Source organism: Ovis canadensis, chromosome 11 (assembly GCF_042477335.2).
Source record: "Ovis canadensis isolate MfBH-ARS-UI-01 breed Bighorn chromosome 11, ARS-UI_OviCan_v2, whole genome shotgun sequence".
Classification (NCBI taxonomy): domain Eukaryota; kingdom Metazoa; phylum Chordata; class Mammalia; order Artiodactyla; family Bovidae; genus Ovis; species Ovis canadensis.
Window position 1 is genome coordinate 30,050,449 of NC_091255.1, and position 138,166 is coordinate 30,188,614.

General features: G+C 40.5%; 2 protein-coding genes and 1 pseudogene across 5 annotated transcripts; all 3 read left to right on the top strand.

Moving 5' to 3' along the window:
- Positions 1–428: 428 nt before the first annotated feature.
- CPD (carboxypeptidase D) lies at positions 429–72,774 on the top strand. The gene is made up of 21 exons (XM_069603015.1): positions 429–1,306; positions 7,027–7,274; positions 33,742–33,884; positions 34,795–34,964; positions 36,112–36,461; positions 37,386–37,577; positions 39,722–39,889; positions 44,426–44,535; positions 50,048–50,150; positions 50,637–50,779; positions 52,887–53,056; positions 53,234–53,557; positions 55,759–55,954; positions 58,609–58,744; positions 59,637–59,768; positions 62,707–62,802; positions 62,909–62,973; positions 64,199–64,330; positions 65,725–65,910; positions 67,132–67,231; positions 68,611–72,774. The coding sequence occupies exons 1-21, from the start codon at positions 561–563 to the stop codon at positions 68,835–68,837; spliced, it is 4,137 nt and encodes a 1,378-aa protein (XP_069459116.1). The 5' UTR covers positions 429–560; the 3' UTR covers positions 68,838–72,774.
- On the top strand, positions 11,467–14,675 carry LOC138414782 (amelogenin, X isoform pseudogene; annotated as a pseudogene).
- A 3,972-nt stretch (positions 72,775–76,746) lies between the features above and the next one.
- On the top strand, positions 76,747–116,072 carry GOSR1 (golgi SNAP receptor complex member 1). 4 transcript variants are annotated; one of them, XR_011259787.1, is made up of 10 exons: positions 76,747–78,522; positions 81,360–81,480; positions 87,024–87,111; positions 87,456–87,563; positions 90,877–90,968; positions 95,139–95,213; positions 102,523–102,552; positions 109,034–109,116; positions 112,085–113,008; positions 115,060–116,072. XR_011259787.1 is itself a non-coding variant. In XM_069603016.1 (9 exons), the coding sequence occupies exons 1-9, from the start codon at positions 78,492–78,494 to the stop codon at positions 112,207–112,209; spliced, it is 753 nt and encodes a 250-aa protein (XP_069459117.1). In that variant the 5' UTR covers positions 76,747–78,491; the 3' UTR covers positions 112,210–116,072. The 4 variants fall into 4 exon arrangements, 2 of the variants coding, with proteins under 2 accessions (XP_069459117.1, XP_069459118.1); XR_011259788.1 differs by having other exon boundaries at positions 78,414–78,522; positions 112,074–113,008; XM_069603016.1 differs by having other exon boundaries at positions 112,085–116,072.
- The last annotated feature ends 22,094 nt before the right edge of the window (positions 116,073–138,166 follow it).

The following is a 138,166-nucleotide window of genomic DNA, read 5'->3' on the forward strand; positions in this document are numbered from 1 at the left end:
ACGGGAAGGGTGCACGGTGGGAAGGGCTGCGACGTCTTCTGTCTCTTCTAAGGTAGATTCTTTCGAACCTTTGAGGGTTTTTTTCAAGTTCTTTGATTCTTTTCGAACCTTTTGATTCTTTCTATTCTCGGTTCTAAGCGTTAAAGCGCAGCTGGGGAAAGCTGCAACAAAGATGGGAAGGAAGCCGGTGATAGTAGTCAGAGGAAAAGGGGTGACAATGAAGGGATAACCCATAAAAAAGAGAACGAGTGAGTAGAGGAGAAGCGGAGCAAAAGCAGAAAAGGAAACGGGGTGGAGGGAGAGAGAGAGAGACAGGAACCCTGACAGAAGAGGAGAGTGACCAAACTACCCAGACAGAAGGAAGGCACGCCCAGAGGGGGGAATCTGCTGCTTTAAGGACGGCCCCGCCCACGGAGTGACGCGGCGGCAGGCCCGCCCACCATTGGCTGCGGCCGGAGGGCGGGATGGGGTTGCTAGGAGCGGAGGGGATCCGGCGGGCCCCGGCCTCCCGGAGCGCGGAGCCGGGGGAACGGAGCCGGGGTTAGCGGAGCTGCTGGAAGATGGCGAGTGGCTGGGACGCGCGGCCGCCCTGGCGGCCCGGGCGCCTCCCGCTGCTGCTGTGTCTACTGCTGCTGCTGCAGCTGCTGCGGAGCCCGGCCCGGGCCGCGCACATCAAGAAGGCGGAGGCGACCACGACGACGACGACCAGCGCGGGCGCCGAGGAGGACGAGGGCCAGTTTGACCGCTACTACCACGAAGAGGAGCTGGGCTCGGCGCTGAGGGAGGCGGCGGCCGCGGGGCCCCCGGGGCTGGCCCGCCTCTTCAGCATCGGCAGCTCGGTGGAGGGCCGGCCGCTGTGGGTGCTGCGCCTCACGGCCGGCCTGGGGCCACCGCCTCCTGACGGCGACCCGGGGCCCGACGCGGCGGGGCCGCTCCTGCCTGGCCGGCCGCAGGTGAAGCTGGTGGGCAACATGCACGGGGACGAGACCGTGTCGCGCCAGGTGCTCGTCTACCTGGCCCGCGAGCTGGCGGCCGGCTACCGCCGCGGGGATCCGCGCCTGGTCCGCCTGCTCAACACCACCGACGTGTACGTGCTGCCCAGCCTCAACCCCGACGGCTTTGAGCGCGCCCGCGAGGGTGACTGCGGCCTCGGCGACAGCGGCCCTCCCGGGGCCAGCGGCCGCGACAACAGCCGCGGCCGCGACCTCAACCGCAGCTTCCCCGACCAGTTCAGCACTGGCGAGCCCCCGTCCCTGGACGACGTGCCCGAGGTGCGCGCCCTGATCGAGTGGATCCGCAGAAACAAGTGAGTACCGCCCTCCCTCCACCCACCTCCCCATCCACGCATCCCTCCAGGGCACAGTCTGGGTCCCTCACTCCGCAGGCGTTCAAACAGTGCTCGCAGGCCTAAGGGACTGGAGTAGAGAGGGCGGAGGGCAACACCCCATAAGGGGAACTAGGGCCCAGGCCGCTTAGCCTCTGTCCTCAAGATAATTGTCGGAGAAGCGCTGCCTGGAGGATGTCATTTATTCAAATAATGCAGAGAGCTGCCGTTTGGCTGGAGGGGAGACTCCTTTATGGCTTTCTGGTCCCTGTTCTCACAGGACAGTAGAATAAGCGATGGAAGAGACCTTCAGGATGACCTCGGTCAGCTCGCTTATTTTATAGATAAACTGACAAAATTGCGGTTATGTCATGACTACAGGCACTGTGCTAAACCCCGTGGACTGCATGATCTCAGTTTATGTTGGACACAACCTGATGAGACAGGCAGCATTCTCATTCTTGTTTTGCGTGTGGGGGAAATCGAGAGTCAGATTGCAAATAATTTACATAGTATGAAAATCATTTACATATTACAGAAGTAGTTGGAACTGGACTCAGGCATTTAGTCAGTGTTCTGAGCCCTGGAGGGAGTGTGTAGCCTACAGATGACACCCGTGGGGTCTTTCTCTTGGTTATTTGATAAAAACTGATTCTCTTCCAGTCTTTGCTTCTGACTCAGCTGTGGAGCCTATAGACATGGCTGGCCAGAGAACTCCTCCAGATCTGGAACCTTCACCTGGGAGCAGCCTCATTTTAGACTCTGAAAGGTTTCTGATTCCATTTATGCACATTATTAGTGGACCAGAGTCCAATGGCTAATTGTCACACTTATACACAACACACACAAACACACCTTAGGTGTTAGTAAGTGCCACGTGGGATTTAAAATATTAAAAGAAGCATGAGGACCTCAAGAAATAGGTGTATGACATGAGACTATGCTAAATATAGAGGAGGTGTGTTTATGTACCCAGTTAAGCTTTATGGGAATTGCTCCTACTGACAAAACGTGTGGGCTGCTATAATAGGGGTCATCTCTGTGAAAGAGGGAGAACTTGAGTCTTAAGAGATGCGTAGGATTTTCGGCAAAAAGGAGGAGAGGAATAGAGGAAGAGGGAACTTACGGAATCATGTCCAAAGTGACCAGGCACCTCTTCCCTTTCTCAGCTATTGGCTTTGCCAACATATCCTCTTTTTTTGTGTCTTCCTAAGACTTGTAGAGGATTTCCTTGGTGGCTCAGCGGTAAAAATCTGCCTGCCAATGCAGGAGACATGGGTTCGATCCCTGGGTGGGGACGATCCCCTGGAGAAGGGAATGGCTACCCACTCCAGTATTCCTGCCTGGGAAATCCCATGGATGGAAGGAGCCTGGGCTATAGCCCATGGGGTTGCAGAAGAGTGGGACACAATTTAGTGACCGAAGAACAAGGACATAGGCTTGTGGAGCAATTAAGCTTTCTATCCTGATCTGAAGATTTCTAAGTGACAAATAAAAGCAATAATGAACTCAGGCGTTTTCCTGTAGGACTTAGAATCATCTCTTCTACAAGATTCAGTATGTAGCAGACCTTGAAAAAGTCATGGACATTAGGACAATTCTAGATTCGTTTTCTCTCCCCACCTTTCACTTTACTCCTTCTGAGAGGAGTAGGCATTAATCCCTGGAAGGCATTAACTTCACATACACTTTCTGGGAAGGTTTTTCTTTTAAAGATAATAATGTCAGGCTCTCTGAACAGTTGCATAAGAAGTGTGACTTTAAGCAATGCAAACAGTCTAAAATGCTCCATCATGACCTTTACAAGGATATAAATTCTGTGACTAGATATTTCTGTTCAGTATTAGTTCTGCTGTGACCAAAAATAAAAATAAGCTCTGTCTTGGTGCAAGTCACCTTGAGACTATACTGAAAGCTTTGAACTTTAAATTTAGAAGCAAAAATGTGCTCTCTGGACAACTCTTTCACATCACCAGTATTTAATGATTACAAGGTATGGTCCAGGCTGGGTAGTTCAATGGTAGGAGCTTGTGAAGATTTGAAAAGCTCATCTGTGACGGTTGGTATTACACAAAAAGTTGCTCTCTTTTGTGGCTATGGACTACCCTAGTCATATCCTCCCTCTTTTCAAATGTAACTCTAAATCAGAAGGAAAAGTAGGTGAGTATTTAGGGTAAAAGTATACCCGTCCATCCTCAGTCATAAGTAACTCAAAATGAGTATTATTTAATGGGTATTCAGTAACAAGGGATATGTGAATAAAGTAAAAAACAAGCACACGCATAATCTGAGATTGATTCTTAAATATAGAGTCAGCTTTATGGAGAGGAAATTCTAAAACCACAGACAGTATAGGGAAAGTACCTTTTTCAGTGTATTCTGTGAAGTAAACCATTTGCAAAATTTCTCGATATACTAGTCACCCAGCTGTATTAGAAATAGATTTTTTGGTCATTGTTGCTTTGGATATGTAAAATTTAAAAACTCATTTTCTCCTGCTTAGGAAAGTGAAGTTTATTTTCTTTGTTTCACTTTATACTTCACCCATTCAGTGATTTTGAACTGTTGACAGTTGACTCATATGCTTAGGAAAATATATAAGATTTTAACTCCATCATTAAAATATTTTATAGTTTACTTGGCCCTCATATTTTTGGCACACTTCTTTACTTAAATATAGCTGCTTAGACTTTAGTAGATTGTGCAAAAATGATTTTTTTGGGTATGTTTGTGAAAAGCATTGTATTATTGGGGTGAGTACAGTTCCCTGAAACCTTTAGAATTTAGTTTATCAGACATCAAGTTTTCTTAATTTTTTACAGGTATTTACAGATTTATCTGGGGACCATAACAGAATTAACTTAGAGATGGATTTTTTAATATCTATAGACTTGTTTATAATTTTTATGATATATTAAGCAGCTACTTTAAATCTTCTGCAAGAAATGATATATGGTATTGAAGTCAAGTGTGAGAAACACTTAAGAGAACTGATTTGAATGGAAACTAAAATACCCTTCAAATAAAATTGGATTGATATCAAAGTTGGTTTGACAAAGACTAAAAGCAATAATCTTATAGCCACTATAGTAGATATCACTTTCTCTTGAAATTGTCCTTACTAGAGTGGCACTGGTACTTTTAAAGCTATGTACGTAGAGTAAGGAAAATCTAATAATTCATCACTGGAGTAGATTGCAAATATTTCATTGTTCTAAAGGTATTCAGTTAGGCTACTATAATAGTATTTCTGAGAAGTGTTAGAAGAAATGACAAAGTGAGAAACAGCTTTTAGCAGAGAATCTTGGAATTTAAAGTCTTAATTGAAAATATATAGTTAAAATAGCATGCTTCACTTACTTAGAATATTCAGTTATCCACTTTTTTCCCACTAAAATACAAATGCCATGAGGGAATCTTTGTATTTGTTTCTTCTCTGATGTATTCCCTAGTGTCTAGAACATTTGGCTTATAGTTGACACTCAAGAAAATTTGTTGCTGAATGGATTGCCTGGGCTGGGCTGGCCTTCTTATAACTTTCCCCAAGTCATTGCTGAGGGGAAAAGTACTTAAATTATTTAAAGCATAGAAGCCAAAAAGTAAATAGTTAATACCTTGCTATGGAGGAGGGTTGGGTAAGGTGGAGTTAGAGTGTTAGAATATACACTTAGTTTTTGCTTCTGTATCATTCTTTCTGACATTGGAAGTTGGGGCTGGATTGATAGTCTGTAAGGCAGTGATTCCCTGAGCAGGATGCAAATATCTCCAAAGAAAGGAACATTTGTTGAGCAGATGCTTGAAAGCAGTCATTGTGCTGGAAGACATTGTACGTGTATTACCTTATTTAATTCTCGTAACCACCCTGGGAAGCAGGTAGCATTAATCCCCGTTGAGCAGATGCTTGAAAGCAGTCATTGTGCTGGAAGACATTGTACGTGTATTACCTTATTTAATTCTCGTAACCACCCTGGGAAGCAGGTAGCATTAATCCCCATTTTACAGGTGAGAGAAAAACTAGGGTTCAATGGATTTAGAGGCAGCAACTTTACCTGACCATGTTAGTAGTGAGGGAAACAAAATGCTCTTACCCATATTTGCCTGGTTTCGGAGCCTCTGCTATTGCCACGACACCAAATGGTCTTCTCCTCTGGTGTCTGGAATTGTGCTAACTGTAATTATATTAGTTATTAAACTCAACTTTTTTCATAGTCTGTTCTGGTATTTATTCACTGTCTTTATCAGCTCATTTCTGTCTTCTGAGGACAGATTCTGTGTTATAAGTAACTTTTATTGTTTGAGGTCCTCTGGGAGGTACTAATCATATTTAACTTTTCAAATTAAACATATCATAGACTTAATTCTCTTTCAAGCATATAAAATGTTATAGATCAACCCCCTTTAGAATTTCTGTAGGTCAGTTTCTTTCACTCACAAAAAGGCAGAAGCAAAAAATCCAATTTCAACTGCAAAAAGTGTTTAATCTCCAGCCATAGAAACAGGTTGAGCTGTTACATGAGTGGAAAATGTATAAATAGGGCTGCAGCATGTTTTTGCCTTTAGCTTTTACCATAAAAGGAGTTCTTCAGTATTTCTGTATCTATAAATGTGACTGGATTGTAAGTGGGTTCACTTAAAAGTAAAAAACATAACAAAAATTAAAATTTTCTTTTTATAGAAGCAGCCTTATCTTCATGTCAGTTTATTTTTTAATGGCCCAACCAGGAACCTTGGTCCTAAAAAGAGAGCTGCTTTTACAGTGATACAATGTTCTGTATTGTTTTTCTCTGAAAGCAAATCTCTGTGTCAGGTCTCTCCCCCAGCCCCACCACCAATCTTCTCAACTATGGTGTCTCTCTCGAAAATGCAAGTTTAGTGTATTGTGAAACTGGAATGAGGCAAAACACATCCTGTTTTAATTTATTTGTCTCCGAATCTCAAAAATTCTCTCTGGACAGTAATATAAAAAGCATGAAACTTATTAACCCAACTCGTGTATTCAACAAATATTTATTTATGTAAGCCACACTTTCTATGAGATTGACACATTATGAAGTACACAAATTAGATTGAACTCGATGAAATTGTCATTTTTGTAGGTCAAAACATGGTTGAATATTGGCAAGTTCATATTCAACCTAATCGAGGTCCCTGAATAAGACATCTCCTAAAACATTAATTTCTACTGTGTTATTAAGCTATGTGTTTTCAATGATTGGAAAATTCTTTAAAGTTATTTGAATTTCACTTCAGTTCAGTTCAGTCGCTCAGTCGTGTCCGACTCTTTGCGACCCCTTGAATTGCGGCACGCCAGGCCTCCCTGTCCATCACCAACTCTCCTGGAGTTCACTCAGACTCACGTCCATTGAGTCAGTGATGCCATCCAGCCATCTCATCCTCTGACGTCCCCTTCTCCTCCTGCCCCCAATCCCTCCCAGCATCAGAGTCTTTTCCAGTGAATCAATTCTTCGCATGAGGTGGCCATTTGAAGTTAAGGAATTGTAAAAACTGCTTGAAATTTGTTGAATGGATAATGCTTTCTTTCCATTTTCCTTCTATGTTGTTTGGTCAAATTATAACTGTTGGTAGAATTGTCTTCTAGATCTCAAGAGGAATATCTAAGTTCGTTGATAAAAGATGTAGAATTTTAAAATATATGTTTTCTGTGCCTTTTAAAAAGTGATATGTGATTTTTATTTTCCAAGGTTTGTGCTTTCCGGAAACCTGCATGGTGGCTCGGTGGTAGCAAGCTATCCCTTTGATGATTCTCCAGAACATAAGGCCACTGGAGTCTATAGCAAAACTTCAGATGATGAAGTATTTAGATATCTGGCAAAAGCCTATGCTTCAAACCATCCCATAATGAAAACTGGTGCCCCTCATTGTCCTGGAGATGAAGATGAAACTTTTAAAGATGGGATCACAAATGGTGCGCACTGGTATGATGTGGAAGGTATGTAAAGCCCTGAATTTGCTATATTTTCCTCCTTGTTCATTTAACTTTTCTGAGCATACTCTGGGTGGAAAAGAGCAAATAAACTTCAAGGAATTATGATTTTTTTTTTAATCTTGAAAATTTCAAACCCACAGTAAAATTGAAAGAAAACTCCATGAACACACTTGTATGTTTTGTCCAGTCACTAAGTCATGTCAGACTCTCTGTGACCCTGTGGACTGTAGCCCGCCAGGCTCCTCTGTCCCGCCAGGCTCCTCTGTCCCGCCAGGCTCCTCTGTCCTTGGGATTTCCCAGGCAAGAATACTGGAGTGGGTTACCATTTTCTTCTCCAGGGGCTCTTCCTGGACCAGGGATCGAACCCACACCTTGTACATTGGCAGGAAGATTCTTTACCACTGAGCCACCAGGAAAGCCCGAACACCTGTATATCCTTTATTTAAATTCACCAACAGTTATCTTACCACAAATATTGCTCCTCTCCCTACACACACACACACACACACTCACTCTCTCTCTCTCTCTCTCTCTGTCAGATGATTGTAGTTGAGAAATCCACAGTAACTCAGTGCTGTCACCCCACATCTGTTTGCATGTAACTCAGCTTCCCTGTATTACCCCCCCACATACCCCACACAGCTCCTTTTCTTCCTGATCCGATGCAGTCAAGGCTCCAGCATTTTGCATGCGCCTCTTGTGTTTTTCAGTTTCCCCCATCTAAAACAGTCATGCTAACAGTCTCTTTTCTTAATGATGGTGCATCTTTTGAAGTGTCCAGGCCAGCTGTCCCACAGAACAGCCCATATTCTAGATTTTGTCTATTTCTTCATGATAAGATTTTCAGGTCCAAATTTCCAGCAAGACCATTACACTGATCCCACGAAGAGGCACATAAAATCAGTCAGCTTGAATTGTTTACCATTTCTCTTTAAGTGGTATAAAAACAGCTATTGTTCTTTTTAAACTTTTGGTATCCTTTGAAGGACAACTGTTTGTTTTTATGCACAGGCTTAGACAATTTAATTAAGAGTAATCAGAAGAAACAGTCAATCCATGAAAATGTGATCAGTGTAAAACTTTTTTCTCTTCTTAGAATCTACCCATGGTGAATGCCTTAGGTCAAGAGTCCTTAACCTCCAAAATCTAATGCCTGATGATTTGAAATGGAGTTGATAGAATAATAATAATAGAAAAAAATGCACAATAAGCATAATGTGCTTGAATCATCCCACAACCATTCCCCCGACCCTCCATGGGAAAATTGTCTTCCACAAGACCGGTACCTGGTGTCAAAAAGGTTGGGGACTGCTGCCTTGGGTTTTCGCTTACCCTATTATTTTTATTGGCAGTCAGCCACATTATAAAGTATCTTATGACATTTCTCTTAATGTGCCTTCTTTAAAATATCTGAATAACTCTGAATTTTTATGTCAAGCCAAGAATACCCAAATTGAGTACTAAGTTTCAGGACTTGATACTTTCTATAGTTTTCTGATTCTCCTATAGTTTCTACCCATGTTTCTTATGTATAACTAGTGAGTTGAGCTATTTAGAAAGGGGTATGAAATATATAGAAGCCAAACTTTCTGCCTGTAACAATTAGAGGTGGTTTGAAAACCATTAATAAATTTTAAAGATAAGGGATATACTTTAATGTTTACTTTCATTTCAGTCTTTAGCAAATATTAATATATTTATTTTTAAGACTCTGCAGGTCTTGCTGAGTCTTAGTTCTTTGACCAGGGATTGAACCTACACCCTCCACAGTGAAAACTTGGAGTCTTAGCCACTGAATTGCTAGGGAATTCCCTTTAGCAAATATATGTAATAAAACCAGATTTCTTTTTTTAAAAAAATAGGGTGCAAAATCCTTTTTTTAAATATAAATTTATTTATTTTAATTGGAGGTTAATTACTTTACAATATTGTATTGGTTTTGCCATATATCAACATGAATCCGCCACAGGTATACACGTTCCCCATCCTGAAGCCCCCTCCCTCCTCCCTTCCTGTACCATCCCTCTGGGTCATCCCAGTGCACCAGCCCCAAGCATCCTGTATCATGCATTGAACCTGGACTGGCGATTCGTTTCACATATGATATTATACATGTTTCAATGCCATTCTCCCAAGTCATCCCACCCTCGCCCTCTCCCAGAGTCCAAAAGACTGTTCTATACATCTGTGTCTCTTTTGCTGTCTCGCATACAGGGTTATCGTTACCATCTTTCTAAATTCCATATATATGGGTTAGTATACTGTATTGGTGTTTTTCTTTCTGGCTTACTTCACTCTGTATAATCGGTTCCAGTTTCGTCCACCTCATCAGAACTGATTCAAATGTATTCTTTTTAATGGCTGAGTAATACTCCATTGTGTATATGTACCACAGCTTTCTTATTGATTCATCTGCTGATGGACATCTAGGTTGTTTCCATGTCCTGGCTATTATAACCAGATTTATTGAACTAGTGGTTTTGTGATGTTGTCAAATTACTTCATTATTTGAGATCCTATCTAAAATAATGGACTAAAACTAATTTTTCCTTTTTGGAGAATGTTGTTAAAGGTTAGAAAATAATTTCTAATTGACAGTTGCCTAAGGAAGATAAATACATGTGATACTATTTAAAAAGAAAGTGTGTTTCCTTCACAGTAAGTAAGATTATTTGGTTAAGCCAGGCAACAGGTTTTTCTGAGTCTTCCAGCATCTCAAGGAGCTCAGTTTTGCTGCTGCCGTTATTTTTTTACATAATTTATTTGGCTGCACTGAGTCTTAATTGCAGCACATGGGATCTAGTTTCCTGGCCAGGAATGGAACTCCAGCCCCTTGTATTGGGAGCTTGGGGTCTTAGCCACTGGACCACCAGGGAAGTCCCTATTCTTGTTTTTGTGAGCATCTACTTCTCTGCTGTTTTAGCTGGGTGGTCAGACATATTTTATGTTATTTCTACAATAACTAGCTTGTATCTCTTACTGCCTTAGCAATATTGAGCAGTTTCAGTAGTTTCTTGAGAGTGTGAGTGTGTGTGTGTGTTTTAACAGCTTTATCAAGGTGTAATGGACATATAATAAACTGGACAAATTTAAAGTGTATAGTTTGGTAAGTTTCAACATATATGTATACCCATGAAACATACATATTGTTTCAGGAGTTTCAACAGGGCAAATTTGTTGTTTATCTTATACTGGACTGTAGTGAGTAAGGTGTTGTGAAACCTTGTGACTAGGCATATATGCAAACCCAGATGTCCTGGAGTAACTTTACTGACACTTTATGTGACGTATTGAGAAATTCTAACTCAAAGAAGTAGAGACTTTTGCAACTGAAAATGAATGTATTGATCTAGTCCAGCTCTATTGCTTTACAGGAAATCAAGGCTTTAGTGGTGAAATAACGTGTGGGCATCATTTATTTACTGAGCAGATATTTACTGAGCCTTTGCCACATCCTATATACTGTATTAAAGACACGGTGTGAACAAAACAAACAGTTCCTGCTCCTGGGGGTGAGGAAGTACATTAGTAGTGGGGGTGTGAGGGAATTTGGCCCCCAGAACCTTCACCTTCCTTGCCAGGATTGATTCAGTATATCTAGCTACCTACGTGGGTGGCCCTGCTTCTCTCAAACCTCAGGCTCCATCCAGGGAATGACTATCCTAATAAGGCCTGTGAATCGTCTTGTCTTCTGCGAAAGCCTGTTATTGTGGCAGCCTGAGCTCAACCTATTCATGCAGCAGTCCTCTTTCTATTCTTTTTAAAAACCACAATGTGCTGATTTGTATGCCTTTTGTTTACCATTCTTTATTCTTTTCTTTCTTCATGGTTTTGAAGACCTTATAAAAAAAAATCCTCTGATGGTTTAGGGTGTTTATTCTAAAGGAAACTTAATGAAACTGAATTATAGTTTCAGTCAACTTTAAGAATTGCCCTCTTTCAACTGATAGGAATTTTTAAAAGGGCAAGTAATCACCTATATAAAGAAGAGAGGTATGAAATGTGACCAGATAATGTGTCTGTAACTAATTCAGGTTTTTGTGTGTGTGTATGTATGTGTGTGTGAATTTAAACTCCTTTGATCATTTGGGCAGCCATTCTCTGCATAAAGTGGAGGTCTGATGGAGCAGCACTAATGTGCTCTAAATATTGAGGTATGTTTGGCTTGAGGTAGATTGCTGACAAAGGAAGGAGCATGGGGGAAATAAAACCAAGCTGTTTTGAACAGCATACAAGGTTAGATTTGGTCCAAAAATGGACTGAAAAGCTTATTCTTTTTTTTTTTTGAAAAGCTTATTCTTGAATAGCATTTTCTGTGTCATTAAGCAGGGCATTATGTTATAATTCTTCTGTCATCAGAAAATTGGAATCTGTATAAAATAAAAAAGAATCAAATGGACAGTCTAGAAATATAATATCTGGTCTTAAGAAATAGACAAATCCATAATTACAGTAGGAGATTTTAAACATGCCTTTCTTAGTAATTTTTAGATCATCAAGGCAAAAATATCAGTAAGGACACAAATGGTTTAAATAACATAAACCAATCTGATCTAATGAACTCGTACAAAATACTGTCCTCATATTTAATTTCCCTGCAGTCTTTTTATAATCCCAAGTATACACGATAAGGACTTTATCATTGGTCCCACTTAAGGTAGATGTGTCTAGTTCTGTTAGTGCTTTGTGTTACTTTGTTCTAAAGTGTATATATTAAAAACAAATATACTAAAACATACTGAACTTAAAGCATTCTTATGTCTTTGCTTATTTCACATTTTAATAGGATCAAGTCTGAACTTTTCAGTCTGACACAGCCTTCTAGCCTTGTACGCGTTGCTAGCCTTCTCTCCTACCTCTCACCCACCACTGAATGACTTGTGCTGTGCTGTGCTCAGTCATGTCTGGCTCTTTGCAGCCCCATGGACTGGTAGCCCACCAGGTTCCTCTGTCCATGGATTTTCCCAGGCAAGTTGCCATTTCCTACACCAGGAGAGCTTTCTGACTTAGGGATCGAACCTGCCTCTCTTGCCTCTCCTGCATCGATAGGTGGATTCTTTACTACTGAGCCACCTGGAAAGCCCCGAACTATTTGTCTTTCTCCAGAAATGTGAACCTTCAGGTACTGGGCTGCTGTCTGTCTGGTATGCATTTCTCCAGTTCAGCTGTAACCTCCTCTGAAACCTTTGCTACAGCAACTGTCACTCTGTTGCCTTCCTAGAGCTTGTTGTTTAACATCAGTAAAATGTTTATCTACTTCTGTTGTTAGTTTTTTGTATCTTCTGCTAGAGTGTGAATTCTTTGATAAGGACTTGCTGTGCTTAGTCACTCAGTCGTGTCCGACTCTTTGCAACTCCATGGACTGTATACAGTCTGCCAGGCTCCTCTGTCCATGGAGATTCTCTGGGCAAGAATACTGGAGTGAGGTGCCATGCCCTCCAGGGAATCTTCCCAACCCAGGGATTGAACCCAGGTCTTCCACATTGCAGGTGGATTCTTTAGTGTCCGAGCCACCAGGGAAGCCCAGGAATACTGGACTAGGTAGCCTGTCCCTTCTCCAGGGGAACTTCCCGACCCAGGAATCAAACTGGGGTCTCCTGCATTGCAGGCAGATTTTTTTTACCACCTGAAATACCTGGGAAGCCCTTGATAAGGACAGTGTGGTGCTATTCATACAAAATGTATCACCAGGGAAAAGTCCTGCAGGAAGTGAGACTGGGGAGGTTTTTACAGTTATTTGGAATAAGATCTTTTTTTTTGGAGATAAGCGCTTTATCTAGAGGGATGCCATGGGAATGAAAAGGGAATATGAGATATATGAGACATTGTGTGAGAAGAGTTCCAGAATTAACAGTGAGACAGTAGGACAGAGTATCTAGGCAGAGAAAGGCGTAACTTTGAGACCTTGAGCCTGGATTAGTAAGAATGATCACGGAAATGAGGAAAAAAAACTACTTGAAAGAAGTGTGTGTGTGTGTTTTCTCTTTAGATGGGAGAAGAGTGAAATTGGAGGTGATACTGGATGTACCAGTTATAAGTACCTAATGTACACTTGGAAGATAGGCTCTGGGGCTTAGGAAAGAGGTCAAGATGATAAAGACATTTAGGAGTTATGAGACATGTGGAAAGCATATGTCCGTGAACTTGATTTTGAAAATTGAATTGATATTGTTTCCTGGCATCATTTAATTGCTTGGAGCCAGAAATTCAACTGGGAAAAAAATACATAGATATGAACAGATGGATGCTTTTTCATCTCCAAAGTGAATATACTTCTGGCATTTTGTATTGGGATGTTTTCCTTAAGGAATGCCAACAGTTTAGATATTCTCACCCTGTTCATATGTTAAGAATACTTTCGATAATCAAATGTGCATTAGTAGAGGACTTTTGGTCTTATCTGATTTTGTGCATTAAGGAGCTTTTGTACATTGGACCTCTTCCTTTTTTCCTCTCTCTTTTAACCTGAGTGGCACCTTGTTTAAAAGGAAAGCAAAGATGTAAAATGATACTCAAACAGGATATTTGCTTCTGTTTGAGTCACCAGTTTGCTTTAGCGAACTGAAATATAGCCTCATATGAAAAAATCTCACCTTTAGGAACAGCGTGCTTGTATATTTTGTAATGTAGAAATAGACTTTCATGAAGGTTGAGAACCAACTGCTAAATACCACTTTAGGATGTGGCCCCTAAATCTTTAGATACAATGTCTAAAACTTAGATGTGTTTTTATTTTTTTTAAACATAGATGGTAGAAAATGAGAAAGTACTTAAAAAAAAACCACTCTCTTTCTCTCCCCTTTTTGCTCTCCCTTCTTCCTATCCCTCTTGCCTTCCCCTCCCTCATTCTTTTTCTTTTCCTTTCCCTCTCCCTATAAAAGCTACCACCTCATCCTGGACACCCTGGTTGTATTACTTCAGCTCTGAAGTGCTACTCCTCTGAAGTGGTCAGAACATGATAAGACACCCGTAACCTTCCTATGGTTAATAACCCATGGGTGGTTGGCTGCACCACCAAATCATTCCTGTAATGTCCCAGTAGACTCCCCAGAATCTCACCCTGCAGCCTCATCACATCACTGTGGTGTCAGCTCAACAGCCCATGGTCCCCCAGCAACCAATGGTGCCAGTCCCTGGCCAACACTCCATGAATCCAACCCAACAGCACCAGCCAAACTTTCCGTTGCTCATGCAGCAGCCCTTCTGGCCCCAGTCCATCCAGCCACAGGCTCACTAGCCCCCTGCCCCCCCCAGCTACCCCACCCAGCCCTTGCTGCCAGAGCCACCTTGCCCCCAGTGTTCCCCATGCAGCCTCTGTCCTCCATGTTTCCTGGCCTGCCTCTGGAAGCTTGGCCAGAAACAGACAAGACCAAACAGGAAGAAGTGGATTAAAAGATCAGAAAATGAATTGCTTTCAGAATGACACAGGAACACAACAATTTGTTCCTGCCCTCACTTTACTTAGTAAATTCTGTAACTAAAAAGAAGTACCATTACCCAATAAATGTTTTTTAAGTTAAAAAAATCTTACTCAGCTATTAAAAAGAAAACATTTGAATCAGTTCTAATGAGGTGGATGAAACTGGAGCCGATTATACAGAGTGAAGTAAGCCAGAAAGAAAAACACCAATACAATATACTAAGGCATATATATGGAATTTAGAAAGATGGTAACGATAACCCTGTATGCGAGACAGCAAAAGAGACACAGATGTATAGAACAGTCTTTTGGACTCTGTGGGCGAAGGCGAGGGTGGGATGACTTGGGAGAATGGCATTGAAACATGTGTATTATCATCAGTTCTGTTCAGTCACTCAGTCGTGTACGACTCTTTGCGACCCCATGAATCACAGCATGCCAGGCCTCCCTGTCCATCACCAACTCCCGGAGTTCACTCAGACTCACATCCATCGACTCAGTGATGCCATCCAGCCATCTCATCCTCTGTTGTCCCCTTCTCCTCCTGCCCCCAATCCCTCCCAGCCAGTCCAGGTTCGATGCATGATACAGGGTGCTCGGGGCTGGTGCACTGAGATGACCCAGAGGGATGCTATGGGGAGGGAAGTGGGAGGGGGGTTCAGAATGGGGAACACACGTATACCCATGGCAAATTCATGTCAATATATGGCAAAACCACTACAATATTGTAAAGTAATTAGCCTCCAATTAAAATAAATACATTTATATTTTTAAAAAAATCTTAAAAAAGGAAAATGCGCTCAAAGAATTATGTGAGATAAAGTGTTGGCCAAGTTAGACAAACCTGAAAACAGATTCAAGACTGTGTACTTTAACTTTATAGAATCATATCATTAGCAAATATATATTCAGTGGGAGTGGTGAAGGAAATAGATTTTCATAAGATAAGTTGTTCAGAATACAAAGACCAAGTTCAGGTATGATTTGGTCAAAGCAAACTTGAATTTAAAGACCAGAAATATGGGAAATTTTTTTCAAGGGCTCTCTATTTTTTTCCATTCATTTGACCTAGATCTTTCACTTAAAATTTTGTATGACCATCATGCTCATTAGCTTTTAAAAATATCTCAAGGAGTGCAAAATTTTCATTTAATAACTCACTATCTGTAAATAAGTTGTTCACAAAAGTAAAAATTACGAGAACTCCTCATGATCCTGTGAAGTAGTTTTATTAAAGAAATAACAGTAAGCTCCAAATTTAAATATAGAATAGAAATTGCTTATATTTACACATTCTAAAATACTTTTCCTAATGAAAAAAGAATACATTGCATTTTTTTTCTGTAAAAGATTTATGAGGTTCTTGTACCATACAGTTTGATACTTTATAGCTGGCCTGCTGAAGACAAATTAAAAAAATACTTGCTCTGTTTAAGTCTCAACATTGTAACATTGGTTGTATTTTTTTACATTGACTTTCTGCATGAGGCATTAGAGGGAGTCATTTGAATGAATGATTGAATTTATTTAAATACCCTCCATCTCCTTAAAGCTAGAATTCTCTAGTGAAAACAGTAATAGGGATTGGTTCCATGATATGAAAACGATGAACTGAGCATCTTAAAGCATATGAAGGTTAGTGTGAGGCAAATGGATTGAAGGAATTGAATGAGTATGAAGAGAGCCTTTGATTTAGCCCCCCATACAGTTAGTATTGATCACAATTTGTTGTAGTGCTGGATAGACTCCTACTGGTTACACTTTTCTTCTTTAGTATTGGTAAAGGAATGAAAACATAGGGTAACCGTACATTGCATTCAATTTTTTCTAAGCATAGAAAACTGGGTTGGTAGGTAGGCTTAAAAGCAAAATGTAACCTTTTGTCTTTCTTTGCCAGTTCCCCTTGGGAGTAGAGGAAATAGTCCAAATCAGTGGTTTTCAAACTGGGCATATTTGGGGAGAAGGAAGAGAACAGTTAGTTTGGATAACTTTAAGGAAATAAAATTCCAGCTCTTCCATACCTATTCTTAATACTGGTCTGCCTGAGAAAGATGCTGGCAGTGGAGAGTCAATCTTACATCCTCTTCTCCCACTTGACTGAAGAAAGGCATACTTTTCTGTCCATCTGAATCACACTACAGATTGAAGTTTTACAAACTTCCAGTGCACCAGAAACAGAAGGGACAATTTGGTGATTAATGGTATCATAAAAGCATCACTCAAACATCTCATTAAAAGATATATTTTTAGTAATTATTACTTAGATTTATTTATCAAAATCTGTAATAAAACTATGCCATTATTGGTAAATTATATACCAGTAGTTATTGTGCTAATTCAATCTAGAATTCAAAAATGTAATAAGGCATTAAGGTAATAGAAATTAATTAATGGAAATTAATTGAAATTTAAACATGCAAACGTATGTATTATTATAGATTGAAGTATTATAGGGTGATCAATAAAGGACTTTCAAGCATAAAAGTATATCCCATTTGAGTAGCAATCTGTAGAGCAAATGGAATGGAATAAAAGTTCAAGAAGAAAAAGGGAAGCATAAAATTCCTCCTGTTGAAGAAGAGTGTTCATACAAATTTTTAAAGTTGATCCTGGGAATCAAACTCTATAGTATTCTATTTGGCTCCACCTAAAAAAATAATGCAAAATTTTTATTTAAAAAATAAAAATTAGGACTTCCCTGGTGATCTAATGGTTAAAACACTGAACTGCCAATTGAGCGGGCACAGGTTCTATCCCTGGTCAGGAAACTAAGATCTCATGTGCTGTGCAGCACAGCCAAAAGATTAAAAAAAAAAAAAAATGGCATTATGCAAGAAATCACATTGTTAGAAACTATTAAAATTAAAATCAAATCTTTTAGATACCAACTTTAAAATATGTGGTGTTGAATGATTTCTCAGTTATTTTCCTATGAATAAAAAGTTTGAAGGTCATTAGTTTAGCTAGCCCCTTAAAAGACTAGTGGGTATTAGAGACTTGCTTATTTATGATTGTTAATAAGTAGGATAAATAACAGATCCTTTATACTATTAGTAAAGTGCTTTATTGCTTTGAGGATGCCTGTGGTATGTGTTTCATTCCCAAAATAACATTTTTCTTCGGCTGGATAAAGATAATGTTCTGATATCAGCCATTTTGTCCTTTAGTCTGTGTTGAGTCATACAACATATCAGCTTAAAAAATAAACAAATGTATTAACTGAATCTGACAGTAGCTTCAACAGTCAGTAATGTCAGGCGTATCTGCAGATCAGTGTTCTCTGTGACAGTGAATTTTGTATATGTAGGTTTTCTGTTAAGGGAAAAAAAAAAGACAGTGAATCTGAACTAGCTACTTAGCTAAGGTTACTTACTATGCAGTTTTTGATATTTAGTATTGGAAAAATTATGTGAAGTTTAACACAGATGGCAAATAATGCCTATTTGTGGCATCTTGCAAAAATTCTTATTCATGTTAATATCTCCACTTGTTTTCAGCTTTTTAGATGAGTTTTTTTTAAAGTAATTTTTAAACTAAAGCTTGAAGTTGGTGAATAAAGACTTTTTGATGTTCTAAAGGTAAGAGAGCTTTGTCATTTTTGTTTTGCAAACTAAAAGTTTGCTTCTTTTCTGACGTTGACTCCTATGGGGTCCTAAAGAGATAGATTAAGGTATATATCATGGCTCACCAATTGCCTCCTGGGGATGGCTCATTATTATAGACTCAGAGGAAATGTGCTTAATTTTTATGAGGTTTCATTGAGAGGAGGTATTTTGTAGATAGTTTTCTGTTATTGATTTCTATGGAATTCCATCATGTCAAAGAACGTATTTTGCATAATTTCTTTTAAATTTATTAAGTTTGTCTTATGACTCGGGATATGGTCTGTTTAAATGTTCCACATGTACTTGATCCGTTTTCTGCTGTGGTTGGGTAGGATCTACTATAAGCGTCATTTAGAGCTGGTTAAGTGACGCTTTTTCAGTTCTGATGTATCCGTTGCTGATTTTCTGTCTTCTTGTTCTGTTGACTACTGAGAGAGGACTGTTGAAGTCGCAACTGTAACTGTAGACTGGCTCATCTCTTCCTTTAGTACTATCAGTTTCTGTTTCGTGTGTTTTGAAGTTCCGTTGTTAGATGTCACATTTAGGACTGTAATATTGTCTTGGTGAATTGACTCTTTTAACATTATGTACTATCCCTCCTAGGGTTTCCCTGGTGGCTCAATGGTAAGGAATCCTCCTGCCAGTGCAGGAGATACGGGTTCAATCCCTGATTTGGGAAGATCCCTTGGAGAAGGAAATGGCAACCCATTCTAGTCTTCTTGCCTAGAAATCCCTGTATATAGAGGAGCCTGGCGTGCTATAGTCCGTGGGGTCACAAAGAGTCAGACATGATTTAGTGACTGAACAATAATTATCCCTCCTTCTATCTGGTACTTTTCCTTGCTCAGAAGTCTACTTTAATCTTAATATAGCCATTCCATCTTTCTTTTGATTTATGTTTGCATTGTATATTTTTTCCATTGTGTTAACTTACCCATACCATTCTATTTAAAGTGAGCATATAGTTGGGACTTGTTTTTTTATTCAGTTTGACAGTTTTTTTTAGTTGGTGTATTTGCATCATTCACACTGAATGTAATTGTTGATATGTTTGGATCAAGCTTTACTTTTTAATTATTTTTCTTTTTGTCCCTCTGTTTCTTATTCCTGTGTTTCCTCTTTCCTGCCTTCCATTGTATTGTATGGATGTTTATTATATAATTTTAACTACAGTATTTTTTACTGTATTTCTTTGTAAAGTTTATTTTGGTGGTTGCTCTGGGAATTACAGTTTATATAATTTTTTACAGTTCTACCTACAAGTAATATTTTACCACCTCAAGAAGAACATATAAATCTTACCACCATATCCTTTATTTTCCCCCATTCTATGTTGCAGTTGTGGTTTATGTATTATATCTATAAACTCCCACCAGACAGTGTTATACATTTTGCTTTCAACTGATATACATAGTTTTGAAAACTTAAGAGGAAAACATAGTTTACTATATTTATCCAAATATTCGCCATTTCTCTTCTTTCATTCCTGAAGTTCCAAGGTTTTCTCTGCTATCTTTTCTCTTCTACCCAGAATACCTTCTTTAGCATTTCTTTTAAAACAGATCTGCCTGTGGGGGATTCTTTTAGCTTTCCACCACAGACAATATCTATTTCTGCCTTCGTAGTCCTAAAGGATATTTTCCTTGGATATAAAACTCTGGGTTCTGGATTGACTATTCTTTAAAAAAAAATTTGTGTGTGTGTATGTCATTGCCTTCTGGCCTTCATGGCTTCTGATGAGAAATTCACAGTCATTTAAATTGTCTTCCTATACAAATGTATCATTTTTCACAGAGGACTTTCAAGATTGTTCCCATTGTCTTTGGATTTCAGTAGTTTGACTATGATATATCTAGATGTGAATTTCTCCTGTTTGAGATTTGGAGAAGGAAATGGCAACCCACTCCAGTGTTCTTGCCTGGAGAATCCCAGGGACAGGGGAGCTTGGTGGGCTGCCGTCTATGGGGTCACACAGAGTCGGACACAACTGAAGCGACTTAGCAGCAGCAAGCTTCTTGAAATATAAGTTTTTGTCTTTTGCCAGATTTGGGAAGTTTTCAGCCATTGTTTCTTCAACTTTTTTTTTTCCAGCATGGCACTCTTTTTTCCTCCCCTTTTGAGACTCTAGTAACAAGAATATTAAACATTTTGATACTGTCCCTAAAACTCCGTTCTTTTACTTTTTTTTTTTCTGTTGTTCACTTTAGGTAATTTCTATTTATTTGTCTTCAAATTGACTCCCCTTTGTCATTTCTATTCTTTTGTTGAACTCATCTAGTAAATTTTAAAATTTGGTTATATTTTTTACTTCTGAAATCTATTTTTTTAACCTCTTCTGTTTGTTTCTTTTATTTCATTTCAAGACTGTTTAATCTTACCTCTTTAATATTTACCTGGCTATAATAATTACTTTAAGGTTAGTCTGATAATTCCCATACCTGGGTCATCTTGGAGTTGGTATGCATTATTTTTTCCTTGCAAGCTGTTGACATTTGACTCGTTCTTTAAATGTCAAATAATTTGGATTATATTTTGGACATTTTGAATCATATAAGATTGGAGCCTTGTTTAAACCCTATAAAAATGGTAACTTTTTGTTTATTCGTTCTGGTAGTGAATGACCCACTTAGGTTCAGTTGCAAGTTTTTACTTGCCTTCAGTAGGCTGTGATTCCAACGTCAATTCAGTTTTCAACACCTCTGTCCTGCCTGTTCAGACCTGTCCTGTGCGAATACCACCCAAGGAGCAGTGGTCTGCTGTGTAGATCAGTTCTCAGTGACTTTGGTATGCTGTTCAGGGTCAGACCCTCACATGTGCAATTCAGAGTTGAGCCCAGGAGTTCATAGAAAACTTTATAGGATCCCTTTTTTGATCTCTGTCCTATCTACAGTCACTTCCAAGGTCTCCCCAAATAGATCACAAATAAAGATACCTTAGAGTGTTAACTGTCATTAGTTGTCAGGGAAATACAGGTTGGAACCACCATGAGATAGCACTATCCACCTGCCAGGATGCTTAAAACTACAAAAGGCTGACCAGTTGCTTGAGCAACTTGTTAGCTAAGGGTGTGGAGCAACTGGAACATTCATACCTTGATGTGGGAATGTGAAACAGTACAACCACTTTGGAAAACAGCTTAACAGTTTCTTGTGAAGTTAAATTTTCGCTTATCACATGATCCAGCCACACCTCTCCTAGGTATTTACCCAAAAGACATGAAATAATTTGTCCATGTTAAGTCTTAGGCACAGTTTTATTCATAATCACCTAAAGCTGAAACCAAGTCAAATACCCACCACATAGTGATTGAATAAACAAATAGAGGGCTTCCCCGATTGCTCAGCTGTAAATAATCCGCCTGCAATGCAGGAGATGCAGGTTTGATCCCTGGGTCCAGGAGATCCCCTGGAGAAGGAAATGGGATCCCACTCCAGTACTCTTGCCTGAGAAAGTCGATGAACAGAGGAACCTGGTGGGGCTACAATCCATGGGGTCACAAAAGAGAGGACACGGCTTAGCCACTAAACGATAACTACATCCATACAATGGGGTCTACAGTAATGAAAAGGAGAATTTCTATGATAATGATAATAGAGACTTTAATTGGCAGATATTACAATGTATTATTTTGTAACTCTGCATTCAAATGGGTATATCTTTCCTTTTTCTCCTTTGCCTTTCACTTCTCTTCTTTTCATAGCCATTTGTAAGGCCTCCTCAGACAACCGTTTTGCTTTTTTGCATTTCTGGGGATGGTCTTGATCACTGCCTCCTATACACAGTTTCACAAACTGTCCATATTTCTTCAGGCACTCTGTCTATCAGATCTAATCCCTTGAATCTATTTGTCACTCCACTGTATAGTCTGGAGAAAAGGAGAAAAGGAAAGATATACCCATTTGAATGCAGAGTTCCAAAGAATAGTAAGGAGAAATAAGAAAGCCTTCCTCAGTGATCAATGCAAAGAAATAGAGGAAAACAATAGAATGGGAAAGACTAGAGGATCTCTTCAAGAAAATTAGATACCAAGGGAACTTTTCATGCAAAGATGGGCACAATAAAGGACAGAAATGGTATGGACCTAACAGAAGCCAAAGATATTAAGAAGAGGTGGCAAGAATACACAGAACTATACAAAAAAGATCTTCATGACCCAGATAATCATGATGGTGTGATCACTCACCTAGAGCCAGACATCCTGGAATGCAAAGTCAAGTGGGCCTTAGGAAGCATCACTATGAATAAATGGAATTCCAGTTGAGCTATTTCAAATCCTAAAATATGATGCTGTGAAAGTGGTGTACTCAGTATGCCAGGAAATTTGAAAATCTCAGCAGTGGCCACAGGACTGGAAAAGGTCAGTTTTCATTCCAATCCCTGAGAAAGACAATGCCAAAGAAAGCTCAAACAACTGCACAATTGCACTCATCTCACAAGCCAGCAAAATAATACTCAAAATTCTCCAAGCCAGGCTTCAACAGTATGTGAACTGTGAACTTCCAGATGTTCAAGCTGGTTTTAGAAAAGGCAGAGGGAGGGTGGGATGATTTGGGAGAATGACATTCTAACATGTATACTATCATGTGAATTGAATCGCCAGTCTATGTCTGACGCAGGATGCAGCATGCTTGGGGCTGGTGCATGGGGATGACCCAGAAAGATGTTATGGGGAGGGAGGTGGGAGGGGGGTTCATGTTTGGGAATGCATGTAAGAAATAAAGATTTTAAAATTTAAAAAATAAAAAACTAAAAAAAAAAAAAAGAAAGAAAAGGCAGAGGAACCAGAGATCAAATTGCCAACACCCACCGGATCACTGAAAAAGCAAAAGAGTTCCAGAAAAAACATCTATTTCTGCTTTGTTGACTATGCCAAAGCCTTTGATTGTGTGGATTGCAACAAACTGGAAAATTCTGAAAGAGATGGGAATGTCAGACCATGTGACCTGCCTCCTGAGAAATCTGTATGCAAGTCAAGACGCAAGAGTTAGAACTGGACATGGAACAACAGACTGGTTCCAAATGGGGAAAGGAGTACATCAAGGCTGTATATTGTCACCCTGCTTATTTAACTTATATGCAGAGTACATCATGAGAAACGCTGGACTGGATGAAGCACAAGCTGGAATCAAGATTGCCAGAAGAAATATCAATAACCTCAGATATGCAGATGACACCACCCTTATAGCAGAAAGTGAAGAAGGACTAAAGAGCCTCTTGATGAAAGTGAAAGAGGAGAGTGAAAAAGTTGGCTTAAAACTCAACATTCAGAAAAATAAGACCATGGCATCTGGTCCCATCACTTCATGGCAAATAGATGGGGAAACAGTGGAAACAGTCACAAACTTTATTTTGGGGGGGCTCCAAAATCACTGCAGATGGTGACTGCAGCCATGAAATTAAACGATGCTTGCTCCTTGGAAGAAAAGCTATGACCAACCTAGACAGCGTATTAAAAAGCAAAGACATTACTTTGCCAACAAAGGTCCATGTAGTCAGAGCTATGGTTTTTCCAGTAGTCATGTATGGATGTGAGAGTTGGACTATGAAGAAAGCTGAGTGCTGAAGAATTGATGCTTTTGAACTGTTATGTTAGAGAAGACTCTTGAGAGTCCCTTGGACAGCAAGGAGATACAACCAGTCTATACTAAAGGAAATCAGTCCTGAATATTCATTGGAAGAAATGATGCTAAAGCTGAAACTCCAGTACTTTGGCCACTTGACGCGAAAAACTGACTCACTGGAAAAGACCCTGATGCTGGGAAAGATCGAAGGTGGGAGAAGGGGACGACAGAGGATGAGATGGTTGGATGGCATCACCGACTCAATGGACATGAGTTTGAGCAAACTCCAGGAATTGGTGATGGACAGTGAGGCCTGGCATGCTGCAGTCCATGGGATCACAAGGAGTCAAACATGACTGAGTGACTGAACTGAACAATGTGTTGTAAAACAGTGCTTACTAAATCGGTGTAATTAAGATATCAAAATAAATTGACCAGCAGAACAAAATAGAAAGCACAGTAACAGAAACAAAAGCATTTGGGATATAATTAATGACATTTAAAACAATGGGGAAAGAATTATAGGGATAACTGGTTAACTTTGAGACAAAAATATAGGTGGAATTTACCTCAGATCATACCAAATAGTCTTAAGTCCATATGGAACATGATGTAAAAATGTAGCCATAAACAAAACCAGAAGCCAACAAGTATTTTTATATTCAGGATGAGAAAAGCCTTTCTAGACAGCAAAGTATTATGAAGCCATAAAAGGAAAAGAATGAAAAATTTAGCTACCTAAAAATTGTAAAATATCTCTTGATTAAAAAACTGCCTTAAAAAAAGTGAAAAAAAAGAGATTAAAAAAAGGATAAAAATAAAGGCATAGAGAATATATCTGGGTAACAATTTAGCATATGTGTATAAAATCTTTAAAATAGGCATTACCTTAACACAGAAATTCATGTAACTTTGTCTTCTTGTTGCTCTTAGCTGCTGCTGCTGCTAAGTCGCTTCAGTCATGTCCAACTCTGTGCGACCCCATAGACGGCAGCCCACCAGGCTCCCCCGTCCCTGGGATTCTCCAGGCAAGAACACTGGAGTGGGTTGCCATTTTCTTCTCCAATGCATGAAAGTGAAAAACTGCTCTTAGCTAGTATTTCTTAAATTGCTGTTGAAGAAAGACAGTTAAGGGGTTAACAAAAGAATGCCAGGATGAAGCCTGGTGATTATAGTATTATAAGAGTCTACTTCACTGCCTTCTGGCATAATTAAAGTGTGAGTTGACTGTGTTTGCAATTTAATACAGCTATTAAGTTCTTTTTTCCTTAGATGAGAACAATTTTTCCCTATTAAGTTTTACATATGCAGAAAAACAGATTAGTTCACACTTGTATTGCTCTGAAATTATTTTCAGTGTTCTGTCTTTGTTTTCCTCAAGACTCTAATCTCTGGAATGGAAATATGTCTTCTATTTATAAGTCCCTATAGTCTTAGTTTGATGACTTACAGACAGTGGCCATTGTACTGTGACCAATATAGTAGTAAATATTGGAGATTAATAAATATTTATGATGAATAGCATACATATGTCCACATATGTACATGCATGTCAGAGTTGACCGAAAGTGACTAACATCACTAAATGACTAACTGTGACTGGTGAGTGAAAGTGTTAGTCACTCAGTCGAGTCCGACTCTTTACGACCCCGTGGACTGTTGCCCACCAGGCTCCTCTGTGCATGAGATTCTCCAGGTGAGAATACTGGAGTGGGTAGCCATTCCCTTCTCCAGGGGATCTTCCGGACCCAGGGATCAAACTCAGGTCGCGTGCATTGCAGGCAGATTCTTTACTGTCTGAACCACCAGGGAAGCCCTAAAATATGACTGGTAGGGAGATGAAAAATCATCCTCTCACTTTTCTGCTGGACTCAAAGTAAGTGCCAAGATGCTGGGAGATAAGAGAAAACCAGAGATGGATAGCTTGCCTTCTAAGAAAAAAGGTTAAGACAGAGTTACCAGGCTTATAGTGATGGTAAACCTGCTCATGTCTTTTAGGAAGACAGTCTATTTGACATAGCCACATGGATGGTCAATGAGAATCTCAAATTTAATGCATTCAAAATAGAAATCTTAATTTCTCACTGTCCTAGCCTACTTACTTTTGTTACTTCAACAAATATTTATTGAAGGAATACCATGTGCCTGGTACTGTTCTTGTGCTTGGACTATCTGTCAATGTGTATAACAAATATCTCTGCCCTTGTGTTGCTTATAATCTAGCAAAGAGAAACAGACAATAAACAATAAACATAATAGGTAAATTTTAAATAGCTATAGAAAAAAAAAGGGTGAGAGGAATTGTGAGTGCTTGTGAGATTGTCTTGGGGACAGTGATGGGGAGAAGTGACTAGAAACTAAGTGGGGAGATCAGGGTGAACCTCATTGTCAAGTTGAAATTGGAACAAAGAGCTGGAGGTGAGGGAATGAGTCAAGTAGGGATATCTGGGGGAAGAGCACGCCAGGCAAAGGCAATAGCTACAGCAAAGACCCAAAGTCAGGAGGTACCTAGTGTAGCTGGTGAACAGCGGGGTGCCCAGTGTGGCTGGTGCAGAGAGATGATGATGGGGAGAGTGTAAAAGGTGGTGAGAGAGGGAAGGGGAGTGGTAGTGGACAAATGACGCACCGCCTTAGGCTTTGGCTTTTAGTCTGAATGCAACAGAAAGTCATTGTATAGGGAAATAACCTCTGGCTTGCATTTTAGCAGAATTACTCTGGCATCCCTGGAGAAAAGAACATAGAAATGCTAGGGCAAGAACAGGGAGACCTTTTAAGAGTGATTGCAGAAGTCCTGGTAGAGAAAGGACCATGGCTTATACCAGGGCAGCAGCAGTAGAGTTGAGAAATCTTTGGATTCTGGATATATCTTCAAGTTACAACTAGCATGATTTCCTGATGCTTTAGATGTGAGATGTGACTCCAAGGCTTTTGACCCTGAGTAACTAGATTCTTCCAGTGCTGTTGGCCATTGTAGGAGAGACTGCAGGTGGAGCAGGTTTAGGGGAGATGAGTCTGTTGTTAGGTTTGTGATACCCAAGTAGAGATATTGAACAGGCCTTTGGATGGACAAGTCTGGATTCTGGAAAGAGGTGTAGGTTGGACATAGAAATTTGAGAATTGTCAGCCTGTAGATAATATTAAGCCCTGGGGGGTGGCGGGGGGGGGAGTGGGTTGCATGAGACACCAAGGGAATAAGTAAAGTAAGAGAAGAGGACCAAAGACAAAACCTTAGGCTTGCCATATCTGTTTCCTTTGTTCTCCTTCATCCTCTCAGTTAATGACACTAATGACACTGTCTCCCTAGTTTCTCAAGCCAAAAATCAAGAAGTCATCCTTGATTCCTTTTAAACAAATGTTTTCTCACACCCAGACCTTTCTGCTTCATCTCTTTTACCAGCAACCTAGTTGAAGCCATCATTCTCTTCTAATTCATCTCCCTGCTTTTCTTTTTGTTCCTCTACCATCATTTTTCACCCAGCAGTCAGAATGATCTTTTAAAAAGGCAGTTCAGATTATATCACACCTCTGCTCAAAAACCTGCAATGTTCTGTGCAGCAAGGGAAACAATCAATAGTGAAAAGGCAGCCTACTGAAAAATATTTGCAAACTGTTTATCAGATAAGGGGTTAATATTCAGAATACAACTCAACAGAAAACAAGTAATCTGATTGGTAAATGGACAAAGGACTTGAACACACATTAAAAAAAAAATCAATGACCAGCACACATATGAAAAGATGCTCAATATCATTATCACGGAAAAACAAAACCACAAAGTGATATCACCTTCTACCTCTTAGGATGATCACTATTAAAAAAAAATGCTGAATTAAAATAGCAAGTTTGATGGAGTTGTGGAGAATTTCAATCCCTTTGCACAGTTGGTAGGAATATAAAATAGTGCAGTTGCTATGGAAAACAGTATGGAGCTTCCTCAAAAAGTTAAAAATAGAATTACTGTATGATTCAACAATCTCACTTAAGGGTATAAACACAAAAGAACTGGAAAAAGGATCTTGAAAACTTGTACACCCATGTTCACTGCAGTGTTATTCACAGTTGCCAAGAAGCTACCTAAATGTTTATTGACAGATGAATGAAGAAAATGTATTTACATCCAGTGAAATGTTATTCGGCCTAAAAAAGGAAGGCAATTACTTCTGATAAAGGACTATTATCTAAAATATATTTAAAAACTCTGATAGCTCAGTTGGTAAAGAACCTGCCTGCATTGCAGGAGATCCTGGTTTGATTCCCGGGTCGAGAAGATCTGCTGGAGAAGGGATAGGCTACCCACTCCAGTATTCTTGGTTTTCCCTTGTGGCTCAGCTGGTAAAGAATCCTCCTGCAATGCGGGGGACCTCGGTTTGATCCCTGGGTTGGAAAGATCCCTTGGAGAAGGGAAAGGCTACCCACTCCAGTTTTCTGGCATGGAGGATTCCACAGACTGTATAGTCCATGGAGTCACAAAGAGTTGGACAGGACTGAGCAACTTCCACTTTCACTTAAGACTCAACACTAATAAAACAACAACCTCATTTAAAAATGGGCCAGAAACCTCCAGACATCTCACCAACAGATATACAGATGGCAAATAAACATGAAAAGATTCCACATCATATGTCAACAGGGAAATGTAAATTAAAACAAGTTACTGCTACACACCTATCAGAAAGGCCATACATAGTCCAGAACACTGACAACAGCAAATGCTTGTGAAGAGGTGGAGCAACAGGAACTCTGGTTCATTATTGATGGGAGTGCAAAATGGTACGACTATTTTGGAAGATAGTAATAGATTTCACTACATTGTCTTCTACTTTCCTTACTTTTGCCTCTCTCCTAAAGTTGTAAGTGGTTGATCCACTATCTTTTCTATATGTTTGTCTCTGCCATTGAGATTTGTTTCTTTTATCATTTTCTTATTTCTAGTTGTGACCTTTTCTGCTTGGAGAAGTCCCTTTAACGTTTCTTGAAGGGCTGGTTTATTGGTGATAAACTCCTTTAGCTTTTGTTTATCTGTCAAACTCTTTATCACTCCTTCAAATGGGTATTCTTGGTTGTCTTTTTTTCAGCACTTTGGATATATTGTATCATTCCCTACTGGCCTGCTAAGTTTCTGCTGAAAAGTCAGCTGATAGTCTCATGGGAGTTTCCTTGTATATAATTAGTTGTTTCTCCTCTTGATGCTTTTATGAATCTCTTTATATTTCAGTTTTGGCCTTTTAAATATAATGTGTCTTGGTATGCACCTCTTTGAGTTCACCTTGTTTGAGACTGTCTGTGCTTCCTGGACCGGATATCTGTTTCCTTCCACTGGTTAGGAAAGTTCTCAGTTACTATTTCTTCAAATAAGTTCTCTTTTTTATCTTTCTTCTCCTTCTGGGATACTATACTGTAAATGTTAGTGTGCTTGATGTTGTCCCAGAGGTCATTTAAACTGTCCTCACTTGTCTTTTTCCTGTTCAGCTTGGGTGGTTTTTCTCTACTCTGTCTTCCAGATTATCTAGTATTCTACATCATCTAATCTACTGTTGATTCCCTCTAGTGTGTTTTTTTTTTTTGCCATCGTCTTTTTTTTAAAAAACATTTTATTTCTTTTTAATGGCAGGATAATTGCTTTACAATATTGTGTTGGTTTCTGCCATACATCGGTATGAATCAGCCAGACGTAAACACATGTCCCCTCCCCCTTGAACCTCTCTCCGCTTCCCACCCCATCCCACCCCTCTAGGTTGTCACAGAGCTCTGATTGAACTGCCTGGGTCATACAGCAAATTCCCACTGCCTTTCTATTTTACATATGGCAGTATATGTGTTTCTGTGCTGCTGTGTCCATTTTTCCCAGCCTCTCCTTCCTCGCCACCCCCCCCACGTCTCCCCGTCTGTGCTCTATGTCTGCATCTCCATCACTGCCCTGCCAATAGGTTCATTAGCACCATTTTTCTGGATTCCATACATACGTATTAGTTTATGATATTTGTTTTTCTCTTTATAACTTTCTTCACTCTGTATAATAGGCTCTAGATTAATCTACATCATTAGAACTGACTCAGATGTGTTCCTTTTCATGGCTGAGTAATATTCCATTGTATATATACAATTTTAAAAGTTTAAAAATAATATTCCATTGTATATAATACTGTTGATTCCCTCTAGTGTATTTTTCATTTTATTTATTGTATTCTTCAGCCCTAATTGGTCTTTTTTTTATATTTTCTAACTCTTTGTTGAAGTTTTCACCATGTTCATCCATTCTTCAGTGAACATCTTTATGATCATTACCTTTAACTCTTTATCAGGTAGATTACTTATCTCTGGTTTATTTAGGTCTTCTTCTGAGGTTTTGTCTTAGTCTTTCGTGTGGAGCACATTCGTCTGTCTCCTCATTTTGCCTGATTTTCTGTGTTAATTTCTTTGTATAAAGTAAGTCTGTATGTCTCCCAATCTTGGAGAAGTCCTATGGGCTCAACAGCATGTTCCCTTCTGGCTACCCAAACCAGACACTTCATGGGTGTTCCCTATGTGGGCTGCTTATTCCTTTCAGTTGTGGCAGGGCCAGCTGCTTGGGCACACTGGTGGTGATGCTCAGCATTGTTTGACCACTGGTGGGTGAGGCAGGCCTCCAGCTCTAACAGACTCCAGGGAAGATTCCAAAATGGTGCCCATCTCAGCATGATAGAATAAAATCACAAAAATAGCTACTGCTAACATCTCAGTCCCCTAGAGGAGTCCCAGCTGCCTCCTGCCTCTCCAGGAGGCTCTCTAAGATCAGCAGGTATGACTGATTCAGATGCCTTTCAAACTGTTTCCTCTGTACTGGGACTTGGAGCGAGTGTATTTTTGCATGCACCCTTAGGAGCAGAGTCTTGACTTCCTACAGCTCTTTGATGCTCCTCTACATAAGCCCCACTGGTTTTCAAGCCAGACTTTTTGGAGGTTTGTCTTCCTAATGCAGGACCCTGGGCTGGGGATCCTGGTGTTGGTATTGGACTCCTTGCTCCCGAGGGATGACTGCCACAATGTTGATAGTCTTCCTGCTAGTGAGTCATTACTCCAGGTGTGTGGGTCCTCGCTAGAGCATCTCTGCCTCTTCCCCACACATTTTATTGTGGTTCCTTCTTTATATCTTTAGTTGTGGAAAATCTTTTCTGCTCTTCTTCAGGTTGTTTTCCAAGATAGTTGTTCTGTAAGTTGTTTTGCCTATGTGAGGTTGAGAGCTAAGGATCTTTCTACTCTACCTTAAAAAAAAATTTTTTTTTTAATTTATTTGACTGCATCAGGTCTTAGTTGGTGGGATCTTTGTTATGTCATGTGAGATATTTCATTGTGGTGCACAGAGTCTCTAGTTACAATATGTGGGCTTCGGTAGTTGTGGCACTCAGATTTAGTTGCTCTGCGGCCTGTGGGATCTTAGTTCCCCAACCAGGGATTGAACTCTTGTCCCCTGCATTGCAAGGTGAATTCTTAACCACTGGATCACCAGGGAAGTCCCTCTACTCTACTGTTTTGATTCAGACTCTTATTGTCACCTTTGTGGTACAGAAGAGTACAGTTAGAATAGTTGGCCCTTAATATCAATAACCTCAGATATGCAGATGACACCACCCTATGGCAGAAGGTGAAGAGGAACTAAAAAGCCTCTTGATGAAAGTGAAAGAGGAGAGTGAAAAAGTTGGCTTAAAGCTCAAGATTCAGAAAACGAAGATCATGGCATCTGGTCCCATCACTTCATGGCAAATAGATGGGGAAACAGTGGAAACAGTGTCAGACTTTATTTTGGGGGGCTCCAAAATCACTGCAGATGGTGACTACAGCCATGAAATTAAAAGACGCTTACTCCTTGGAAGAAAAGTTATGACCAACCTAGACAGTGTATTGAAAAGCAGAGACATTACTTTGCCAACAAAGGTCCGTCTAGTCAAGGCTATGGTTTTTCCAGTGGTCATGTATGGATGTGAGAGTTGGACTGTGGAGAAAGCTGAGCACTGAAGAATTGATGCTTTTGAACTGTGGTGTTGGAGAAGACTCTTGAGAGTCCCTTGGACTGCAAGGAGATCCAACCAGTCCATTCTGAGGAGCTCAGCCCTGGGTGTTCTTTGGAAGGACTGATGCTAAAGCTGAAACTCAAATACTTGGCCACCTCATGGGAAGACCCTGATGCTGGGAGGGATTGGGGGCAGGAGGAAAAGGGGAAAATGGAGGATGAGATGGCTAGATGTCATCACCAACTCGATGGACGTGAGTCTGAGTGAACTCCGGGAGTTGGTGATGGATAGGGAGGCCTGGCATGCTGCAATTCATGGGGTTGCAAAGAGTTGGACGTGACTGAGTGACTGAACTGAACTGAGCTGAACTGAATAATGTTTTGACATGAATGACCTTCATAACTTGAGGATCACTTGAGTATCTTTCATGTTCATTCTGTCAGAAATCTTAACCTCTCTGTGCCTTACTTCTCACATCTGTAAAATAGGTGAAATAGCAATACCTGCATCATAAAGTTGTTGTAAAAGCTAAATGTTAATATGAGTAAAGGTCATAGAACAGAGTTGGGCTGCAGAGAAGAACCAATTCTGACTCTTGTTGAAACTGTTTCTTTGACTTGCTTTTTGTTGCTTTTGTTATTATAATCATACATACTGACCTGCCTCAAAGGACCCTGTCCCTCTTTCTGACTGTTAAACTAAGGTGCCAGGCTTCCCAGTGGTTAAGAATCCCAAAGCAAAGGACTCTGGTTTGATCCCTGATCCAGGAAGATCCCACATGCCCTGGAGCAGCTAAGCCTGTGCACCACTATTGAGCCAGCACTCACTCTAGAGCCCATGAACCACAACTACTGAGCCCACATTCCATAACTACTGAAGTCCAAGTGCCTATAGCCTGTGCTCCACAACAAGAGAAGCCACTGCAATGAAAAGCCTGGGCACTGCAACAAAGAGTAGCCCCTGCCTACTGCAATTAGCAAAGGCACATGCGCAGCAATGAAGACCCACCACAGCCAAAAAATAAAAATAAATAAATGAATAAAAATCTCAAACTTAAAAAAAAAACAAAAAACCTAAAGTGGCTTTGTTCAGCTCTGACCCTGTCAGATAATCTGACCCTGTCCACAGAAATTAACATATCCCTTTCACTGGCTTCCCTGGTGGCTCAGAGGTTAAAGCATCTGCCTGGAATGCGGGAGACCGGGGTTCGATCCCTGGGTCAGGAAAATCCCCTGGAGAAGGAAATGGCAACCCACTCCAGTACTCTTGCCTGGAGAATCCCGTGGAGGGAGGAGCCTGGTAGGAGCATGGGGTCGCAAAGAGTCGGACTCGACTGAGCGAGTTCACTTTCACTGGCTGGCCCATTCCTAGAGATACTTTGCAAGACTGATGGCCCTTTTTAAAAACTTTGCTTCCTCACTGCCTGTCCCTCTTTATCGTGCCTTTTGACTTTAGTTCCTCACTGCTTCTCTGGTTCTGTAAGAGAACCTGGCAAGATGGTTATTTTGAGACATTAGTCTGCCATCTTTTCAAATAAAGTTGTGTTCCTTGCCTCAACTTTGCCTGCCATGTGGCAAAGGGAGCGGAGAGAGCTTGGACTCAGTAACACTGGCATATAGTAAACATTCAAATATAGAGCTGTTATCATTGTTACTGTTATTATTGACTGTTACATTTATGCTTTTTGTAACTTTACCTGTCAGATACATTTCCTTTATATATATTCCTTTCCACTGTGTATTCCTTTTACCTTCCTTATTAGTCTCCTCTGTAACTCAAGAGCCTTCTCTGATTTCAAACAGCTTAATGAAAGAGAGTTTATATAAGCAGAGATGGCTTTGGTCTTTTTGAGAGTAGAATCCTGAGAATAAACTTACTTTTTCTTCCATGTTTCAGGTGGTATGCAAGATTATAATTATGTATGGGCCAATTGTTTTGAGATCACGTTAGAACTATCCTGTTGCAAGTACCCACCTGCTTCACAGCTTCGACAAGAATGGGAGAACAATCGTGAGTCTCTGATCACATTAATTGAAAAGGTAAAAGCAGCTGTATGGGAGGTTGGGTATGGAAATAATTGATTAAATAGGGGGGAAATTTGTGTATATGAATAAGTCTATGCTAGATACCCTTTGTCTTTTTTTATTATTTAAGATGATACATAATCTTTAGAAAGTATTAGAATCTATCAGAACATACTCTAAGCCTCCATTACCCTTCCCCTGAGCTCTTTTCCTCTGGAGAGCGTCCTTTGTCTATCTTACAACACTTCTACACGAAATACTTAGCAAATAAATAAATAATTAGCAAAAGTTGTATCACCAGATTCTTACAACACCGTGTGATCGTATTTGCTAGAGAACCTTTACCACCACATGAACCACAACATAAGTTTAACTTACATATCAGGCAGGCTAATATACTATTGCATATATCAGAAATTGAGGCCTCCCAGGTGGTGCTAAAGAACCCACCTGCCAGCCCAGGAGACCTAAGAGACACGGGTTCCATCCCTGGGTTGGGAAGATCCTGGAGGAAAGCATGGAAACCCGCTCTAGTAATCTTGCCTAGAGAATCCCGTGGACCGAGGAGCCTGACGTGATACAGTGCATAGGTTTTCAAAGAGTCAGACACGACTTAAGCGACTTAGCATGCACGCACGCATCCCAGATATTATCAGTTGTATCTCATTGAGAAAAGCAGAAGTCTAGCTTTGAGAAGAGGGAATTTCAAAAGTACTTTACCAGCCTAGGTTTCAGATGACTTAAGTTTCAGGATTTAATCTTTTTGGTGTGTATTTTATTTTAACTTGGAGGGATTGAAAAATGTTTCAGAGTTCTAGAGGAATAACTTTATTTTTGAGAAATTCTAGCATCAATGCAGAGAGGGTATTCTCTCTTGCCTTCCAAATTGACTCTGAGCAGTCTATGTTGATTCTTGTTTTTCTAGGTCCACATTGGCGTTAAAGGATTTGTTACAGATTCAGTAACAGGAGCTGGCTTAGAGAATGCAACTATCTCAGTGGCTGGTATTAATCATAATATCACAACAGGAAGATTTGGTGATTTCCACAGATTACTTGTTCCTGGAACTTATAACATTACAGCAGTTTTAACTGGGTATGAATTCCATCTTTCAGTTTGTTAAGATGGTGTATCACATTGATTGGTTTGTGTATACTGAAGAATCCTTGCATCCCTGGGATAAACTCCACTTGATCATGGTGTACGATCCTTTTAATGTGTTGGTGGATTCTCTTTGCTACAATTTTGTTGAGGATTTTTGCATCGATGTTCATCAGTGATACTGGCCTATAATTTTCTTTTTTGTGTGATATCTTTTTCTGCTTTTGGTATCAGGGTGATGGTTGTAAAATGAGTGTGGGAGTGTTCTTCCCTGTGCAATTTTTTGGAAGAGTTTGACCAGGATGGATGTTAGCTCTTCTCTAAACATAACTAGATAAGAATTTAAACTAGACTCTTAAAATGTCAAGCTTCTGTGTATATCTAGACAGAAATACATTTGGGGAGATCTTACTATATCTGGCTTCTGTTTTTCCTTGTTTTCTGATCTTTTTCCCCCTTTTGTAATGAGAAAATACTACAGTAGAGTCTTTTGTCACATTAACTGTACAACTGGATATGAAGCATAGTTGTAAAATTGGGAGGAAGGAGTTTTAAAAGCTCAAGGCTAATTGAAAACCAGCGTAGAAAAAACTCAGGACTCTACAAAAGACACTTTGAAGAGCTGTCTTATCATCAGGTTTCTAATACACAAAATGAGTGGTTACCTACACCCTCTGGAAGCCTTTCTGTAAGCTCATTTTGCTAAGGATTTACCTGTAGCAAATAAATTACCTTCAATTTTGAACTTTCCTATTTTGTAAAGTAGTTGGAATGTCAGTTTGATAAGGTGCTATGAAGAATTGGATCATTTATCCCTACTTTGAGTATTGTAGGAATGGTTACAAATGGATCAACAACCTCCATTTTTTATTGTATTCTCTTCTTTGAATATAACTTTTTATAAGCATTCTAATGTGTGGAACCTGAAAGGATGGTAAGAGAAATAGTTCTTTATTAATCTGAGATTCTTTGTGAAATAATATCCTAAAAGTCTTGAATTTGCACATTTCTCTTTATTTGATTTGATTTTTGAGAGATAGTGCGAGAGTATGAAAAGGCTGTTGTGCTTTTATAATGTTAAAGCATTGTCTGTTTCAGTTTAACTCCAAGCCCATCTACTTTTCTGAATTTTTCTTTTCAGATATATGCCACTGACTGTTAATAATATCATAGTGAAAGAAGGACCAGCCACAAAGGTGAATTTTCCCCTACGACCGACTGTGGCTTCAGTAGTCCCTGACACAACTGAGGCTGTAGTAACAGCTAGCACAGTTGCTACACTTAATAGTCCTCTTGGAACACAGTCTACCCACCAGCCAATTCAACCACAGGACTTTCACCACCACCATTTCCCTGACATGGAAATCTTCTTGAGAAGGTTTGCCAATGAATATCCTAACATCACCCGACTGTATTCATTGGGAAAATCGGTAGAGTCAAGAGAACTTTATGTAATGGAGATATCTGATAACCCAGGTGTCCATGAACCAGGTAATTGGTGTAGTTTCACACATAATTTCATTACTGCTTCTCAGAGCTGTGGGCTGTATTTCTTTGCTTCATCTAGAAAGGTCACCTGTAGTATTTATAACTGGACTAAAGAAAATGGAACCAATCTTCTGCTAGAAAAAAAAAAAGCATTTGATAATCCATATTATGCACCATGGGCTTCCCTCGTGGCTCAGATGGTAAAGAATCTGCCTGCAATGTGGGAAACCGAGACCTGGGTTCGATCCCTGGATTGGGAAGATCACTTAGAGAACGGAATGGCTACCCAGTCCAGTATTCTTGCCTGGAGAATTCCATGGACAGAGGAGCCGGGCAGGCTATAGTCCATGGGGTCACAGAGAGTTGGACACAACTGAGCAACTTATGTATTATGTAGCATATTTAGCATACTACACACACAGATTAGATTATTCCTGCTAATAGTATTTTTATTTTTGTAGCATATGATATATGTATGTATATCTATATGCTGTTTAGTCGCTAAGTCGTGTCTGACTCTTGCGACCCCATGGACTGCAGCCTACCAGGCTCCTCTGTCCATGGGATTTCCCAAACAAGAATCCTAGAGTGGGTTGCCATTTCCTTCTCCAGGAGATCTTCCTGACCTAGGAATCAAACCTGTGTCTCCTGCATTGGCAGGCAGATTCTTTATCACTGAGCCACCAGAGAAGCCCTTATATGTATATATACATATTCATATATATATATAAAATATATGTTTACTTTGAGCTTGCTACCTGACATGTAGTAGTAACAAAGCTGCTTTATAAGATGCTTTTTCCTGTTTTCTTTTGTCAAAATACAGCTTACATTTTTGGTTCAAGGTCTTTGTGTATTGGGTGAAAAGTGAGCGAGTCTAGGATGAATGAAGAGGGAAAAAGGTCTTCCATGTAATTCTGTTTTCAGGTGAACCAGAATTTAAGTACATTGGAAATATGCATGGAAATGAAGTGGTTGGAAGAGAACTGCTACTGAACCTCATCGAATACCTTTGTAAGAACTTTGGTACAGATCCTGAAGTAACAGATTTGGTTCTTAACACTAGAATTCACCTTATGCCATCCATGAATCCTGATGGGTATGAAAAGGCCCAGGAAGGTAAAGAATAGTTGTCTATTAATGCTTAATCATTTTGATTGTCATTCAGTTCAGTTCAATTCAGTTCAGTTGCTAAGTCATGCCTGACTCTGCGACCCTATGGACTGTAACATGCCAGGCTTTCCTGTCCTTCACCATCTCCTAGAGTTTGCTCACTCATGTCCATTGTTTATCATATGGCATAATTATGTGAGGATAGAAAATAATTTGAACTGGTTGTTTCCCTAAAATTTCTTCCTGTTTTATTCTTATAATTTATCACTGATCTTAGCTTTTGTATTCTTTTAAGATAGGCTAGTTTATTCACCAATTATGCCATCAAGTTTATATTTAATGAAGTCTCCAGTTTGGTAATGGTTCTTATTTACTAAAATAATGTTTAATAAATTGCTCCATTTTAACATTAATTTTTGTTAAATTATTTTGTTGGGAACCTTATCTAATAAGTGAAAACTCAAAGCAGATTGTTTTTTGACTCCCAGTTCTATTCTGCATGTATATGTAGTCTCAACCTGCGAAGTTACTGATGTCCCATTCCTCTGTCTTCCCTGGGCTAGCCTGTCTCTGCTGGGGCATCACAGTAAGGGCAAGGAGAGCAATTTTATTACATGGACCACCTTATGCAGAACACTGCAGAGTGAGAATCCATCTTTTCTTAATCTGTGGTTCCTTCCAGATGGTGATACCAGTGAATAGAATAGATCCCACAATATGAATATGCAGCCACATGGTTTGTTACTGTCTCTGATTGAACACTGAGAGACTGGATTAGTGAATGACTAGGTTAATCCTTATATATGTGTATTATTTAGATCCTTTTCTTTAGGACCTCATTCTTTGTCAGCCCCGCAAATCCCTTCCACATTCCTCCCTTGAGATCCTTCTGAAAGATGGAACTCATACTTACTACTAGTGATCCCTCTAGTAGGCTTTCTTCACTCACTTGCGTTCATTTTCTTATCCCTTAGTAAAATGGAATAAGCTCAAGTTGAACTCTTTCTCTTCCATCAGGTTAAACTTCCAACTGTGTTCCTGACTAACTTTACCTTTTAATAGTGATCACTAATATAAGCGTACTGCAACTTTTTTCTTTTCATTTGGTCTGTTTTTTTTTTTAACTTTGTTTAGTGACCTATATATCAGTACAGTAAAATCCCCTATCAGTCCTGCCCGCTTAATACTGTGATCACATTGTTGTATGTGGATTATTGACAAGTGAGCAATATTTTCATATAATTTGTATGATTGGGCTTTTTCCCTCCTCAAAGTACGATGAAAGGCAGAAATGAAAGGATAATGGTTTTACCTTCCTATTCAAAAGATCTGGAAGAGATACATTTTTTTTTTTAAACATAAAAACAGTGTGTTTTAATCATGTTACCTAACCGAACTTGGGTCCACTCACCTGCCGCACAGCAAAGCCAGTTTACTGACACTAGGTTGCCGTGAAGTAAAGTACAGGACTTACTTGCAGACATCAAACAAGGATTATGGGTAGCTTATGCTCAACAGACCCAAACTCCTCTATGGCTTTCAGGGAAGGGTTTTTAAAGGCAACATTTGGGGTGATGGTGCATGGTGCATGACTTTCTTCAGGTTGGTGGTGATGTAACAGGACGATGTTTCAGGATTCTTAATTATCAGCTGGCTCAGTTGAAGGTTGTCCAGTTGGTTTCAACCAGTCTGGGGTCCACATGCTTGTGCTCAGCAGAGTCATCTTCCCCTACTAAGTAGGGGCCTTAGTTCCTGCTGAACAACTCAAGGAAATGTGTCAGATTATATGTATCCTGGAGGAGGAACTGGGACAGTTTTATCCTGAACTGTTGTCATTACTTTTTTTGCTTAACTTCTTTTCCTTTGTTTCTGAATTTCCTCACTTCCCTAGTTAGTCATTGCTTGTGGATCTCAGAGAAGACCTCAGAAATGAAAGTCTTTTTTCTGCAAACAAGAATCACGGCATACAGAGGAGCTTTTGTACCTGGGAAGGACTCACAGGGTCCTGCTAAGTTTCAGTTGTAGTGTGATTGATCATAGTGAAGCCTGATGTGTTCACACTTAGCTTTGAGTTAAGATAGCTGAAGTTGTTTGTGCTGGATTAAAATGTAAGTGAAATATAGCTTACATTTGAATCTTTTATCATACAGGAGATCTAGTAAGTGTAATCGGCAGAAACAACAGCAACAACTTTGACCTGAACCGGAATTTCCCGGACCAGTTCTTTCAGATCACAGAGCCCACCCAACCAGAAACTATTGCTGTAATGAGCTGGATGAAGACCTATCCATTTGTGCTATCAGCAAACCTGCATGGAGGTAACAGCAGTTTGATATTCCACTAATTAATTCTTGTTGAGAGCATTTGAAAATCCTGGTGGAATTTTATGTGTTGATTGTCTTAGGCTCTATTAAAGTGGGCATCCTGTTATTGCTTTTATGGCAGACAACAACAAAGGTCTTTTCTCATTACCTCTTAAGCCAGTTTCCTGGCTGTTTTCCCCTCCCGCCCCCCGCCCGCCCCCCCGCCCGCCCCCCCGCCCGCCCCCCCGCCCCCCCCCCGCCCCCCCCCCCGCCCCCCCCCCGCCCCCCCCGCCCGCCCCCCCCCCGCCCCCCCCCGCCCGCCCCCCCTCCCGCCCCCCCTCCCGCCCCCCCGCCCCCCCTCCCGCCCCCCCTCCCCCCCCGCCCCCCCTCCCCCCCCGCCCCCCCTCCCCCCCCGCCCCCCCTCCCCCCCCGCCCGCCCCCCCGCTCCCCCGCCCCCCCCGCCCCCCCCCCCCCCCCCCCCCCCCCCCCGCCGCCATACTCCTCTGTACTCCCTCTTTCCATCACCCCCGCCCCTTTCCTCTTTCTGGCTCTCACTCTCTCCCTGCTTCCCTTTTCCTCCTTCTCCCTTCCTCCATTTCTCTCTCACCTAGTTCTTCAAGTGGTTTATGTTTATCCCTCACACAGGTTTTGTGTTTATCTCTTTTCCTGGGAATTTGGTAACATGTTCTTTGTCAGTCATAAAAATTAAACCCTAACAGATCCAAATGTTTAGTTCTACTTCTCCCTAAAGTTTAATAAGCCCTTTTATGTAGGTTTAGATTTTGACATTCTCTTGTCTTTCATCTGCTGTGTATTTATCTGCAACACAGGGACCTCACTGTTATGTAGTACCTCAGTTTATACACTTCCATATAATTCAGCTGGAATTTATCAGTTGGATAGGATGAGAGGTCAAGATTAAAAATCATTACAGTGTCCAACTATGGTTGTGTAAATAAGTGTCAATACCCAAGAGACCCGAAAACTTATGTCTACATGTAAACTTGTATGTGGATGTTCATAATAGCAGTACTCATAATCACCAAAATATAAATAACCCAAATGTTGACTTATTGATGATTAAATGAAATATGCTATACAATTGAATATTATTTGGCAATGAAAAGGAATAAAGTACTGATGCATGCTACAACATAAATGAGCCTTGAAAACATGCTAAGTGATAGAATTCAATCATAAGAAACCATATATTATATGATTACATTTTAATGAAATACTCAGAAATAGGCAAACCCATAGAGACAGAAAATACATTAGAGGTGGGAGAGAAGGGGTCACTGCTAATGGGTGTGGATTTTGTTTTTGTTTTTTTTTTAAGTAATGAAATGGTCTATAACTAGATAGTAGGGGTGGTTGTACAACCCTGTGAATATATGGAACAACATTGAATTTTATACTTTAAATGGATGGATTGTACAGTATGTGAATTATATCTCAGTAAATTTAAAAAAAAAAAGAATGAAAGTATTAACACCAGGGGCAATGGGTAAGAAATTTACTGTCAATATTTGTTAGACTATACAAGAAAATATCAGTTGAGATTTGATGGTGTATAGATTAACTTGACTTTTTAGAAATGACAATATATGTTTAAGGATATTTGTATTTAAGAAGTAAATCAAGATTCCCCCAAAATGGCTTTGAAAGTTTGCCAATAGTAGGATAAAAGTCTTTTATAACTGGTTGCTACTGCTAAGTTGCTAAGTCACTTTAGTTGTGTTCGACTCTGTGCGACCCCATAGATGGCAGCCCACCAGGCTCCCCTGTCCCTGGGATTCTCCAGGCAAGAACACTGGAGTGGGTTGCCATTTCCTGGTAATCATGGACAATTCTCAAAGACCCAAATAGGAATTATGAAGTTACAGCCTGGTTAGCAATTTTTTTTTTGCTTTTTTCTTACTTTATTGATTGTATACCATGTGTGACAGAAAATATTTTTTGTTTTGAGCTTTTAAAAATATTCTCAGAATACATCAAGTGTCATGTTTTGTTTTTTTTTTCAAGTGTCATGTTGACTAAATCTGAAAACATAATTCTAGTTACAGTCCAGTGAGAATAATTTACATATGTACACATGTGGTATCAAGACCTTGGCATGGTAGGGATACATCTTTAATCATGTAGATATGTTTCTTTCCTTGACATATTTCATTTTCACATCTTTAAAATCTTTAAATGAGTTTTGAAATCCTGGCAAATAATTTAACAGAGGAATTCTTTGCTGCCAACTTAACAATTTAGAAGGATTTTGAAAGAATTTAGAGAAAAGATTTCCTTTTGTAAATTTTGTTAATTTTTATTTGGATGAAATTCATATCACATTAACCGTGTTAAAGTAAATAATTCAGTGACATTTAGTGCATTCACAATGTTGTGCCATAACCACCTCTATTTTGTTAGAAAACATTTTCATCTCCCCAAAAGGAAATCCCTTACCCATGAAGCAGTTGTTCTATCCCCATGCCCCACAAGCCCTTGGTAACCACCGATCCACATTCTGTCTCTATGGACTTGCCTATTTTGGATATTTCATAAGAATTAAATCATACAATATATGACCCTTTGTGTCTGTCTCCTTTCACTTGGCATAATGTTTTCAAAGATCATTCTCGTTGCAGCATGTATTCATACTTCATTTCTTTTTATGACTGAATAATATTCCATTGTAGGTATATACCATAATTTGTTTATCTACGTATCTGTTGATGGATCATTTTTACTTTTCACTATTACAAATACTACTACTGTGCACATTGGCATACAATATCTGAGTCCCTGTTTTCAATTCTTTGAGGTTAACCTATGTTTGGCTTTTTGATGGAAATGCCAACATGTTTAGCTTCTTGATGAACTGCCAAACTACTCCACAGTAGCAGAACCGTTTTATGTTCCTATCAGCAATATATGAGTGTTCTAGTTTTGCCACATCCTTACTTACCTTGTTAATTTGTGTTTTTTTGATTGCAACCATTTTAGTGGCTGAAAGGTGATATCTTACTGAAATTTAGATTTGTATTTCCCTGATGACTAATGATATTGAGCATGTTCTTGTGTGCTTCTTGGTAATTTGTGTATCTTATCTGGAGAAATTCCAGTTCAAGTCTTTCACCCATTTTTAATTGGGTTTTTCATCTTTTTGTTGAGTTGCAGGATTTCTTGACATAGTCTGGGCTCTAGACCCTTATCACATTGCTTATTTGCACATATTTTCTCCCATTCTATAGGCTATATTTTAACTTTCTTAATGACCTCTGATGCACACTTTTCTTAATATTGATGAAGTTAAATTTATATTTTTGTAAATTTTGTAAAAAGCTCATGCTTTCTGTGTTGATACTAATTTTTTAAAAATAAACTTTTATAGGAATATCCTAAGTCTTTTATGACATTTTTTTGGCCTTAGAAAATTAACCATTTGAAAGGCAATATTAAGTATAAGCTGACTTTTTTAAGTTGTAATTTTTAAACCTGAGTCATCAATTCAAGGTGAAATTTAAAGAATTTTTTGGAGTAATTTGTCTAAAAACAAATGTTGAAGTACACTTACCTTATTAGAACTGTTTTGAGAAATAAAATGAGTGTTCATACTTGTTTCTTAAAGAAAATTTTTTTAAACAGATGAATGTTTGCTGGTATTCGTTACCACAGTATTACTTCATCTGGATTCAAGTTGAGTATGTTCCTTCACTTCCACGTGCAGGAAGTGGCATGACAAAAAGGCAAAATGAATGGCCTAATGAAGGCAGAATAAATGAACACATGGACAAATGAAATTGATGTGAATAATAGGAAGATAAGGGATTTGATTCTATGGTTGGGGAGTAGGCTCAGGGCAAGCATCTTAATTGCTTCATTTACTATGGGTACCATGAAGGAAGTTGACATCCTTTCTATATGTATTAAAACACACTCTCTGTACTTTAGGTCATGAAAAAAACCATATGATATAACTCCAGTTGACAAGTTTATAACATAAACATAAAAGAAATTTTTAGCATTTGTTTCTGGGTGAAGGTTGGGACTAGTTCTCCTATCCATAACATAAGTTGTTTAGCATCTCCAATTTAGACTCCACATCTACAAAATGAAGAGAGTAGGTTAATTGGACTTCAAGAGTTCTTTCTTATTTTAAGATTCTTTGAGCTTATAAATGTCTGAATTTACGAAAAAAAAAAATCAAGTTTTGCTCACATTTTCTGATCCTTAGTATTACAAAAGTGAAATTGTTTAATTAAGCCTGTATACTTCTGATTTCAGTTCTAATGTGTAAATTATGCCTGTGAGTTCAGGTGAACTCCCAAGACCTTTCCAGTTAATGCAGCCTTTAAGTGTCATATATAGCTGTTTAATATTTTATTTATCTACTTTGATTTTCTCCCAAGGAAGTTAGCAACTTTTTCATTTCTATTGAGGAAATTAGTCTTAGAAAATTGTATTGGTGTCCTGTCCCTGGCAGTATTGTGAAAAGCTTACTTTCTGTTAATGCTCCATCTTGCAAAAAATAACACATTTTCCTCATTTCCCTTATAGGTACTTTGGTGGTTAACTACCCTTTTGATGATGATGAACAAGGCATTGCCATGTATAGTAAATCACCAGATGATGCTGTGTTTCAACAAATAGCACTTTCTTATTCCAAGGTAGGCTTGTGCTCAAACATAAAATGTTATAAAAATTAATTTTTCATTAAAGGATGCATTAAGACAAAGCCCTACAAGTCTCAGGTCAAGTGCTTTCTTCTCTGTTAAGCCTTCCTTTTTTCCTTGCAGACCACTTTACTTCTCTTTCTTCGTTGTTTCCCACCTCACTTTTAAATGTGCTGCATGTGGTCTATAGCCATACCACCCTGAACACTCCCAGTCTGGTCTAAATGTACTTAGCGCGTTTCCTCACTAGCTTTTAAGCTCAGGTAATGTCTTTTCATCTATAGCTTTTAGTACAGTACTTGGAATGTAATAAACTAAACAAACTGCTAGTTTATTTCATTTGACAAATACTTAACTATAAATCTCGTAAAGTAGTCTAAGGTGGGGTTGGCAAGGTACAGCTCTAGGACAAAATCCAACCTACCGCCTATTCTTGTAAATAAAGTTTTATTGACACACAGCCACATCCATTCTTTATAATATTGTCTGTTGCTGCTTTCTCAGTCAACATTTGAATATAAGTCAGTGTAATTCACCACATTCACAGACTAAAGAAGACAAATACTACAGTCCTCTCAATAGATGCAGGGAGCAGAATCAAGTCATTGCAACAGAATCTTTTGAGTCTGTAAAACCTAAAATTTTTACCGTCTGGCTCTTTACAAGAAAAAAGTTGCCAACCTATAGTCTAAGGTATTTAAGCACCTAGTAGTCAATTTTCATTCCAATCGCAAGGAAAGGCAATGCCAAAGAATGCTCAAACTACCACACAATTGCACTCATCTCACATGCTAGTAAAGTAATGCTCAAAATTCTCCAAGCCAGGCTTCAGCAATACATGAACTGTGAACTTCCTGATGTTCAAGATGGTTTTAGAAAAGGCAGAGGAACCAGAGATCAAATTGCCAACATCCGCTGGATCATGGAAAAAGCAAGAGAGTTCCGGAAAAACATCTATTTCTGCTTTATTGACTATGCCAAAGCCTTTGACTGTGTGGATCACAGTAAACTGTGGAAAATTCTGAAAGAGATGGGAATACAAAACCACCTGACCTACCTCTTGAGAAATCCGTATGTAGGTCAGGAGGCAACAGTTACAACTGGACATGGAACAACAGACTGGTTCCAAATAGGAAAAGGAATACGTCAAGGCTGTATATTGTCACCCTGCTTATTTAACTTATATGCAGAGTACATCACGAGAAACGCTGGGCTGGAAGAAACACGAGCTGGAATCAAGATTGCCAGGAGAAATATCAATAACCTCAGATATGCAGATGACAATACCCTTATGGCAGAAAGTGAAGAGGAACTCAAAAGCCTCTTGATGAAAGTGAAAGAGGAGAGTGAAAAAGTTGGCCTAAAGCTCAACATTCAGAAAATGAAGATCATGGCATCTGGTCCCATCACTTCATGGGAAATAGATGGGGAAACAGTGGAAACAGTGTCAGACTTTATTTTGGGGGGCTCCAAAATCACTGCAGATGGTGATTGCAGCCATGAAATTAAAAGACGCTTGCTCCTTGGAAGAAAAGTTATGACCAACCTAGATAGCACATTCAAAAGCAGAGACATTACTTTGCCGACTAAGGTCCATGTAGTCAAGGCTATGGATTTTCCTGTGGTTATGTATGGATGTGAGAGTTGGACTGTGAAGAAGGCTGAGCGCTGAAGAATTGATGCTTTTGAACTGTGGTGTTGGAGAAGACTCTTGAGAGTCCCTTGGACTGCAAGGAGATCCAACCAGTCCATTCTGAAGGAGATCAGCCCTGGGATTTCTTTGGAAGGAATGATGCTAAAACTGAAACTCCAGTACTTTGGCTACCTCATGCGAAGAGTTGACTCATTGGAAAAGAGTCTGATGCTGGGAGGGATTAGGGGTAGGAGGAGAAGGGGACATCAGAGGATGAGATGGCTGGATGGCATCACTGACTCGATGGACGTGAGTCTGAGTGAACTCCAGGAGTTGGTGATGGACAGGGAGGCCTGGCGTGCTGCGATTCATGGGGTCACAAAGAGTCGGACATGGCTGAGTGACTGAACTGAACTGAGTAACATACTACAGGGAGCAGGTAGAAATTTCTGTATTTTTATGTTACTTTCATAATCAGAAATGTGTGTAATTTTATTTCAAAAATTGTTATTACAAAACATGTTAAAAGTTGAGGCTTGGGAACCAGGCTTGTTAGTTTCTGGTTTTGGTCTTACTACTGACTCAGTCTGTGATGTTACTGGTCATTGAGAAATGAAACTTATTTCTGCAGGTCTGCGCTCTCTACTCAGACCCTTCTGTCATTCTGCTTTTCCCATTCCCTCGTTCTATACAAGGTGAACTTGTGAGTTTGTTCAGAGTTTCTAACAGGGAGTATGTATCTTATTTCACTTTAAAGTATAGTTGTCTTCTGTTTGGATATGCCATTTTTGAGGGATATACCTGGAATAATTTTTTTTTTAATGAGAAAACTTCCAAATCATCAAAGTAGAAACTAAGAGATAAAATTTTATACATATCCCCATCACATCCTGCCCATTATTATCGTTCCACTTTTCACCCTCTTTGTAACTTTGCATTCCTTAGCCTCTTTTTATTTTCTTTGATCTTTAACCCTTTTGATTTGGTTTCTTTTCTACCCAGCCTAGACCCATGGACATACCTTTCAGTGATGCATCTTAGGGTCTTTTATGCCCTTTTGACATATCTGCCTTGCCAATGGCCAACCCTTATTAATTATAGTCATCTCTCTGATACATCCCAGAAAAGTCACACAGTTATGGCAGTTGACTACAATATGTATATATAGTGCACTTTAACGTCAGCCTAGCCCTCGGTTCTCCCCAGCAAGCAACTTGACTCCCTGGCTCATTTCCCACTATGGTGATTCTGAGCATTTATCGTCTACTTGAGCCTTCTAATCCCAGCTTTGTTTGTCTTTCTCTCTGTAGATCACTTTGCCTTGAACTAAAGCAGAACTGTGAATAATCTGACATGCATTCATTCCAATTCTGTCTTCTCAATTATTGTTTGTTTTACTCATATTCTTCATTTTTTTCTCCTAATTTTTTAAAAATTGAAGTACATATGTGTAATATTATATGTTACAGGTGTATAATATAGTGATTCACAATTTTTAAGGATTGTACTCCATTTATAGTCATTATAAAATATCAGCTATTTCCCTGTGTTATTCAGTATATCCTTGTAGTTTACTTTATATATGGTAGTTTGTACCTCTTAATCCCCTACTCCTGTATTGCCCCTCCCTTTTCCTCTCCCCGCTGATAATCACTGGTTTGTTCTCTGTATCTCTAAGTCTGTTTTGTTATGTTCACTAATTTGTTGTATTTTTTTAAATTCCACATTTAAGTCACATCATACAGTATTTGTCTTTCTTTGTATGATTTATTTCAAATTAGCGTAAAGCCTTCCAAAAATCAATAAAGACAAAAGAGGGAAGTTTAAGGAAAGGCAGGCATTAAGATGATTCAGAATGACCACCAACAGTGAATGTGCCCTTAATCTGAAACCTAAATCTGAAAATACTAACATAATAACTGGGCAGGTGAAAGCAGTGGAATACATGGAGGAGGTTTCAAAGTACATACAAATTAAAGGATCTGGTATATTTAAAGGGATAATCACAATTTAAAAGGGCAGGTGGATTTAAAGGAAAATCTTCCAAACACATAGCTTCTGGGAGAGAAGAAAAGCAAAAAGAAAGGAAGAAGTGCCTGCCCTTTGACAATTAGTGAAGAGAAAAGGGTCAAAAAATGGTCAAATGTTATACGTCAAAATAGGAAATGGCTGGTGATTTCTGGCTTTATATTTTTTGCTTGCCTCAATTTTCTAATTTTCTACAATAACTTTTATTATATTTTGAGTATAATGAAATTTAATTTTAATTCAATTAAGTGAAAGTGAAAAAACAGAGCTATACAATGTGACAGATATCAAGGGAAGAGAAAATTTCAGGCAGGCATTAGTGGAACACTTGTGGTATTTGAATAAAATGTAGGTTATTTTAGTTAATAGTATCATGCCAATATTAGGGCTTCCCTGGTGGCTCAGACAGTAAAGAATCTGCATATAATGTGGGAGACCTAGGTTCAATCCCTGGGTTGGGAAGATTCCCTGGAGGAGGGCATGGCAACTCACTCCAGTATTCTTGCCTGGAGAATCCCCAAGGACAGAGGAGCCTGATGGGCTACAGTCCATGGGGTTGCAAAGAGTCGGACACAACTGAATTAGTTTTTTTTTGTTTTGATCAAGGTGCTATGATTATATAAAATGCTAACATAGGAAATACTTGATCAAAGATGTATAAAACTCAGTACTATTTTTGTAACATTTCTACAAGTCTAAGATTAGTTCAAAAGAATAAGAAACCTGAATAGTTTCCACTTGTCTCCACTTCCTTATTGTTCTCTCATGCCTCAGTTTCTTGTCATCCATCTTCCACCTACACTGTTTCATCTGGAAGTGCCACCTCAAAGGTCACCAGAAGCCTATTTTAAACTTTAACTCTCTTGTCTTCTCCCTTTGAACACATATACAACACGTACATAAATATTCCAGTAATCTAAAGTAATAGCTTTCATTTGATAGTAGAGTGGTATAAATGGTAAGCCTGTAAATGGTATGTTAAGTTTATGAAAGGGGATTATTTTGTATATTTTAAAGTTAAATGGTTAATTCTCAGCGGTGGGAAAATAAAAAATTATTTCTCTCTTTATACTTTTCTGTACTTTTTATTTTCTATTTACAAAAGAGAGAGGTGAAGTTTTGACCATCTTCAAGAGCTTAATTTCTTCAGGAAAATTCCCCTGTAACTCTAGTCAAAAATAATCTTTCTCTCCTCTAGCTTTCAATAGTGTTTATTTGTGCCTCTATAGAATTTTTTTTTTTTTACTCTGTATTGAGCAAACAATTGCACACATGCTGTGCCAGACACTGCTGGAGACTGAGAACACACAGACACAAACTGTTTCAAGGAGCAGGGTATTGTCTTTAGGGAAGAAAAAGGTGCAACCAGTTGTAGCAGAATAAAATAACTCCAAAGAACAGAAGGGCTGCCTTGGCCCCTAACAAGTCAGAGAAAGATGCTTACCTGTCCTCGTTTGTGAACTACCTTTTAGGGACTTTAAGCCTCTTGAGATCACAAAATGAAAGTATGAATATGAGCAGTTCGGTTTTGCTTGTGAGAGGGATTGTGTTGGATTTTTATATTACTTGTAAATACAAGTAATAAATGAAGTCTTCAGTGTTTTTTTTTAACAGAGCATAAACTGTTTAATTTTGGTTTTAAAAAGTAGGTATTAAATCCATATAGTAAAAAATCAAAGTGGCACAGAAAGCTATACATTGAAAAGTCTCTGCTTCCATGACTCCATCCACCCCAACACATACCTTATTGGTAACCACTCTTATTATCTTTCCTTATCCCCCTCATGTTTTTTTGATGCAGATACAAACAAATACAAGTAAAGATTCTTTTTTTTTTTTTTTAAGGAAAACTCGCAGATGTTTCAAGGTAGACCTTGTAAGAATATGTACCCTAATGAGTATTTTCCTCATGGAATAACAAATGGAGCCAGCTGGTACAATGTCCCAGGTAAAACATTCTTTATATCAAGGCCATGCGACTTGATGGCTTTTCTGTCCTCCCAATGGTACTGCTTGTTACTGAGTTTTTAGTTTTGAGGAATAATCATTCTTTTAAAAATATTTTATAATTAGTTTAAAACATTCAAATTAGTTTTTCAACAATTTTTTATATTTGGTGCACTTTGAATTTTGAGTAAAATTATTGTACTTGATGAAAATGGTATATTTTCCCTCTGGCTATTATAAAGAACATTTAGATGTGCTAATTAGAAGAGTGTGAGCTACACTTGAATTCTTTCTGAACATGAAAGTACAGATGTTTTTTACCTGTACCACAAGCATAGAAGCACTCTTACATGAACACATTATTGGTGTTCAACTATGCTGATAAAAGAACGAATTTGACTTTTTACTAGGAATGTTGCTTGCCATTTGGGATCTGGGCTAGTTAGAACTTCTTCAGAGTAACTAATTTAAAGTTTTTATCCTTCAGGTGGTATGCAGGACTGGAACTATTTGCAAACAAATTGCTTTGAAGTGACTATTGAACTAGGTTGTGTGAAATACCCATTTGAGAAAGACCTGCCAAAATTTTGGGCACAGAATCGAAGATCCCTAATCCAGTTTATGAAACAGGTGACTATTCAGGAGTGACATCGGAAATTTCTCCCAAGAGCAAGATTTTTGTGTGTACATGTGGTTTTCATGCATTGATTTTGGAATACACCTCATTGGAATTCCAGTTTGACCTATTCATGTTTTAGTAAATTTATTTAGGAGATTTATGGATGTAAATAAGTTTATTTTTATGTGTGGAGAAAAGTTCGAAATGATTAAATGATGTAGTGATGATGTTTTACACTTAATGGATAGTGTCACTTTTTACCCTGTCCTTATAAAAGGCTAATATAAATTGGATACACACCTAAAAATTTGTCAAGTGATAAGCAAGCTCAGCATTTTAGGCTTCCCTGGTGGCTTAGTTGGTAAAGAATCTGCCTGCAATGAAGGAGACCCAGGTTTGATCCCTGGGTGGGGAAGATCCCCTGGAGAAGGAAATGGAACCCACTCCAGTATTCTTGCCTGGAAAATCCTGTAAACAGAGGATCCTGGTGGGCTACAGTCCGTGGGCTCACAAAGGGCCAGTTTCAGCTGAGTGACTAAGGAAGCAAAAGATGGGCTATGGGGTGAATGTGTGTTGTTGTTTTTTTCCTTTGCCAGAGATTTACTGTGAAATGATGAGTTTTCTTTTGTTTGGATGTACATGGTAACCAGTAGGTAAAGACTGTAAAAATATGCTAATAATGATGAAAATTGTTAGGATAACCTGAGTACTCCTTTGTGCCAGTACTTTTCTGAGTAAAGTGGTATAAAGGGTGTGAGTTTATATACTAATGGGCTTCTCTGATAGCTCAGTTGGTAAAGAATCTGCCTGCAATGCAGGAGACCCCGCTTCAATTCCTAGGTCAGGAGGATCCACTGGAGAAAGGATAGGCTTCCCACGCCAGTATTCTTGGGCTTCCTTGTGGCTCAGCTGGTAAAGAATCTGCCTGCAATGTGGGAGACCTGGGTTCAGTCCCTGGGTTTGGAAGAATCCCCTGGAGAACGGAAAGTCTACCCACTCCAGTATTCTGGCCTGGAGGATCCCAAAGAGTCAGACACGACTGAGTGATTTCCACTTTACATACTAATATCTTAGAATGCTTTATTCTGAAATTTTTTAAACATTAGGAAAAACTGTAAGACTAACACAACAAATGCTACTCTTCTTTTACCTAGGTTTAACAGTTTTTCCATTTGCTACATTTGTATTTTTTATATACATACACACACGTATATACACATACACATACTTTTGCTGAACTATTTCAGTATAAATTGCAGGTGTTATGATATTTATCCCTAAGTATTTCAGAATATTTAAAAGTAGTCTAAAAATAGAGTTAATTCTCCTACCTGACATCTCCAATTGCTATTATCTCACCTAAGAAAAGGGCTTCCCAGGTGGCACTAATGGTAAAGAATCCACCTCCAGTGCAGGAGATGCAAGAGATACAGGTTCGATCCCTGGGTTTGGGAAGACCCCCTGGAGGAGAGAGCATGGCTACCCACTCTAGTATTCTTGCCAGGAAAATCCTGTGGACAGAGGAGCCTAGTGGGTTACACTCCATAGGGTCTCAGAGAGTCAGACACGACTGAAATGACTGAGCAGAGCAGAGAGCGAGCACCTGAGGAAATTAACACTAACTCCCTGTACTGCCTGATACTTTGTCCACATTCAAATTTCCTCCTTATTGTCCTCAAAATGTCTTTCTGTAGCTGTATGTTAGAACCACAATCTTGTCAAGATTCATTCATTGCATTTGGTTTGATTATTATATCTCTTTAGTCTCTCTGATCTAGAGTAGTCCTCTAGATCATTTTTTTAAATGACATTTCCTTTTTAAAGCAGGTCAGTTTTCTTATTGAATGTCCTATATTCTGAAATTGGTGCTGGAGTTTAAACAGTTGTTTATTTTCCTCATGGTAAAGACAAATATAGCTTGTGAAGAATTAGCCTTTCAGAAAATAAAATGTTTTATTTAATGGATGGTTACATTTAGCTTTACTCTGAAGTCCTGAATTCCTGTTTGTTCTACACGTTTACATTATTTAAGAATCTGTTATGTTGGATGTGAACTCCCAAAATACCTAGATGATAATCTTTATCAGTAAAATCTGGATATCCTTGTGCTTTATTCAGGTCCATCAGGGTGTCAAAGGATTCGTCCTAGATGCCACAGATGGCAGAGGTATATTAAATGCCACCATTAGTGTTGCTGAAATTAATCACCCAGTAACTACTTACAAAAATGGAGATTACTGGCGTCTCTTGGTTCCAGGAACTTACAAAATCACCGCATCTGCTCGAGGGTGAGTTACTGAATGCTCTGAAATTGAGTGCTTGAGGATGAAAGAAACTGCTCTATTCTGGAAGATTATCGCCGTAAAGCCCTATAGAGGCTAAGCAACGTTGAGTTGCCCTGTCTTGCCAGGGCTTGGGTACTCCAGCTGCAAATGTGTGACCCTGATCTGTCTACTTTATTGCAGGTATAACCCGGTCACCAAGAATGTGACCGTAAAGAGTGAAGGTGCTGTTCAGGTCAACTTCACACTTGTCCGATCTTCAACAGATTCAAACAATGAATCAAAGAAAGGCAAGGGGGACAGTACCAATACTGATGATGTCAGCGATCCGACCACTAAAGAGTTTGAAGCTTTAATTAAAGACCTTTCAGCTGAGAATGGTTTAGAACGCCTCATGTTACGCTCCTCCTCAAATCTGGCTCTTTATCGTTACCATTCATACAAGGACTTGTCAGAGTTTCTGAGAGGGCTTGTGATGAACTATCCACTTATTACAAATCTTACCAAGTAAGTGTCACCTTCTTATTGACTTTTTTTTCCCCTTTCTTTCTCCTTCCTTCCTTCCTTTATTCTTTTTACAGAGGTTACATTCAGCATAAACCACATTAAATGGTTCTTGCAATTCATTCAGAAGTATTTGGGTTGAATGTATAGAGTTGGTGTTAACTTATTTTGAAACAGATATTTGCTTGGAGATCTTTCTAGCAATGAATCTTGGAAACTTTTACAAGAAACACTGGAGCAGAGCTACTTGTTAGTTCAGTAATGTGTGGCCTGTACCTCCAGAAAATGTAAAACCACTCTTTCTAATGATTACTTTGATTTCAAAACCCTTTCCACTTCTCAGCTGCAGATTTTATGCTCTGAGTAAATATTATTTAGTTTTATTTTGCTAGGGGCAAGGGATAGGTTTAGAACTATGAGCTCACTTGTCAGGAATAATATTTACCCTTTTCTTCAAATTAGAAAATGAAGTTTGATTGGCTGTCATTTTCTGTACTTTAGTCTCTGCTCACAGTTACTGTTCCCTGAAGCCTTAGGGGCTCATGTGATTAAGGGTTCTGAGAAAACATGCAGTACTGGCTTATGTGAAACTGGTGACTGAGATAACTTTTACCTTCATTTCATTGTGCTTCTCTGCTTCACTTTCACTGTTTCAAAATTATTTCCTTGATCTGTTGATCCCTATTATTTGCCTATTGTAGGGTCTTTCCTTTGCATTTTGCCCTGAGAGTAATAAGTCTCTACTCCAAACCAAATGAACATTATCTGCTTTTCACTTTTTTTTCTTCACTGTTTCTTTTAATTTTACCAGTAAATGTAGTTTCTCAAATTCTGGTTTATAATGTTTGTGATTACAAAGGATTTTACTTTTGCACATAAATTGCACATATTTACTTTGGCAATTACCAATTACCTGTGGTGTTGGAGAAGACTCTTGAGAGCCCCTTGGACTGCAAGGAGATCCAACCAGTCCATCCTAAAGGAGATCAGTCCTGGGTGTTCATTGGAAGGACTGATGTTGAAGCTGAGGCTCCAATACTTTGGCCACCTGATGCAAAGAGCTGACTTAGCCTTATAGAGGGCTAGAAAAGACCCTGATGCTGGAAAAGATTGAGGGCAGGAGAAGGGGACGACAGAGGATAAGATGGTTGGATGGCATCACTGACACAATGGACATGGGTTTGGGTGGACTCCTGGAGTTGGTAATGGACAGTGAGGCCTGGCGTGCTGCAGTTCATGGGGTCACAAAGAGTCGGACACGACTGAGCGACTGAACTGAACTGAACTGAAATTACCTCTCTTCCATTGGAAGATACCAATTACCTCTCTTCCTCAACTGATTCTTGAACTTTTCTGCCCAGGTCATGTTTTAATATGGTCCATCTTAGTGCCATATAGAGGTTTAAGACTTTCTTATTTTAAAATTAAAAAAATTGGACATTGTTTTGCTTTCCGTTTACTTAGTGAAGTTTTTTAACCTTTAAATGCAATTGAGCATGCATGTTTTGTTAAATAGTCCCCTCCTAATGTACAGCATCTGCCCATGGTGGGACGCAAGACAGTTTTAGGTGGCCCTCCAGCGGTTACTAAGTGTCGTTAAATACCTTCATGCGAAAGCAGTGCTCTGTCTATTCTATTAATCCTCAGTTTAGTGCCAATTTTTTTTTTCTATCTAACTCTTAATAAGTCTTTCTTTTTATTAGAGAAAGCAGGCCTATAAAATTAGTTTTGCTGTGATTCTGGCACTGCATTTAAAATGTAAAATGTCTTATTCACATAAATTCATTTAGATCTTAAAAGTAAGATTTCATGCATTTGTGTCTATTTAGAGATTTCAGTAATAAAAATTTAAGTGAGTTAACTTAAGAGACATATGCTAACTAAAGAAATAATATAGATTCTAGAAGATTGGGTAAACATCACGAAGATGATCGAGGAATGACTGGACTTGAAGGAATGCAATCATAGTCATTCCTGAATCTGATAGTATCTTACATCTGTTTGACTTTCTTTGATCAAGGGAACCTAATTTTCTTAAAGTATTCTCACAGATTTATTCTTTAAAGATTTTTTAGGACTTTTTGAATTTTGTTCTCATTTCTGTTTTTAAAATCTGTAAGGCAGCATTAACAGTAATCAAGTAAGGCAGCAATCAGGTAAGTAACTTGATTATTCACTGACTTTTTGATTCTGGTTTTCGACAGTCTGGGACAGAGTGCTGAATACCGTCACATTTGGTCCCTTGAAATCTCCAATAAGCCCAATGTATCTGAGCCTGAAGAGCCAAAGATTCGTTTTGTTGCTGGTATCCATGGCAATGCTCCAGTTGGAACTGAACTTCTTTTAGCTCTGGCAGAATTTCTCTGTCTAAACTACAAAAAGAACCCAGCTGTTACACAAGTAAGAGAATAACCTGTTTTAACATGCTTTAAAAGGATAAAGCTCAGTGACTTACTGATTGTATACTGATATCAAAGGCATCATTTTTTTAAAAATTTAATTTCCTGTTAGATTTTTATACAGTGGTACTTTTAATATCATTATAAACTTTACTCTTTAAAAATGGACCTTGGTATATAGTTGTTAATAGTGTCTATTATATTTCTTTGTATATATTAAGAGCCATAGAGGAAAAGAAATAATAAAGGTTTGCATTCAGTCCTCTGTTCCTTTATGTTACCCTTCCATTCTTTACTCACAGTGATATACATTCTAATTTGAGGGACTTCCATTGCCAGTTATTTACAGTTAGGGTACTATATTGAAAAATGAGGTGGAAGAGAAATAGTTTTTCTTTTCATGTAATAAAGATAAAAGTATTGGATGCTAAGAGATTTTAGAAAAAGTGATACAGCCATGCCAACTTCAGTCATCCATGACTAGAGACTATACTGCTGGTCCAGAAGCTGCTTATATATGGTTAAACAGCCTAGTTTCTGTGTTGTGTTAGAGAAAGGAAGGAAAGAGTATGCCTCTGTTTAGAACATTCACAAATTGCCACTGTCTGTATAGAACTTAAGAAAGGGAAAAGGAAGTAGTATTTGCTTAATACCTACTGTGTTGTAGATACTTTACATATACCATAATTTAACCCTCAACCCTGCAATTATGTTATCTCCATTTAATAGATGTGAAAACCGAGGCAGAGATATTAGATAACTTACAGGAGGTCACACAGCTGCTAAGTGGTAAAACTGGGATTTAAGCCCAGGTGTGTGTCACTATAAAGCCTGTGCTGTTCTGTTTTACTCTACTGCCTCCACTGAGAGAAATTTGGAAAGAACTGATGTCACGATTAGGATCCCATGATGTGGGATTAGGTGAAGTGAACGTAAATCAGGCTTGATTTTCAAAAAGGGAGATCCCATTGCCTTCTTCCTGTTTTCAGAGATTTTGTTGATGACGATGTTTCAAAATAGGAGATTACCTAGGAGAGTGGTTCTTAACCCTGGCTACACATTGAAAAATCTGGGAAGTTTTTAAAAATCTCAGTGGCTGGGCTCCATCCCCAGAAGCATCAATATTCCTTTAAAAGCTCCTCAGCTTATTCTGTTTGGAGAAGGAAATGGCAACCCACTCCAGCACCTTTGCCCAGAAAATCCCATGGACGGAGGAGCCGGTAGGCTACAGTCCATGGGGTCGCAGAGAGTTGGACACGACTGAGCCTATTATTTGGCCACAATTGCCACCTACTGATCTTATGGTTATAAAAGGTACATCTACCATGGATTTCAAAACTCGTAGTTTATAAGATTTTGCCTCACTGGTCTAATTAGGCTTTAGATTGTGTTTCCCAGGTAGCTCATTGGTAAATAATACACCTGCAATGCAAGAGACAGGTTTGATCTCAGGGTGGGGAGATCCCTGGAGAAGGAAATGGCAACCCACTCCAGTATTCTTGCCTGGAGAATCCCACGGACAGAGGAGACTCGTGGGCTACAGTCCATGAGGTCACAAAAGAGTCAGACACAACTAAGCAACTAAACAACAACAATGCTTTAGATTGCCATTTGTTTTGAGCTAAGTGTCAGAATTGTCTGGAGACGTCAAAGAAACATATGCATAACCAGAGACCTGTGGTTAAGCCCAAACATATATACTTTAGGAAGAAAATCTCCCTCAGGGGAAAGACTCTAGAATAAATTAATTAAAGGATTGCAAATATACTTCAAGCTATTGACTGTTTTACCAGAACAAATAAACCAGGGATCACTTATTCTGATTTACTATTAGAAATATTTAGGATAAATTAAATGAGAAGTTCATGCCATAAATATAGGTATTAACACCTATGGATATGGATCATCTGAAGGAGAAATTATTTGGATAAGACAAATATCCTACCCCATATTTCCTTGATATGCTGATTTCAACTCTTCTGTCTCATTGTTTCCAGATATACATTGATATTTGTCAATTAGAACATTATATCTTCTAGTTTTTGATCTGGAAATACCATATTGCCATTATTATTGACCTAAGCCAGCCAGTGGTCAGCAAACCTTTTCTATAAAGGGTCCTATAATATATATTTGGGACCCTGTGGGTCAGAGGTTCTGTGTTGCAGCTGCTCAACTCTGCCACTGCAGAACAAAAGCAGTCATATGAATGGGCAAGACTGTGTGCCAGTAAAACTTTATAATAACAAGCATCAGGCTGAGTTTAGCCTGTGTGTGTGTGTGCTCAGCCATGTCTGACTCTTTTGCAACCTTATGGACTATAGACTGCCAGGCCTCTCTCTATCCATGGGATTTTTCCAGGCAAGAATACTGGAGTGGGTTGCCATCTCCTCCTCCAGGGGATTTTAGTGTATAGACAGTGGTTTTTAACCCTTGATGTAAGTTATCGGGAGGTCTCTAGGAACATTAGTTGTACAGTTTTTGATTATTTTTAAAATTTATTTGGAGCAAGAAAGAATTTTATTTATTTTTCAATTCTGCCTTTTAAATCTGTGTTTAAAACAAATAATGAAGACTTTCTGTTTGAGGCATGGCAAGGTATCCTTTGATTTCACATAGAGCTAATATATCCATTTATTTCTGTTTCTGTTTTAGTTGGTTGACAGGACTAGAATTGTGATTGTCCCTTCTCTAAATCCAGATGGGCGAGAGAAAGCACAAGAGAAAGACTGTGCTTCCAAGACAGGACAGACAAATGCTCATGGCAAAGACCTGGATACAGACTTCACAAGTAAGACTTATTTTTAGGCCATTAAAGTACTTTGCAGATAATTTTATTTCTCTGTGCTAGGAGATTGGTTAATCCTGTTATTTAAATGAGTAAGGGGTGCTTTTTTGTCTAGGATGTACAGTATAAATGAATAGAGACATCTTGAAAACTTTGCAGGTTTCCTAGTTTTACATTTGCAAAGGTAATTCAAGTTTTTTCTTCAAAATCCAATATTGGGAAGAAGTTTCCATCACTAGTCATACAGAGATGGATATTCTCTCTCTCTACTCTCTTATATATGTGTGTACACACACACACGATGTATGTGTATGTTGATTTGAAGGGGCCTGTTTCTTATTTACTTAAATATAAGGATCATCAGCTATAGATATTCTGCAACTTTTTCTACTGGATACATCACTGATATCTGTCTATTTTAATGCTTACAAATCTCTAACATTCTTATTAATAGCATTTTAGTATGCTATTAATGTATGGTAGTACTCTAATTTATTCAACAATTTCCCGGCTGATGGACATTTAATTTCATTCTAATTTTTGTTCTTACAAACAATGCTGCAGAAAATTTCTGAAAATCTTATTTTCTTTCAAAAACAGGTTTTCATTTTCTAAGAGAGGATATATCTATCTCTTTTTGTTTCCAGTAAGAATTTTCTTAAACTTGCTAAGAGTCATTGACCTTTCAACATTATCTAAAATATGTAAAACTCAAAATAACCTGCCTCCTAGGATATATCTTTCTTTCTTGAGATAGTGGCTTATGGTGTAATAAAGTATTTACAGATTTTGTAAGTTAACCTTTTGACTATGTTCAAGTAGGGAATATTTTCTTAGCTGTTCATACTAAAATTTTAAAACTCGGTATTTTATGTTTGACTTTTCTATTTTTTAGGTAATGCCTCCCAACCTGAGACTAAAGCCATCATTGAAAACTTGATTCAGAAACAGGACTTCAGTCTTTCTGTTGCTCTAGATGGTGGTTCAGTGCTGGTCACATACCCATATGACAAGCCAGTGCAAACAGGTATGTAGAATGTTACTTTACATATATAGCATTTGAGCTTAGATAGGAAATTTCAAATTTCAATTATGTAATGTCCCTTCTGAAACTTTTTAAAATGGTGAGTCTTTGAGCACACTGCATGAATAACCAGCCTAAGAAGACTATACACCCCTCAACAGTTCAGACAGTTCCTTGTAGGAGGGAGCCTAGCTTTATTTAGTGTAGCCATCTTGTCACACCTGTTCAGTTCACTCCATAATCTTTTATGGAACGGTTATTATATCTGTAGATATTGGAAATACAAAAGTGAATAAGACACAGTGCTCGCCCCAAGAAATTCATATCATGTGACTGGTTCCAAATAGGAAAAGGTGTACGTCAAGCCTGTATATTGTCACCCTGCTTATTTAACTTATATGCAGAGTACATCATGAGAAACGCTGGGCTGGAAGAAGCATAAGCTGGAATCAAGATTGCCGGGAGAAATACCAATCACCTCAGATATGCAGATGACACCACCCTTATGACAGAAAGTGAAGAGGAACTCAAAAGCCTCTTGATGAAAGTGAAAGAGGAGAGTGAAAAAGTTGGCTTAAAGCTCAACATTCAGAAAATGAAGATCATGGCATCTGGTCCCATCACTTCATGGGAAATGTATGGGAAGACAGTGAAAACAGTGTCAGACTTTATTTTTGGGGGCTCCAAAATCACTGCAGATGGTGATTGCAGCCATGAAATTAAAAGACGCTTACTCCTTGGAAGGAAAGTTATGACCAACCTAGATAGCATATTCAAAAGCAGAGACATTACTTTGTCAACAAACGTCTCTCTAGTCAAGGCTGTGGTTTTTCCAGTGGTCATGTATGGATGTAAGAGTTGGACTGTAAAGAAAGCTGAGTGCCGAAGAATTGATACTTTTGAACTGTGGTGTTGGAGAAGGCTCTTGAGAGTCCCTTGGACTGCAAGGAGATCCAACCAGTCCATTCTTAAGGAGATCAGCCCTGGGTGTTCTTTGGAAGGACTGATGCTAAAGCTGAAACTCTAATACTTTGGCCACCTCATGTGAAGAGTTGACTCTTTGGAAAAGACTCTGATGCTAGGAGGGAGTGGGGGCAGGAGGAGAAGGGGACAACAGAGGATGAGATGGCTGGATGGCATCACCGACTCGATGGACGTGAGTTTGAGTGAACTCTGGGAGTTGGTGATGGACAGGGAGGCCTGGTGTGCTGCAATTCATTGGGTCGCAAAGAGTCGGACACGACTGAGCAACTGAAGTGGACTGAACTGAATCAAACATGGAAAGTGAAAGTGAAAGTTGCTCAGTTGTGTCCGACTCTTTGCAAGCCCATGGACTATATATAGTCCATGGAATTCTCCAGGCAAGAATACTGGAGCGGTTGTCCCACAACACAGACAGATTCTTTACCAGCAGAGCCACAAGGGAAACCCATGAATACTGGAGTGGGTAGTGTTTCCCTTATCCGGTGGATATTCCTGACCCAGGAATTGAACCAGGGTCCTCCTGCATTGCAAGCGGATTCTTTATTAACTGAGCTATCAGGGAAGCAATGGTACTGAATTCCCCTCTCCTGCTTTAAACTGTGCCTGACTGATTGTGCCTTGTGGGGAGTTAAACAGTTACCTGTTGAATCTACCTGAGGCCATTATATGTGGAGATAATTTGTGTCGTTTTCGATACATTTTCAGGCTTACAAGGAATATTGTAATTAGGCCACAGTTGCCTCCAAATGTAGTAAAACATACCAAAATAGGTTTGTATTTTTCTGCAGTGACTTGTTAAACTCACAGTGCCTTTTAATATAAGAAAGTTGCTTCTCTTCTTGGTCAGATTATCCTGAGGTGAACAGACTAGAGTAGTTCAGTCACTCAGTTGTATCCAGCTTTTTGCAACCCCATGGACTGCAGCACACCAGGCTTCCCTATCCATCACCAACTCCCAGATTTTGCTCAAACTCATGACCATTGAGTCAGTGATGCCATCTAACCATCTCATCCTCTGTCATCCCCTTCTCCTCCCACCTTCAATCTTTCCCAGCATCAGGGTCTTTTCCAGTGAGTCAGTTCTTCACATCAGGTGGCCAGAGAATTGGAGTTTCATCTTCAATATCAGTCCTTCCAATGAATATTCAGGACTGATTTCCTTTAGGATTGACTGGTTTGATCTCCTTGCAGTCCAAGGGACTCTCAAGAGTCTTCTTCAACACCACAGTGCAAAAGCATCAGTTCTTCAGCGCTCAGCTTTCTTTATAGTCCAACTCTCACATCCATACATGACTACTGGAAAAATCATATCTTTGACTAGATGCACCTTTGCTGACAAAGTAATGTCTCTGCTTTTTAATATGCTATCTAGGTTGGTCATAACTTTTCTTCCAAGGAGCAAGCACCTTTTAATTTCATGGCTGCAGTCACCATCTGCAGTGATTTTGGAGTCCAAGAAAATAAAGCCTGTCACTGTTTCCATTGTTTCCTTACCTATTTGCCATGAACTGATGGGACCAGATGACATGATCTTAGCTTTTTGAATGTTGAGTTTTAGGCCAGCTTTTTCACTCTCCTCTTTTACTTTCATTAAGAGGCTCTTCAGTTCCTCTTCACTTTCTGCCATAAGGGTGGTGTCATCTGCATATCTGAGGTTATTGATATTTCTCCCGGCAATCTTGATTCCAGCTTGTGCTTCCTCCAGCCCGGCATGTCTCATGATATACTCTGCATCTAAGTTAAATAAGCAAGGTGACCATATATAGCCTTGATGTACTCCTTTCCCTATTTGGGGTGAACAGAACCATGTACTTAATTATAATAACTCCTTAATCAACTTCCTCAAGGCACAAGATTTACTCAAAGGAAAGGAATGTGATTTCTGTGTCCATAAAATTGAACTTGGAGAAAAGTCCTTTCGATTTCTCTGCTAACTTCTGAACTTTTCTTTTTGCAGTGGAAAACAAAGAGACTCTAAAGCATCTGGCATCTCTTTATGCAAATAACCATCCATCGATGCATATGGGTCAGCCCAGTTGCCCCAATAAATCAGGTAGGTATTTACCCTACCCTTTGTTATTGTTGTTGCTGTTTGGAGAGAGGACAAGGACTTGCCTTATCTGATCTTATTGACACTACATTTCTCAATGCTTTTATAGATGAGAATATTCCAGGAGGAGTAATGCGTGGAGCAGAATGGCACAGTCACCTGGGCAGCATGAAGGTATGTTTTATAGAATACAGCGAGAATGGGATTGTAAATACGTACCGGACATGGAATGAAAGAATAGGTGGCTTTTCTGATACGGTGAAGTGAATGAACTCGCTCAATACTCTCTAATAATCTAAATGGGAAAAGAATTTGTAAAAGAAAAGATACGTGTATATGTAGAACTGAATCACTCTGCTGTATACATGAAACTAACACAACATTGTTAATCAGCTATACTCCAATATAAAATAAAGATATTTTTGAAGAGAAGCAGCCTAAGTTAGTTAGAATATGAGGCGTAATGGAGAGCAACAGAGGATAAGAATGGAAAGAGAGTTTGAGGCTTTGAATGCTTTGTTTTAGTAAGGAATGGGAAGCCATTGAGCTTTCGAACAGGGATATGGTGACGTGATCTGAGCTGTGCTATGGAAAAATGAATCTCTTAACAGGGGGTTAAGATGGTCTGGAGGAAGGAGAGACTGTGGTGCAGGGAGACCGGTTTAGAATAGCCTAGACAAGAACAATGAAGGCCGAGACTAGAAAAGTGGCGATGGGGGTGGGGTCAAGGGATGACGTTTCAGAGCTACTGTAGAGGTGGAGTTCACCAGAGTTGGCGAATTCTAGGTGATAGCAAGAAATCAAAGACAAAAGATTCCATAGCCGTGTGATAAAATGAGTTATTAACTGAACTGAATCAGGAAGAAGAATTTTGGTAGTCAGGGGAAGGTGGGAAGTTAGGTTTTGGAACTTGTCCACACAAGTAGTTCCTCCCTAAATATTTGCTATATTGCGGTATGGTAGGCTTGAGCCTCCAGGTTGCAGGTATCAGAGAGTAAGTACTTGTGCTCCTGCCTCTAAGAACTTCGAAAACAGCAGTAACAGCAATGAAGTTCCAGGATTTAAAGGGAAGCTGACACTCTGCATGTACTTTTCATTTATTCAACAAACCATAAAAACAACCCCTCTACCAACCAGGCACTGTGGGAAGCACTGGAGATGTACAAATGAATTAGACATAACCCCGGTCTTAAGAATCCTCTTAGGAGTAGACGTGTTTGTGACTGATTATAATACCAAGGGGTTTATTTATATTTGCTGTGAAATGCTTTACACATTCTTTGTTTACATCAGCCAAGTTGTCTTTTTATTCCATTCATCCCATTTGAGCATTACAAAGCCCCATTCTTCCTTGTGCTTGCTCATCTTCCTACATTTCTTTGTGAATTTTATATTCCAGGATTATAGTGTCACCTACGGCCACTGTCCGGAGATCACAGTGTATACAAGTTGCTGCTACTTTCCTAGTGCAGCACAACTCCCTTCGTTGTGGGCAGAAAATAAGAAATCTCTGCTCAGCATGTTGGTGGAGGTGAGTAATCCTCTTTTAGAAGCAAACTGCCAGGAGTATGTTCAATGGAAACATTTATCAGAACGTTTTCTTCATCTCTTAGCAAAATTTCTGCGTTATTATTTTTTAATAATTTTGTTTATTTTTATTTATTTATTTCTGGCCGTGCTGGGTCTTCATTGGCGTGCTGGCTTTTCTCTAGCTGGGGCAGGGGACTCCTTTTCATTGCAGCGCTCGGGCTTCTCTCTGTGGGGGCTTCTCCTGCTGTGGAGCAGGGCTCCAGGGCATGTGGGCTCAGGAGCTGCGGCTCCCAGGCTCTAGAGCACAGGCTCTCAGTAGTTGTGGCATGGGGGCACAGTTGCTCTGCAGCATGTGGGATCTTCCCAGATCAGGGATCAAACCCATGTCTGACACTGACCGGTGGATTCTTTACCACTGAGCCACCAGGGAAGCCTCAATATTATTTATTTTAAATGACATAGAAAGGAGAGTTTTATTCCTTTTATATTGCCTAAATAGGTGCCATGAGTTCACATATCTGCTGTATGATGAGGTAATTTAACCCTGTGAGATGCTGCAGGTTCTTCCATTGGACTGTCACACAGTGTAACTCCTGAGGTGGGAAGTAAAGCATTCAAGGCATAGGAGATTTGGGTTCTAACATTTTAGGCTTGACTATATCAGAGTCCCCTTTTCACTTATTTCCATCTCTGTGCCTCTGCAGCAGTGAATGAGTAGCCAACAAGGTCAGAGTCAGTGGGGAGGGAGGAATAAGCCAGCCTTCTGGAGGGTTTTTTGGGGGGGTTTATGTCATGTCTCAAGCTATCACCCCTCAGATATCTGGCATCATGAAAATGTCGACTAAAAAATTATTCACAGCCTAAAAGTTGCAAGTTATGTTTTATTCGGTGAGAGCTTTTAGGACTTAAAGCCCAGGAGGCAGCATCTTCAGTAACCCTGAAAGAACTGCTCCAAGGAAGTTGGGGAGCAGCCAGGATATATAGAACTTTTGCTACAAAGGGCAGGTAGTCTTAACATCAGAAGATTGTTGTTAATTAAAGAAAACCAGATATCTCAAGTTAAGGAAGTTAGCCATTTTCTGTACATGGGAAGATGCAAGAGAGTGAGCCCACTGAGCTCATTCCTTTGATATGCACCTCAGCTGTCTGGGGCCAGTACACTGTGTTTTCACATTCGGAGTTTTCTCAGGGCTCACCATGAGGAGTGGCTGCAGTCTGATGGCTGCTAGAAGGCAAGTATTCTTCTGCTTCCTAAGTTCCCTCAGGGCTTACCAGCTCACCATCTGCTGTGGCTACAATCGCTGATGACTGTGACATTCTTTGTTTGCTGATAGGCAGGCAATATTTCCATTTATCAAAAACACAAATTTATATCTTAAACATTTTTTTTTTCAGGTTCATAAGGGAGTTCATGGATTTGTTAAAGATAAGACTGGAAAGCCAATCTCTAAAGCAGTCATTGTGCTCAATGAAGGAATAAAGGTACACACAAAAGACGGAGGTTATTTCCATGTACTGTTAGCCCCAGGTGTCCATAACATCAATGCCATCGCTGATGGCTATCAGCAACAACATTCACAGGTAAGAAACTCAACTTGAGTGGTATAACGTAAATTCTTGTTATTCATAATACTCCTAGAAACAGGAATATATATATGTTAGATATATATGTTAGTTGCCTAGTCGTGTCCAACTCTTTGTGACCCTGTGGACTATAGCCCACCAGGCTCCTCTGTCCATGGAATTCTCCAGGCAAAAATACTGAAGTGGGTTGCCATTTCCTTCTTCAAGGGACCTTCCCAACCCAGGGATCAAACCCAGGTCTCCCACACTGCAGGCAGATTCTTTACTGGCTGAGCCACCAGGGAAGCCTAAGAATACTGGAATGGGTAGCCTATCCCTTCTCCAGGGGATCTTTCCGACCCAGAAGTCGAACCGGGGTCTTCTGCATTGCAGGCAGATTCTTTACCAGCTGAGCTACCAGGGATTAAACTTCTGTTTCTTGTTACGAAGCTTGTAGGCAACAAAGAAAAAGGGACCATCTCCTGATTATGATAGTTATCTTTCTATCCTTTAGCAACAAAAGGAAATTTTTGTAGCATTTTGTATACTTTAGATGACAACCAACCATCTCCTTGGTTTGCTGTAAAGGCCCTAGGAACATAGAGTGGATATAGTATACCATAAGTAATCACTGCAGATAGTGACTGCAGCCATGAAATTAAAAGACACTTGCTCCTTGGAAGAAAAGTTATGACCAACCTAGATAGCATATTCAAAAGCAGAGACATTACTTTGCCAACTAAGGTCCGTCTAGTCAAGGCTATGGTTTTTCCTGTGGTCATGTATGGATGTGAGAGTTGGACTGTGAGGAAGGCTGAGCGCCGAAGAATTGATGCTTTTGAACTGTGGTGTTGGAGAAGACTCTTGAGAGTTCCTTGGACTGGAAGGAGATCCAACTAGTCCATTCTGAAGGAGATCAGCCCTGGGATTTCTTTGGAAGGAATGATGCTAAAGCTGAAACTCCAGTACTTTGGCCACCTCATGCAAAGAGTTGACTCACTGGAAAAAACTCTGATGCTGGGAGGGATTGGGGGCAGGAGGAGAAAGGGATGACCAAGGATGAGATGGCCGGATGGCATCACGGACTCGATGGACGTGAGTCTGAGTGAACTCCGGGAGATGGTGATGGACAGGAAGGCCTGGCGTGCTGCAATTCATAGGGTCGCAAAGAGTCAGACACGATTGAGCAACTGAACTGAACTGAAACTTTTTCCTCATTCTTACATTTTATCTTCCTAGGTCTTTGTGCGCCATGATGCTGCAAGTTCTGTGGTAATAGTCTTTGACACAGATAACCGGATCTTTGGTTTGCCAAGGGAGCTTGTGGTAACTGTATCAGGTAAATTTTCTGTAGTCGAAGTTAAAAACTCATCCTGACATTTCAGGTTGAGAGTGGATCAGCTCCACAGTCATTTGAACCTTCTCCTCTACTGTCTCCTACCTAAACATGATTTTCCTGGAATATTTTCCCATATGTTCTCACAGCTTGCCCCTTCCCCATTTTCTGGTCTATACTCAAATGTCATCTCCACAGAGAGGCCTTCCTCCCTGATTACCCTAGCTAAAATAATACCCCTATCACTGTCTCTGCCTCACATGTTTGGGTTAAAATACTTCTCACTAGCTGCCATTACATTATATGTTTAGTCATTTATTTGTCTGTATATTATCTCCCCCACTAAAACATGAGCTCTGACAGGAAAGGGCTTTTATCTGCCTCCCCAGTGCCTAGAACCACGGGTGGCATGTAGTGGGTCTTAAGGAAGAGCCACTTCACTGTTGGTTGAATGAATGACTTGCAAAGATCATAAGTCCTTTGGACTTTGACTTATATTAGTTCTGTTTTTCCCATGATCCTGGAAGGAGGGAATATTTGTTTCCTCCAGGATTAATGTGCCGTTGCTTGAATTACTGAAAGTTTAAGAAGGAAAAAATGTGGTAAAACAATAAATACTATGCTGTATTGTATCTTTGGACACAAAGAACCTTGGTTTGTTTCTAAGGAGAGCTTGAACCTGTTAGAAAATAACCAAGTTTTATTATAGGGTGTGTTGGGGAGAGATCCTTGGTTGAGAGAGACTCATATTTTTGGAAACATGGGCAAATCATGGGGCCTTTTTTGTGGTGTTTACAGTAGACTAGTTCTTAACTTGAACCAGATAAAGCATGAATCACAAAGTGCTTAGAAAGACAGAAGCTGGGATCCAGTTTAAATCTGACTCTGCCACCTATTTGCTATTGTGCCATTAATTTTTATTATGATTTTATTAGTTGTATTTTATCATCCTTAGACTCTTATTCTGATGAAAATTTACTGGAAAGGAAAAGTAGAAGTCATTGATTGATTTTAAAAAGCCAGTTACACAGCATTAGCCATAGTCTGTATTATGGTAAAAGAAAAAAATATATTTGTACACATATACACATGCATGAAGGAAAATTCAGAAAAAATATGCACTAGGGTTGTTAAAAATGATCTCAGGATAATGGAAATGTGAGGAAGTAGAGTTTGGGGTTTGGGTTTTTAGTATTTTGCTTATTGATAGTTTTCTAATTTTGTGCATAATACATGTTACTACTTCTATAATAATAAAAGGTTGTTTTTAAGTGCATGAAATAAATAAATGAAGGGAATATGCTAAAAAGTGCCATTGTAAGCAGCTGCTTATTTGCGTCCTTCAGCTGGAGCTCCACTCACGTGATGGTTCTGTTTGATAGGTGCCACCATGTCGGCATTGATCCTAACAGCTTGCATTATCTGGTGCATCTGCTCAATCAAGTCTAACAGACACAAGGATGGCTTTCATCGGCTCAGGCAGCATCATGATGAATATGAAGATGAAATTCGCATGATGTCAACTGGCTCCAAGAAGTCTCTCTTAAGCCATGAGTTCCAGGACGAAACAGACACTGAGGAGGAAACGTTATATTCCAGCAAACATTGAAACACACGCCTTGCATCTCTCCCAGCATAAGTACCAAGCAAAGTTACAGTTCTTTTTGGGAGATACTGCATCAAGGAGAGAGACTGTCTTGTTTCTTCAAAGAGATTTGGGAAGTTAACTTGCTAAATTTGTATTCTCTGTGAATTTGGCTGCAGTTTTGAACTTCCCCTCCTTAAAGTACTCTTACCTTAAAAAAAAAAAATCTGCTTTCTATTTATGCAGCAGAGATGGGACAGCCACTTTGTTTTTCTTTTATAATTTAAGATGAGCTGTTTGGAGCTTATGTTGCAACTGCACAAAGCCAACTAGTGGATGTTGTCTTTTGCACATCAGGTGGTTTACTAGTGGCTTTAGCTTTTTCTCTTTATTTTAAATGGCCAAAAGAATCCAGAAACATTAAGGCAGGGACAGCAGTCAGAATCTGACATAAAGCTTTAAAAACTCACTTTTTTTTTAAACCTATTGAGGATTACTTCTCTCTAGTTATTGAATAGCTGGAGTTTCTCTTATTATTCAGGTTTAATGGAGGCTGAATTGATTTTGAAACTTATATAGAGCATTAGGAAATGAATAAATGGGCTTCTGTATTGGGCTTTCTACCTGTTCCAAGGCTAGATCAGAACTGGTGGGCTGTGCTCTAAGCACAGAGGATTTCTCTACCTCTCTTTAAGGTTTAGCAAAGTTCTAAACATCCCCATTTTAAGGGATAACTCATTGACTCTGTTGTAAAAAGATCTCAATGTCCACTTGAGTAGAGCCAAGAAGGAGATCTAGCAAAAGCTAAAACTCATGTTGCCTATCTTTTAACAAGGTAAAAACCCACAGGTGCTGTTGCTTTTATCTGTGAAGCACTAGTTTATTCTAGGAATGCCTAATTCTCTAATACTTCCTAAATTCGAACCTTTTTTCTATGTTGTACACTTAGGGTTTTCAGATGACCTGGCAATCGACAAGATCTGAATTCTACTGAAAATACCTGGAAGTATGGAAGAAACCTCCTTGCACACTCTTAACCTACATTTGAACACAAAATATCTACACTTCATGTGCAGCCCAGGCCGGCACCCTCTCATAGCATCCTGTTACTGAAATAGCTTGGCCAGCCTTATTCATAAAGGCCTCTGCAAGTGATTGGGTTCTTTGTCCTAATGTTTAATTTGGCAGTCTCTTCTTGATCAACCAATTTTGTTGAAAGTTCAGTTGAAAGCACTTAAATATGGCTCCCTCTATTAAAAAACAAACAAACATAAACACCATAGTGAGAAAGTATCATCTTCAGTGCCACTGAAGTTATTGCAAATGCCTAAAAGATTTGCATTTTACTGTGTCTGTGATATTATGCTATTCAATGGAAATGATGCTTTTTTGTGAGTATGAGTCTTACCAATGATCTAACGCTTTAATACCTTGGAATGTTTTAACGGCCAAGTTGCTGCTGAACTTGTACTAAATCAGGGGATCAAAAAACTTGCTCTCATCTTTTCAAGTTGAATTCTATATCCATTCATGTATCAGTCGTCCCAAAGCTTTCACATGGAGTGATTCACCACCCACCTAGGTCATTCAACCCAGTTTCCTGAGAAATGTACCCAAAGTAGCTTTATGCAGAGAGATCTGGTTTAGCAGGAATAATGGTCATGAAATTTATTACTGAGTATCTGTAGTCTAATTTGGGTGGTTCAGGGTTAAGCCCTTCTGGTATTAACTCTGTTATCAACACAACTCTCAGTTTTGAGCCCTTGCCACCCTGCTCTCAGTTCACCACATGCACAGAACAGACGTCATGAGGTTCTGGAGCTTAATAAAATATACATGATTTAGTTTCTTCTGATAATACTTTACATTTTCCTTAAGGGGCTGATGTGGTGGCATTGCTCTTTTCAGCTTTATTTTTAAGAGTGCAAAGTCAGAAAACCCACAAAGGGCCTGTAGAGTGGCTGGCTCCACTTGGGACAACTGCAGGTAGAAGTGAAACAAAGTTGACGAGACACCCTTCAACTTTATTAACATTGGTCTTCACTAGAGGATGCCTTTTAAATTCATTTCTCTCTTGAATGAAACAGATCTTTCACTGTACCTCACAGTGACTGGAGTCCATGCCTTTGCAGCATGTGTAAAATATTTTTAGAGATGAACATATAAATAGTTCTTTTAATAATGTTTCCTGAAAGGAAAGCCAAATTCTGCTCTAAATCTTGAACCTCTGATGAATTTCTAAATGATGCATTGCTCTGGAAAACAAGGCCTTCTCAGCCTGTGTTACCTGTTAACATGAATGTACAGGATCATGACTACTAAGACTGTGTTCTCTGCCCCGCTTGGTCTTTTATTTGTGGATCTAATGTAATATTAGACCACATTAACTGCTTAAGGCATTGAAGCCATACGGCATGGGGAATGCATTTCTTCAGTATTTCTCCTAGAGGCTTTCCATTTCCCTGGAGTCATGGAGGCAAGTAAGTATCACAGTATTAAGAAATTTGCCCAAAACCTGAGTTGTGCCTTTTTTTTACTCACAAGGCGTTTTTTTATTTTTTGTCCTGGTGATCAGTGTGTAAGCCTTCTTCCCTCGCAACTCCTTAATAAAAGCAAAGTGATTGAGTAGGTCATGTTCAAAGTGTCTGCCTGTGTAAATGCACTTGTACTGATTATACAGTTCAATAAGAACTCAAGTTAATTTCAGAAGGAAAGGCCCTTTGGTTTTGATGTATTTTGCTGAACATTTGAGTAGTGGTTGGGACCCCATCCAGTTGAGGAATGCTTACAATTCTCTTTGGAGGGAATGTGCTTTGGGACTTTGTCATCCTCCAGAAAGGAAACAGAATGTGTATTTGGCCCAGTGTGATTGACTGGTTAACGTTTGGTAACTTTCACCTGAATGAGGTTTGCTGAATTAATGAGTATTGCACGTAAAACTAACTCTGAGTTGGCAAATAAATAAAAGGTAGTGCTGATGACTGCGCTTATTGTGTTTCTGAGGTAACACCAGGTTACTCAGTATAACCATGACCTGTTCTTCTATTTCCATTTATTCTCAGCAGTAAATCATTTTATTTTCCTGTGGTCAGAAATGCACTTGTGCCAGGTTTTGTCCTTGCTGTATTAAAAGCTTCTTGGCTGCAAATGCCATCATAGTGCCCTACGTTATGGTTCTTGAGCAGAATCATTTTTAACAGTAGCAACTTTAATGTTACTACAAAAATTCCGCTACGGTCAATGTTCAGTGATTTTCTAGCTAGCAAATTTTTGATAAGTATTTGGATTTCTGATTTGCTGTAATTAAAGCAGATTTGGGGGGGTGCGATTAGAGCCCTTGATTAATGTCAGGTAAACTTGGATTTCCAGTTCAGGAAGAAATATTTCCCAATACCCAATTCTCCTGTTTTTAGCAATAATTCATGAATATTTCACTTGACTTTCAGAATATTATCCTAGTTGATTTTGATTTGGCAGAATCTATTGTGAAATTAGAAAACAGGCTACCATTTTGAGGCAGTTGGATATAACTTCTATAAATGTGTATGACTCTGGCTTTTATAAATGGCATAACATGAGTGTACAAGCTACATTCTCTGCTGGCCATGCTGCAGATTTTCTGGAGGTATGACATAGTGGTATTTTTCTACTCTCAGACTAAAAATCAACTTTTCACCTCTCCACTTTTTCAGAGTGACATTCCCCAGCTCCAGAACAATCTATAGCTATTTACATGAGGTGCCCAAGACTCCTTCATCTCAAGTGCTTCAGTCTTTGGTTTATTATCATGCACTGTGCCTTCAAAACGAAATTTTTAAAAGGGACTTTAAATGAAGCTTAATAGTAGTTTAAAAAAGTCAATCTGTGTAATTTATGTGAAATCTAACTGTAATGAGGTCCTTTCTGTTTTTTATATGTAAACAGATCTACTAATCCTGTATAAAGGTTATTTTATGATGTCTGTCTTTGTGTTTTGTCTCATAATCTTTTTTCGAAAGCAGTAGACCAGAAAAGGTTATTGTCTCAATTCAAAAGTTACGGATTTAGTGTTTCTACCTATTTGAGGGGAAAAATAGTACCAGACAAGGAATACAGGTTGTTAGCTGTAGAGTGTTTCTGTCTTCACGAATTGGCTTAACATAAAACTATGTTTCTGGAATAATTACATAGTAGCCAGAGGTCAGCTAGATTGATGTGTGAGTCTAGTCATTCCACAATGAACATAATAAAACTGGCCATGGAAAGGTTTATGTACCCATCTCAAGCTTGCTTGTTCTAAATTTGGTTCTTTTTATAAATAAGCAGAGTTAGAGTAATATGTCCTGGCACTTTTAGACACAGTGGTAATGAACTTAAAAGCCCTTTTTTATTTAGCAATGATTTGTTGATAATGTTGCTATAACAGGAATTAAGAAAACAAAGTTATATTTAAAAAAAAAAAAAGGGCTCTGCAGGAATTCATACTCCAGGCCAGAGAAACAGAAATGGAAATAAGCCGTACTTCTGTTGTGACTGGTTCCTCTAAAAAGAAAGTCTGCTATGGAAGCGATACAGCACAGCGTTGAGCATGGACTTCAGAGCTCTGCCACTTGCTTCCTCTGCGACTTTGTTTTGTACAAGCTTCTTAACATCCCCTTGAGTCTCAGTTTTTCTACTGGTTAAGGAATAATACCTGATAGAACTGTAGTGGGAATGAAGCAAAATGACACTAGCAAAGGGCCCAACATTGTATGTGACTCAGAAATGGAATGACGGTGGTAACCAGTATCCTTTGCTTTTTTCTGATCACTTTGAAAGAAAGTTATTTTAATCACCTATATGAACAAAAGATCGGTTTACAGGTGGGCTTTTTAATTTAGAAGAAATCCCTAGACATGAATACTAAAAAGAAAAACTTCCAGTATGTGCTTCCATAAATTGTATATAGCATGGCTTGTGCTGGGCTAAATCGCTTCAGTCGTGTCTGACTCTCTGCAACTCTATGGACTGGGTAGCCCACCAGGCTCTTCTGTGCATGGGATTCTTAGGGTTGCCATGCCCTTCTCCAGAGGATTTTCTTGACTCAGGGACTGATCCTGCATCTCTGAAGTCTCCTGCATTAGCAGGCAGACTCTTTACCAATAGTGCCACCTGGGAATGGCAGTAAAATTTTAAATTATGCCACATGCTTCATATTTGGTTTTAAGTAAAATTAGATTATATTTATGCTTTCTCAGTGAAAACAGCTTTACTTAACTGCTGTGAGAAATGAACAGTAATGATGGTCTTTGTCCCCAAATATTTGAAGTATTTTCCTGAATTTTTGGAGTTTTCTCAGAAAGAACAAGAACCTTTTGGTTTATGTCATAAATATTGAGGTGAACATCCAGGTCCCTGAAAACATTGGTGGCAGCCTAAGCTACCTGTCTCCCAATATTTCACTGGAAAATAATGCAAAAAAAACAAGAAGGAAAAAGTAAATATACAGAAACCTCAGTGTAAGTTGAAGCCAGAGAATTTCAAAACTCCAAACTAACAATAAGATGAGAAAAATAACCAAATCTCAGCATACACTCTCACATGCCCTGCCCCAGCCCTAGCCCAGTACAAAGCTTTGTGGAGAAAGGCAGAAGAGGAATTTCAGCACTGGGCCTAAAGTTAGTGTAAAACTACTTCCAGAAAGACTAAGTGCATCTTAAGTCTGAATGGCCTAAAAAAGAAAAAAAAAAAAGTCCAATCAGATCAGATCAGAGCACAAACCATAGAGAAGAGGCTTTGGAGTGAGTGTAACTTAAAGGGGTCGAAAAGAGTCAGACACAACTTAGTGACAGAACAATGACAACAAACAACAATGAGGAGTCAATCTTGGACACAGGAAAAAGTACAAAAGAAGAAATACACTTTGGCAATTGGGTGATGAGAACAAAAAGAGAAAGAGGACAATTTAGAGTCCTGCAAGATAAACGAAAACTGGGCTTCCCTGGTGGCTCAGTGGTGGGGAATCTGCCTGCCAATGCAGGAGACACGGGTTCGATCCCTGGTCTGGAAAGATTCCACAAGCCACAGGGCAACTAAGCCTGTGAGCCACAACGACAGGCCACGTGCTGCAGCTACTGAAGCCTGAGTACCTCGAGCCTGTGCACCTCAATGAGAGAAGCCTCTGCAATGAGAGGCCCACCCACCACAACTCGAGAGTAGCCCCTGCTCCCCGCAACTAGAGGAAGACTCAGCGCAGACATAAATACATTTTTTGAAAAAAGATAAAACCTGTGGAAGGATTGGAAAGTTACTAAAGTAACAAGGACTTAAGGGTCCTGACCCTAGCAAAGGGAGCTCAGAGGTGAACGTGATGAAGTTTTCACCTTAAGGCATTTGTTGACTCATAAGTGGTGGCTCAGATGGTAAAGTGTCTGCCTGCAATGCAGGAGACCCAGGTTTGATTCCTGGGTCGGGAAGATCCCCTGGAGAAGGAAATGGCAATCCACTCCAGCACTGTTGCCTGGAAAATCCCATGGACGGAGGAGCCTGATAGGCTACAGTCCATGGGGTCACAAAGAGTCGGACAGGACTAAGTGACTTCACTTTCACTTTCAAGTGGTGAGTAAGAGAGACACAGTAGCAGAGAACCCACAGAAGCTTTAGGCAGGTAATGTCAGTTCAGCACCTGCCAAGGAAGGGGGCACTACTGGTCATCAGACTTTCAATTAGGACACTTGCATGACTACACATTACGAGTAGCAGTAATTACAAGTAACCAAAACAGGCCAATTTTTACATAGAATCCCACTTGGTATTAGTCCCACCCCACACATGGTTACGGATAAACTCAAAAAGTGATCTCTCTTGGGTAATGTAATCCACACTTGACATAAATGCTGCTCCTAGCCTTAACTATGGAGAAGGCAATGGCACCCCACTCCAGTACTCTTGCCTGGAAAATCCCATGGACGGAGGAGCCTGGTAGGCTGCAGTCCATGGGGTTGCGAAGAGTCGGATACGACTGAGCGACTTCAATTCACTTCACACTGGAGTAAACTGATCTGCACCTACAAGAAGTGCCTACAAGACGCAGAAAATTGTGTGGAGGAAGATACCCCCTAGAGTCTCCTATGATTACTACAAATTTTAATCCATAATGTATAACATCCAATTAAAAGTTCCTTTTATTATCCCATCTCAAATGAAGAAAGATCAAGGAAAAAAATAGAAACAGTGCCACTGGAGTCACAGATTTTTCAGTTACCAATCAGACTTTAAAATAATGGCAAGGAATAAATTCAGGAAAGTAAAACATAAGATGGAAGAATTTTAGCAGATAATTGTCCTCAGTCGCTCAGTCGTGTCCAACTCTTTGCAACCCCATGGACCGTAGCCCTCCAGGCTCCTCTGTCCATGGGATTCTCCAGGCAAGAATACTGGAGTGGGTTGCCATGCTCTGCTCCAGGGGATCTTCCTGACCCAGGGATTGAACCCACGTCTCTTACATCTCCTGCATTGGCAGGCAGGTTCTTTACCACTAGCTCCACCTGGGAAGCCCTTGGCAGATAATTAACATCTATTAAAAATTAGAGACTTTGACTTCAGGACAAAATGGACTGGATGTAGTTCTATTCCTCCCACCAAGCACAGCAAAAAAAAAAAAAAAAAAAAAAAAACCTCATGCATTATACATAAAATAAAGGAGACTCAGGTAGAGAGAAGGCAGACCACCCAGGAACCGCCTAGGAACCTCCAAGTGACCTGCATCCAAGGAATGACACAGTGGTGAGTTCCCTGGGTCTTCTTTGCCTCGTGTATCCCATAATGGATCCTGGAGACACTAACAACCCAGAAATGCCAAAGGGCGCAGTCAAAAAAAAGTAAAGAAAAGCCTTCTCCAGCCAAAGAACCAGGAAAGGGGCAACCTACCACGGCAGAACAGTCTTAGATAACAGTTGTACCACTCCAGCCAATCGCTACAGAAAAAAACCGAGGCCATCTCTACCGTCCGCCAGCATAGGCTGAACGGGCAGCCTAGCACTCTTCCCCACTGCCTGGGTGATATCAAAGAGGGCCACGTGGGAAGCTAGACTCTCATTACCACATAGTGATAATGAAGTCCCCTGTCATGGTGGCAGTGGAGGGCACGTGGGGAGCAGTAACAAGTCACCCTTCCCACCTGGGTTAACAACAAAGGCCAGGATGGAGGGGATGGGGTGTGTGTGTGAGTGAACTTTCACTCCCAGCTAGTAGTAACAAGGTTCTACTATCTTTCCCATCAGCATAGAGTCAAAGGAGCTCTGCTGAAACAGAGGTGTTAAATAACATCCAGAGTCTTATTGAATATGATACCTAAAATATCCAGAATACAATTTTTAAAATCACTCATTATTCCAAGACCCCAGAAAATTTCAACTTGAATGAAAAAAGACAACAGATGCCAACATCAAAATGACACAGACATGGAAATTATCTGACAAGGATATAATAAAAATATTTCAGTGAGCAATTACAAATAATCTTAGAATAAATGATAAAAAGAATCTCTGCAAAGAAAAACTCTCACCAAATAAATAAAAGATATAAGGAACCAAATGAAAATTTTTGATCTGAAAAATACAATGATTAAAGCCAAAGAAACCTACGCTAAGACCCACCATAATCAACCTTCTGAAAACTAAAGATAATGAAAAAGTTTTTAAAGCAGAGAGAAGAAATATATTAGTTTTAGTGGAAAAAAATTCAAATAACAGGCAATTTCTCATCAGAAACTGTGTAATCAGGAAGGAATTGGCACATTTTTCAAGTGCTGGGGGAAAAAAGCAATTGTCAGCCCGATTCCTAATCTGGCAACGAAATTTTTCAGGAATGAAGGGGAAATCCAGACATCTCAGACGAAGAAAAACTAATAGAATTTGTCTCCAGCTGAACTACTTTTTAACAAATGGCTAAAGGAGGTTCTTGAAACAAAACATGATACAAGGCGGAGGTAGGATGCAGAGGTTGGTCTCAGGAAGAAAAGAGCCTCTGGCTCCGAGGAGAGAAAGAGTGGCTAAAGATACACATTTGAGAGAAGGTGAAGGAAACAGGCAGTTGGATCTGAGGATGACTTTTTTCTCAGCCTGGGAGATAGCTCCCGCTGCAGCTGCTGCTGCTGCTAAGTCGCGTCAGTCCTGTTCGACTCTGTGCGACCCCATAGAGGGCAGCCCACCAGGCTCCTCTGTCCCTGGGATTCTCCAGGCAAGAACACTGGAGTGGGTTGCCACTTCCTTCTCCAGTGCATGAAAGTGAAAAGTCAAAGTGAAGTCATTCAGTCGTGTCCGACTCTTCGCGACCCCATGGACCGTAGCCTACCAGGCCCCTCTGTCCATGCGATTTTCCAGCCAAGAGTACTGGAGTGGGTTGCCATGTCCTTATCCAGGGGAGGTATCGCCTAAAGAGGGGATAAACCCAGCCAGCTCAAGGCGATGATGCAGGTTTGGGACGCGGAGAGCGAATACAGACAGCAAAAAGATGTTCAGTGAGTGTCAGGCGCTATATCTGAAGCTGTCCATCTCGCTACTCAAAAGGGCAATATGATATATTGACCACCAGGTGGCGGTGTCTGTGGAAGCTCACGTATCCCATCGGCCCTGGCGCCCAGCGGAAGAAGGCGTGGACGTGACTCTCTGGCTCGCTTCGCCTCTACTCTCCTGTCCCCACTGACGTTGGACAACAAAGATGGCGGCAGGAACGAGCAATTACTGGGAAGGTGAGGGGAGAACTCCTTGTATGTCTTGCCAAGGGGCAGAGGGGCTGAGTAAGGACGGGTCTTGGCGGAGGCAGCAGAGAGAAGAGCCTGGCCTCCAGAGCGTCTGAGTTGAGGGGTCGGGCTGGTCTCGTGGGAGTCCTCGGGCCTGGGAGTTGTAGAAACCGTACGGTCTGGGGAGGAGGCTGACCTGATCGGCAGCGGGACCTGGGGCAGGTGTTGGGCAGAGAAGGCTGAGCCGCGGCCGACAGGAAGAGGGTCTGATTCTCCGGAGGAGAGCTGGGCTGAGACGGTAGCGGAACTTGGACGGAGGGGTTTGGAGTGTGAACTCTGAGAGGAAACGAGTGTTGAGTTCAGAAGACTGGAGGAGTCAGCGCCTTAGAGTTGAGGTCGCTGTTGGACAATTGAGTAGGGAAAGAGAAAGGAGGAACTTGTCGGTCCGGTCCATCGAGGGAAGTTATGTGAGCGGAATGACTCCCTCCTGTGGGGTCCCCTTGGCAGCGTCGGGCTGGGACTTCGAGGATTGGGTGGCGAGTCGCGTTTGAAGGCAGAGGGAATAACTTTACCCTCTGCTCCGGAGATAGGTTTTGTTAAAAAGAGAAAGTTGGGAGAATCAATGTGAATTGTAATGATTGCATCTGCTATACCTCTTCTACCAAAAAAAACAAGCAAAACAAAACACCCATCTTGTGACTTGACAAGTACGTTTATTTAATTCCTGAAAATATGATTCGATAAAGTGGTCTCAGGTAAAACTCATTTCTGGACCATGATGATGAACAGAGATCAGAGAAGGGCCCCCCCACCTTTTTTTTTTTTTTTCCAATTGTCTCTTTGCTCTTCTGCAAAATAGAAACTACTCTCCGAAACCCCTTTCCTTTTTAGCCTATTTATTTCCTCTTGCTCCCCACTGAAGCCTCTGGAGACCACCACAAATAACAGTATTGTCACGATCAACCTCTTGGTCTAAAATACTTCATTCCAAGTTCATGGGTATTTACCTGTCATACTTTCAGTATGCTCTTGATATTTTATACTTGAGAAGACAGTTACTAATTACAGAGAAGTGTGCTAATAGTTTAAAACGTATTAAAACGCTTATTTGAAACGTGTGTGCTAGCTAGAAAAAAATTTAAATTATGTAGAAGTGGTTATTGGTATCTTTAGTCATTGGGCTGTACTGTTTTGAAGCATCGTGCTATAATAATTATAGCAGCTTATTTTTTATTGAGTACACTTGCTCTACAATGCTGTGTTAGTTGCTGTTGTACGGTGAAGTGCATCAGCTGTGTGGATGCATATATCCCCTCCCTCTTGAACTCGCGCCACCACTTCCATCCCACCCATCTAGGTCATCACAGAGCGCGGAGCTGAGCTCCCTGTACTAGAGCTCCCTGTTCCCACTAGCTATTTTAGGCATCTCTCTCTCTCTAGTCTAAGTCTGTGTCGGACTCTTTCGATCCCATGGACTGCAGCCTGCCAGGCTGCTCTGTCCATGGGATTCTCCAGGCAAGAATACTGGAGTGGGTTGCCATTTCCTTCTCCAGGGGATCTTCCCAGCCCAGGAATCGAACCCAGGTCTGCTGCATAGCAGGCAAATTCTTTACCAACTGAACTATGAGGGAAGCCCTGTTTTTTTTTTTTAAGTAGTGTATTTACGTCAAACCTAATCTCCCAGTTCATCCCACCCTCACCGCCTGCCTCTGTGTGCAGCATGTTTGTTCCCTGTGTCTATAGTTTTGTGCCAGGTGCTTTAAATACATGATTAGTAATGCATAGAAAAACTCTGAAGGTAAAGATTTATAAAGCAAAAAGCAGAGATTCATCGGTTAAATCGGTTGTGAATAAATCTCAGAGCCAGTTCTCAGAGAACTTTAGGCTGAGCTGAGATTCTCAGGTTTAGTGTCTGGGAAAATGTACTTCACTGTATTACCTGTATGGTGCTTCCTACATCTGGTTGCTGGTTAGTGTATTGAAATAATGTTTTATATTCTTATTCCTGAAAGATGAGATGTTTATACTATGCGTTCTATATTCCAATAGTTTTATTTTGACCTCTACTTCATCATGAATGAAAGTACTCATTTCTAGATAAGAGTTACTGGACTGGCTTCTCTCACTCAGCTTAGATGCCAAACTATTATATGATGCCAGTTTCTCTCCATGTGTGTTTTCTTCTGTTCTTTTCAAACTTATGCTCTTATTTCTGTCATACTTAGAGTTGACCTTGTCGGTAGCACATTGTTCATTGGCTGTTAAACTCAGCCTCTTCAAATATCTTTCAGTAAGCTTGTAGAAAGATAGTTTTTTAAATCTTTGTCAGTGATTTTTTTCTCTTTATCACTCACTCTGTTGTTAAGAATTTCATAAGTTTCATAAGCCTAGTAAAGCTTTGACACTTAAAGAGATAGGATGATCCCTGTCAAAAAGAGTGATGGTTTCTTTTTTATAAAATTAGCTGGTAAACGGATACAGTGCTGGTCATAAACCATATTCAGTTCCTTTGGTGATTTGTTCTCTTCTGTTTTCCCCTGAGTTACAAAATTTTAGTTACTGTTATAGAAATAATTTCAGGGACGTTAGAACAACATTTGTTGTCTAGCTGCCTTTAGGATAAAGCCGAAAATTTGCATTTCCTGCTGTTTCTCCCCTTTTGGCCTCATCTGAAGTTTAAATATGTGATGGTATGTTTCCATGGGTAAGTGTTTGGTTCGCATCTTTTAGTACTCTAGATATATGATCATCTTCATAGTTTGTTTTCTTCAGAAAAGTTTTGTGTTTTTTATATCTACTGATGGGCTTTCTGTGTCTAATTATTTGCTTTTGTAATTTTGTTAAAGATCTCAGGAAGCAGGCACGACAGCTGGAAAATGAACTTGACCTGAAACTAGTTTCCTTCAGTAAACTATGTACAGGTTACAGCCACAGCAGTGCCCGAGATGGAAGACGCGACAGGCATAGGTACCGCCAGATTCTCTCTCTTTTGCCTTAGAGTTATTTATATAATATTTTTAAAGCATTAAAAAAATAAAGTAAAATATATAACTCTGTAACTTGGTCTTTTGGTGACTTTTTGGTGGTTTTTAAAGTGATTTATAAAAATTCTTAATTCTAGAGACTGACATTTATTTGGAATCCTTAGGCAAATATTGTGTTGGTATCAGGAGGGAAATGTTAAGGCTTAAGAATGAGTTCATCAGAAATAAATTTCTATTTCATCCCATATGAGGAAATGTTGCTTTGCCCACATTGTGTTTCCTATATTTTCTGATTTTCTGGATCTGAGGGACTACTCCAATGCAAAGTATACCTACTGCTATTCTGGTGTTTTAGAATTAATCTAATGCAGTGTATATGTCCTCACTGTTAATGATCCAAGCTATTTTAAATTTTGGTTTTTTTTTTTTTTTTTGTATTGGGGTATATCTGATTAACAGTGTTGTGATGATTTCCGATGAACAGTGAAGAGACTCTGTATCCATTCTCCCCCAAAACTCCCCTCCCATCATCCAGGCTGCCACATAACATTGACTAGAGTTCTCTGTGCTATTCAGTAGGTCCCTGTTGGTTATCCATTTTAAATATAGCAGTGTGTACATGTAATTTTTGAGAAACTGATATACTACTCTTTGAACAGATGTAAATGTAGTCTTATCTTTGAACCTCACTTTAGGCCATCCACTTATTTTAAAAAATATTAGGAAATACTTAAGACAGGAAGATAGAAAGAATAATATAATGGATCTCTGTGTGCCTATCTCCCACTTTAAGAAATAATCATTATCAATTCATTTGAAGCCCCTGATGGCATCCCGTTCTCCGTATGTTTTTACTACATGTATTTGTGTTCCTGAACGATTCATAATGGTTACTTTTTAACTTGCTTTTTTGTCTAACATTATTTTAAAAAAATAGTTTTATTTATCTTTGGCTCTGCTCGGTCTTCCTTGCTGCATGGGCTTTCTCTAGTTGTGGCAAGTTGGGGCTACTCTTCGCTGCAGTGCTGGGGCTTCTCTTGTTGTGGAGCACGGGCTCTCAGGCACGTGAACTTCAGTAGTTGTGGCTCCCGAGCTCTAGAACAGAGACTCAGTAGTTGTGGCCCTGGGCTTAGTCGATGTTACTATTGTAGTTGTTTGGGGGCACCACAAACTACACCCTTGTAAGATGGCAGAGTTAATCAGTGTTGTGTGTGTTCTGACTCCTCCATGGACAGGTCATTCCCCCTTTTCTTTCCCTCTCCTCAGGCCTTCCGATGCCTTGGGACACAACAATATTGAAATAAGACCAATTAATAACTCTGCAGTGACCTCTAAGTGTTCAAGTGAAAGTGTCTGTCACTTTAAATCAAAAGCTGGAAATAATTTTAAGCTTGGAGAGGAATTCATACTAAAAATCGAGATAGGTCAAAAGCTAGGCTAAACAACTGAGTTCTGAACACAAAGGAAAGGTTCTTGAAAGGAGTTTAATACTGCTGCTCCTGTGAACACACAGATGATAAGAGAGTGAACAGCCTCACTGCTCATACAGAGAAAGATTTAGTGGTCTGAACAGATCAAACCAGCCACAGCATTCCCTTAAGCCAGAGCCTAATGCAGAGCAAAGCACTAACTCCCTCCAGTTCTGTGAAGCTGAGAGGGGAAGCTGCAGAAGCTAGTCGAGGTTGGTTTGTGAGGTTTAAGGAAAGAAGACATCCCCATAAGAGCAAGGAGACACCATAAGTGCTGATATACTAGTAGAAGCTGTAGCAAGTTATCTAGCAGATCCAGCTAAGGTAATTAATGAAGGTGGGGACATTAACTAGCAGGTTTTCAATATAGATAATACAGCTTTCTATTGAAAGGTGTCATCTAGGATTTTCATAGTTAGAAGTTGATGTCTGAAAGCTTCAAAGGACAGATTGACTCTCTTGTTAGGGACTAATGCAGCTGATGACTTTAAGTTTAAGCCAGTGCTCACTGACCATTTCAAAAATCCTAGGGCCCTTAAGGATTATGCTAATCTGCTCTGCCAGTGCTCCATAAATTGAACAACAAAGCCTGGATGATAGCGCATGTGTTTACAACAGAATATTTTAAGCCCACTGATGAAACCTACCCTTCCGAAAAAAAGATTCCTTTCAAAATATGACTGCACACTGACAGTGCACGTTGTTCACCCAGGAGCTCTCATGGAGATGTACAGTGAGATTGATGTTATTTTTGTGCCTGGGTTAATGTCCATTCTGTAGCCCATGGATCAAGCAGTAATTTCAACTTTCAAGTCTTATCACTGAAGAAATAATAAATAATGGAAGCCGCTATCTATGGCTTCCACAGATAGTGCTTCTTCTGATAGGTCTGGAGAGAGTCAGTTGAAACCCTTCTAGAAAGGATTCACCATTCTAGATGCCATTAAGAGCATTAAGATCACAGGAAGAGGTCAAAATAATGTTACCAGGTATTTGGAAGAGGTTGATTCCAACCCTCATAACTTTGAGGATAACTTTGAGGGGGTTCAAGACTTCTGTGGAGGAAGTAACTGTGCATGTGGTGGAAATAGCAAGAGAATTAGAAGTTAGAGTTAGAAGTGGAGTCTGAAGCTGTGACTGAACTGCCACAGATGACAAGTTATTTCTTATATATATTTACAGATAGATAGATATAGATATAGATACATGTATACATATGGATATATCTGAGCTTCCCAGGTGGTAAAGAACCCGCCTGCCAGTGCAGGAGACATAAGAGATGTGAGTTCAATGCCTGGGTCAGGAAGATACCCTGGAGGAGGGCATGGCAACCCGCTCCAGTGTTCTTGCCTGGAGAATCCCATGGACAGAGGACAGACAGGCTATAGTCCTTGGGATTGCAAAGAGTTGGACCTGAATGAAGCGACTTAGCAAGCACACATGCATGGATATATATGTGTGTGTGTGTGTGTGTGTGTGTGTCTAAGTTTCTTATAGATAAATGGTTTCTTGAGATAGAATCTACTTCTACTCCTGGTGAAGATGCTATGAAGATCATTGAAATGACAACAAAGGATTTAGAATATTACATAAACTTAGTTGATAGAGTAGCAGCAGGATTTGAGAGGATTGACTCCAATCTTGAAAGAAGTTCTGCTGTGGGTAAAATGCTGTCAAATAGCATCGCATTCTGTAGAGAAATCGTTCGTGAAAAGAACAGTCAATTCAACAACTTCAGTGTTGTCTTATTTTTTTAAATTGCCATAGCCACCCCAGCCTTTACCAGCTACCACCCTAGTCAGTCAGTAGCTATCAGTGTCAAGGCAAGACCCTCCATCAGCAAAAAGATTACTCATTGAAGACTCAGGTAATGGTTAGCATTTTAAAGCCATAAAGTATTTTAAATTCCGGTATGTACATTGTTTTTTTTTTAGAATAATACTGTTGTATACTTAACAGATTACAGTACAGTGTAAACAACTTTTATGTGCACTGAGAAACAAAAAAATTAATGTGATTCACTTTATTGAAATGCTTGCTTTATTGTGGTGGTCTGGAACTAAACCCACAGTATCTCTGAAAAAGATACAAGTATACTTGTACTTTTATGACTCCTTTAAAGGGGAAACTATTCGAAAACATTCCATCAGAAATTCTACAACAAATTGAGAATGAGTTTGTGGAGTTACTTCACTCTCTGTCCCTTTTAACAAGAAACCTAGGGCCATGAGGATCCAGTGTGCCTCTTAAAGTGTTTGTTGCCCAGGCTGAAAGCACGTCATAATGAATAAACTCAGTGATGACCAGAATTTTTCTTCCAGGAGTTTTTTTTTTTACTTTCTGTGTTTTGAGAACTATGTGGTCTGTGAATCACCACATACTTATGAAATGAATTAAATTTAACAGAGTCTCAGTATTGTGGAGAGGATGTTTTCCCTCATTTCCCTGGACTCATACCTCCCTGAGAGTGGTGAATGTAGAGATTGCCTCCTCATTCATTCAGCAAGTATTTTAATGAGCATCTGCCACGTGCCAAGCACTGTTCTAGGTGGTAGGCTTATATCTATAAACAAGATAGAGGCAGTTTTCTTCCTGATGGAGCATACATCATTGGTCCATTGTTCTTTTTCATATATCTGGTAGGGGAGGATCTGTATTAGTAGTGTATAAAGTATTTCCCCTGGGCACTTTCTAAGAGATAACCATGGAACCTTGGGTTGACTCTGACATGTAATAAAGAATGAGATATTTTAAGGTGAATGAATTAAAATTTTAAAGAAAAATTTGGACCTAAGCATCCTAAATTGAAAATCCTCCTTATTAGCTGCTTTTTGGCTATTTCACTGTCTGTTACTGTTGCTGTAAATGTGTATGTAGAAAAGAGAAAGAGCCAGGGTAAATTTTGCCATTTAAAATAGAAGTGTTAGTGTTAGTTGCTCAGTCGTGTCTGACTCTCTGTGACCTCATGGACTGTAGCCCACCAGGCTCCTCTGTCTCTGGAATTCTCCAGACAAGAATACTGGAGTGGGTTGCCATTCCCTTCTCCAGGGGATCTTCCCAACCCAGAGATTGAGCCGGGGTCTCCCGCATTGCAGGCGGATTCTTTTCCGTCCAAGCTATCAGGGAAGCAAACTGATGAAGCAACTGCCACAGGGCGAGACGAAGTCTTAGTAAGAGTGGAGAACATAGTCATTGTCTGGTATTTATCTGTGCTCGGTGTAACTAAGATCAGTATTGAGCTACAGCTGCTTATATGATAATATATACCACTTGGGGACTTAATGAAGATTAATGGTTTTTCAGAAGAGACAGAAACTTTCAAGACATTTGGTTTTAGAATTTGAATCTGTCAAACATAAGTTTCACTTGTAAAAATTAGGTTTGACTTTCCAGACTTTAGAAGACAGTTCAATACATGTTTGCAAAGCAAAACAAAAGAAATTATATAATCTAAGAGGAAATGTCAAAGATTGGTATTAAAACTTCCCGGCCAGACGTGGCTATCTTTATTAGACTTGAAGCCAATACCTGATTATTTAATATTATTTATCCAGTGTGTGGATTATTTAAATCTCAATTTTATTTCTTTTTGGAAAGAGTTATGGAAGGAAGACAGAACTTAAGGTGAAAATTTTAAAGATAATTTCTCACAGATCTAACATAATCTCTCTAATACATTTTTGGCTCCTCTTACATGCTGTACTATGTAGTTCTGCAGGTTTATTTCACATAATTTGTTCCTTCAGATCCAGCATTTAATTAGGCACTGTCATAGCTTAAGTTATTTTCGTTTGGGAAACAGGAAGCAAGCATTTAGAATTTCTTTGCATTATTAAGATTGGGACAGTCGTACATTCAATTTTATTTTATACTGAATTTAATATTCAGGATGTGTGATCTTTATAGGAAAACTTCAATAAAGATTATATTTTTTTATGAATCAAAAAGAATGTCTCAGGGGTCTGACCTTTTTAAAAATAATTACCTTATCATTTTAAGTATATTTTAAAGGATTAGGTTTAAGTAATAGATTCTCTTTATTTGAACTTCTTTTTAGCTCTGACACAACACCCCTTTTAAATGGATCAAGCCAAGACAGAATGTTTGAAACTATGGCGATTGAGATTGAACAGCTTTTGGCAAGAGTGAGTACCTTCTGTTAAAGGATTATTTTCCTAGTAACTGTACTTGTTAGGTATGGTACTAGATTATATTAATGCAGACGTATTTATTGAAATTACCCTTTCATTCAAAATGTGTGCCTCCCCAGGCCACTTGAGTTTTGATAACAGCCATTCCAAGGTCCTATTTTATTAGCCCTTTTGGATTATTTTGGGGAAATACCGAATCCTTACATGCTGTCTCTTGGTTTTTTTTTTTTTGCTGTTAGCCAGAAGGGCATATAGGCATTTAATTTGCTTTTATCTCTTTATCATGCTTTATGAAATGTTTGTATGGGTTTTCTTTCTTTTCTTTTTTTCTGTTTTAGCTTACAGGAGTAAATGATAAAATGGCAGAATATACCAGCAGCGCAGGTGTCCCCTCCTTGAATGCAGCACTGATGCATACATTACAGCGACATAGAGACATACTGCAGGTAATACATTGGGCTTGAGATTTTTATGTCATTATAGGAGGTTTTTGAGTTTTCTTTACTCCATGAAGAGAACTATTCTATACTAGTGATAAGATTATATAGCTAATATAATCAAGAAAACTAAACAAAAAGTTAGAAACAAATTCAGTAAGTTAATGACTTGCAAAATTAATATATAAAGCAAGCAGTTTTCCTACACACACGCACACAATAACCTGTTAGAAAGTACAGTGGAAAAAACTAAAAGGTTTTATGTATAATTTAATAAGAATGTATAGGAAGGACTTACGTATATAAAGTTCTGCTGAGGAGCATGAAAGATTTGTCTCTCAATCAGCCTGTCCATTGATTGTTCCCTGATAGTTGGTCAGGAAGATCCACTGGAGAAAGGATAGGCTACACAATCCAGTATTCATGGGCTTCCCTTGTGGCTCAGCTGGTAAAGAATCTGCCTGCAATGCAGGAGACCTGTGTTTGATCTCTGGGTTTGGAAGAGCCCTTGGAAAAGGGAAAGGCTACCCACTTCAGTATTCTGGCTTAGATAATTCCTTGGACTATATAGTCCATGGGGTCGCAAAGAGTCGGACACAACTCAGAGACTTTAACTTTCATTGAATGTTATCCCAATGGAAATAACAGGGTTTTTCTTGTTTGCTTCATTTTTTTTAAAAAATGGTAAAATGCCACCAAAGTTTATTTGAAATTATAGTCATACAAAAATAACCCAGAAGAAAACATGTGAAGATGAAGGTAAGTAGTAAAGGATGCCTAGTTCTACCACATATTAAAACCTGTTAAGAATCTAGAATAATGAAGACCATTTGATTCTGGAAAAAAAATTAGATCAATAGGATACAACAGAGTTCATATATAGACCCAAATATGCATGAAAATTTAGTTTCTGAGAAAGGTGCTATTTTGAATCAATGGGGAAGAAAGAGATTATAAAATAAATAAGAGTTGTTAAAACTGGGTAATTTCTGGCAGGGTCAGGGAGGGGGGAAGCACTCAATTTCTATATCATTCCTCCTATCCAGAGTAAATTCCAAATGGGTCAAAGATTTATATGTAGAAAAAGAAACTATAAAATTTCTTGGTGGTTGAAATTATACATTTTGGGGTAGTAAAGGACTTTCCTGCTGCTGCTGCTGCTAAGTCACTTCAGTTGTGTCTGACTCTGTGCAACCCTATAGACGGCAGCCCACCAGGCTCCCCCATCCCTGGGATTCTCCAGGCAAGAACGCTGGAGTGGGTTGCCATTTTCTTCTCCAATGCATGAAAGTGAAAACTGAAAGTGAAGTCACTCAGTCATGTCTGACTCTTAGTGACCCCATGGACTGCATTCCACCAGGCTCCTCCATCCATGGGATTTTCCAGGCAAGAGTACTGAAGTGGGGTGCCATTGCCTTCTCTGAAGGACTTTCCTAAGCAAGACCTATTACCAGAAACTTTAACAACTGATACAGAGGTACATTGATAGAAATAAGAAAAAGGGAACCCAATAGAAAAGTGAGGAAAGGATTCAAACTTATTTATAGGAAATGAGTGGCCAAATTCATAAAAAGCTGGTCAGCCACATTCTCAAATGAAAAAATGCAAATCAGAATGAGATAAGATTTTTCACCTGTCAGATTAGCAAATACTGAACCATTTGTAACCCATTTATGGCAAGAGTGCAGAAAAATAGGCACTCTTCCATTTTCTGGGAATGTAAGTTGTAGCCTTTCTAGAAAGCATTTTAGCACTATCCAAATTTTTGTGTAAGATTGTTTGACCCAGTTATTCTACCAGGCATTTACCCTTTAAATATACCTAGAGAGTACAGTAAAATATATACACAGCTTGTTTATTGAAGCTCTTTTTAACAGCCAGAAAAAGGAAAAAAAGGAAACGAAATTGTTTATTGTAGGGAATTTATTAAATTATGGTAGTGGTGGCACTAGTGGTAAAGAATCCACCTGCCAACACTGGAGACACAGGAGACCCTAGTTTGATCCCTGGGTTGGGAAGATCCCCTGGAGGAGGGTATGGCAACCCACTCCAGTATTCCTTCCTGGAGAATCCCATGAACAGAGGAGCCTGGCGGGCTACAGTCCATAGGGTAGCAAAGAGTCAGACACAACTGAAGCAACTTAGCACTTAGCATGCAGTCATAATTTTAAAAATTATATATTAAACTTTAAAAAATATAGGTTCAGTTTGCTAATAGGGAAAGGTTACTTGATATTTTATGAACTTAAAAGATTACAGCAGACTATGGTAGGAATTTTTTTTAGCATAAATGAATGAGATAATAAACTTGTATATGCAAAAACATATTTCCTAAAAAAAACTGAAAGAAAATAATGACAGTATTAAGAACTGTGGAACAGAATGGTTTTTATTTATATTTCATTTGGTGCTCTTTTAGTTCATGGTGCCCCACGTGCATGTATTATTTTTGCTTCTAAAGGATGAATAGGGGCTCTCTGGGAGGTGAGATTATGTTTTTTTTGGTTTAATCTTTTTAATATATTTATCTGAATTTTTAAAAGCAATGAATATTCCTTAATAACTTAAAAATATGGTAGAAAAAAGAAAAGGAAATATTCTAAAATTATTTTATTCTTTATGATTCTCTTCATTTGATTGGTTTAGAAATTCACTTTCTGCAGGAGTTCCAAAAAAGATGAAATTTGAAAATAAGCCCGATTGGGTACACTAAGGAGTAGAAAGAGCTTCCGAAGTTTTGTCCTAGGCTATTTGAAGTTATTTTATCTGAGGATTATTTTTTCTTCACAGTTCTGCCCTGTAGGACAGGGTATGAGAGGATACACAGGATGGTGCTCTAATGGCACTGTTACCCTTGTGCCGGGCTTCCCAGGTGGCACTCTAGTAGCAGAGAACCTTCCCGCCAGTGAAGGAGATGTGAGAGACCTGGGTTTGATTCGTGGGCCGGGAAGATCCTCTGGAGGAAGGCATGACAACCCACTCCGGTATTCTTGCCTGGAGAATCCCATGGGCAGAGGAGCCTGGCAGGCTGCAGTCCAGTGGGTTGCAAAGAGTTGGACAAGATTGAAGTCAACACGCACGTACATACATACAAGGGAAGTGACTACACACCTCACTACCACCACCCCCCCGGTGCCAAACTGTTTTCATTTGAAAAACATTGGTCACTCTTTGGGAAACTGATTATAATGGTATTTTTTACCTCTTGACAATTAGATTTCTTAAATAGCAGTTTTCTTGACAGAGATTTGTAGTATAACAATACATAACTGGCTCAATAAGGTAAAAGTTTATGTTGAGACTGGATATTAATTTATTGCAGGATTATACACATGAATTCCATAAAACCAAAGCAAACTTTGTGGCAATACGGGAAAGGGAGAATCTCATGGGATCAGTACGAAAGGATATTGAGTAAGTTACCTTTTATATTATTTTGTAAGGTGTTTACTCAGAATTAGATTGAAAGTGTATCCGTGATTAACAACAAATTGAGTAGCAGAACCATGATTTAGATTTCAAGGTTTCTATTTCGCATTTCACAGTTCTTTAAACATTGTTGCTCCAAAATGGTCCTAATCTACTTTGCTGGTCTTATCTCCAGCTTACCCTAGTTTTACCATTGACTCTTGCCAACCGTGATGTTCCTGTCTTAATTCAAAGTCCAGTTTAGATGATGTCTTTGTGAGTTTTTCTCTGATTGTCTCCTACCCACCTTGAGCATTACATGAATAACATTACCAATAACCAAAGCTCTCTGCGTTTCCCCTCCTTATGACCCTTTCTGTCCCTCTACCCTCTCTCTCCCTTACCATAACAATTACATACTTAAGTAGCTATTAGAGTAGCCTTTATCGCCCCAGAATCCAAAATCTGTTTTTTCCAGGTTTTATACAGACTCATAGCTTTACATCAAATTATTTAAGGACTCCCAGCATTTTTCTGCTGCTCTTAATCCATAATTTTTTGACTGTGTTCTTTTCCGCTCTCCCTTTACCTCACCTTTAATAATATAGCATTTTATACACAGTTTCGAAATTTTTTTTATAGCTGTTCTTGACTGACAAGGTCAAATCCATTGGGCATCACTTTTAGGCCATCTGTTGAGACCTTTCCTTGTCTCACTTGTGATAGACTTATAGTATTTAGGTTTCATAAGTGTGATACATATGATTCATGAACTGTGATGTGTACTACCATATTATGAACTGTAAATTTCATGTGTACTCTGACAAACATTATCTTGGAGTTCCTTTATTTTGTTGTAACAGTAAGACAGTTTTACAGCACAAACCACTTAATAGTCATTCTATTCAAAATTTTTGTCCAAAACTCTAAACCTAGGATTGTCCAGTCATCAGTTATGTTTTTACCTCCAGAAATTATCTTGGAAAATTAATTTTTATTGTTTGTCTCTGTTTTATCTGCTTTTCTTATATTTAGTCATATGTACTTTGTATAACATATAAATAAAATGAAGCATTTTTGCTGTATTTGGAATTTTGTAATATTATTAGTTCTCAGGCACATGTAGGTCTTGTGTCTAGTTTCTTTGTAGTCTGTATACATATATATTTTAAAGAATGCATTGAGAACCAGTGTAACAGACAGCCATTAATGTATAGTCGTCTAGCTACCACACAATTTGTGGGAATTGCTAGACTACATTCCAGTGTAATAACTTGTTTTCTTAAAGTTTATCATGAAAGAAACATGTTCATCCATTTGCTAAACTATTTCTTGATTACTAACTGTTAGACAATATGTCAGTTGCAGTAGCAGGTAGAAATGAAAAGATTAACTTGGCCCTTTAGATGCCAGAGGGGAGTAAGCACATATTCAAATTAGTATAATATATGGCAAAATATAGTTAATGAGATAAAATATAGTAGTAATACACTCTGTGGATCACTATTAAAGAAAGTAATACACTGTGTGGATCATGACAAACTGTGAAAAATTCTTAAAGAGATGGGACTACCAGACCACGTAACCTGCCTCTTGAGAATTCTGTATGCAGGTCAAGAAGCAACAGTTAGAACTGGACATGGAACAACAGACTGGTTCCAAATAGGAAAAGGAGTGCGTCAAGGCTGTGTATTGTCACCCTGCTTATTTAACTTATATGCAGAGTACATCATGAGAAACGCTGGGCTGGAGGAAGCACAAGCTGGAATCAAGATTGCTGGGAGAAATATCAATAACCTCAGATATGCAGATGATACCACCCTTATGGCAGAAAGCAAAAAGGAACTAAAGAGCCTCTTGATGAAAGTGAAAGAGGAGAGTGAAAAAGTTGGCTTAAAACTCAACATTCAGAAAACTAAGATTATGGCATCTGGTCCCATCACTTCATAGCAAATAGATGGGGAAACAGTGACAGACTTTATTTTTGGGGACTCCAAAATCACTGCAGATGGTGACTGCAGCCATGAAATTAAAAGATGCTTCTCCTTGGAAGAAAACCTAGACAGCATATTAAAAAGCAGAGACATTACTTTGCCAACAAAGATCCGTCCAGTCTAAGCTATGGTTTTTCCAGTAGTCATGTATGGATGTGAGAGTTGGACTATAAAGAAAGCTGAGCACCGAAGAATTGATGCTTTTGAACTGTGGTGTTGGAGAAGACTTGAGAGTCCCTTGTATAGCAAGGAGATCCAACCAGTCCATCCTAAAGGAAATCAGTCATGAATATTGTGGAAGGACTGATGTTGAAGCTGAAACTCCAATACTTTGGCCACCTGATATGAAGAACTGACTCATTGGAAAAGACCCTGATGTTGGGAAAGATTGAAGGCAGGAGGAGAAGGGGATGACAGAGGAGGAGATGGTTGGATGGCATCACCGACTCAATGAACAGGAGTTTGAGTAAACTGTGAGAGTTGATGATGGACAGGGAGGCCTGGTGTGCTGCAGTCCATGGGGTTGCCACGAGTCAGATGTGAATTGAATGACTGAATTGAGTGACTGATAGTAGTAATAGCTGATATTTAAGATTTTTTCTGCAATTACTGCTTTTTCATATATTATCTCTTTTTTTGGCTTCATATAATCTTTTGATATGGATATAAATTATTAGTCCCATTTTATAAAACTAGGTATTAGGAGTCTTGTTTGAGGTTAACTGGTACATGGACTTCCCAGGTGGCTCAGTGGTAAAGAATCTGCCTGCCAATCAGTAGACATGGTTTCAGTCCCATTCCTGTGTTGGGAAGATCCCCTGGAGAAGGAAATGGCAACCCACTCTAGTATTCTTGCCTGGGAAATCTCATGGACTGAGGAGCCTGGGTAGGCTCTTTGGGGTCACAAAAGAGTCGGACACAGCTGACCAACTAAACAACATTAGTCTTCCAAGTCCAGTGTGGTATTGGTTATATTGTGCAGCTTTCCCTGGTGTTTTCTCTCCTGCTGCGCTTTGCGCATTGGAACCTACTCTCAGGTAGTGTGGTTCACTTTAATGGCATGACCGCCTTTTGTCTCACTGCAGTATGTGTGCAGTTACTTGAATTTTTTTGTTGTGGTTCTTGATACTTTGTAAGTAAAGAACTGAAACATGAAAATGTTGGTAGTAATGATACAAAGCATTTTCTTGTAAATTGTAATGAACTGAAACCAGGATAGAAATCCTGAAGTACTCCACAGTTGGCAGATCCGTAGCTTCCTTTTAGGGAAACGTTCCATTTCAGTGGCTTCCCTACCTCATGTGCTGTGTTGTAATCAATCAGGAGTATTATTCCCACTTGGGGAAAATAAAGATGAGGAAATAAACAAGACAGAAAAGAAAGGCTCTAAAAGCCCCTCTTTTCTCATCTTTTACCTTATCCTCCCAAACCTCACTCTGCAAGATGGACGATACAAAGTTTCCTGAAGACGCTGTGTTCTTCCACACCCCGTGACACCTCACATGCAGTCCCTCCTTCCTGAAATAATCCTCCACTTTCTACAGCTGTAAATTGTCACTTGTTCTGTAGGGTATCCTTTATGGATTTTCCCTGCTTAAGAAGGTTTTTGTATTTCTCACGAGCTCTCTAATCTACCTTCTGCCCTATAGTAATGACTACTCTCTTCTTTTGTATATAAATACTATAGTAATAGTTCCTATTACACTGAATTAAAATTAAATAACTTGTGTACCTGTCTAAACTGTGAACAACTCATGGCTAAGTAGCATGTTTTACTGTTAGAATGTGTGGTACCTGACAGATGTTGAATAAATATTTGCTGAGTTAATGAGTAAACAAATGAATGAATGTATATTCTCTTTTCATGTACTGTAGTGAGTTGGACTTTTTGGGAACTGATACAAAATACACATTTTTAGAAATTATCAAATGTATATATAAAATTTAAAAAAGGAAAAGTAAGATTTTTGTCTAAGAATGTTGGATTATTTCAGTGAAAAATAAATTCTTAAGCTAGAAAGCCGTGCATAGATGCCATTTTTAAAAGGAGATAAAAAGGATTATACAGTTTAGTTGTACATGGAGAAGCTTAATTTGTCCACTTTGGATATTACTGGAGTAATCATTTAATCCTTTTTTATAGTGTCTGCCAACAAACATTTTAAAATTTTCTTTCTTCTAGGTCATATAAAAGTGGGTCTGGAGTAAACAACAGAAGAACTGAACTGTTTTTGAAAGAACATGACCACCTTCGAAAGTAGGTATTATTGAATAAATGCATACTATGTGGTACATACATATTAATTTACTTACATATATAGCAAACATTTTGTGCTGTTTATTATACCTAATGCTTTACCAGTGCTAATTCATTTAATTCTTCTAATGAAAGAATTACAACTTTTCTGACCATAATTAGGAAAGATAGGATGCTATCAAATATATACACAAAAGTCTGCATTCACATTACTTATTTGTTAATGTAATTTGTAATGTATTAGTAACTGTGAAGTGAAGTTGCTCAGTCGTGTCTGACTCTTTGCGACCCCATAGACTCTAGCCTACCATCGATTCTAGCCTACAAGCTTTTCCATCCATGGGATTTTCCAGGTAAGAGTACCAGAATGGGTTGCCATTTCCTTCTCCAGGGGATCTTCCCAATCCAGGGATCGAACCAGGGTCTCCCGCATTGCAGGCAGACGCTTTACCCTCTGAGCCACCAGGGAAGCTGTAATATGTCTTATTACCTTAATGTTTGTTTTCTTTAGAATGTCTGTTGCCCTAATACTTTGTCTTTTACTGTAGGTTAATAATATATAGATACTGACTTATATTTGAATGGCCTGATACTACTTATATATGTCAAGAAGCTTTATAAAGGGTAATTAGCCATACATCAAATTCAAAGAAAATATCTTTTCTAAACTCAAAATACCTAAAAACTTGGATGAACTGTATGTGTGTGTATATATATGTATACACACACATACATACACATATATATATAAATGTATATATATATTTTTAAAAATAAGCCACCATACTCTATTCCTGCTTCATCTAGTTTTCTTCTCAAATATACTGGTTTCTTTAATTATTTTCTTTGTATTTTGTTATAGAACTTAAGGATCAGAAAATTACTTAAACTCTGAATTTGGCCTCTAAACACTTGAATAGCTAATAACCATGATAGTTAAATGATATGAATTATGCTTTTGTTGCTGAATGTCGTAAATTAGTCATGTCCATACGAGCTTAATGTACTGTTCAATTTACTTTTCTTTGAAGATCACCGCTTTAAATATGAGCTGTCGAAATCAGAACATGGAAAGATCAAGACCATTTTAGTAGAACTCTGGCTACTTCTAGTGTCAGAAAGTTTTTAGTGTTTTTTTCTTAGTATGTTAAATATTATTGATTGGCACAAGGGGGCAGTCTTTCCTAGAGTAGCTTATAGTTATTTATAGCTTTGGTATCTGATAAAGACCACCAAAAAAAAATTTTGCATTATGTCTGAAAATATATTAATATATTCTTTGGGTATAAAGTAAGGAATAGGATACTCGAGTAGCACAAAAATAAAGATGAGCTTACATTAACGTTTTTATATTCATCAACCCCAAAAGAAGTTAAACAGAAATGCAGTTGTTTACGGATGATTTGATGCTGAAAAGAGTTTATCAGTTATGTAAATTAATATTCTTTATTTCAGAACACGTCATAAATTTTATATGAAAATTTTTACTTTTGCGTTCATTAGTAATTCAAAGAAAATGCTTCCCACTGTCCATTTTACAGGGGGAAAAATACATTAATTTAGGGTCACACAGCTTAAATGATGTGTTTAGGGTTATAAAAAATAGCAGTAAGATTGGCTATCAAAAGGTATTTTCCATTTTTGTTTCTCGGGTGATTTTATGTAGGATATGTGAAGTGAAGTCACTCAGTCGTATCTGACTCTTTACAACCCCATGGACTGTAGCCTACCGGGCTCCTCAGTCCGTGGGATTTTCCAGGCAAGAGTACTGGAGTGGGTTGCCATTTCCTTCTCCAGAGGATCTTCCCCACCCAGGGATCGAACCCGGGTCTCCTGCAGTATAGGCAGATACTTTACCATCTGAGCCACTTTACATATGTTCCCTTCAGCATTCTTGTGAAAAAGTCTGTATGTACTCATTCTATACAGAAAGAAACTGAAGCAGGATGAAGCTGAGTGGGATATGAGCTGATGAGCTTGAGGGGAGTTGTTAAGTTACAGAATAGATTATTTTGTATTGGTATACAAGGTTTTTCTAGAGATTTCAGAAGCATTATAAAATGCTTCCTTAATATTTCATATTCTTTATGACTCAGGTAGGTTTTTATGAGTTCAATCCTTTTATACCATTTATCGAAAGAATAACAAATGGAAACTATGATTCCTCACATTTTCTCTTAGTCTTTCTGTTTCTGCTGTAAACAAATTTGTTGATATTAAAAAAAAATTTTTTTACACCAAAATATTTTTAAAAATACTTTGATGGGGGAAAAAAGCAAAAACTCTCTCCTCATTAAACTTGACTTCCTGTGTAATGAAGACAGTGTGGTATTAGTGGAAGAACAGACAGATCAGTGGAACAGAAGAGAAAGTCCAGAAACAGACACACAAGTATAGTCAAATAATCTTTGACAGAAGAGTAGAGGCAGTTCTATGGAGAAGAGATAGTCCTTTAAATAAGTGGTGTGGGAACAACCGGACATCAACATGCAAAAAAATGAATATAGATGCTGACCTTATACCTTTTCCCAAAATAACTCAGATCATAAAGTACAAAACTACTAGAATTGTATACAATATAATATAGAATCAAAATAACTCATATCATAAATATAAAGTACAAAACTACTAGAAGTTTTACAACACAGGAGAAATTCTAGGTAACATTGGGTTTAGCAATGTGTTTTTAGACGCAATGCCAAAAACATCATGAACGAAAACGTTAAGACTGAATTCATTAAAATGAAAACCCTCTGCCCTTCCAAAGACGCTGTCAAGATGATGAAGTGGACTGGAAAAACATACTGGTAAAACATATCTGATAAAGGACTGTTATCCAAAATACACAAAGAACTCTTAAAACTCAACAGTTTCAGTTCAGTTCAGTCGCTCAGTCATGTCCGACTCTTTGCCACCCCGTGGACTATAGCATGCCAGGTCTCCCTGTCCATCACCAACTCCTGGAGTTTACTCAAAGTCCTCTCCATTGAGTCGGTGATACCATCCAACCATCTCATCCTCTGTGGTCCCCTTCTCCTCCTGCTTTCAATCTTTCCCAACATCAGGGTCTTTCCCAGTGAGTCAGTTCTTCACATCAGGTGGCCAAAGTATTGGAGTTTCAGCTTCAGCATCAGTCCTTCCAATGAATATTCATGACCGATTTCCTTTAGGATGGACTGGTTGTATCTCCTTGCAGTCCAAGGGACTCTCAAGAGTCTTCTCCAACACCACAGTTCAAAAGCATCAATTCTTCGGTGCTCAGCTTTTTTAATAGTCCAACTCTTACATCCATACGTGACTAGTGGAAAAACCATAGTTCTGACTACATGGACCTTTGTTGGCAAAGTAATGTCTCTGCTTTTTATTATACTGTCTAGGTTGGTCATAACTTTTCTTCCAAGGAGCAAGCATCTTTTAATTTCATGGCTGCAGTCACCATCTGCAGTGATTTTGGAGTCCCAAAAAATAAAGTCTGTCACTGTTTCCATCTATTTGCCATGAAGTGATGGGACTGGATGCCATGATCTTAGTTTTCTGAATGTTGAGTTTTAAGCCAACTTTTTCACTCTCCTCTTTCACTTTCATCAAGAGGCTTTTTAGTTCCTCTTTACTTTCTGCCATAAGGGTGATATCATCTGCATATCTGAGGTTATTGATATTTCTCCCAGCAGTCTTGATTCCAGCTTGTGCTTCCTCCAGCCCAGCATTTCTCATGATGTACTCTGCATATAAGTTAAATAAGCAGGGTGACAGTATACAGCCTTGACGTACTCCTTTCCCAATTTGGAACCAGTCTGTTATTCCATGTCCAGTTCTAACTGTTGCTTCTTGACCTGCATACAGGTTTCTCAGGAGGCAGGTTACGTGGTCTGATAGTTCCATCTCTTTCAGAATTTTCCACAGTTTGTGGTGATCCACACAATCAAAGGCTTTGGCATAGTAAATAAAGCAGAAATAGATATTTCTCTGGAACTCTCTTGCTTTTTCAGTGATCCAACGGATGTTGGCAATTTGATCTCTGGTTCCTCTGCCTTTTTTTTTAATACAGCTTGAACATCTGGAAGTTCACAGATCACATACTGTTGAAGCCTGGCTTGGAGAATTTTGAGTATTACTTTGCTAGCGTGTGAGATGGGTGCAATTGTGTGGTGGTCTGAGCATTCTTTGGCATTACCTTTCTTTGGGATTGGAATGAAAACTGACCTTTTCCAGCTCTGTGGCCACTGCTGAGTTTTCCAAATTTACTGGCGCATTGAATACAGCACTTTCACAGCATCGTCTTTTAGGATTTGAAATAGCTCAACTGGAATTCCATCACCTCCACTAGCTCTGTTCACAGTGATGCTTTCTAAGGCCCGCCTGACTTCACATTCCAGGATGTCTGGCCCTAGGTGAGTGTGAGTGATCATACCATTGTGATTATCTGGGTCGTGAAGATCATTTTTGTACAGTTCTTCTGTGTATTCTTGCCACCTCTTCTTAATATCTTCTGCTTCTGTTAGCTCCATACCATGTCTGTCCTTTATCACACCCATCTTTGCATGAAATGTTCCCTTGGTATCTCTAATTTCCTTGAAGAGATCTCTAGTCTTTCCCATTCTGTCGTTTTCCTCTATTTCTTTGTAGTGATCACTGAGAAAGGCTTTCTTATCTCTCCTTGCTATTGTTTGGAACTCTGCATTCAAATGGATATATTTTTCCTCTTCTCCTTTGCTTTCCGCTTCTCTTCTTTTCACAGCTATTTGTAAGACCTCCTCAGGCAGCCATTTTGCTTTTTTGCATTTCTTTGTCTTGGGGATGGTCTTGATTCCTGTCTCCTGTACAATGTCATGAACTTCTGTCCATAGTTCATCAGGCATTCTATCAGATCTAGTCCCTTGAATCTATTTCTCACTTCCACTGTATAATCATAAGGAATTTGATTTAGGTCATACCTGAATGGTCTAGTGATTTTCCCTACTTTCTTCAGTTTAAGTCTGAATTTGGCAATAAGGAGTTCATGATCTGAGCTGCAGTCAGCTCCCGGTCTTGTTTTTACTGACTGTATAGAGCATCTCCATCTTTGGTTGCAAAGAATATAATCAATCTGATTTTGGTGTTGACCATCTGGTGATGTCCATGTGTAGAGTCTTCTCTTGTGTTGTTGGAAGAGGGTGTTTGCTGTGACCAGTGCGTTCTCTTGGCAGAACTCTATTAGCCTTTGCCCTGCTTCATTCTGTACTCCAAGGCCAAATTTGCCTGTTACTCCATGTATTTCTTGACTTCCTACTTTTGCATTCCAGTCCCCAACATCTTTTCGGAGTGTTAGTTCTAGAAGGTCTTGTAGATCTTCATAGAACCGTTCAACTTTAGCTTCTTCAGCATTACTGGTCGGGGCATAGACTTGGATTACCATGATATTGAATGGTTTGCCTTGGAAATGAACAGAGATCATTCTGTCGTTTTGAGATTGCATCTAAGTACTGCATCTTGGACTCTTCTGTTGACTATGATGCCTACTCTGTTTCTTCCAAGGGATTCTTGCCCACAGTAGTAGATACAACGGTCATCTTAGTTAAATTCACCCATTCCAGTCCATCTTAGTTCATTGATTCCTAGAATGTTGATGTTCTAGGTAATTTCATGAGATCATAAAACAAAATTTCTGTGCTAAATAAACCATGAAAAATGCAAGTAAAGGTATTCCTGGGACTTCGCTAACTGTCCAGTGGTTGAGAGTCTGCTTTCCAATACAGGGGTGCAGGTTCGATCTCCTGTGGGGAACTAAGATCCCCCACACTGCATAGAGTGACAAAAAAAAGAAAGGAAGACAAAAACAAAAAAAAGATGTTCCTTGGGCTACCCAGTCAAGAAACAAATGTGCCATAATATCAGTGTTAATGGAAGAGTGGTTGCGAATGATTTGTACGTTCATCTTTGTTTTTTCAGTATTTTGCAAATGTTATCTGTAATATAAAACTCGGTTAGCACTTAGCTTTTTGTGTCCTACTGCAGCTTAATAGTTTTGTTCACATCTTAGAAGATATTAAGACATAGGGTCCCTCTGGTTAACTGTAAGTAGGTGGAAGACTGAAATCACCACAGTGCTTGATGTAAATTATCTCATTGGCTGGTGACAACTTCATCAGATTTTTTTTTTACAGTTTACAAAGGGATCAGTTTTTCAGCTTTATTTATTACATACTTGCTTGTTTGTTTTCTTGCTTGCTTACTCATTTACTTCCTTATTCTTTTATTCACCTCCTCTTTTAAAAGATTCTTGTTAGTTATTAACCTAAATGGTTTTGCCAAGTTCTTACGTTTTGTTAAACTGCTTTAAAATATGTGCTTGAAATTTGTGTCATTTGCAGTTTGTATATTGAGGGAAATGAATTACCTTTTAAGCAGAATTAATATCTAAGTGTTGCTTTAGTGATTCCTTGGTACAATAATTGATGATGAAATTTAGCTCATTGTTTTCAGCTAGTTTATATTGGTTTCTTGAAAGAAACAGAAACTTGTTGCTTAATCACAGACAATAGGTGCCTCTTTGGAATACCTCTGGGCTGTCACGAAGTGTTTGTTTATGAAGGATGATTCCACTTGATTATATATTATGTATCCCCAAAGGAGAGTAATTTTAAATTGTTTTTACTAGATTGTGCTGTCTTTATGGCAAATGGATACATATGTCTGTGAGTTTGTTTTTATTTCTTTCCGCTATAAAGCTGCCCTTTTACCAAGCTATGCATTCCTCCCTAAAATGGATTTTTTGGAGATGTCTTTCTTTCCAGTATTTGATGCATAAGTGGGAATGTTTCACCGATCAACAGTGCATTGGTATCTTTATTCAGATTCTTGAATTCTAAAGTGTGGCAAGCTGAGATTTGATTTTGTTTTTCAAAAAAGGAAGAAATTTTAAGATGTAAATAATTACTGCTTATAGGCATTGAAACTATATTGCCTATCCTGTCTCAACAGTTTGGCTGTAATTCTGAAGTTTTGGATAGACAGTGGTGACAACTTGGAGCTATCTAGATTAAAGAAGTAGTTTTATTTTTTTGTGCTCTCATTAAAACTATTCTGACTTTAACCATTAAGTATCTCTGTGGAAGAAATAGATTTAAGCCAACAAATTAAGATGAAAACTATATATGTGGGTTAACTAATTTCAGAGTCCAGTATTTTCTATAGCTGCTTTCAAAAGTCTAGGTGTTTTTCACATAAATGACTGGAAAAATAATCTATCTGTAAAATATAGAAAAATTAAGTGCAAGTTTTAAATGTGCTTTTAATAATTCCAGAATTTGAATTTTCTTTTTATTTGCAGCTCAGACCGTCTAATAGAAGAGACAATAAGGTAGGAAAAATGGGGTTTTTTTGTTTGTTTGTTTGCACATTAATAAACAGATGAAGTTAATCCTATAACTAGAGTTAAAATCAGTTAATCTTCCTTAAAGATGGGAATTTTATTACATGATAATGTATTTTTACTATGACTTCCCCTTATAGGATACTTGAAGCCTAAAACATTTGTTTCGAAACTATTGGCATTAGGGTGTTTTACCTAGGTTAATTTTCCTAGTGAGTTCATTCTCAACATTTTCAGCCTCTGTCTTTTTATTCTCACTTTTTAATGGAAAACAGTCATGAACATGTGATTTGTTAAGTGTCTTATATGCAACATTTATGTAGACTTGGTTTCTGTCATAGCAGTTATAGAAAGCCTGCAGTAATTAGTAGTATCTGTAATAACAGTGAAGTAACTTCTTGTTTAAGGTAAGGGAAATTTGTTTGTTGGTTTTAACTGCCTAATTCTCTAGGTTTGATAAATTTTTAAATACTTATTTTAAAACAGTAAAAAAAAAAAATTAACTAGTAATTGTCTCAACTCTTCAAAATTAAGCATTGTCTAAAGTACTTTTTCAGGAAAGGTAGCATGAAATACATGGAAACAACAAGCATTTGTATTCTTATCATAGACTTTGGTATTGTGTTCAGGCCTTCCCAGGTGGTGAAGATCCTGCCTGCCAATGCAGGAGACGTAAGACATGTGGTTTAGATCCCTGGGTTGGGAAAATCCCCTGGAGGAGGGCATGGCAGCCCACTCCAGTTTTCTTGCTGGAGAATCCCATGGACAGAGAGGAGCCTGGAGGGCTGCAATCCATAGGGTTGCAAAGAGTTGGACCGACTGAAGCAACTTAGCATGCATTGTATTCAAGGGTTGTACATGCTATATGTTGTTTAATCTCCTCAGTAACTAATGAAAGTGAAAATGAAGTCGCTCAGTTCTTTGTGACCCCACGGACTGTAGCCTACCAGGCTCCTGCGTCCATGGGATTTTCCAGGCAAGAGTGCTGGAGTAGATTGCCATTTCCTTCTCTAGGAGATCTTCCCAACCCAGGAATCGAAGCCGGGTCTCCTGCATTACCGTCTGAGCCGCCAGGGAAGCCCAGTAATTCATGAGATAGGTACTAATCACTAGATACTATCTTCAAAACAAAAGAGAAGTTAAGGTAAGTAATTTGCCCATAATCACATTACTAACAAATAGTATTGAGGATTCAGATCCTCAAACCTGAGTCTCTAACTCTAGAGCAAGAGCTCTGTCTAAACCACTACTATATTTCCTGCCTTATTAAAAGAAGATGAGCTTTGGAGTATGATTTGCTTTGAAACCTGACTGTGCTACTTAATTAGATCTCTGTTCTTGAACAAGTTTCTTGGAATCTTCTTGTTCTTATGTATTTAAATGAATTGATGATAATACCTACCCTAAAAGATTGTTGTGAAGCTTAAAGATAATATAAGTAAAATCCTTGAATCGAGACGATCCCCTGGCTACCACTAAGTTAATTTAAATGGCAGCTCTATTATTAATATTTTTTAACTGTTTATTTTGATATTTCAGGTTTCAGAAAAGTATCAATGGTACTGAGTTTCCACATACCTTTTACCTTAGATTCCCCAAATGTTATCATTTTGCCACATTTGCTTTTTCACTTTTTTTTTTCTGAACTACTTGTAAATAAGTTCCAGGCATGATGCCTCTTTACCTCTGAATATTTCAGTTTCAGTGTTCATATCCTGAAATTTTTATGTTGAAATGAGCTCATGGATTCTTACTGTATTCAGTGGATTATAGTATGTTCCTATAATTGAAAATCATAAATTATAATTTTATAATAAGATGAATTTATCATATCTTGGAATTTTGTTTGAATTTCATGCACTGAGTCTTACAACTCTCCACAGTTTTCACAAAATTGCTCAATTGTTGACTGAAGTATCTCCCTTGTGGCTCCTCTGCTTTCATCAGTGCATAAAGTTGGGTCACATTTTATCAGGGATTCTTTTCTTAAAGTTTCCCCATAATTCTACCTATAAAGTTTTACCTTTTCCTTTTGGAGCTATATTTTAAAAACAATATACACAACTGAATATAAATTGGCATCAATTTGTTGAAAAGACCTAATATTTATAAGTTTATTCTTAAGCTTTAAATGTATAATTAATATTATCTATTGTTGAAAAAATGGCTTCGCAGGTGTCTCATTGGTAAAGAATCCACCTGCGAAGCAGGAGATGTGGGTTGGATCCTTGAGTCTGGAAGATCCCCTGGAAAAGGAAATGGCAACCCACTCCAGTATTCTTGCCAGGAAAATCCCATGGACAGAGGAGCCTGGTGGGCTACAGTCCATGGGGTCGCAAAAGAGTTGGATACAACTGGACGCCTAAACAACAATTGTTTAAAAAAAAGTCCGAGTTTAGTTCACAGGATAGGTGAGAATATTGAAGTTCCAGTAAACATTAATGATTTACCATTTTAAAAGCATTACGTATTATTTGGAGTTTGTCTTGTCCCTGCATATTTGACCCTTGAAATAACAACAGCCTAGATTTCACTCCACTTGACTCCAGATGATGGAATGAGATAGGAAAGGATATCTAGATATACTTTGTGTGCTACTGGAAATCATGCATATTCAACAAGATAATAACATAATGTATGATGATAATATCTGTTCTCCAAGGAATACAAAGTGCTTTGCGGGAATTATTTTTTAATTTTCTCTACTTCTGAGTCAGAGTGCATAGGAGATAGTGATAGTCCCAGTTTAAGAAAACAGAGGGATATATGATTCAAAGATTGTTGCTCACCCCAGGTTTGAATTGTTACCTTTTTCAAGGCTGTAGTACCTATTTAAAAATATCTGGTAAAGTAAATTTACTATAAAACAACTACATTTTCAGTTCGGTTCAGTTCAGTTGTGTCCGACTCTGCGACCCCATGAATTGCAGCACGCCAGGCCTCCCTGTCCATCACCAACTCCTGGAGTTCACTCAGACTCACATCCATCGAGTCGGTGATGCCATCCAGCCATTTCATCCTCTGTCATCCCCTTCTCCTCCTGCCCCCAGTCCCTCCCAGCATCAGGGTCTTTTCCAATGAGTCAACTCTTCACATGAGGTGGCCAAAGTACTGGAGTTTCAGCTTTAGCATCATTCCTTCCAAAGAACACCCAGGGCTGTTCTCCTTCAGAATGGACTGGTTGGATCTCCTTGCAGTCCAAGGGACTCTCAAGAGTCTTCTCCAACACCACAGTTCAAAAGCAGCAATTCTTCGGCACTCAGCTTTCTTCACAGTCCAACTCTCACATCCATACATGACCACTGGAAAAACCATAGCCTTGACTAGACGGACTTTTGTTGGCAAAGTAATGTCTCTGCTTTTCAATATACTATCTAGGTTGATCATAACTTTCCTTCCAAGGAGTCAGCGTCTTTCAATTTCATGGCTGCAGTCACCATCTGCAGTGATTTTGGAGCCCCAAAATTAAAGTCTGACACTGTTTCCCCATCTATTTGCCATGAAGTGATGGGACCAGATGCCATGATCTTCGTTTTCTGAATGTTGAGCTTTAAGCCAACTTTTTCACTCTCCTCTTTCACTTTCATCAAGAGGCTTTTTAGTTCCTCTTCACTTTCTGCCATAAAGGTGGTGTCATCTGTATATCTGAGGTTATTGATATTTCTCCTGGCAATCTTGATTCCAGCTTGTGCTTTTTCCAGCCCAGCATTTCTCATGATGTACTCTGCATATAAGTTAAATAAGCAGGGTGACAATATAGAGCCTTGACGTACTCCTTTTCCTATTTGGAACCAGTCTGTTGTTCCATGTCCAGTTCTAACTGTTGCTTGTGCTTTAGACCTGGTGCATTCACTGTCCGAGTCCTGGAATGTCTTTTTACCATTATTCTACAATGACCTCCTTAAATGGAATCACTTATTTCCAGGATTTACTGTCTTCTACTTTCTTAGTTTATCCTCTCATTATGTTTGACCATGATCTTTAGTAGCTTCCTCAGAAAGAATAAGAAGTAAATTTTATGGACTTTACACATCTCAAAAAAGTTTCTATTCTACTCATATTCTTTTTTTTTCCAATTTTATTTATTTTACTTTTGGCTGCACTAGGCCTTTGTTGCTTTGCATGGGCTTTCTCTGGTTGTGGTGGACTAATGCTGCTCTTCATTGCAGCGCGTGGGCTTCTCATTATGGTAGCTTCTCTTGTTGCAGAGCACAGCCTCTAGGCACACAGGCTCAGTAGTTGCAGCTAGCAAGCCCTAGAGCATGGGCTCAGTGGTTGTGGCGCGTGAGCTTAGTTGCTCCACATGTGGAATCCTCCTGGACTAGGGATCAAACCCATGTCTCCTGCATTGGCAGGCAGATTCCCATCCCCCGGGCCCCAGGGAAGTCCCTATTCTACCCATATTCTTGATTCATTGTTTAGCTAAAAATCAGAATTGTAGGTTGAAAATAATTCTCTCATTTTTTAAGGCATTGTTTCCAGTACTGCTCTTTAAGTCCAGTCCCAATTAAAATTTTCTGTCCTTCGTAAATGATGGGCTTCCCTTGTGGCTCAGCTGGTAAAGAATCCACCTGCAATTCGGGAGACCTGGGCTCAGTCCCTGGGTTGGGAAAATCCCCTGGAGAAGGGAAAGGCTACCCACTCCAGTATTCTGGCCTGGAAAATTCCATGGACGGTATAAGTTCATGGGGTCACCGAGAGTCAGACATGACTGAGCAACTTTCACTTTCACTTTTCGTAAATGATGTTTTTTCCCTCTGGAATCTTTTAGAATCATCCCTTTTCCCCTGTGTTTTTGTTTGTATTTAATCTCACCATGATGAGGTTGACATGCATCATTTTTAGTCTGTTTGATGGGCTCTTACAATCTGAAAACTTATCTTTAGATCTGAGAAATTTTCTTACATTTATCATTTTCTTCCCTCCTCCTTCTTGATCTTCTTTTAAAAAATGTATGCAATTTATATTTGTCAAATATACCTAAATAAAGCAGGGAAGAAAAAGAATTCACCTAAAATACAACTACTACATTGGTTAATAATTTGGTGTGCTTCCATATTTTTCTCTCTGTAGCTCTTCATATATGTGTAAAATGATTTTAAAAATATTAATATATTCATTTAAAAAGGCAGGTACATGTATAGTCGTGCGTTTAGAAAAAGTGGAATGATATTAACCTTAGCAGGTTAGTTTGTGACATCACCTAGCTTATCCATGACTTAAAGCATGGATAAGTTGTGACAGGGTCATATGGGTAAGTGTTAACCCATAAAAAGGGAAGGGGGTTTGCTTGTAGAGTGCTAGTTATAGACACTGCAGTGGGGTTCCTCTTCTTGACTAAGGATAAGAACTAGGAGGTCGAAATATATGATGGTCTAGGGAGCTGCCCTACTGTAGCCAGTTACTGAACGGTGGAACAACAACATGCATTTTTCCTGGTTCCTTTTATCTTTCAGTTTATATTTTTTTGAAGTGTAGTTCCTATTGTTCAATTGCTGACTCTTAATGACCCCATGGACTGCAGCATGCCAGGCCTCCTTGTCCCTCACTATCTCCTGGAGTTTGCCCAAATTCATGTCCATTGCATCAGTGATGCCATCCAACCATCTCATCCTCTGTCAACCTCTTCTCCTTTTGCCTTAAAGCTTTCCCGGCATTGGGGTCTTTTCCAGTGAGTTGGCTTCTCACATCAGGTGGCCAAAGTATTGGAGTTTCATTTGTCCTTCCAATTAATATTCAGGGTTGATTTCCTTTAGGATTAACTAGATTGATGTTCTTGCAGTTCACTAGACTTTTAAGAGTCTTCTCCAGCACGCTTCGAAAACATCAGTTCTTTGGCACTTAGCCTTCTTTACGGTCCATCTCTCAAATCCATACATGGCTACTGCAAAACCATAGCTTTCACTGTATGGACCTTTGTCGGCAAAGTGATATCTCTGCTTTTTAATACACTGTCTAGTTGGTTCTCAAATAGAATTTTGGAATATAATCTTTTCATAAATTAAGGGCTGGTTGTATATAAATATTTTGTGATATACTACGCATTTGGTTCTATTTTTATAATTGTAATTCCTTACTTCCCTCTCAAAGAGTTTTTCCTGATTAAGGATATTTTGGTAGCTGGCCCCTTTTAAAACCATTTTAAGAAGCTTTTGTAATGTATAATTTGTCAGTTGTGTTATTTCATTTGTTACTTTGAATTAAAAAAAAAACAAAACAAAACAGGAAATGGTCCACTGCCTTGTCCAAAACAATATCAAAAGATAGCATTGGGAATAAAGTGATCATTCAGAGAAAGAACAGTGGGAAGACAACTTGGGAATTCTTTTCATGTTCCTTCCCAGGTGCTTTTCAAAGCTGGTGTCGTTCACCTTCACCATAGTTTTCTGTTCATGTTTATGAGTACAATGAATCCATGCACGATTGTCTTAAATGTCAATTGATGAGCTTCTCTTTTTCTCCCTTGCAGCATTGCTATGGCAACAAAAGAAAATATGACTTCACAGAGAGGAATGTTGAAATCAATTCAGAGTAAAATGAACACTTTGGCTAGTATCCTTTTTGACGGTTTGAAATCTGTTTTTAGGGGGGAAAATCTCTGTGTGCTTCACCACTCTCTCCCTCCCCTGGGCAGATTGCCGTCAGTAGTGACAGTAGAGGTCATGTGTAATTCTGTATTGTGAATATGCCCTGCACTTGTACTTTGTGAAAGTTCATACTGTTTAGTGCCATTTCTAAAAGATAGCACACCAGAAGTTTCATACTCATAGATCTCGAAAAAAAATGATAAATATAATTTCCAAGTTATTCACAAAAAACTATTTTGCATCTTAATAGCTCTTGAATCCACGTTAGAAGTCTACAGTGTACACTGTTTTTACACAGAGGTCATAAATTTTGTGCTTTTTCTTCTTTCTTTTTTCATTTTGGAGAATTAAGTCAGTGGCATATGCTTAGAAAGGGAAGGAGGTAGCCATACATGTAAGTGCTGATCACTGCTGATTACCATATTTTCATTTTGCACAAGCTGAACTCTTGTATTGATTTGCTGCTTGTTTGTTGTGACCTCTACCTTTTCTAGTTCTTCAGTTTCCCAGTTTAAATTAGTACTACTCATACTCTGAGAAATCCAGCAGGGAAACTGCTAAGACCAAAAACATTCTGTTTCCTTTGAGGAATCAGGCCTTTTAGAGAAAAAAAGTTTCCTTCCCCAATTACTAATAGGGAAAGGACCTATAATTTCAAAAGTTGAGTATCTTCTGATCCTAGATGATTTGAGGTCACTTCTAGTGTGATCCCTTATTTGCCTCAGGAAAAGAATATCCTGAAGTGTGTTGATATTTTCCAGTTTTTGGTGAGTTTTGTTCTTGCTTTGTGCTTCCTTGGTGGCTCAAACAGTAGTCTGCCTACAATGTGGGAGACTGGGTTCGATCCCTGGGTTGGAAAGATTCCTCTGGAGAAGGAAATGGCAGCCCATTCCAGTACTCTTGCCTGGAAAATCCCATGGATGGAGGAGTGTGGTAGGCTACAGGCCATGGGGTCACAAAGAGTCGGACACGACTGAGCGACTTCACTCTAAGTCACCCTAAGTATAAAATCATACATCTAAAATCATTTGTTTTATATAGGGCTTTGCTGCTGCTGCTGCTAAGTCATTTCAGTCGTATCCGACTCTGTGCAACCCCATACACAGCAGCCCACCAGGCTCTGCCATCCCTGGGATTCTCCAGGCAAGAATACTGGAGTGGGTTGCCATTTCCTTCTCCAATGCATGAAAGAGAAAAGTGAAAGTGAAGTTGCTCAGTCGTGTCTGACTCTTAGCAACCCCATGGACTGCAGCCCACCAGGCTCCTCCGTCCATGGATTTTCCAGGCAAGAGTACTGGAGTGGGGTGCCATTGCCTTCTCTGACAGGGCTTTTCAGTTAGTAGAGTACTCTGATATACATTATCTCATTTTATCAGTATGATAAATTAGAATCATTTCCAAAAATATGTTTTAAAAAAATCAAATAAAATGGGTTTGATTAGTTAGGACTCTATAGAAAGATAATAATAGAAACCTAATTTACACTGACCTAATGAGGAAAAGGAGGGAATTAACTTGTTCATATGTCTGTAAAATTCAGGAGTAGAATTTGGCTTAATGGATGGCTTGGATGCAGAGGCTCAGATTTTATTATCGAGAATCTGCCTTTCTGTTCTTTGTTCCCCTCCTCCATCTCTCATTTCTGTTTACTTATGTGATGGCCTTATTCTCAGACACATTTTCTCCTCATGCTGATAGAGATGGCTACCAGGGTCACCTCCTGCCAGATCAAAAATTATGAAATTTCTAACAGCTCTGGCACATGTCCAAAGAGGACTGTGGTTGCCCTCACTTGAGTCACTGCCTAACCCAGCCACTGGCCAAGGGGAGGGACTATTCTCTCCTGCCAAGCCTGAGTGGGTATGTATACCTGATGGCAGAAGGCAGCAGCAGCCCCACCCAGTTACATGAACTGAACTAGATTATTGGAGAAGGAGCAGGGAGATTCCCCTAAAAGAAAAACTAGGTAGAAGTGTGTTCACTACAGACAGCGTTTCCTAATGTCAAAAGTTTTCTTATTTCCTCTAAGGGCAGTGTTGACCCTTCTTGTACCAAGCCAGAAAAGATTAAGCATCTGCTTTCTATGAGATTTGTACCTGACACCGTGTAAGTTTTTGTAGTCAGAAACCGCTGCTGGCAATGCAAACCAGTATAGGACGCACAGGCATGTGCTTTGATGACATCTTACTACCAAGTAAGATACGAAGATATTTCATGGTACCAAGTACAGTACAGTTGTGATTGCTGGGAAACTCCTGAAACTTTCCTCTTTGCTTCCATTGTGTTCCCCACAAAGGGCAGTCAGAGCAGTTTAACCCACCTTACAACCCTATTCCTGCCCACTCCTGCTAAGTGAATTTAAAATTTTTAAGTAATTAACCAGTGTTTGATTATACAAACCCTTAGAGTTTGTTCCCACCAATTGTCTGAATCCAGGGGGGGCTTATCACCCTGTGGGGAGATCGTGTACTCCTCAAAACCCTCCTGGAAGAACTTCCCAGTCTCCTGAGGAAAGGGATTTAAGAGAGAGAGAGAGGAAGAGAAGGGAATGCAGGGTGGTGGTGGCGGCTGGCTGTGCCTCTGCCTGCCTGCCCTGCAGGGCTCCTTCATTCCTGGCCGCACTGGCTCCACCCAGACAGTCCTCCCTTGGCACATGGCAGCAGCCATCTCTGCTACCTCCTCCTGTCTCTCAGTGTTTTCCTTTCTGTTGCTCTTACCCGTGTGCTGCAGTGTACCACGGAGCCCAGATTTGCTTGGGACTTTGAGCAGTAAGGCATTGGTGTTTGCTGCAGCTTCCTCAGTGTGATTTTCTTCCCCTCTGTTTCTTCTCATCATTTGTCTTTCTGGACTCCACTGACCTCTGTTTTTTGTGATTCCTGTGACTTTTCAAAGAGGCTTCTTCCACATATGACCTTAATAAAGATTTCCCAAAGATCGTTTTCCTGCTGTGAACAGCCTCATCCAGCGAATCAACCTTAGGAAGCGGCGTGACTCCCTCATCCTGGGTGGTGTTATTGGCGTCTGTACCATCCTGTTGCTGCTGTATGCATTCCATTGATGGGACATCTCCAGGGACTCTTGACAGCCACCACTTTCACACCCTGATCCAGAAGAAGAAAAATAGGAAGAAGTTGACTGATCTGCTAATTAGCCTGACCAGCAGGATTCATTCAAGACTGATAGTGATGGACTCTGATGTGGTCAGGTTGAGCGGAAGTCACAGGTTTTCTGTGCTATCTTTTCTAACACACATTTCCCTCTGTTTTCAGTTTCTAAGAAAAAAAAAAAAAAGATGTTTTGTCTCCCCAAGAGGTAAGTAAACCCATCAGAAACAGAATTTCCATGCTTCAGTGATAGTGTTGAAGGCTGATGACAAGCCAGGTCATGAGGCTGGACTCTTCAAAAAACCAGGCTTCTGTATATCCAAAGACTGCTTTCCTTTCAGCCACCAGATGGAGTTGTGAATAAAAATAGCTTTTTCCTTTTATTTTACACTCATGATGAGAAATTCCAAGTCATTTCTTGATAATCTGTGCTATAAATTTCTACTCTTTGTCCCCAACTTTTTTGGTGTTCAAGGAAAATGGCAATTTTCAAAGAATCTTTGAAATTTTCACAGGCCATCTTCAGCACAGTTGAGGTTATCTGAAACAAGACAAGCACTGCAAAAAAAGACTTTATCTTGTTTTTTAATCATGCCCACACTCGGGTTAACTGTATTCCTGAAAAAACCATCAAGAATGATAGGCTTTTTTTTTGGTCAGTCATTGTTTTTTACTTTTTGTTAGTTTCTTCTATTGAGTAATATCTATTACTACAAGAAAAGAAAATTCCAGTTCTACCACGACAAAAAGCCAGTAAGTATCTGTCAGTGCCCCTAACTGTTCCTCCTCATGTCGTGATTAACACTGACAACCAAGTGAGGAAAATGCTTGATTTTCACTGAGGTCTCTTCAACAAGCTGCATGTACAAAGACAGTGAAGGGCCACCATCCAGGTGATTCCATTTGTAAATGTTCCACATGTCGGAGCAAAAGTTTAAGGACCCCTGTCTTATGTACCAGGAATTCTGTGTTCTGTGAAAACCTATTCATTCCAAATCTGTTAAGCTTTTCCACACATCCGGAGAATGAGGGGCTTTACTACTGAAGGAGAAAATACCAGAATCTGTCTCTGTCTGCACTATCAGAATCTGTCTTCTCATACCACCATGGACAGTGACAAAATCTTAAACCACCCACCAGAATTCCAAGTTTAACCATTTCCCAGTTTCTATAAATGTTACGACTTTTCTAACTGAACTACCACAATTAGGTCGAAGACTTCCAACATCTGCTGTCCTTACAAGAAAGAAAGCTACTCTTCACCTCTGAAATGTATTGTGGTATTTATAGTATTGGCTTAAGACCATGCCACAGGAAATAAAAGGATATTAGCATGCAGTTCTTCACTCCATCACAATGTGTTCATGGTGACATTCAGATGAACTTGATTACAGGCTGATCGGTAGACTAACCTCTGGTTGGGTACAGAAACAGAGGTTTTTCATTCTGGCATTAGAGTTTCATTATGTTCTGGGTATGAAGAGCAATTGATACATTTTTTTTTTAACTATGGGGTTTATTTTTCTAAATATGGGTTGATTGATCAGTCAGTTGATTAGGGATGCCCTTAAAAGAAAATTTAAGTTTTCCCACTGTGAACCTTGAGAGATTAGAGAAGTAAGTTCATTTATTAAATTCTCTCCTGGGAGAACAAAACTTCTCTCCCCTGACTCTCTATTTATCTTTGATTTTTCAAAGGGTCTTGATCGATGGTTGTGCCTCAGCTAGAATTTGTGGGACTTTGGTTGCTATATAGTCAGCATTTATAAAATCTGAAGTATCGTAAATAAAGTTATTTATTTAATTATACTACCAGTGTTTTTTACTGGTCTGATTATTTGGTGTGTTCATGAAGGCTGATGGTGGCCTGAGAGTAAAACTAGGACCCCCGCTAATCTAGCTTGCTGCAGCTGAGCAAACGCTTTTGATAGCTGGTAAGCCTTTCCATTAGGGTTATGCGTAAATGAAGTAATAGAATTATGTTGATTATTTTCTTTATGAAAATAAACATGTTCTTCTAAGGAAGTTGAAAAAGTGTGGTATAGATGTTGGTGTCAGACAGGTCTGACTAACCTCCCCATGGTGTAACCCATAGTGAGGTGACCCAGGGCCAAACGTAGGGCTCGTTTCTCCTTTACGGTTCCGTCCTTTGTGGAAGGAAGCCCTGGAGCAAGGACAGACGTGTGCCGTTGACCAGTAGAGGCTCACTTTGGATCCCATGGTAGCTGACGTGAACTCTTCAATTTCATGCCATTTAGCCTTTTTTTTTAACAGCTTGCTTTTCTCAACTTTTTGCTCGTTATAAACCAGTTACTAGGCTTAGGGGCCAAGAGTAATTTGCTTATTGGAGCCAGGTGCAAGGAGTTTTCTATTCCTTGTCCCACATGTGGCCTGCTACAGGAAGTTACTCTCTCTCAGTCATGTCTTATATAAGCCATGTCTTTTAGGGATCTTACATCACTCAGAACTTTCCATTTCACTTGAAATAAGAAACCATGGCAACAGAAAGGGCAGGAGATTCCAAAAGGTATACTTCTCTGAGAGTTTGCTTTACTGTGTGCCAGTAACTTTAGTTTAAAATGGTTAATGAATCTATTACTCAGGTTCAAGCCCAGATATTCAAGTACTTTAGTTGATCTGTCCTGGGTATTTCTATATTCTTGTTACTATTAACGATACTGAGGGAGTCCCTGTAACAGGCAGCATTGCTCACCCGTCTTTTTCTAATGTTAGAAAAGGGCTTTTCTTCTCCAGTCTTCCCTTCTCCTGCTTACCAAGATTTTCTAAAGAATGTCTTTTTACAGCTTGCCCCGTACTCATATCAGACACGGGAGTATGATCCTGAGAGTGGAGATGGTTAATGAGAGAGAGGAGTCAGCATGAAGGCCCTCTTGGTACCTGGAACCAAATAATACTGACTTTAGTTCTTTCCTGTTGGATGCTGAACAGAAAAATGTACTTATTGAGCCTTTTGATGCAATGACTTTTGGCCTCTCTGGAACTGAGGCACCTTGGACTTGCATTCCTACCATGAATTTTTCTGTTTCATTGTTAATGATCTCAACCTGATGAAAAGGACTTTAAAGAACTGGACTAGCCTTTTTGGTTTTCTAATACCTCATGTTTGATCACTAGCCAGATACGATTTCTTGGAAACTGACTGCATTTTCTAACTTGCAGTATGAAGCTATTGAGGGTGAATGGCCATGTCTAGTGTTACACTGAATTTTGTGGCAAATGTAAAGAGGAAATGGATTCTACTGGGAATTAAAATGATTGTGTTCCATTCTTCTTTGGGGGTAGGAGTTGTTTAGCCTGGTCTCCAAAAAGATACAGCTTTCCATCATGATCTTTATAAACTAATATCACTCCTTTATGAACCTGCATACCCCTAAGTTTTATAGGACAAAAGAAAATGAGGAGCCAGTGACTCTAAGGATGTTACTGGATAAGAAGCTGAGACAGCTGAGCCGTGTCCTGAGGCATCTTTCTTATTTTCTTCGTGTCTACTGCAAAGTGTCACTTTCATATCAAATGTTTGCATCTATTCCTATCCTATTAGCTCTTAGAGAGGAAGAGAAATCAATTCCAATCACACTTTACCATGATGGAAGATGTTTCCTCATGAAAAAAATGCCAATACAGATTTTTAAAAATCTATTGCAAATGCACTTTTAAATTTTTTGCTTTTAAAATGGCTTCTTGGAACCAGGTTTATCGTATTTGTACTTCATTTTTGTTCTCATCGAAATGTGCATTTTCTGACTGTATAAAAGAAGCTTTGTTATGTAATTTAATAATAAATTAGAAATCTGAATAGTGTGTCTGGTTCTTTGTATCAAAACAGTACCATTGAGGCAGTTTGGGAGAGTGATTATAACATCTTCGGTGTTAATAAGTATTTCTCACAGCATTCCGAAACCCAAGGTGAAATAATATGGACACTGGAGCTATCAAACTATCATTCAAAAATATCATAGGAACATTCCACTAATAATTTAGCCCAAGAAGTGAAGGAGAATCTCCTATCAGAGTGAAACTTCAGGAAGTATGATGGAAATGTCCAGTTGTAGAATTTAGCAAGAAAAACAAGTTCTTGCCCTCCCTAAAGAATGGCATTTTATCCTATAGATCAGGAGCTGGTTTTCTACCCCCAGGAATTTGAGAATTCCTCATTTCCCATTGCGTCTCCAAATGTTGCCACTTGTGTGTTCTGCATCCTTTTTAAAAATAACAGTAAAATTGAGATACAGTTCACATTCCACAAAATTCACCCCTTCAAAACGTACTGATGGATTTTAGTATGTTACTTGTGCAGTCAGCACTACTGTGTAACTTTGGAACATTTACATCACCCTAAGAAGAAACCCTGTCCCCGCTGGTAATGACTCCGCAGCCCCCTGTATCCTTTTTCTCTGACCACACTTTTTCCTTTGTGGGCCACTCCAAATTTTCCCTCCCATCCACTCACATGGGCTCTAAAGCCACTCTTTGGGTTTTTGACCCTTTTTTTGGCTTCCTAATGTGTCTAGCCCTGTGAATGTACACCTACATAGACATACAGAAAATCCAACACCACTTAGAGAGAGAGGCCTCCCTTTTACAGATCGACAAAGTAGCACAGAGGGCTAAGTTGCTCAAAGTCAGAGTGGACAGTTAGAAAAGGATTTGAATCTTGAGGGCTCTTTGATTCAAAACCTTGCTGCAGTTCTGTCATAGTTCTGTAATATATATTTTAACTCATGATCAAGAAGCTATAGAACTGCCACTTTTGCCTGATTTTACAGGCAATGCATGTAAAATATTTAAAGCCCAGTGGCTTATTTTCAAGGAATGCTTACTACTAGCCAAGTGGTTCATAAAGTGTTCTCATTTGTAAGTTACTATTTCCTTATGAGAACTAATTCACCGAAGTTGTAGGGAAAAAAAAAATTTTTTTTTTAGTGTCTTTGAATCAAACTTCCTGCCCATTTCTTCTAGTTTAGAACCTCAGAGGTCTTCCTAGAGACTGAGAGCTGAGGCTGATCCTGAAAAAGCCCCTCAGGATGGTCCTCAGTCAGTGCCGCCCAGACCATGTTGTGTTTTTCCCTTCAGGTGGCGTGGCTTTAACAGTCTACCAGCTCCTACTTAACCTGAATGTTCCTTAGGATCCGAGGTTCTACCCCATCATGCCTCCTCTGCTACCAGAGGTGCCTAGAAGTTTTGTTTTTTTGTTTTTTAAAAAAAAGGTCAGGGAATCTCACCAAAAGTGTTAGCTATCAGGACATTTTCTCTAAAGCAAGAGCCATGAGAAAAACAAGTGTATTCCTCCTTCTGAAGACAGATTTGCCGGCTGAGTTGAAACAGAGGAATACACTTCAGCCCGACACCTTCTGCTCCACTCGGCTAAGATTTCCCACTTTGGCAGAGCTGATGAGCTTGCAGAGCTCTTTGTTACTAACTCTCCGAAGACACTTAAAAGCCAAGAAGATTGGGAGCTGAAAGGCTGTCATAACTTTCTGCTTAGAGGAATCCCAGAGATCCTCAACAGTGTTCTTGTCATCCTTGTAAAACTGCCTACTAATTTGTGATCCTGGTCTGTGCTATTCGTTTTCCCTCCTTTGAGATATACAGCTCTTTAGGAAACAGTCACTTTCTCTTAATTAGTACATTTCTTTTAGATTCTTTCCAACATCCAGTGAATCTTCTTAGTGGTGAAACTGCTTACAGTTTGAGGGAGAGCAGGCAACTATGTGGTTGGGAGCTCCTTTTAACTCAGTGCCAAGAAAATACGGTTTAAACGTAATTATTTCCTGCAAAGTGACACGTTCTGTCTTAGTAAATGTGGCACTTTTTTTAAAACAGTTCTTATTAAGGGGAACACACACAGACTTCCCTGTGGTCCAGTAGTTAAGACTCCATGCTCCCAATGCAGGGGGCACAGGTTTGATCCCTGGTTGGTGTAATAAGATCCTGCAGCTGCCAAAAAAAAGATAACAGTCTGAGAATACAGCATTTTGAGATTTTTTGCCCTGGAATCAGTTCTGAGTCCTCTCCCACAAGCTGGGGCCCTGTGATTCATTTCCAAACCGCACAAGCAGCCACCCTCTAGACAGGGTGCCCTGCCTCCCATCTAATCTCTCGCCACCCGCTCTGCACATAGCTGCCTAGTTTATCTTCCTAAACAAGTTCTAATCTCTCATTATTCTGTTCAAGAATATTTGGCAGCTTCCTTCCATCCTTAAGTGTACACCTAGTACTTTGCTTTGTACACGCATGCATACATACACACATCACACATACAAAATCCTGTTCTCTTAGTGAGGGAGCCTTCTCCTTTCACATGTAAACAAGCCCAAGAGATCAGAGTCCTCCTGATAGCCATCAGCTGCCCTTTGCCTAACCAGAGTTTCCTTCTCTCTCGAGAATCATCAGAGCCACCGGGTGCAATGATGGAAAAAACAAGGCCTGAAGTCAGAAATCCTATATTCTGCCACTGGATGTGATGCTCTTGGACCAAGGGCAAGTCACTATACCACTCTCAGTTCAGTTTTCTTATCTGCAACATGGACTCTAGCAGCTTGATGTAGTTGTTGAGAGCAAATCAAAGGTAACAGTGGGACAAAATTGCTCAGAAAGTTTTCAAGAAATAATGTGGGCTGCTCAGACAGTAAAGAGTCTTCCTGCAATGCTGGAGACCTGGGTTCAATCCCTGGGTCAGGAAGATCCCCTGGAGAAAGGAATGGCTACCCACTCCAGTATTCTTGCCTGGAAAATCCCATGGAAGAGGAGTCCGAAGGGCTATAGTCCATGAGTCACAGAGTCAGACACGACTGACTTTCACCTTCACTTCACATATATAAAGATGTTGATAACAGCATTGACTGTAAAAGAAAGATGGTAAGTAACCTAAATATCCATCATAAGGAGGATGGGTAAATACATTATGTAAATCTCTATCATGGAATACTATGCAGCTGTTAAAAAAAGAAAGGTAACTTGCTATGTACTGATATTGAATGATCCCCAGGATATGTTAAGTGGGGAAATAATATGCCTCTCCCCCAGGGAATATTTGGCAACTTCTGGAGACATCTTTGGTTGTCATAACTGGACTGGGGTGGAGTAGGGTGGATGCTTCTGGTGGTGGGTAGAAGCCAGAGATGCTGTGAAAAAATTCACAGTGCAAAGGACAGCAGAGTCATCAGGCCCCAAAATGTCAGTGGTGCCAAGGTTGAGAAACCCAAGCTCAAACTGCATTCGTGTTAAAGTTGACAGTGTCTCCCCAGAGTTGAAGATTACTCAACTGTGTCCCAGAACCACTGATTCCTCCTTACCACCCTTGCCTGACTTGAGCTGCTTACCGGGACCTAGGTGGCACTGTGATCTTCCCCTCCCCTCCTGCCTTTCCTTCCTTCCTCATCCCATCGCTTCTTCACCTCTGCAGCACACACATTTGCACCATCCCAAGTGACCTGATGTCCCAAGGGCTTTGTGAATTTCCTGTTTTGGAATGGCCCTCTTTTCCAAGCCAGCCTGTGAAATGCTTGCTTCTTGTTTTTAAACTCTATGTATGGGAAGTAACTACTTATTGGGTATGGCGATTCCTTTTGGGGTGACAGAATGGGAACGACATATAGGTGATGGTTGCATGATGATGGGAATGTTTTCAATACCACTGAATTGTGCTCTGTTATTTTTTTCTCTTTTTTTAAAAGTTTTTCTTTTATTTTGGAATATGGCTGATTAACAATGTTGTGATAGTGTCAGGTGGACTGCAAAGGGGCTTAGCCACACTTTTTTTAATATGGACCATTTTTTAAAGTCTTTATAGAATTTGTTACAATGTGGCTTGTGTTGGGGTTTTTTGGCCCTGGAGGCATGTGGGATCTTAGTTCTTCCATCAGGGATCAAACCTGCACCCTTTGCACTGGAAGGTCACATCTTAACTACTGGACCACCAGGGAAGTCCCTGAATTGTACACTTTAAAATGATTATTTTTAGTACATATATGGCCGTTCCATTTTGCTGTACAATAGAAACTAACACACCATTATAAAGTAACCATACTCCAATAAAAATTAATTTTAAATTTTTAATTAAAATTTTTTATTATAAAATAAATGATACATTTTATGCTGTGTTAATTTCACCTCAATTAAAAAAAAATACTTAAATGGTCTTTCCTCTGGGAAGACTTTCTGACCTGCACTCCTCTGTGCATGCTATTTTCCTCTGTGATCTCACAACCCCTATCAATCAACATAGTAGGTGCTCATAAGTACTGAGGAGGAGAAGGAAGGAAAGAAAGATAACTGGAAGACCCTGGTTGCCCTGCATCAAAGTGCAGCGGTCGTAATGCTAGAAATGAATGTCGTCAGATACTACGGCCTCTTCATTAACTGCCGCCTCCCTGCTTTACCGCACCCGAGCCCTTCAGGTTCCTTTCCCTGGGTTCAATCAGGGAAATTAGGCACTGTGAGCTGATTGACCCACACTGGTAGAAAACTAGAGCTCTGGACTGTTCATGAGACATTGAGGATTTCACGTATTGTATTTAATCATTTACGGTGGTGACGTCTGGGCTCTCTAAGACCCCATCAAGCCGACTTGATAATTTTTATTTAAGTGAATACCATTCCAGCTTTTTAATTTCTTCTCTTTTCCCTCCAGAAGGTGACCTATGGCGAGAGATGACAAGCGTGGCTTTCCCAGCCTGTCTGTGGTAAAGGATTTGGTAAATTTTCCTTTCTTGCAGACTCGCTGCTTCCAGCCCTGGTTCCCACCTTGGGACATGACTTAGGCTTGTAGGTGTTGTTTTGCAGACCCCAGGTAAGTAAGAGCTTCATCCAGGTTCATGTCTTTTTAACAAAGCAATAGTGAATTAATAAGAAATGCTTTATCTTCCTAGACCTCTTTGTGACTCTATTCTGGTCCTGCTCTTTGCTCCAACCCACTGATGAGTTCATAAAAATTTCACATAAGTTAAAATCCATCTCCTCTCCAGGGAGCTGGGTTCTATCAGATTAACATTTAACTCCAAGGAAATGTGGACATTTGCCTTAAAGAAGTTCTTTATCCCAGGGAACGATCTATATTGTTGTCACTATTTGAATGTCATTAATTATGCTGTGAAACTTTATTTCAGCCTGAAACTCTGCATCTTTCTGTTGAAAATGACAAAGTTTTAGGGATCAGTTCAGTGGCTCAGCATCTAAGCTTTTTATTATGCTTTTCCCCTCACAAAATTAATGGGTGTTTATTATAGAAATAAAGATCAAGTAGAAAAATAAAAATACATATTTATCCCCAACATTCTGTGATAATTGGCTGTTAATGCATGGAATGTTTTTCATTAAAAAAAATATCTTAAACACATGCATATTTTTAAAATTGGAATCCTATGGTACATATTATCTTGTGACCAGGTTTTTTCATGCAATACAGCATGTAGAGCCTCCAGTGTCATTAAATTTTCAGCCACAGCATCCTTTGCAATGGTTGTGTTGAATTTCATTATGCAGATGCTCAACTCCTGATTATTTAATTGTACAGATATTACAATGTTTATATTGAAGACAAAAGGAGAAGGGGGTGGCAGAGGATGAGGAGCTGGATAGCATCACCTAGTCAATGAACATAAATTTGAGCAAACTCCGAGAGATAGTGGAGGGAAGAGGAACCTGGCATGCTCCAGCCCATGGGTTATAAAAAGTCAGATATGGCTTAGCAACTGAACAACAGCAAACACTATTTTGGGAGGGGAGGTGGGCCACACCTTGAGGCATGTGGAATCTTAGTTCCTCGATCAGGAATCAAAAAACCCTTGCCCCCTGCAGTGGAAGCACAGTCTTAACCACTGGACCACCAGGGGCAGTCCCTGGATATAACACTCTTTTTTAAACTAAAAAGTGATTTCCAATTTTTATCCCATTATAAATAACTGAGCAACACTTTGTTTTTCTTTTTAAAAATCTTAAAAGCAGGATACCTTCTGTCAACTCCCAAACTACTGTTACGTCTGCAACCCCATCGTTTCTTTCTGGATGAGTGTGTGTATTTGCTTGCCTTTTTTAAGTTGAACCCAGCTGAGCTCTCCAGTTTGCTGTGAAGAAAGGTCTAGGCTAGTCGATATAAGAAGGGAGCCCAAAGGAGAAGTGCCAGAATGGAGAGACTAGCCCACCTGGAGCCAGCCGAGGTTGGTTTTATAGAAGCAGGGCTGAGTGAGGGGAACTCAGTGACCTCCCTTGCAAGACTCCTTTTAAAAGGAACCACAGCAATGTCCATTCTTTGGAACACTCCATCTCCTATTTGTTGATTCGCTACAGCGATTGTTCTCGATCCTTGTGGCGTATTAGAATCACCCAGGAAGGAGACAGTTAACTATATATTGAGTTGGCCAAAAAGTTCTTTCAGGTTTTCCATTAACATCCTACTGAAAAACCCAAATGAACTTTTTGACCAACCCTATATATATATGAATCAGAGAAGGCAATGGCAACCCACTCCAGTACTCTTGCCTGGAAAATACCATGGATGGAGGAGCCTGGTAGGCTGCCGTCTATGGGGGTCGCACAGAGTCGGACACGACTGAAGCGACTTAGCAGCAGCAACATATATATACTGTCACCCTGCTTATTTAACTTATATGCAGAGTACATCATGAGAAATGCTGGGCTGGAAGAAGCACAAGCTGGAATCAAGACTGCCGGGAGAAATATCAATAACCTCAGATATGCAGATGACACCACTCTTATGGCAGAAAGTGAAGAGGAACTAAAAAGCCTCTTGATGAAAGTGAAAGAGGAGAGCGAAAAAGTTGGCTTAAAGCTCAACATTCAGAAAATAAAGATCATGGCATCTGGTCCCACCACTTCATGGGAAATAGATGGGGAAACAGTGGAAACAGTGTCAGACTTTAATTTTTTGGGCTCCAACATCACTGCAGATGGTGACTGCAGCCATGAAATTAAAAGACCCTTACTCCTTGGAAAGAAAGATATGACCGACCTAGATAGTATATTGAAAAGCAGAGATATTACTTTGCCAACAAAGGTCCGTCTAGTCAAGCTTATGGTTTTTCCAGTGGTCATGTATGGATGTGAGAGTTGGACTGTGAAGAAAGCTGAGCACTGAAGAATTGATGCTTTTGAACTGTGGTGTTGGAGAAGACTCTTGAGAGTCCCTTGGACTGCAAGGAGATCCAGCCAGTCCATCCTAAAGGAGATCAGTCCTGGGTGTTCATTGGAAGGACTGATGCTGAAGCTGAAACTCCAATACTTTGGCCACCTCATGTGAAGAGTTGACTCATTGGAAAAGACCCTGATGCTGGGAGGGATTGGGGGCAGGAGGAGAAGGGGACGACCCAGGATGAGATGGCTGGATGGCATCACGGACTCAATGGACGCGAGTCTGAGTGAACTACAAGGGTTGGTGATGGACAGGGAGGTCTGGCATGCTGCGATTCATGGGGTTGCAGAGTCGGACACGACTGAGTGACTGAACTGAACTGATATATGTTCCATTTTTAGGGCTTCACAGGTGGCACTACTGGTGAAGAACCTGCCCGCCACCCACCAATGCAGGAGATGCTAAAGACGTGGGCCAAGCAGATCCGCTGGAGAAGGGAATGGCAACGCACTCCAGGATTCTTGCCTGGGAAATCCCATGGACAGAGGAGCCTGGCAGGCTACAGTCCATGAGATCGCAGAGTTAGATGCAAGCACATTCCATTTCTACCCCCAAAAAATTTCAGTACAATTGCACTGGGGTGAAGCCCAGATGTCGGAAATTTTGGTAACCTCTCTAGGTGAGTCCGTCTTGCAGCCAGCGCTGAGAACCTCTGCTTTCTGACTTCCAGCGGGACTGGGATTACTGGCCTGGGGGCTGAATGTCTTTAGGTCACAGGCTGCTTTCGGGGAGTCCCCACTTCCCACTGGGCTTTACCAGAGTCGTCAGCAGCTGTTTCAAAAATGCTGACACATGGAGGAAACGGTATCCCAGCCCAACAGCTCACTCTGAGTGATGAGACTGAAGATCAGCATTTTGCTACAGCTGCATCAGCCTCCCCAGACAGTCAATTAGCCACAGACTTCAGCAGATGCTGCCTGAAAGAGCTCTTTTGGGGCTGACTTTCAATGCCCAGAAGCACATTATGTAGCTGAGCAATACTATATTCACATCAGGCAAAAGCATCTTGCTTTAAGTCGCAGTATTTATTTCCTGATGAAAGGGGGACTCGCCTTGGACCTGGAACTTGGTGGTACCCAGACGGATGGAGAAGAGGGACTACGATGGTCCTAGAAAGTCCTAGATGGGACTAGGATGGATGGAGAAGAAGCATGACTAGGATTCTGGGGGTGCAGCCAGCCAAGGACGAGGGAGCATTAACCTAGAGTTATAAGACAGAGGTTTGAATCTCATCTCTACTTTTGCTCAGCAACATGGCCTTGCAGTCAGTCCAGCTAATGATCAACTTCTTGGAGCTAGAGGGACCTCCCTGATGGTCTAGTAGCTAAGACGCCATGCTCCCCATGCAGGGGGCTTGGGTTTGATCCCTGGTTAGGAAACTAGATCCTGCATGCCACAACTAAGACCCAGCACAGCCAAGTAAATAAATAAATTTTTAAAGTGGGAATAGAGATTGCTGCCATAGTTATGTCATAATTAAAACTGAGAGGTAATGCTCATAAGTATATCAACAGAGGCAGGGGTGCAGAGCTGACCTGACAGAAGAGATTTTTGTGTTTGCATTAATGGCCAGAAACCTGGCCTCTTATGCCTCCTTAGTTCCCCCTTTGGCTGATATAGGGGAGGAGAGACCATTCACAGGGGTCTGGCAGCCATCTTTAACTCTGATAAGGACAGCTAAGGGCAAGAAGAAATGTGAGCTTCTGGAGAATTCCCTGGGGGTCCAGTGTTTAAGACTCCTAGCTTCCACTGCCAGGGGGCTTGGGTTCAATCCCTGGTCAGGGAACAAGGACCCCACATGCTGCATAGGGTGGTCAAGTAAATAAAATAGAGCTTCTGAGAGTAGAATGTGGTATCTCGTGATTTTTCCCCAGGTAATTAGCATTAAGAATGAGACTGACAGGGGGAAGGGATAGTTAGGGAGTTTGGGATTGACATGTACACACTACTATCTTTTAAATGGATAACCAACAAAAACTTACTGTATAGCACATGGAACTCTGCTCAATATTGTGTGGCAGCCTGGATGGGAGGGGAGTTTGGGGGAGATGGATACATGTATATGTGTGGTTGAGTCCCTTCACTGTTCGCCTGAAACCGTCACAGCGTTGTTAATTGGCTATACCCCAATACAAAATAAAAAGTTAAAGAAAAAATGAGACTGAAGCTTTTGGTGAAAATGCAAATCTGCAGTTTACTATGGATTGAATTCACCTGTGCCCTGTATAGCTGCCCTCTATTAGCCATCCATGGAGGGGTGACTTTTTCATGTCTCCTGGTCTCCAGTTAATGTCCATATCCTCAGAGGGAAGGTTTTCTCCTACATTAGTGAATCCTTCCTTCAAGCAAGGAGAGGGCTCAGGGGAGGTGGTTTTTGCTCCCTGCAGGACCTGGTATCTCCTGAGAATGAGTCTCTGGTGCTCAGCACCCGCCCCCCCAAACTCCCCACCTCCACGCACCCCTGATCTGCCCTGGGGAGATGCTTCTGAGCAAGGGATGTGTCCTGGGGTAGAGGGTTCTCTGGGGACTCCAGCCTCCTGGGACATGGCTTTCTCAAGAAGGTTCCTAAGCCAGGGGACTTTGCCCTTTGTGTGGTTGGACCCATCGGGGCTACTGTTGGAGCTGGGGCTGAGCTTCAAGAAACTTTTAGGAACAGATCTCCCAGAAACAGGAGTGGCCATCCAGAGATGAGAACCCGAAGACCTCTCGTTGAAATGATTTGGTCCATGAAGCTCCATCCGTACCAGACACACTTCTGGCTGGGTAAGTGCTGATGGCTGCAAGTGACCAGAAAGAAGACCGATGACATCAGGGGAGGCGGCGGGGACAGAGACTGGGTTTGGGGGACAGATAGACCTGGCTGCATTTTATTTTATTATTTTTTTACACGGACCATTTCAAAGTCTTTATTGAATTTGTTACAATATTGCTCTGTTTCGTGTTTAAGTTTTCTTGGCCTCAAGACACATGGCATCTTAGCTTCCAGACCAGAGATGGAACCTGCACCCCCTACATTGGAGGGTGAAGTCTTACCCACTGGACCACCAAGGAAGTCCCACTTTGCTGGATTTTAAATTAGAAGTTCTCTTGTTGGATCGCACTTGTAAGCTGTTACTGGTGGGTGACCGCAAATTGCAACAGTCATCTCAAAAGTCATTCAGAGAAAGTTTTTGGTTTTGAAAGAACAAAGACCCAGAAAAGTGAGCTAGTTTATTTTTAATTGGCAAGTGCAATTGACATATTTCATTTGAAGTGATGAATATATACAGCTGATGACCTATTACCATCTCCTGCCTTAACCACAATTTTTTCACAATGATCTCAAATCTACTTTACAGACATAGAGCTTTACCTTTCAGATGGATGAAGGCAAATTCATACATTAAACCAATATGACAGCAAGAGAATCTTTATCTTTCTGCACTGAACGAGACCAGGATCACCCAGTTCAAATGCTTGTAAGAACTCTGCCTCAGTTAATTAATCAGCAAACCAGACCTCTTCGTTGAATTCAGTTCTTATCAGCAGAGACTACGGCTTTCAATAGAACAGTGTGCAGTTGACAAGGATGTGCTTCAGAGCTTCTTTTAATTAAAAGCCTTTTTAATATGAAACCTGTATTTCTGATTTGATATTAAAAAAAAGCTTATATTATTGTAGCTTCAGTTCCAAGTAGAACTTCACTGCTGATCAGCTCTGAGGCCTTGAGCTAGTTCAGCTAAGCTCTCAGATTTTTGTACAGACAACCCCAAAGAGTTATGAGATGTAGTCCCCACACAGGGCAAATGTAGGACTCTGACATCACCATCCCTAGACCACTTTCTCTGTGTCGTTCCCCGTCCTCCCTGGGCAGAGGTTTGGGCCCAGAGCCACGCCCACTCTCCCCCCGCCATGCCACCCCAACTGGCATGAAGAACATGCAGAGATCAGTATACAAAATAGCATGGACTGGGTCATCACAACTGAGTGAAAACATACACGTCATTCTGGATTCATTCACTTGTCAGACATCCAATGAAACAGGTGGCTCAGTGGTAAAGAATCCACCTGCCAATGCAGGAGACTTGGGTTCAACCCCTGGGTCAGGAAGATCCCTCAGAGAAGATGGCAACCCACTCCAGTATGCTTGCCTGGGCAATCCCATGCACAGAGGGGCCTGGAGGGCTACAGTCCATGGAGTTGTGAAAGAGTAGGACACAACTGAGGGTGCACACACCATATGCCCAGCTCTTTCTTGGGCCTCAGTCATTAACTGTGTGCCAGGCAGACTTAAGACAGACTCTTTCTTGGGCTTCTGTACAACTCAACTTGTATACACTCTGTAGATGCGCAACTAACCAAACCCACAGCAGATACATTAAAAAAAAAAAAAAGGATAGAATTAAGATTGTGGTGGGAGAGGAACAGACAGTAAACCAGCAAACAAAGAAGTCAGTAAGAGGAGTTCAGTTGCTGGCCAGCGTGATGCCAAAAAGAAGGCTGGTGAAAGAGTGGCTGAAGAACGCGATTTGGAGACATTTTTGTTTTTGTTTGTTACACTTTCTGCATTTTCCAAGTGTGCCACAATGAAGGTGTATTAATTTTGAAATCTGAATGAAATTAAGGAAGGAAAAACCACTCCACACTCCAGGGAAAGTCACCCAGAAGGGAGAAGTGGCTGGTGAGAGATTCCCCCGCTCTTTCCCCACTTTCTAGCCTGTCGCCACTGTGCTGTGTTTATGTGTGACCAGCTGCACAGGGAGCAGGAGCCGGTCTCCTCGGTGCCTGTTTACCTCCTGCCTGTTCACCCAGCGCCAGAGCGGCTCCCCCGGGCCGTGATCAAAACATGAGTTCATTGCGCTTGGTTCCCCGGGGAGAACAAGCCAGCCCTGCCTGGAACTGCGTGTCCCCGTCTTCAGGGAATGTCCTCAGGCTCTAGAATGTCTCTCCTGGCCAATCACCCAGAGGATGCCTGGCCTGGGACTTCCGTCAGCTTTCCAGCAGGTGGGTGGGTTTGGGGAGGACTGTGAGGTCTGGTTTGAAGGGTAAAATCACACAGGCCCCTTTTTTTCCATCTGGGTTTAAGCCCATCACAGTTGACTCTGCAGCATCCAAACTGTCCCATCCGTGGGTAGCGTGCTGCAGCCACAGCTCCCCAGAGAGGTCAGCAAAGAGTGGGGAGCTCCGACCTCAGAGGGGGATGGAGGTTCCAGGGCATCTACCTCCAGCTGGGGTTGGTCGTGGGAGGGCAGGTTCCAGCCAGGAGGCCCAGGATGGGGCTGAGAGGAGACCACACAAAAGCCAGACAGAAGTACCCAGTTCTAGGGCAAGGACCCAGACCAAGTACTGACTCCAAAGCAAAGGTCAGACGTGAGCCCTGGGGAGGGGTGCTGGCCCTGCTGGAGGGATGATGGATGGAGCCTGTCTGCAGACCCACCCGCTCAGTCAGTCAGTCTAAGGAGGGGAAGAGCTCCTGAGGGCTTCCAGCCCCTCTGACAGCATCCACCCCACCCGACCCCACCCCTATGGCGCCGTTCTGTGGTTCTGACACTGGCTTGTGTGCGGAGGTGGGCTTGAAGGGACCTGTTACTTAAAAGCACTGTAGAGTCCAGCTACAGTGCTAAGAGCACTTAGATGAGCCCTTTTATTATAAAGTGACTTGCTGTATATTAAAAACAGATTCCTTTTTAAAAGCCTGGAAGAAGTATGCTCGGATATTCACATTGATTGCCTCAGCTAATGGAATATGGGAAAGATTTTCTCCTCTGTCATACATTCCTACTTTTTTAATTAAATTATAAATTGTTCAAGTAATACAGATATAAATGCTTGCTGGAAGATTCCGAGGATCTGAAGCATGTGGCATAAAAACTGAAGGCTGCCTGGCTCACCACTCCAGGGCCACTTCCCCACCCAATAGTGACTGCTGACATCAGCGTGGTGTCTAGTAGTTGGATAGTTTTGATGTTTAAAAAAGAAAAAGGCTTAAAGAATGACTATTGCATGGGCCAGGGAGCACAGAAAGTTCTCATGGAGGAAGGTTGTTGATCACATCTGAGGGGCCTGAGAGTCAGGCAAGCAGACAGAGGCTTCTGGGCCGTGATGTGTATCCCATGGCCCTCCTGCCCACTGCATTCCTGGGAGAGTTCCAAGGAGACCTTCTCCTCTCACCCAGAAACCTCTTCCCCTGACAAGCAGCTGTGTACAAAGCGGTCCTTGTTAAAACTTCCCTGAATTCAAAAGTGATTAGGAAACATGTAGAAGATTCTCCATCCAATGAGAAGGCAGGAATGTGGGCTCATCTACCCTCAGCCACCCACTTCCCTAGCTCCTGACCTCTGCCTCCCAATTTGCCCCAGCAGGCAGATTCATATGGAGAAGGAGTCTTCTGGCTGGTAGCCTGGTGCTTCCAGCAGCTGTGAAGAAAGTAAAAGTGGTTTAGAGGCCCATCCATCATTCCCAGAGGGTCCTCCAACAGATCAGGCCGGCCTCAGGGCTCCATGGGCCCAGTCACTGGGGCTTCCTTGTGAAGTCCCACCTGCCAGCATCTTCCCTCTTCCTGAGCCTGTGGTTGCCACGGTGATAAGTCAACCCTAGGCATGGCTCTTTCTTCTCCCCGGTTCCAGAGAGCAATGGAACCCAATGAGCCCCCAGTAGCCAGAGCTGCTCCTAACGCACCTTCAGAATTTGCTCCCCTGGTGCTTAAGCCCTGTTTTTAAATTATAGGCAGAAAAAAAAAATCAGAGAGAGAAAAATTGGAGACCTAAATGCCCAGCAACAGGAGAAAAGATAGGTAAATACATTAATGGTGGTTTATAACTATTATGTGGTAGTCACTCAGTAGTGTCTGACTCTCTGTGACCCCATGGACTGTAGCCTGCCAGGCTCCTCTGTCCATGGAATTCTCCAGGCAAGAACACTGGAGTGGGTTGTCATGCCCTTCTCCAGGTTATACCTATTATACAGTCACTAAAAAAATGATGTTTACGAAGAGTCTTTAATAACATAGAGAAATGCTTGGCTCAGCAAATCTAAAATAGTTTAGCAAGAAAACACATCTCAAAGCTTGGCGGTGCATTAAATTTAGGAAATACCATGTCCCTACCCTCTCTCACCATGAAATTAAAAGACGCTTACTCCTTGGAAGAAAAGTTGTGACCAACCTAGATAGTATATTCAAAAGCAGAGACATTACTTTGCTAAGATCCACCTAGTCAAGGCTATGGTTTTTCCTGTGGTCACGTATGGATGTGAGAGTTGGACTGTGAAGAAGGCTGAGCACCAAATAATTGATGCTTTTGAACTGTGGTGTTGGAGAAGACTCTTGAGAGTCCCTTGGACTGCAAGGAGAACCAACCAGTCCATTCTGAAGGAGATCAACTCTGAGATTTCTTTGGAAGGAGTGATGCTAAAGCTGAAGCTCCAGTACTTTAGCCACCTCATGCGAAGAGTTGACTCATTGGAAAAGACTCTGATGCTGGGAGAGATTGGGGGCAGGAGGAGAAGGGGACAACCCAGGATGAGATGGCTGGATGGCATCACGGACTCAATGGACGTGAGTCTGAGTGAACTCCGGGAGATGGTGATGGACAGAGAGGCCTGGCGTGCTGCGATTCATGGGGTCGCAAAGAGTCGGACACGACTGAGCGACTGAACTGAACTGAACCCTCTCTCACAGATTCATGTTGCACATCGATGTAGTAAAAGTTCTGAGGAGTCTGACAATAAAGCAGCTGTAATTAGCTTTATTTAACTCACTGTTTCCTGGATCTGTTTGACAGACCCCTTTGCTGTGAAGACCCCTTTTTGGGCCGAAGCATGGTCATCCTCTGCCTCCCTGCCGGGTGGTCACTGTATGGGCTGCCCACACCTCCCTAGGGACCCCCAGAGCGCCTGGACATGGGGACTGCGTATCCTACCTCCTCTCCCTGCGCCTGGTTCCCACCCCATGGCCTGGCACTTGGGAGTTTGCAGCGAGAGCTTTGGCATTGTCCACGTTTGTTTCCAGTTTAGCTGCTGCTGATCCGCCGTTCATTCCTCCTTCTTTAAGTGCTGCTGTTGCTGTTTATGACTATGCTGTGCCCAACCATTTGCGACCCCATGGCCTGGAGCCCACCAGGCTGCTCCGCCCATGGGATTTCCCAGGCAAGAATACTGGGTGGATTGCCATTTCCTTCTGCACTTCTTTAAACGGTGTTTATTGTAAGAAATGAGCACTCAGTCAACCCCAGCACTGTCATTTATCTACCTTCAATAAGGGATTAATCACCGATGGGCCGTGAGCCAGGTGCATCAGCTGGCCTTCCTGATGTTTCGGTGTGATGAGCCCAGCACTTTCCCACCTGGACCTTGGCCTGTGCTGGCCACTGGCCTGGCTCTGCCTCAACACCTTCCCTGCTTCCTCACTGAGCAGCTCCTTTGGGACTCAGCGTAAATGCCATTTCATTAGGGAGAACTTCCCCGATCCCATCATCTGTGTTAACTCCATCACACACTTTCATGGACATTTCTTGCCTCCTGTCATAGATCCTGATTAGGTATTCATTTGTTCAATCTCTCTAGATACTAGACTATAAAGTCCTTGAGGGCAGAGATCTAGTTGGTTTTGTTCAGTATGGTATACTCAGCACAGTGTCTGGCGCATAGTAGGCCAACACATGTTTGTTTAGTGAATGAATTTTAACTTGATATTTCTTAGACCACTCAGCCAATACCCTGGTATGTAGCGTGTAGTGTGCATCCATACCCAGTCATGTCTGACTCTTTGTGACCCCATGGACTATATATAGCCTGCCAGGCTCCTCTGTCCATGGAATTTCCCAGGAAAGAATAGTCGAGTGGGTTGCCACTTCCTACTCCAGGGAACCAAGGGACTGAATCACTGTCTCTCACCTCCTACACTCGCAGGCAGATTCTTTACCACTAGGGCTGCCTGGGAAGCCCTTGGTATGCCACACCTTAAATTAGCTCATCTAATTTTCCTGGGGCTTCTGTAATAGCTCAGGAGTAAAGAATGCAATGCAGGAGACGCGGGTTTGATACTTGGGTCAGGAAGATCTCCTGGAGAAGGGAATGGCAACCCACTCCAGTGTCCTTGCCTGGGAAATCCCATGGACAGAGGAGCCTGGCAAGCCACAGCGCCTGGGGTGGCAAAAGAGTCAGACATGACTTAGCAACTCAATAACTTTCCCATCTGTAAAATGGGTAACAAAAAAGGAAAGAAATTGAATTAGGTCCATAAATCCTGAAATCTCAGGTGGCATAATACACATAAACCCAATCAGTAGGTTGGGGTTGAGGAAGGGGGTGCTCTGCTCCATGTAGTAATCCAGGGACCCAGGGGCTGCATCTCTGCTGTTTTCAATGACCAGCTTCCAAGTTGTCTTGGGAGTTGACATCCAGTTGGCAGATGGGAGACATGGAGGATGTTGAGGGGTGTGTTTTTAAGGGCCAGGCCTGGAAATGAAGCATTTCACATCCATCCATGTTTACTTGGCCAAAACCTAGTCACATGGCTGCATTCAACAGCAAGGGAATCTGGGAAATATAGCTAGGTGACCAAGATTCAAAGGAAAACGAGTTCAGTGAAAAGCTAGACTGCCACAGAAACTAGTACATTGAGCAGATTTAGAATAGGGTTAGCAAACTACAACCTACGGGCCAATCACTGTCCACCCCCATGTTATTATAAATAAAGTTTTATTGGAGCACAGTCATACTCCTTTGTGTATTGTCTATAGCTCCTTTGTGCTACAACAACAGAGCTAAGGAGTTGCAACAGAGTCCGCATGGCCTGGAAAGAGCTGAGACGACCAGGATTATTACTATTACTCTTACTATTTGCAGTTTGTTTTTAGTAGCAATTCCTGAAGGGTACAAATTTGCTTATTTCCTGCTTTGAAAGAGTATTTGCAATCTACTGTCAGACTTGACACTTTTCCTTATGGCCCAGGGCACAGATATCATAAATAGAACTTGTGGAGAAATCCTTCTAAATCAGAGATTGACAGACTTTTTCTGTAAGAGACCAGATAGTAAATGTTTTCAGCACATTGAAAGTTGACCCAGCAGCCATCTGCCAGTGAGGGTGACAGAATGGGGATGCCTTGCGATGCCACCAAGGGCCAGACTGTGGCCGCTTGTGTCCTGGACACCCCAGCATGCTGTCGTCTCCAGGAAACGTGGAAGGAACTCTGAAATGACTGGGCTTAAGTTTCTGCCACTAGGCAGAATGGAAACAATGGAGAGATGAAGTCAGATATAAAGGAAAAACCAGCAAACATTTCTTGCACACCTGTCTGGCCTAAGACTGTACACAGACATTACCCTTAATAAATATGTGTTTAGTGCACCTGTGGCTGATTCATGTCGATGTATGGCAAAAACCATCACAGTATTGTAATTATCCTCCAATTAAAATAAATTAATTTTAAAAATAAATAAATACATGTTAAGTGGGACCATTGAACAGAATTTAATGCCAGAGACACAGCGTCAAGGGACGGGCAGACCCCAACACCCGCAGCCCCTCTGCCTCTCCCCGGAGGCTTTGAAGCCCCTGAAACTGTGCTTTGGAGAAGTTCAGTCCGAGGGAAAACTCCTGGAGGGGTTCTGAGTCATTCTTTTGATATTGCCCCTTGCCCCATGTTGCCAGCCCTGCTCACCTACACCCACATCCAGGGGTCCCACACTCCTATTCTCTGACCGCCCCCCACCCCAAACAGCTCATCCAGCATCCAGCAGGAGGAGAACCTGGAGAATCAGCAGGGCCTCCCTGCAAGCCCATTAAGCCGAGTGGAGTAAGCCCTGAGCTGGAGGCGGGGAGGAGCCCGGATGCCTCGGGTTTGCCATCCTCATGCTTCCTCCTTGATGAATTATTCATGTCCACAGCCAGGCAGCAGATCAATAATGCAGAAGGAGAAACCCTGGCAAGGCCCGGCTTCTAGCTGACCAGCCCTGCCCTGCAGCTCCAGGGAGGGACCCTCCAGCAGCGGGGCAAGGTGGGGAGGCTGGTGGGGGAGGCCATTCAGCTATGCCCGAGGCCTCAGAAACCCAACTGTTTTCAAGGCTCCAGGCTGGGATTGGGCAGCAAATAAAGCAGGAAGGGGGGAACTTCCACAATTTCCACACATCCTCTGCCTGCAGTGGGCCCATCTGATTATTCGTACAGGGGAACCATGTGTACCTGGGCCAACCTCGGGAATAGGAATTTCTGCCACAGCCCCAGGGTGCAAGAGGCACCACAGCTTCTCAAAATCCCTTCCTTATGCTTCCTGCAGGGTATTCATTTTGACTGCGAATAGAAGCTTCCATCAAAGCAGATTTAAAACACCTGCTTGTCTCCTCCAGCTCTGTGCAGGTTCCAGCAGGTGTGTGGGGTAGGGGTGGGGTGACAGGCTGGGGAGGGGAGTAGGGAATTGTGCTTTTGGGGCACACTCACCAACCACACACATACCCATACCCACACTGGGCACATTTTCCACGCTGCAGGCTCACGGGCAAATTTAACAGAGCAAAGGGCTCGTGTGCCCACAGCCCAGAAAGCCAAACTCTGACAGCGGGAGTTTGCAGCGAAGTCAAGGTTTATTGCTTCCCAGGTGGCTCAGTGGTAAAGAATCCACCTGCCGATGCAAGAGACGTGGGCTCAGTCCCTGAGGTGAGAAGATCCCCTGGAGGAGGAAATGGCAACCCACTCCAGGATTCTTGCCTGGAAATTTCTATGGACAGAGAGGCCTGGTGGGCATCAGTCCTTGGGCTCACAAAGAGTCCGACCCGATTGAGCACCCAGCCAAGGAGTGGGAGACAAGCCTCAGATCCACTCCAGTTTGGTCGTTGACTTCGTAGTTTTGTTTTGAAAGGGGAAGAACAAACTGGCTGGGGTTAATCATTGTCTTGTGACATTCCTTAATCACAGTTGCAGGAGTCGGCATGTCTCTAGTTTACGATTCTCAAGCCAGGCGATCCGTGGCTCGGGGGTTGGTGAGCTCTTCTTGCCCTGGAGAAACAGCCTGAGTCTACAGGTTAATGATAAGCTCTGCTGCTGCTGCTAAGTCGCTTCAATCGTGTCCGACTCTGTGCGACCCCATAGACGGCATTCCACGAGGCTCCCCCGTCCCTGAGATTCTCCAGGCAAGAACACTGGAGTGGGTTGCCATTTCCTTCTCCAAATGATAAGCTCTACACCACCAATTTTAGTACATTTGCGTTGATATCTGCAAACAGCAGTCTGAGTCATCTGATTACTGGCCGATTTATGTTCGGTTAGCTCGGGACTCAGGTCAGAGGGTCAAGAAATGAAAAAGGTTTTGGGGAGAGAGTGATCATAAATTCAGTAAGGGAATTCGGTTTAAGAGGGGACTCACTTCACAAATACTCTGGGAAGCAGAGTGAAGACCTTTTTTGCTATGAGACCCCCCCTAACTTATCAGGGGGTTCTCTCAATGTCCTTCTCTTGGCTTCTCAGTATTGCCTAGATTTTCTCCATCGGTTTCAATAGATTTTTGAAAGAAAGGAATGAAAATGGAAATTCCCTGGCAGCCTAATGGTTAGATCTCCGTAGTCTCACTACTAAGGGCCTGAGTTCAATTCCTGGTCAGGGAACTAAGATCCTGCAAGCCAAAGGAAAGGAAAACAATTTATTATTTTTAGAGGGAATATAAAAGACCACCCCACCAGAAGATACTGCCACGGGGTAGACTGCAGCCAAGCTGACCCACTTGACCCAGCTTCAGGCGTCTAACCCTCAGCGTCCTCAACTTCAGCAAACATGAACCCCTGGGGATCTTGTGAAAGGGCAGAGATTCCGGTCAGGGTGTGGTCACAGCATCTGCATCTCTGACCACTCCTGGTGATGCCCATTAACGCTGAGTGGTGAGGCTTGAGAGCCCTGTGGCTCCCACCTCAGATGACTACTGGGGTCACCTGGAAAGCTTTAACAACTCCGAAGTTCAGGCCACACCACAGACCACTTAAACCTGATTCACTGGGAATGGAAGCCAGGCACCAACACCACCCAAGCTCCCGGGTGATTCCAGTGAACCGTCTGGCTTTAGAAGCTCACTCATAGACCTTCTCAGCTCACCCTGTTACCTGGAGACTGGGGACCAGAAAGGCTGTGGCTGAAAAGGCGACTCGGCCAGGGACTGAAGGTTTAAGGCCTGAGCCAGCGAGCTCTCCTGGGCAGGTGGGGTGGTCTCCGGCAGTGGGTCCGTGAGAGGAAGGTCAGGCTGGGGCTGGAGGGGAGCAGGGTCTCCAAGGCTAGCCTGGGTGCCCTTCTAGATTCTAGGTGCTCTTCCAGCTGCAGCGTTGCCCATCTATGTCCAGCCCTTGTGGTTCACCAGGACACACCACTGAACCTCCGCCAGCCCTGCGGGTGTGCAGAGCACAGCACCAGCCTGTTCACAGGTGATGAGTCCAGGTTCAGAGAGGACACAGCCGTCTGCGACCTGAGGCCTTCTGCATTCTGCATTGTGGAAGCTGCAGCTTTTCCCTTGCTGAATCTCAGACACGTGTCCCCATCCATTTTAAAGTTTCTAAAGCTGGGTAGTGTCTGAAAAACTGATGGCCATAAAGACTTTCAGATCACCAAGCCAGGCAGTAAAGTGACACACGGCACCACATGGAGAAGGTATCTGGATACCTGCGTGTGATTAAATGGGCAGCCGTTCACTGGTGGCATTTCATCCTAATTTGGACCCCCCAGGTAGTGCTCAAAATGCCTTTGAAAAGATCACATGCAATGCTGAAGCAAAAAGCTGAAGAGAAATGTGGCCATCACATACCAGGCAGTACACGTAAAGGATGCTGAAATATCCACCTCCCTTGGAACGGCTCGCAGACTCTCTAAGGCGGGAGAGGAAGCTCACATCAGCAAAGCTTCCATGACTGTCCTGCCTCGTGGGTTCCTGACTCTATGACCTTGGACAAATCACTTGGCCTTGCTCAGCTTCATTTTCTTCTTAGGAAAATGGGATGACACACCTCATGGGGAGTAATGTGAGGATTAAATGAGATGTATGTGTCTGTGTGTGTTCAATTGTGTCCAACTCTTTGCAAGCCCATGGATTGCAGCCCACCAGGCTCCTCTGTCGATGGGATTTCCCAGGCAAGAATACTGGAGCAGGTTGCCATCTCTCCCTCCAGGGGATCTTCCCCTCCCAGGGATCGAACCCAAATCTCCTGCATTGGCAGGCGTATTCGTTACCACTGAGCCACCTGGGAAGCCCCACAAAATGAGACAATTGGCACAAAACACAGAGCCCAGCACCCAGCACATGAGAAGTGCTCCCCTGGACCCTGGTCTAGCTGGAAAGAATTTCCCCAAGGAGATGCAGCTAATAAGTGCAGGGGCAGGATTTGAACCCAGGCAGACTAGTCCCAACTCCCACCGCCTGGGCTGCCCTGTGGGTCCTGGGGCTCTCTCTGCTTACCTGCCCCGCCCTAGTGCGATGCCCTTCCCTCCCCCTTCCCCCAGCCTCTTGCCCTCAGTATAAACAGCTTACCGGGGTCACGTGGCAAGTCCTCCCTTTCCTGCTGACTCCCCAGCCCAGTGGTTCTGCCTACACCCAGCTCCCCACTCCTAAAGCCCTTGCCCCCTTCCACCATCAAGCAGTCATCCTGGAAATAGATTCTCCCTGCGCACCCTGCCCCCTACCACACACACAACTAACTCACCTTCTTTCCATGGGGCTCTACTCTCCAGGCAGCAGAGATGGCAGCAAGAAGCCAACTTTGGGGTCAGATCTAGGGACACAGTTCACCAA

Coding starts and splice junctions, on each gene's coding strand:
- CPD (XM_069603015.1), top strand. CDS start 561: ATGGCGAGTGGCTGGGACGCGCGGCCGCCCTGGCGGCCCGGGCGCCTC. Junction 37,578..39,721: donor GTATGAAAAGGCCCAGGAAG/GTAAAGAATAGT, acceptor TTTATCATACAG/GAGATCTAGTAAGTGTAATC. Junction 50,780..52,886: donor TAATCCAGTTTATGAAACAG/GTGACTATTCAG, acceptor TGCTTTATTCAG/GTCCATCAGGGTGTCAAAGG.
- GOSR1 (XM_069603016.1), top strand. CDS start 78,492: ATGGCGGCAGGAACGAGCAATTACTGGGAAG. Junction 95,214..102,522: donor GAACATGACCACCTTCGAAA/GTAGGTATTATT, acceptor TTTTATTTGCAG/CTCAGACCGTCTAATAGAAG. Junction 109,117..112,084: donor TAAAATGAACACTTTGGCTA/GTATCCTTTTTG, acceptor GATTTCCCAAAG/ATCGTTTTCCTGCTGTGAAC.